Below are 144,179 nucleotides of genomic sequence, written 5' to 3'. Positions count from 1 at the left end.
ACATGTTAAAAAAATGGATAAAAGTTGGAAATGCAAGCAATGCTTATAGAAAAGGTAATAAAGGTTCCGAAACCGTAAGGGAGACATTCATGGGAAAGCTCTGAGTTAGCTGCCCTTGGGAAGCCAGGAGCTGCCGTCAAGTCTCATTATCACCACTGGGTGTCACTCCAGGCAGCCCCTTAGCAGCCGTCTAGTCAAGGTTAAAACACTGTTAGGGGAACACTCAGCTAAACAAACCAGGGGAAATAATGAAAGCAACAAAAAGAGTGTCTAAATCTCTCAACACACACAAGGCTTTTGAATGAGAGGGAAGAGAAGCGCCATGCTAAAAATGGCGTCGGGTGGCTTTCTGGTTTTGGACTGAAGCTAGGGAGTTTTAGAATTTAGCTGTGGGAAGTTTTAAAATTTGGAGGCCATGCCATCTCACTAAGTTCACTGAGGTAAGAACACTGATGGGGTGTGGGGGAAAAGAATCTAACTAGATTTCTAACAATATGATCTTAATATTTTTAATCATTTTGATCTGTGTGGCTTTCCAGAAAGCCCATACCATTTCACAGCACATGAAAAGCATTTCTCTCTTCTGTTTCTTGCAGGATCAGCAGGATGCCTGGGTAGACTCTCCCAAAGGAAGACTCTGGTTATTCACCTCAGCCTGTGGAGGTCCTTAACCTTGGTGGCACAATCTTGGGGAGCTACTTGACACTCATTGCCTTTTCTTGCTCCCCACTTTATCCCAATTTGTTGCATTTGATCCTGTTTACATCTAGACTCTTTGTCTCTAAGATCAAGTTACAATTTTACAGGGACTAGGACCTGAGCCTAGTTAGATGAAGAGACAGAGACAGGAGAGCGTCAATTGAGTGGCTATTGCTTCTTCCATTTCTTTCCTCACAACTGATCCCCCAGACCAAGGGGCAGGCTGAGTAGTGTCCTCACCACAGTTTTGTCTTCTTTCCCCAAAGGGGTCTCTTGTTCTGTACCCACAGTACCAGGACCGGTTCCCATTATTTTTTTTTCTCAAGCTTAGAGAAACTCATCATTTCTAATGAAGATTTTATGCTTTTTTTTTTTTGGAAGAGTATACATCTTAAAAAGGAATATGTTTTCTCCTTATTATGAATACACTTAGGTTTAGAAGATTTCAGAAGTATAAAAAAAGAAGGACAAGAAAAGTCCTTTTCTTGTATTTCTCTACTTAACTTTAAGGTGATATCTAGCTCTTCAGCTTTTTCCTCATTTGTGTGTTTATCATTTCTTAATCACATAAAAAAAAATCCTTCAAAACGTGATTTTTAACGACTGCCTAATATTCGCTGAGGTAATGTGCCATCGTTTCAATATTTTCCTCCTGCTGAACATTGAAGTTGCTGGAAAATTTCCTCTTTCATAAATGACAATTGCATTGGTTATTGCCCAGTAACTGGTTATTATAAAACTTAGTAACTTGAAGGGACAGGCCTTTATCATCACGCAGTTTCTGTGGTTAGGAGACCTTGGCTCTGCTCAGGGTCCTGAGGTGTCCCCTGGGCTCCAGTCATCACAAGGTTCTTCCTTGCCATGCAGACCTCTGCACAGAGCAGCTCACAGCCTGGCAGCTGGCTTTCCTTAGAGGAAATGAACCAAGGAAGGCGCGGGAGAGTGTGCCCAAGACAGAAGCCCGTCTTTGTAACCTAATCTTGGAGGTGATATTTGTCACCTCTGTTGCATTCTATCTACTCCATCCTTCCCACACTCAAAGGGAGGCCATGACACAAGCATGTAGATGTCAGGAGCTGGATTTTTGGGGATTGTAGGGGCTCATCTTAGAACTGGCCTTCTAATAACAATGGAGTGGATGTCCTGTGCATCCTTGAACATGAGCCCTATGGTACACATATTATTGGGATTTAGTTTGCCTCCAACTTGTTAATATAATCACTTGATGCAAAGAACATTTCTTGTTACCGAATACTGTAGATTATTGAAATTTCTACAAAATTTATTGAACATTTATGAGTATGCACAATGTTCTGAGTGGCCTCCCTGATAGACTTCTAACAGTACAATATTTGTATTTTAAGGATTTGACCTGTATTTGCCTAATTGCTTCTCAGAAAGGATGTGCTCTTTTACACTAAATGGGATACATTTTCCCCTATTGGCTGCTCCCTCTTAGTATCAGCAGGTACATTCTTACTAAACTTCAAAAAAGCTGTGTACTTGCTTTCAGAGGCAAGGAAAATAATAGACCGGATTCTGTTTTGGAATAGATTAAGGAAGATGAGAAATATAATTAGGGGAGAGGATTGAGAAGTCACTTCCTGCATAGTGAAGGAAAAAAACAGCAAAGGCTTTCTCTGGGTGTGGTGTGGGGTGGTGTGGTGAGTCCACAGGTATTTTTTTCCTAGCAGAAATCTCCAGTTCTTCATTTTTTTTTATTCTGATTTCTTTGGAACCCATGTGGACATCACTTTTTGACTGTCTTTCCCCCTGCTAGCCCTGTACTGATGTGAGGACCATCAGTCATTTGAAGCTGCAGATGAGGAAAGAGCTTCTGAAAATAGAACTCTTGACCTTCACTGCCCAGCCAACAGAGGAAATGGGCCATCCATTGTTGAGCTGCATAGAAGCCGCATGGGTCCAGATTTCCAAGATGGCATTTGTTTCACTTAGGAATGCTTTTGGCTGCATGTAATAGAAAACTGAACACTGACTATTTTAATATAGTCATTTATCACATGTAAAAAGGAAAGTTGAGTTATTCAATTTCTGCTGTTGGTTTGTCTGCTCTCCAATGTTATCACGGACCCTGGCTCTTTCCAGACTTCTGCTCTGCCATTCTTACTGGGCATTTTAACCTTGTGTTTATTGTCTCTTAGTCACAAGAAGGTTACCATAGCTCCAGGCATCATGTCTGAATCTAAAGCAAGAAGAGAAAAGTAGCTGGAAAGTTTTTCTTTTGTCCCCCCCACTCCCCGTTATAAAAAGTAAAGCTTGCTAAAGATTGATTAGTCTTCTGCTTACCTGTAATTAGCTGGAACAATTTCATGTGGTGACCCATAGCTGAAGAGAAAAGACTATGAAAACAAATATTTCATTTCTTACCCTCTATTGTGTAGAGCAGAAAGAGTGATATGGCTTATATGCTGAACCAATCACTTAGTGCCTGTCATAAAATTTTCCACATAGATTCTAACAGAAGCATTGCTTTATACCACAGGATAATCTTTATAGCATTTTAGGCAAAATATTAGCTAATACATTTATTAGACTCATATTGTGCCCTATGGTGAGTATATTCTGAATTTCAAAGTGTGAACATAAAAAATGTACTTAGGAAAAACAATTGCTTGTAAGCTGGGAACTATTTGCAACATATTAATTTTTAAATTTTCACTTTTTTAAAAGTTTTGTGCTGTGGATATGTTTAAAGTATGCATTTTGATGATTTTTTTTTTCTGTGAGTGAACAGAAATCATGGAGAATAATGTTGATTTCCAGTGAGTATTTGGAATAACTCTCCTGGGATTAAGATATAATGGTATGTGAGAAATGTTTTAATCCCATTGTACAGAAACTTTTTTTTTTTTCATTCTACTTAAGAAATTTTATTAATGAATAAAATGGATTCAATGAATGAGTGAATTTAGTAGCCCTTGAATTGGTAATCAGTACTTAGGTGACAACCACTTAATATGCTTGGATGCCTTAGTTATGCAGTTTGCTATCCTGGGTGTGGCGGGGGGCGGGGTTCTCAGAAAGAAAAAAAGCACAATTGTAAGAGTGGAGAAACGTTTAAAAAAAACACCAATGAGATCTTGATTTTCTTCTACAGTGAAGGACCTAGAGCCTAAGTAAAACTCTTAGAAGAAGAGGGGAAAAATATAGCTTGAATTACTTTATGGTTTTATGTTTACACATGGAACCTATTCTCTGAAAGATATTATTTCCTTCTAGATAATTTGAGTAACTATGACCCTCAATGGTGAAACCTTGTGCTTGAGAGAATAGGTTTTATCTCTAGGCTGTCCAGTATAGAAAATGAGTGAATATTTATTATCATATATTCCAATATCTCATAGATGTTTTAAAAACTAAAATTAGATACTGATTGCATATTAGCCTTTACTGAAGAGAGTTTATTGGTTTTTTAATCCTATCATGTCTACATATGAAAACTGCTAAGTTAGTAAGATTAAGTTGCATATTAACATATAAGTGGAGTAAAGTCTTCTGTTGTTAAATCCTTAATATTCCTTCACAAAATTCCTAGGAAGGAAGGAAGGAAGTTAGAACTTGGGCCTGTTCTGGCTTCTGGAAGAATCCATTCATTCAACAAAGATTTGTTGAGCCTCTCCTTGTGTCAGGCACCAGGAGGAGCTACATGGGATATAAATTAATATAAATCAGTATATGCTCTCATTATTTATAATTAGCGAAGGTGCAAACCACCTAGGAATGGGAGTCCTAGGTATGGATATCAGGTCAGGCAAGCACAGGATGCCCTCTGCGCTTACAGAAGGCTTGAGGGCATTGTGGACAGTTTCCTGGAGGATGTCGTGTTTAGGAGAGTCATGGAGAAGATTGGGGATTTCCAGAAAAGACTGGAGATGTGGGGCAGTGGGAGTGTGGGCAAGATTGTTCTAGGAAGAGGAAGCCACCTATGACAATGTCTGGTGACAGGGATGGAGAGGCTGCTTTTATGCAGGTTTCACAATGAAACTTAGTATTTCTCTTTGCATCACTGATTTTCTTTGAAATGACATTTTCTGCAGTTTTTCACCCTTTTTAGATCTGGGGGAGAAGTTCTAGATGCCTATGCTTTCTTTTTGTTTCATATACTTTAGATTCTTTACAGGTTTTTCATCACCAAAAGTTCCTAGTACATCTCTTTCTTTGTGTCTTGCTGTGAAAGAGAAAGCTTGCAAGGTGAGCATATGCCTGGGTTCTGGGTCATCTCTTTCGGGTTCTGGAGGAACTATGGCTGGACACTTAATCATCTCAATTTCTGTGTTCTGTTAATGCTATTTAATAAATAAGTGAGATTGTCACCTTCTAAGAGCTTTTCTCTTTTCTTAAAAAACTTCATTCATGACCAGTGGTTTGTAAAGGACCAAACTCTGACCACCTCCCAACTCTAAACATCTTGAACTTTGATGGAAAAAAGAAGAATACATTTAAAAAGAGATTTATTAAATATTTGGCTTTACTTATATCACTGATACATTTAGCTTTTTTAATTCTCTTTATTATCCAGTTTGAAACCTTTTGTGCAAATTTTAATATTTTGAAAGTGGGACAGATTTCAGGACATCAATATGATTTTCCTGCTTAGTTACTTCGGCAATCTTATCTACTCAAATCTTTAGACATAAAAGGAAGACAAGGCTGAGGCGGGAGGATTCTGAGTTCAAAGCCAGCCTCAGCAATAGTGAGGTGCTAAGCAACTCAGTGAGACCCTGGCTCTAAGTAAAATGCAAAATACCGCTGGGGATGTGGCTCAATGGTTGAATGCCCCTGAGTTCAATCCCTGGTATGTATAAATAAATAAATAAATCTAAAAAAGAAAAACAAGAAAGGAACAGACCCATACCTCTGCCACAGTGAAACTCTTCCTGTTTCCAGGATGAACAAAGCATTTGAACATACTCTTTCTCTGAATATTGAGGTCTTAATGAATGTTTCATAAAGTCAGAATTTCATAATTTATTTTCAAAAGTCCAAAGAGGAAAAAAAATCTTACATGCAATGATTCATGTTTTAAGAGATCAATGAAAATATTGGATGATTTTGGAAATAATAGTAAAGTCCTAAATAATAGTTGAATGAGACTCATAGAGTAACCAAATTCACCTGGATGTGCTTATCTCTTGCAAGAAAATGTTAAGCATGATCCAAGTTTAAGAGATGAAATAAAGCATTATTTAAAGATGCTAGTTGAGGGTGGAGGTGGGATAGGGCCTTAAAGTGGAGTCAGAAAGCAGTGAGTCAGCCTCAGAATGTTAGAACAAGAAAGGGATGGTAGATGGCATTTTGTCATTTTAGGAGAGAGAAAACATTATTTATGGCTAAATACATTAAAATGCTTATTTGACATGCAACCATTGATAGAATCAAATGAAAGCAAGCATATTTTGAATAAAGTATGCTCAGATTATCTGACAATTTTAATAAAGAGCTATAGGAAATCCAGTCGCCCAGAGAATGCTTGTCTGAAGTGCATCTTATTTTGAAAAAACTCAATAAGAGTTGACTGGAAATGTTTGTCACATGACAGACAGAAATGAGTTTCCTTTTCAGAGTGTTGAGACAAGCATGGAGGAAGGGACAGGACAGTGTGTGGCACTTTCTGACTCTTGAGTCTGGGTGAGTAGTGCCATAGCGATGGCCTGCTCAGGGTAAGTGCTTTCAATTAGATTTCAGAGCGTCATGCCTGCAAGCCACTTTTTCTTGGGTCTTGTAATTTGGGGTCCCTGGGATTGCTCTCTGAGGCATACCACTGGTCTTACAAGGCTCAATAATGTTAAGAAACCATTGACTCTATGGCACTGGTGTCCATGACAAAACTCAGTGTACACTCCTACCCACAGGACATGGCAGTTACTTCTCGTAAAATAGATGAGCATTAGAATCACCTGTGAAGTTTTTAAACATGTGAAATCTGGGCTTCACTTTGGACAAATTAGAATCTCAGGAGTGAAAGCTCAACTTCAGCATTCATAAGTCTTCCCAAGCCATGGACGGCCATGTACTCTGCCTGTGTGCTATGAGATGCGTATATATCTCAGCTACTGAGGATCGTCTAGAAATATTTGTGAGAAAATGGTCTAAGTAGATATTAAATAGTTATGGGTAACCCGTATCTCAAAATTGGAACAAAATGACATGATGGTTATATTTTTGCATCCCACGCTTCATGCACCATCACTCTTGCTGGCAGAGAGGCCCATGGACACTTGACTGTTAACATATTATTCCAGCTTGAGTCAAATGTTGGGGGAGGGAGGTCTCTCCTAAGCAGGGGACAGTTGAGAGAGTGGCTTCAGGAAAGCATTGGGGATGGTTGCTATTTTTCTCCAGGTGTTTGATCTGACTGACGGCCCCTGTCTGAACTTCCTAGTCATTTGCCATTTCATTAGCTGCCAGGTTTTCAATTTCTGCCTCTTGGAAGTTACACCGCTTTGAACAAGTCCCCACAGTAATTGAATTTGCCACAGAAATAGAACACTGGAAAATTTCATTTTCTTCTTCCCTGCATGAAGGCAGGCAAGCAGGCAGGGCATACACATATTCCTTCTGGGCTGCTCTCTTCTTCTTCCCCAGCTCTGTTTCTCCTCCCTTCCCCATGCATTCACTAATGCCTGCTCCCATCCAGCTCCCAAAGCAGGTATACAGTCACACAAAAAAGGCCTGCTTTCAAATCATCTCAGAGTGCATCAGCCTGTCACTTTGTAATTTTCTTCTAAATGCCTTCCACAAATAATGGTTTTCAAAATGAGCATTAACAGGCTTGATTACATGAAATTGTCCTTTTAATTTACACCAGGATTCTATTGATCACACAAGTGCAGATTAAAGTGTTCAATGAAGCCCGTGATGAGGTATTAACCAGCTAAGGGTCCTCCAGGGGCCGCCAGGGAGGCCAGGAATATGCTAGAAGTGTACAGTTATTTCCCCATAATGAAGTGGCACTATGCGAAGGCATGAATCGCTGGCAGGAAGAATAGATCAGAGATGATGAGCTCTTCAAAGTCATTTCTCCCTCACTCATTCAGACTCATGCCCAGATCCTCTTGCGATTCTTCTGCATTACTTGTCATGAAATGCCAGGATTTACTTAGCCAGCTGATGCAATTTTTATGACCTTATTGCTTTTTCACCATGGTAATAGTTTTGAATCAATTTATCAATCCAGCGGTGCCATCAGACATATTGCCCTGAAGATCAAGTCCGGGTCATTCCATCAATTCACTGCGGTTTACGAAGATAGAGAAAAAAGCCAGGCCGTGCGGGCTATCAACTTCAAATGGCTTAGTAAACATGCCTCAGCTGCTTTAACTGCTTCCCTTCTGACTCCGGACCTCTGTGCTGGACGAGACCACCCAGATCAACCCAATAGAAGCTGGATTTCAGTACACGCAGACCCAAAGCAAGGAGGCCCTGTGAGAGCAAGAAGCACCTCTGGAAAATTCCCAGGCAGAATAGTTGGGGCCCAACTTGGAAGTGTGGCTTGGTCTCACACAGAAAGTTGATTGGGGTATGCTACCCAAGTTCCAAAGCTTTGTCTCACCAGTCAGAGAACTTAGCAGATGGTAGGGGAAAAGGAGAGGAGGGAAAGGTGTGCTTCTTTTGTAATAGGTTTTGCAGCCGGGTTGGGATTCGTAATCCAATCCATCTTCTCTCTACAGGGGCTGCTGGTCAGTGATAATGGTTTCAAAAGATGAAAAACCTGTAAGTCATTTTTCACGGGATGAGGTGTCACAGAGGGCAGGACACAAAGAAAGAATAGCACACTTATTGGAAGAGATGATCTCTCAGGAAGAGAATGAACATTTCTTGCCCAAGGGAGAGAGGGGAAGGGGTGTGATAGGGTCAGTCTGACCATTGAGTTATATGGCTGGTGTTTGCACGGAAAGAACACTAGGTGTCTCTTGGGAATTCAGTTTAGTTATTGTGTTGGGTGTAGTCAGAGAATCCTATTAGTTATTTGTATATTTCTTGTACTTATGCATTATGTCAAAATTTGAAATTCTATACTCTAAATTCTGGTAATAAATTATTCGCAAAGAAAAAGTGACAATGGATTTAAATATTCTTTAAAAACGTATTGTTTGTGAGGCCTTAATGGAGATTAAATGCATACTATCAGCTTTGTGCTTAGCTGGGAAGCTGCTATATTCAGCATTTAAAATGAGATTTGTCAGATCCCAAGCTTATGTCGATTCTATAAAAGTTTAATGATCTACTTCCAGGTCTAGCAGCATTTAGGATTTATTTACAGTCTTTATTATAAAATTTGTCCAAAATATACACATTCCCTAAAGACTTGTGAGCTCAGAGGCAGAAACATAAATGCACCAATGTGAAATATAGCAGATGGTAAAAATCTCTGTTTGCTAGCATTTTTTTCCCTCTTTAATCTTTCCATTTTACTTTTCCTCTGTATTTTGGTAAATACTGAAGAAGGCAAGAGAGGCTCTGTGGTTCCCAGGGAACATTTTAGGGGTGGCTGTTGAAGAGGTTAAATATCAAAGGCAAGGGTGTTCAGTGTGAGATCCTCTTCCCTCCACTCTTCTGGATGTTTAGCCAAGTTGGAAATCAGAATAAGAAACTAGGAACCATGAAATCAAGAAACATGTGGGAAGACGTGTAGGCGATTATCGAGGGCAATTCCTTTGTTTTCCAGATGAGAAGACAGCAACATTCTATTAGAAATTTAGAGTTGGATGGTTGTATATGATCTTCTGATTACAAAACTCAAAAGACTCGGAACACTCTGCTATTTAGCCCTTGTGCTGTAGATGCATAAATGTCTCTGACCTCAAAATTCCTTGACTCCCTCAAGTCCAGTCATGGTTGTATACACTTCCGTCCTCCCAACATGACATTTTATAACTCATTATCAATTAAGTTGGGGAATATCAATCACTAAAGTGTCTCCAAAGGACCTGGGAAGCTTGTGAGAAGCACAGACTGCTAGACTCACACCCTAGAGATTCTTCTTTGAGTCCGGAGAGGGGTTCCATAATCTGAATTTTTAACAAGCGCTCCAGCTAAGGTCAGTGCATGAGTTCCAGGAGTTCTCATGTCTTTAAATGCTGACATCACCACTTAACTCATTATATGATCTCAAGAAGTGACTAGATGACTTTAAGCCTCAAACACTTATGTACAATGGGCCTATGAGTACCTGTCTCCCAGGATTGCTATGGCAATTTATTTGTGAATTATATGAAAAGTTCATAGAAGGAATTTCCAAAGGGGATGTTCTTACTTCTCTGTGCCCATAATTTAGGTCAACATCAAATACTATGGGACAATTAATTATCCTCACATCCACACTTGAATTAAATGTAAAATGATCAAACAAAATCTCTTTAAGATGAATCAGTAGGATTTTCATTTAATAAGTGTTCCTTTGTGGAGTAAGTATAGGTAATTGTGAAATGACCACACACACACTCTCTCTCTTAACATAGCAATGACTTCTTAATATAGCAGAATTTTATAATAAATGACACATTTATGGACCTAAGTCCCAGTGGGGGACTGAAATAGGGGATCCTAACCTATCAGCTCAGCCACAAGTTCATCCCTCTTGATTCAATCCCGTTTAGGTTTTCTTCTTCTTCTTCTTCTTCTCCTTCTCCTTCTCCTTCTCCTTCTCCTTCTCCTTCTCCTTCTTCTTCTTCTTCTTCTTCTTCTTCTTCTTTCTTATACTGGGGATTGAACTCAGGGGCACTCCATCACTGAGCCACATCCCCAGCCCTATATTGTATTTTATTTAGAGACAGGGTCTCACTGAGTTGCTTAGCACCTTGCTTTGAACTTGTGATCCTCCTGCCTCAGACTCCCAAACTGCTAGGATTACAGGCATGAGCCACCACACCCAGCTCAATCCCGTTTATTCTTACACTAAAAAATACCAAATATTCACACTCTTATTGGGACCTCATCCCTTCTTCTCAACAACTAATGGATAGGATTTCCTCCTCACCTTCCTCCCAGAACTTTTTGGCTGGCTAACATTTGTGTAACCCAGTGACATGCACATAGAATTTTGTACCCAATGACTGTGACTTATTTGTGTGGTACTTTTTAAAAAAATATTCTTTTGGTTTTTGATAGACCTTTAATTATTTATACATGGTGCTGAGTATTGAACCCAGTGCCTCACATGTGCCAGGCAAGTATGCTACTGCTGAGCCCCAGCTTCTGCCTTGTGTGGTACTTCTGAACTGTGAAATTACACATTGATAACTGGAAATATTTGGTAGTTGGCAGAGGATTGAAGGTGAATACAACAGACTCACAGAATGCATGTTGAAGAAAATTAACTGATTGACATACCAGGGAGGTGAGGGGTAAGTATCTGGGTAAGAATAATGATGATAAAAATAAAGGAGAGGGCTGGGGATAGAGCTCTGTTGGTAGAGTGCTTGTCTCACATGCACAAGCCCTGGGTTCAGTCACCAGTACCACAGTAAATAAATAAATAAATAAATAAACAAATAAATTAATAAATAAATAAAAGGGAGAAAGAAATTGAAGAATCATTACAAAGAAGGGATAGAAATTCATGGTGGTGACAGGAAGAAAGGAGAGGATGCAAGAGATGCCCAGGTTTTAGAGAAGAGTTTTAGAATAATAGGAATAGTGAAGGAGGGAAAGTTAGACTTGAACAGACAATGATGGCTTTACTCTTGTGTTAATCAGTTTTCTGTTGCTGTAACAAAATACTTGAAACAGGGTAATTATAAAGAGAAAAGGTTTAGTTAGCTGTCTGTTTTGAAGTATGATTGTCTACAACTGAATGCCTTCATCTGCCTGGCCTCTGGTGACGGCTCCCTTGGCTGTGTTAAAACATAGCTGATGGCATCATGGCAGGAGCATGATTCCATGGTGAAGCAGGACACTGAGACTAGGGAGGGGCCTGTCTTTCTCTTTTACAAACAGCCCTCTCTTACAGGAAATAAGTCACTTTGAAACCAGCATTAATCCTTCTAGGGCAGTGTCCCTAGTGACCTGTCCACTTCACACTGGACCCATCTCCTAAAGTTTCCACCACCTCTTAATACTGCCACCCTGAAACCCATTTTCCAACACATGGACCTTTGAGGGAGACACTCACATCATGTCAATTCAGAAAATCTTTAAAAAGTTTCATTTTATTACCAAAAGTTACATTCTTAAGGGTTTACCCCAGTGGAATTGTTTATTAGGCAGATGTGGACAATGAAAAGCTCTAGAGTGAAGTTTGTAGGTGTGAGAACAGATGGGATTTTTTTGGGGGGCGGGGTTAATACTGGGAATTAATACCACAGGTATTTTACCACTGAGCCATATCCCCAGCACTTTTTTTTTTCTTTTTGAGACAAGGTCTCACTATGTAGCCTAAGCTGGCCTCGAACTTGTGATCCTCCTGCCTCAGCCTCCTGAATTGTTGGGATTACAGAGATGGGATCTTTGAAAGGCAGTGACAAGAAGACGTTGGGCTTTAGAGGAAGGGCAGGACCACAGTGGGAGATATGAATGGTCAGAGAAGGAGGAGAGCCAGGAATGGACCAGTGGAGTGCTGAAGTGTGGGGTCAGAGTGAAACAAAAAGACATGAGTAGAAGTCTACTCGGTGGAGCTCCATCTAATGTGTCTTCTTACACACCACAGGCCTGTGGCCCTGTTCACAGGTTGAATGACAAACACTCATATTTCCTCCCTTCTCCTTCTGTCCACTTCTGAAGTTACTGCTTCTGAAGCCCAATTTGGAACTGTTGGCCTCCTAGGGTAAGAGAAGAATCTAGAGAAGAGCGAGACAGGAGTGATGGTGAGACAGAACTGATGGCATTAGGAAACTTCACTGACCTCCTGATGTCCCTGTCACCATTCAGGAACATGTAATAGAACCTGAACATTCGACCTTGGCCTCCATTACCGTGGTGCTTAAATAACATTTTGCTTTGTTTCTTATGTTCTTATTTTTTTTGGGCAGTGCTCAGGATTGAACCCAGGGCCTTGTGCATGCAAGGCAAGGACTCTACCAACTAAGCTATATCCCCAGCCCTTAGAAAAATATCTTTATAGATCCAAGTACTCCTCTTTGTTGTTGTCTAAATCTTTGCCTGTATTCGTCTTCATTTCACATCACTGAGTAAGATGAGTAACAAAATCTCTGAACTACATAGACCTTACAATAAGGCCAAAGGAATAATTTGAGAAATATAAATTGCTCAGAGAAACAAGGAGAAAAATATAGACTGAGGTAGGTTTAAAGAATCTTATGACTGCTGGACCGGAGACCTAGAAGTTCTTTTGTGTGTTGTCCTTTTTTAAACCTCTCAAAGTGAATCCTGCTCTGGATGTTTATGGTCTGGTAGTAGAGTTCCAGAAGAGATGTCCCAAGATGTGCATGCATACTATTGAAAACCTTTATATCAGGCTTTAAAAATTAAACGTTATGTTGAGCCTTGTGGACATATACCATTTATCTCAAAGTTAGGGAAGGCACTTATGAAGACCTAAGAATAATACTATAAACTGACTTCTATTGAGTATAGTAGTCCTTTTATATCTGTGGGGAATTGGTTCCAGGCCCCCCTGCAGACACCAAAATCTAAGAATGCTCAAGTCCCCTTATATAAAATGGCATAGAATTTTCAAATGACCTATGTACATCCTACTGTATACTTTAAAGTGTCTCTAGATTACTTCAACACCTAATGCAATGTACATTTTATGTAAATAGTTTTAATACTGTATTGTTTAGAGAATAATAGCAAAAAAAGTCTGTACATGTTTAGTACAGATGCTGCTTTTCTTTACAAATTATATATATATATATATATATATATATATATATATATATATATATATATGAGTTGTAGGTGGACACAGTACCTTTATTTTATTTTTATGTGGTGTGAGGATCAAACCCAGTGCCTCACTTGTGCTAGGTGAACACTCTACCACTGAGCCACAAACCCAGCCCTTTACAAATATTTTTGAGCTGAGATTGATTCATTTGCAGATGTAGAACCCATGGATATGGAGGGCTAACTGTATTTATTATGTGCCAGGTGTTGTGGTAAGCTTTTTAAAATTTTTTTGTTTGTTTTTGTAGAGGGACACAATATCTTTGTTTATTATTATTATTTTTTTATGGGGTGCTGAGGATTGAACCAGTGCCTCCCATATGCCTCCCTATGCAAGCACTCTGCCACTGAGCTACAGCCCCAGCCCGTGGTCAGCTTTTTATAGAACTGTTTTCTATGGACTAATTATTATTCCCATTTTGCATGTGGTAAAACTGAAACCTAGAGTTTAAGTGACATTTCTGTTTAAGTCAGCTTTCCATCACTGTGAACAAAAGACCTTACAAAAGCAACATAGAGGAAAAAAGGTTTATTTTGGCTCATGGTTTCACAGTTCTCAGTCCATAGATGTCTGACTCCATAACTCTGAGCCCAAGGTGAGCCATAACATCATGGTGGGAGGGCAAGGCAGAGGAAAGCAGCTCAGGACATAGCAATCAGGAGTGAAAGAGCTCTGCCATCAGGGACAAAATAGAAAACTGCAAAGGCACACCCCCAGTGACCTTCCACCTCCAGTCACACTCTACTTGCCTATAGTTACGACCCAGTTAATCCAGAGAAGGGAATTAATCCACTGATCAGTTAACACCTCTCATCATGTAACCATTTACATATAACCATGTCTTGCATTGTCTCACACATAAGCTTTTGGGGGACACCTCAAATCTGAACCACAAATATGTTCAAAGTCAGACAGCAGTAAATTAGTGGATACAGGATTTGAATTCACTTCTGCCTGATTTCATAGTCTTTATTTCAAACCTTAACTTCTCTCTGAAAAAAAAAAAAAAACTCTAGAGGGAAGTGGAAAAGCAGAAGCAAACCATATGTGGACAGATCATTCTAAGGGCCATAGAACTGAAATTGTTTGTTACCCAATTTCAACCAGCCATGAAACCCTGGATTACCTAGAAAGCTTACATCTGCAAAGAGTAAACTTGCCTTTCTTAGATTAGTGTGCCTTTTCACCATGGTGAGCTCAAAAGTAATAGATTTTCCAGTCACGATGCTTGCAATTTGGCTGGAGGATGTGAATGGTCCTTCCTGGACTACAAGCTCAACAGCTGTTCACATTTACACAGTAGGTTAAAATTTATATTTAAAAAATAGTGGCTCATAAAGAAAGAATATGGAACAATGACAACTGCAAAAAAAGGAATAATTATATTCATGAAAAATGAACTGGTGAGTGATACATTATTTTTTTAAGCAAAACGTGTTGCTGCATTAAAAAATGGTGTCTCTAATTAATTCTGCCTTACATTAAAAGAATAAGGTCATCCATACCCAAAATTGTTGAATAAAGCAAAAATGTGTGAAAGATATACTCTCTGATGTTACTCATAATGAAGAAGGGTTATCTGCTGGTCAATATACCACCATTATTTCTTAGTTAGAGGTATTATGGTTGAAAATAGACAATGGTTATAATAACCTAATGTGATTGTCATGTAAAATATACTTTATGGGAGAGAAATTATCCAATCATAAACCAGCGTTGCTTCAAGAGAGCAAAAGCAGTCACTTCAACAAAGAATTTTTAGCTCAAGCCGAAGGGCCACCCAGGCTCATTGATTTTTACCTATAAACAGATTCATATGTGTGTATTGTTTTAGGGTTTACAAAAGACTTTCACATACATTCTAGTCCTAACAAACGCCCCATTCATTAGGTGAGAAAATTAAGGACAGAGAAGATAAACAAGATTTAGGTACAGTTCATCAACCAAGATTTTCTGCCACTAAATCCTCTCCTGTCTCTACCGTAGTTTCTTTGTAGAAACATTTGGGGTTCTTTTCAATGAATTGTGTTGACAGGCACCTTGTATAAGTTGTATAAGGAAACAGATTTGAAGATAGGTAAGAGTAACCTCACTTCATGCTCTTTGGAGTTAGGGAAGGCTAAAAAATTGTGTCCCTGTGAACTGATTGTTTTGGTTTAGATTTGAGGTGTTCCCCCAAAGTTCACGTGTGAATAATGCAAGAATTTTCAGAGGTGAAATGATTATAGCATTGGAAGTGTAACTAATCAGTGAATTAATTCACTGATGTGGGTTAACTGGGTGGTAACTGTAGGAAGGTAGGGTTGGCTGGAGAAGGTAGGTTGCTGGGGAGGGCAATGTATCTTTGGGGTTTGTATTTTGTGCCCATAAGCAGAGCTATCTCTGCTTCCTGATGTCATATCCTGAACGGCTCTCCTCCACCTCACTCTTCTGCCATGATATCCTTCCTCACCTTGGGATCATAGCAATGGAGTGGACCATCTACAGACTGAGACCTCTGAAACTGTGAGCCAAATAAATTTTTCTTTCTCTAAAAAATTCTTGCCAAGTCTTTTGGTCACAGCAATGAAAAAACAGGCTAGAACACTGATAGTTGTACAATAACTTTAAAGTTTTTCTTTAGAGGAAAGGCTGAGCTGAGAGCACACAAGGAAAGACAGAGAGGATCACTGGTATCTTGTCTAGCCATGATGGGGCTGCTCACCCAGTTTCATGACTTCAGAAGGAAGCGTAGCACTCTGGCATCCTGACAACAGCCTTTGGTCTTTGGAGGTTGAAACAGTGTTCTTTTTGATCATAAAAATATTCTTCCTGAGGAATCTTCTGGTAAATTCATGATTTTCTTTTTGTTCTATCTCTACTGATTTTTTGATACCCCAGTAATAATTTAATGCCCTTCATAGACTGTTTCCCTGGACAATTGCCACTCTAGTATACTCTTTAGTTGAGCATTGGATTTGATAGAGAATTTTCCCATTTTGTTGTTGTTTTCAAATGAAAATAATTAGCCAAAAAGTATTTATTTATGCTTACCATAGGTGTAGGACTTTCCTAGGGTACCAAAAATATTCTTATTCTCAAGGAGCTTAGAAGTTAGGGAAGATCAAATTGATATATATGAAACTATTGGGTGATATTTTAATAGTGAACCATACATTACTGAGTTCAATGTCTAGAGAAGGAGATGATATTTAAATCAGGCTTTGGGATGTAGCTGGAATCTTACAAAACGGTAAGGGGAGGGAGGGGGAAGGAACAACTTTCCATGTAAGAGGAATAAAAGCAGAATTGTGTGAATTGAAATGAATATTGTATATTCAAGGCACAGCAAAGAGGGAGCTTGGAAGACAGGTATTGAAGAGAGTGGGAAATAAAGAACAACCAGGTCATAATCAAACTTGAAGTCCAAGAACGGGGAATTTGATTTGATGTAAGAGAGATCCATCATAGATGACTTGATAGGGATGCAGAATTACTTTAGGATGATCTGGTCTGGTATCATTTATGGTTGGGAATGAGATGGGAGTGACTTGGGTTGACAGTTGGGGTGTAGAGGCCTGGGGAACATAAGAGAGGAGGCTACCACAGGAATCTCCACGTAGACCAGTGAAACTAGTGATGGGAAGCAGGAAGGGAGGGGGAAAAGCCATCATTGCAGGCTTGTCAAAGGCAAATTGGGAAACATGGAAACAAAGGAGTTGAGAGAGAGAGAGAGAGAGAGAGAGAGAGAGAGAGAGAGAGAGAGAGAAACTGGGAGGAAACGGTAGAAATGGAAGTACTGAGACTTGTGGAGGAAAGCATTATGTTGAGTTTTAGAAAGCATGCCATGTAAGGTCTGCTGCAAATGCCTTCTTTAAAAAGCATTATTAACCTTTTAAAGTCAATCATTTTCAACAAAATAGTTTTTAAACCATCTTACTTCTGGTTCTCATTGCTCTTTTAGTACAACACTATTATAAAATATAAAATCAAAAACCTTGTCTTAGTTTTTTAATGCCTAGTACTGATCATGGTACTTGGTATCTTGTAAGCATTTAATAAGGGATTGTGAATGAATGATTGAGGTAGGACAGTGTGGTGTTCAGATCACAGATAGAGGAATCTTCATGAATAGGACTAAAATTATATTTCTGCAAGCAATCTTTGGAAATCATTGTCTAGTTCAAATTCTTCCTATTGCAGGGGAGAAAACTGAGTTAATATGATCCAACATTTTGTAACATTCTTGAAAGTTGGTAATGCAGCCTGTTTAAAGACTTTTAATAAAGGGGCATTTTCCTAAGTTTTTGGACAGGTTAGTGGTTACAAACTTCTTACTGTGTGGAGCCCAAAGATGCCTTGCTAGCTACTCATTGCTAATAGAAATGTGCAGTGGCAAACAGATCAGCTCTCCCCTTTTTGCTTAGACACAGCTGTCATGAACTCTCAACACCTACATTTTCCCCCATAAATACAATATTCTTCATTCTTGTAACTTTTCTTCGTGCTTACTGCTTTTGAGATTCCAGTCACCTTGGTTGTTCTCCTCTATATAAATTCTGAGCTCCTGATATCTTCTTTTCATCTGGCAATGTTAAATGCAGTACTTTTGGTCTGGGTTTGGCCATTAGTAATCAGTGAAACTATAAACTTCTCTTTATGAACACATTATTTTTTCTTAATACATCCTAATGCTTTATTAACATTTTTTTGTTAACTCATATTGAGCTCATAGTCAATAAGACTTTTGACTCTTTTTCTCTTTTTGTGCTAAGATCTGTACAGTTATTTTTCATTATTGGATTTCATCTAATTAATTTTGCTTATTATTCTAGCTGGATGTAGTGATTTGGAAACTTAACTCTTAACATTCAACATCCTTTATATTCTCTGTAACTTCTATCTTTGAGCCTTTGAAAACTCGATATGCATAACATATGTAACTCTGTATAAATTTTTGATGAAAATATTAATATGACAGTATCAAGACTAATGTTCATTTTTGAGAACTATCATAGTGCCCAAGTAAATATTGGATCTATAAAAATACTTTTGAATAAATAGATAAACAAATGAATTGTGGAGATTTTTATCCCAGTTGACTATAGTCAACTAATCTAGACCTTTATGATAATGTCATTTTACAAGGCATAAACTGTGGGCAATTAATTAATAGTCATTATTCCTCTATACTTTCTGCAAAGGTAGAATGAATGATTTGTCCAGTGTATTGGCTTAACCAAAATAATCTCTTTAAAACTTAATTTATTTTTAATTGTTCTTTTTAGATATATATTTTAGTAGAGTGTATATTGACATATTGTACGTGCATGGAATATAACTTCCCATTCTTGTGCTGTACATGATGTGGAGTTATACTGGTTGTGTGTTCAAATATGAACACAGGAAAGTTATGTCCAATTTATTCTACTATCTTTCCTATTCCCATCTCCCCTCCCTTCCCTTCATTCCCCTTTGTCTAATCTAATGAACTCAAAATAATCTTTTTGTAGTAGATATTCCAAGAGACATTGGTTCCAAGAGAGAGACAAAAAAGAGAGAGTACAGGACCAAAAGTGTTTGGGAGACTCTATATTATGTTCTCCGAAAAGATGCAACACACATTATCTTATTAAAGAGCCCAAGAAAATCTATAAAATAAATACCTTTATAAAATAAATACCTTTTTACCTTTGTTAAAATCAGAACCTTCCATTCTTATTTGACATATATTTTTTTTGTTCTTATAATAACTGTTAATACCTGGGAGAATTAGTGTTCCATGGAACAGATTTTGGAAGATGCAAATGTACAAGCTCTTTTCAATTAAAATGAAAATGAGATTTGCCTGGAATGGTATGTTACTCACAAATTTGTGTTGACTCTTAATCACCAGTTTCCTCTTCATGTGCTCTCAAATTGGTGCTGCAAACAAGCAGAATACTATGTTTTACAATTTGGCTAGTGTTGATATCAAGCTCATAGACATTATAGGTTGAGTTTTAGCCCTGGATTCATATCAGGATTCCCTGTGAATATTTTAAAGAAACCTAGATGTCTGCAAGTCAGCCTTAAATTTAATGGTTCCAAAGAGGTGGGTGGGGCCAGAGATGGACAGAGTTGCTAACTTTGGGGCTTTGGTTTCTGCTGCTCTTTCCTTGTTGAAAGTACCTCAAAAAATGACTTTCAGAGACTTGAACACATTTAGGACAAAGCTCTCTTTTGTTCTCCCCATTTGTCTTGGTCTTCAATTCTCTCATGCCAATATTTGCTCTATCCTCTTCAATCAATTCTCCTTGACATACAAGATAAAAGCAAAATAAAATGTGAGTAACTGGGCTTTCTCTTTGTTGTCTGTCAATATTATCACATGGATTCAAGAATCATATCTGTGCCTTCCAAAACTAAAACAGCCCCTGTTTTTTATTAATTTATTTTTATTCTAATTTGCAATATGACAACAGAAGGCACTACAATCACTACAATTCATATTACACATATAAAGCACAATTTTTCATATATCTTGTTGTATATAAAGTATATTCACACCATTCATGTCTTCATATATGTACTTAGGGTAATAATGTCCATCTCATTCCACCATTGTTTTTTACCCCATCCCTCCTCCCTTCCCCTCCCACCCCTTTACCCTATCTAGAGTTCTTCTAATCCTCCCATGCTCCCCCTCCCAACCCCACTATGAATCAGCCTCCTTATATCAGAGAAAACATTCGGCCTTTGGTTTTTTGGGAATGGCAAACTTTCACTTAGCAGTATATTCTCCAACTCCATCCATTTACCTGCAAATGCCATGATTTTATTCTCTTTTATTGCTGAGTAATATTCCACTGTGTATATATACACCACATTTTATTTATTCAACTACTGAGGGGCATCTAGTTTGGTTCCACAGTTTAGCTATTGTGTATTGTGTTGCTATAAACATTGATGTGGCTGTGTCCCTGTAGTATGCTGTTTTTAAGTTCTTTGGATATAGACCAAGGAGTGGGATAGCTGGGTCAAATGGTGGTTCCATTTCCAGCTTTCCAAGGAATCTCCATACTGCTTTCCATATTGACTGCACCAACTTGTAGTCCCACCAGCAATGTAATGAGTGTGCCTTTCCTCCCACATCCTAGCCAACACTTCTTGTTGTTTATGTTCTTAGTAGCTGCCATTCTGACTGGAGTGAGATGAAATCTTAGAGTAGTTTTGATTTGCATTTCTCTAATTGCTAGAGATGTTGAACATTTTACATATATTTGTTGATTGATTGTATATCCTCTTCTGAGAAGTGTCTGTTCAGTTCCTTGGCCCATTTATTGATTGGGCTATTTTTTTTTGTGTGTTTAGCTTTTTGAGTTCTTCATATACCCTAGAGATTAGTGTTCTATCTGATGTAAGAGTGGTAAAAATTTGCTCCCAAGATTTAGGCTCTCTATTTACCTCACAGATTGTTTCTTTTGATGAGAAGAAGCTTTTTAGTTTGAATCCATCCCATTAATTGATTGTTCATTTTAATTCTTGCACCACAGGAGTCTTATTAAGGAAGTTGGGACCTAATCTGACATGATGGAGATTTGGGCCTACTTTTTCTTCTAATAGGCAGAGTGTCTCTGGTTTAATTCCTGGTCCTTGATCTACTTGAGTTGAGTTTTGTGCATGGTGAGAGATAGGGGTTTAATTTCATTTTGTTGCACATGGATTTCCAGTTTCCCCAGCACCATTTGTTGAAGAGGCTATATTTTCTCTAATGTATGTTTTTGGTGACTTTGTCTAATATAAGATAACTGTCATTATGTAGGTTAGTCTTTGTGTGCTCTATTCTGTACCATTGGCTATCAGTCTGTTTTGGTGCCAATACCATGCTGTTTTTGTTACTATTGCTCTGTAGTATAGTTTAAGGTCTGGTATAGTGATGCCACCTGCTTCACTCTTTTTTTTTCTTCAGAGAGAATATTTGGCCTTTATTTTTTGGGGATTAGCTTACTTCACTTAGCATGATTTTCTCCAACCCCATTCATTCTTCTTGCTAAGGATTGCTTTAGCTATTCTGGGTTTCTTATTTTTCCAGATGAATTTCATAACAGCTTTTTCTATTTCTATGAGAAATGTCATTGGGATTTTGATTGGAATTGCATTAAATCTGTATAGTGCTTTTGGTAGTATGGTCATTTTGACAATATTAATTCTGCCTATCCAACAACAAGGGAGATCTTTCCATCTTCTAAGGTCTTCTTTAATTTCTTTCTTTAGTGTTCTGTAGTTTTCATTGAGAGGTCTTTCACCTCTTTGGTTAGGTTGATTCCCAAGTATTTTGGTTTTTTTGAGGCTAGTGTAAATGGGGTAGTTTTCCTCATTTCCCTTTCAGAGAATTTGTCACTGATATATAGAGATGCCTCTGATTTATGGGTATTGATTTTGTATGCTGCTACTTTGCTGAATTCATTTACTAGTTCTAGAATTTTTCTGGTGGATTTTTTTTTTTGGTCTTCTAGGTATACAATCCTATCATCAGCAAATAGTACTAATTTGAGTTCTTCTTTTCCTAATGTATCCCTTTAATTTCTTTCATCTAATTGCTCTGGCCAGTGTTTCAAGAAAAATACATTAAATATAAATAGTGAAAGAGGGCATTCCTGTCTTGTTCCAGTTTTTAGAGGGAATGCTTTTAATTTTTCTCCATTTAGAATGATGTTGGCCTGGGGCTTAGCATAGATAGCTTTTACAATATTGAGATATGTTATTGTTATTCCTAGTTTTTCTAGTGTCTTGAACATGTATGGGTGCTCTATTTTGTCGAATACTCTTTCTGCCTCAATTAAGATGATCATATGATTCTTATTAAGTCTATTGATGTGATGACTTACATTTTTTGATTTTTGTATGTTCATTCCTGGGATGAACCCCCCTCGATTATGGTGCACTATCTTTTTGATATGTTTTTGTACTCGATTTGCCAGAATTTTATTGAGAATTTTTGCATCTATGTTCATTAGAGATATTGGTCTGAAGTTTTCTTTCTTTGATGTGTGTTTGCCTGGTTACGGAATCAGGATGATATTGGCCTCATAAAATGAGTTTGGAAGGGCTTACTCTTTTTCTATTTCACAAAATAATTTGTAGAGTATAGGTATTAGTTCTTTTTAATAAGTCTTATAGAGCTCAGCTGTGTATCCATCTGATCCTGGGCTTTTCTTTGTTGGTAGGCTTCTCGTGGTATCTTCTATTTCCTTGCTTAAAATTTATCTGTCTAAATTGTATATCATCCAGATTCAATTTGGGCAAAGCATATGCCTCTAGACAATTGTTGGTGCCTTCAATATTCTCCATTTTATTAAAGTACAAGTTTTCAAAATAATTTCTAATTATCTTCTCTATTTTTTGTAGTGTCTGATGTGCTATTTCCTTTTTCATCATGTATGTTAGTGATTTGAGTTTTCTCTCTCCTTCTCTTTGTTAGCATGTCTAAGGGTTTTTCAATTTTATTTATTTTTTAAAAGAGCCAACTTTTTTTTTCTGTCAATTTTTTCAATTGTTTGTTTTGTTTCAATTTCATTGATTTCAGCTCTGATTTTAATTATTTCCTGTCTTCTACTACTTTGGGGGTTGATTTGTTCTTCTTTTTCTAAGGTTTTGAGTTGTAATGTTAGGTCATTTGTTTGTTGACTTTTTCTTCTTTTTAGGAATGAACTCCATGCAATGACCTTTCCTTAGTACTGCCTTCATAGTGTCCCAGAGATTTTGATATGTTTTGTCAGTGTTCAAATTTACCTCTAAGAATTTTTAAATCTCTCTCTTGATGTCTTTTACAACCTATTGTTCATTCAGTAGCATATTATTTAGTCTCCAGGTGTTGGAGCAGTTTTTTTTTTAATTTATCATTAATTTCTAATTTCATTCCATTGTGATCTGATAGAATTCAGGGTAGTATCTCTACTTTTTTGTATTTGTTAAGAGTTGCTTTGTGGCATTATATATGGTCTATTTTAGAGAAGGATCCATGAGCTGCTGAGAAGAAAGTGTATTTGCTCATTGAAGGATGACATATTCTATATATGTCAGTTAAGTCCAAGTTATTGATTGTATTATTGAGTTCTATCGTTTCTTTGTCCAGTTTTTGTTTGGAAGATCTATCCAGTGGTGAAAGAGGTGTGTTAAAGTCACCCATAATTACTTTGTTGTGGTCAATTTGAGTCTTGAACTTGAGAAGAGTTTGTTTGATGAACTTAGATGCTCCATTGTTTGGGGCATATATATTTATAATTGTTATGTCTTGTTGGTGTATGGTGCTTTTGTGCAGTGTGAAATGTCTTTCTTTGTCCCTTTTGATTAACTTTAGCTTAAAGTCTACTTTATTTGATATGAGGATGGAAACCCCTGCTTGCTTCTGCAGTCCATGTGTATAATTTTTCCCAACCTTTCACCTTCAGTCTTTGGATGTCTTTTCCTATGAGATGAGTCTCTTGGAGGCAGCATATTGTTGGGTTGTTAGGTCTTTTTTTTTATTATTGCTATCCTATGTCTTTTGATTGGTGAGTTTAGGCCATTAACATTCAGGGTTATTATTGAGACATGATTTGTATTTTCAGCCATTTTTGTTATTTAACTTGAGTTGGTTTCTCCTTTGATTAGCTTTTCCTTTATTGTAATACCTCCCTCTGTTGATTTTCATTGTTGTTTTTCATTTCCTCTTCATAGAATATTTTGCCAAGGATGTTCTGTAGTGCATGTTTTATAGCTGTAAATTCTTTTAACTTTTGTTTATCATGGAAGGTTTTTATTTCATCTTCAAATCTAAAGCTTAATTTTGCTGGGTACAAAATTCTTGGTTGGCATCCATTTTCTTTCAGAGCTTAATGTATGTTGTTCCAGGATCTTCTAGCTTTCAGGATCTGAATTGAAAAATCTGCACATAACCTAATTGTTTTTCCTCTATATGTAATCTGATCCCTTTCTCTCGTGGCTTTTAATATTCTCTCCTTATTCTGTATGTTAGGAATTTTCATTATAATGTGCCTTGGTGTGAATCTGTTGTGATTTTGTACATTTGGTGTCCTGTAAGTCTCTTGAATTTGATTTTTCAATTCATTCTTCATGTTTGGAAATTTTTCTAAAATTATTTTATTGAACAGACTTTTCATTTCTTTGGTTTGGAACTCTATGCCTTCCTCTATCCCAATAACTCTTAAATTTGGTCTTTTTATGCTGTCCCATATTTCTTGAATGTTCTGCTCATGGTTTCTTACATTATCACTGTGTGGCTACATTCTTTTCAAGATTATATATTTTGTCTTCATTGTCTGAGGTCCTGTCTTCCAAGTGGTCTAATCTGTTGGTGATGCTTTCAAATGAACTTTTAATTTGGTTTATTGTTTTTTTCATTTCAAGGATTTGTATTGGTTTTTCTTTAGATCCTCTATCTCCCTATTGAAGTAATCTTTTGCTTCCTGTATTTGCGTATGTAGCTCTTTGTCAAAATTATCGTTTGCTGCCTGTATTTGCTCTCTTATATAATCTTTCAATTCACAGAACATTTTAATTATGTACATTCTGGACTTATTCTCTGTCATTTCATCTGCTATGTTGGCCATGGATTCTAATAATGTGGATTCTTGATTTCTAGGGGGAACTTTCTTCCCTTGTCTTTTCATGTTGTTCCTGTATCTGCCTTTCTAGCTCTGTGGATTCGAGGTATTACTGTTTTTACCCTATAGGCTTAGAGTGCCTCTGTAGGGTTCCAAAACCTCTCTTTGAGGGAAAGGACAATATTAACAGGTGCCAATATAAACAAAATACCAACTAAAACAAATAGTCTTTATTAAGACATTTATAGTTTTGTCACAATGTACAGAAATGGTGAATTCAATTATCTACAATATATGCAGTAGGTTTGTAAAAGTGTTTACAGTTTCTGATGGTGTACCAAGAACTGGGGGTAAGATGTAGGAAGATATGCTGAAGAGGTAGGAGGTGAGGATATAGAGTTATTACATCTTAGGAAGTGTGAAATAGAAATCTAAAGAAGAAGGTTAGTAGCAGAATAGAGAGGTAGTAATTTTGGGTAGACAAGAGGGAAGACAGTAGAGTACATAAAACAAATATACATATAAAACAAACACACATATAAATTAAAAAAGTAAAGAAATGTTAAAATAGTAAAATTTGGAGAGAGGAAAAAAGAGAAAAAAAGAGAAAAAAGAATATACAGCACAACTGTAATATACTATTCAGTCATCTCAGTCCTCAATATCTTAATTCATGCAAAGTACTTGGTTTCACATATGTTGGGGATGTGAGGGTGGTAGAATAAAGAGGGAGGAAAAAAATCTCAAAGGAAGAAACCAGGATTGTTTTGGTTGGAGGTCAGTATCTTTCCTGCTTCCCTTCTCATCCAATAGGTGGGGTTGTCTGTTTTTAGTTGGTATCTCCATCCTCAGAATGGTGGGTGTTACCAGGATATGTGGGTTGGTCTTGGGTGCAGGGCACCTGGAATTGGGTCTGGCACTTGTTGGTCCCATTGGGAGACTGTACCTCAAGGATCTCCTTTGGGGTCTGCTCCTGTGATGTGGGAGCCTGGTCAAACTCCTCATCTTGCCTATAGATCTCCCAGTTCCTAACTCTAAATCAGTCTCAAAAGTGTATCTCCCTCACCCTCTCCCTTTCTACTTTCTAACCAAGAACCTTTCTTTCTGGGGGTCTTGTATTGCACTCTGGTGGCTGTGTACCTGATGCAGAGGGCTGTTTTGTACTGGGCAGTCACTCTGATGAGTTAGCGGTTGCTGGGGATTGTGGGGAACTAGAAAACTATGGGTACCTGGCTATCTGGTGTTCCAAACTGGTAGTTGCCCCAACTAAAGATGGTGATGGAGGTGACCCAAGATGGAGATAGCTGCTTTTAGCGATGCGGTGTCAGTTCCTGTGGGGAGAGCTGGGTGATGGTGTTGTGCCATCAATTCAGAGATGAGCTCTGTGGTATGCAGCATGTGGCTGTCAGCTTTCTTCAGAACCTGTGATATCTCCAGGTGCAGGAAGGCTATTGCAAATAGGGGACTATGGCAATAGCTGTCAAGTCTCAAGATGGAGGCAACTGGGGGAGCCCCAAGTTGGTAGATGGGGGTCCACATGGAAATGGCAGCCAGAATTCCTGCATGTGGGTAGCGGCTGAATGCCCTTCATAGGAGTGGGGTCTGGGAATTCTGCATGGGTGCTGGTGCTGTTGGTCCTGCTAAGACACCTGTGAGACCTGCATGGGGGAGTAGTCCGAGTCAGGAGTCCTTTTCTAACACTGAGGCCCGGGGCCCATGTGGGATCAGCTGCGGAGGTGTCCTCTATCACTCTCAGCAAAGCAACATTTCCACTAGTTGAGACCTGGGTCATGGAGCAACACAGATTGTGGCCTCCCTCTGGCCTGCCATCTTGGATCCCCAAGAAGAACAGCCTCTGTTTTTATGACATACTTTACAAGTCTCATTTTGCAGTACATTCTGGGATTTACTTTTATTGACTTACTATTCACTTTTTCAAGTATTCCCATGTGTCTCTTCTTCCCTCATTATACACACACACACACACACACAATGATTTTTTGCCTTTTTCATTTAATATAGACATAATGATTTTTGAAATGAAATTGTATACTGGTATCATGAAAACACATGAAAATGTTTTATGTATTTAATTAAGTATTTAAGAGCTCCTTGTTTTCTCATTCACCTACCATTGTGCCATCAAGCTCCATGTCCTCTGCAGGAAGAACAGGAAAAAGAGGAATCGGAAGAGAATGAATCACAGATAACAGTGGCTATCTACAGCTGAAAAAAAAAACTGGATGCTTTAAGTTAGCTGTTTTGTTAGTAAACACATTCATACACAGTAAAATAGCTTATATGTGTTTCATCTATCAAACTTGTTTTCCCATTGCCTTCAGTTAACATCAGAAGTGTTAACATGTTTTCTAAGAACTTTTGGGTTCTGACTCCTGCCTCCTTTACATTTATTCATTTCCTATTTCATTTTCTCTCCACCCATTCTCTTCACTTATGTTCACTTGGTGTCTGAATAATGCTTTCTCATCCTTCAAGCATCAACTTAGACATCATTTCCTATGTGGAGACCACTCTGATACCAAAGCTGGATATCCTCCCTCATGCACCCAAAGAAGCAGGTATTTTTCTATTTCTATCATTAGTTATCTGTTCTCTTGCCTTTCTCCCTCACTGGAACATTTAGGTTTGTGTCGGATCCATTGTTGTATCCCAGATCACCCAGTCCAGTGTTTAAGCCATATTCAATAAATGTGTTGAATGAATGAAAGAAAAAAAAAAAGAAGACACTTCTCTCTACATCTTGATCCTCCTGATAAAATATGGCTTTGAGTATAGCAGCAGGTGAGAGCCAGGAAATCTGTGAAAGAAAAAGCTATCTTTAAGCTTCCTCAGCAAAAACACCAACGGATGTTCCCAGCCCTCTAGTTGAAGATAAGATGAGGGGCAGGAAGTATAGTGTGTGTGTGTGTGTGTGTGTGTGTGTGTTTCAGTTCCCAGCTGGAGTTGCCAGCACAAAGACTTTCAGAAAATAATTTTGCTATTTGTAAACTGAAGGAATGTGATATGGAAGTAAATGAAGAAGAATAAATATGGAGCTACCCAGTATGCTTTTATAGTCACTTTTGGGGAGATAACTACACTGTAAAAAGGGATGATGATACGGAAGGGAATAAACCTATTAATCTTTTTTCTTACAAGATAATTCAGACCCAGAACGATTCCATACATTAGACTGTGAAATCTGCTCACCACAGCTCTTTGCATTTTTTTGTTTAGTTTATGTGAATTTTCCTTTTGGCTTATTCATGAACTCATGTGGTGAGTTACCTTTCATAAGGGAATCACAGCTTGACTCCACCGCCAGAAATAAACTAAATTCAGATATAGTTTGGAATAAAAATGCATAGTACTTTCCAAACTGGGCATATTTAGTATTAGTACTTACTTGAAAACATGAAATCTTGAGAATTATTATTTATAAAATATGAATTCATACTCTATTTACGTTCCCACAAATCTGAAAACCTGAGTATTTTTGAGCTTTAACCCAAATCCATTTTAAGTTCTAATATTAAATACACAGTAATCTCTTTCATTTAGGCTCCTTATAGTGAAAAAAGCTGGTCTGTCTGCTAACTTGCTTGGGTATCTGCAGTGTCAGGAGTCATGAGGGCATGGTCTCTAGTCCTGGGTACTGTCCCACTCACTTCTGTGGCCCCAGCTCCCTGCCCAGTGACATACACGGAAGAGCTCAGTGGATGCTTATTATCTGGGGGAATGAATCTGTTGGGTGTGTCTATGCACCACAGTGGATTCTTGCTGGGTCCATTTGGGTATTTCACATTTATTGTCCCTCTTGAATTCTGCCCATAGGTTGTTTCTACTCAGTGGTTGTCTCAGCTCAGGATGCTACAACAATATACCATACACTGATGACTTACAACAAACCCTCACTTCCAACAGTTCTGGAGGCTGGGAAGTCCAGGATCAAGGCACTGGCAGATTTGCTGTCTGGTGAAGGCTGCTTCCTGGTCTATAGGTGGCAGTTTTTCCACTATTTTCTCCCAGGACTGTCACGAGCACACTGATTCCACTCATGGACTCCTCCCTCATGACTTCATAGAATCCTAGTTACCTATTAAAGACTCTGCCTCCTAAATAGCACCATATTAGGGGGTAAGGGTTCAGCATTTGAATTCTGTGGAGACACAAGCATTCTGTCTATACAAATAATTGTCTTAGTTCATTTTGTGTTGCTATAACAGAATACACAGACTGGGTAATTTATAAAGAAAAGAAATTTATTTCTTACAGTCTCAAGTCTGGAAAATTCAAACCAAGGGATCTGCAACTAGCAAAAGGTCTTGATGCTACATCATTTCATGGCATGAGAGAGCAAGAGAGAACAAGAGGTCTCAAACTCACTTTTAAAACAACCTACTCTGGAGAGAACTAACCCACCCCAGTGATAATGACTATCCATTTAGGGGGCAGAGCCCCATGACTGAATCACCTCTTATTAGGCCCCACTTTCTAACACTGTTGCATTGGGGGGTTATGTTTGCAACATATGACCTTTGGGTGACATGTTCAAACCATAGCAATAGTTATGTCCCAGTATCTTTCTCCTCAGTCATTGGCGCATTTTGGCAGTACTGGGTCCTTCTCTAACTACTGGGGACCAATATGCTTAGAGAGATTCATTCCTGTTGGGAATTAAGAGAGCAATTTCTATGGGATTTCCTGGGTCTGGCTCAAAGTCATGCTTCTGAGCGCATTCCTGCTTCTCTCAGCTTTGTCCTTCTCGTGTATATCATTTTTTTTAACACAGCAATTTTTATTTTTTTTAGTTGTAGATGGACACAATACTTTTATTTTATTTATTTATTTTTATGTGGTTCTGAGGATCAAACCCAGTGTCTCACATGTGCTAGACAAGCACTCTACTGCTGAGCTACAACCCCAGCCCAAATGCAGCAATTTTTAAAGCAAACATTCAAAGAATTTCAAATTAATCATAGAAGTAATAAACACAACGCAAACACAAATGTAGAATTTCAAGTTGTCATCCTCATTAAACACAACCCACAGAGCCACTATGGCTGCCCAATCAATATACTACCATTGGTGGAACCCACCTTGAATTTGGCAGGCAATTTAACAGGTTTGTTGATAGGGTTATGTTCAGATAAACCCATGGCCCATAATTTTTCCACCTCAGTAGAGCACAGCAGGTCCCAACTTTTAAGCTGGGTTATGGTCCAAAAGGAAATGTTTTTTTTTTCTTTTTTTAATTTAATTTTTTTTTGCATTACAATCCTTATTACACATATAGAGCACAATTTTTTGTATCTCTGTACATATAGTATGTTCACACCAACTTATGCCATTATACATGTTCTCTCTCTCTCTCTCTCTCTCTCTCTCTCTCTCTCTCTCTCTCTCTCTCTCTTTGCATTACAATTGTTAATACACATATATTCCGTTCCTCTCTCATGGCTTTGACATGGCTTCTGCTTTCCTCATGAAATACATGACACATGTTTTTATGCCCTTTTGTTCTGACTTAGGATGTTCCAGGGAGCTTTATCCCTCTCTCCTACACCTCTAATGGGGCACCTCTGTTGCCCTCTCCCTTCTCATTCTTCTTTCTCAGGCTCCATGTCTTTCTTTCCCTTTCATCTGCACCAACACTCTCTCCACCACACTGTCCCCTTTAAAGTCAACAGCCGTTTGATAGTGCTTCCAATGAAGCACATTTACTTGAATTTTAATATACTTTTGATAGTTATATAGCATATATCCATTTGCCTATAAAATCAATGTTCATATATTTCATCTACCTTGAAAGAACTGCATAAATTCTCATTTATGTTTGATCACCATTGTGGTGGCTGGTGTAGTGTAAGTTGGCTCCTTCTAATACATCATCCTTATTTTGGAAAGGGAGAATTTTATTACCTTTTCTTTCAAAAGGGTCAAGTTAAGAAGAATCTCTTTGAAGTTTTTTTTTTTTTTTTTTAGTGGTTATACAGGTTATGGAATAGTATCTGCTGAGTCTTAATGCAATTTTTTGAGATTTAATTAATATTCTAAATTAGTGTCTGGAATGTTTTATGTGTAGATTGAAGAAAAGAGACCACATTGAATTCCTGGTTGGTACAAAGATTTATGGGTGTATAAGACACGGGGAGTTTATTACTGGTGCTGTATCTAAGGTAGATGCTTTCGGAAGCAGGATTTCTGGCCAAAAGCTACATCACATATCCTGGCAAATATGCTTCCTATTTTGTCTCTTGATTCTTCAGTCCAAATGAATCCAAATTAATTGCATTTTTATTGATTTTATTCATTTGGCTTCGCAGGGTCATCAGAAAGGGAACTTTTTCATTTCTATCTTCATTTTGCAATGCATCTCAAGGCCACTTGTAAAATAAAAGGCAGCAGTTTACTGATGTCCAAGATCTCATTCTAAGGCCTTGAGTAGTAAATAGGGATTTAGAGAAAGGTGCAGCCAGGGCAAAGGCGTACTTCCCTCCTTTAGGGTAGCCATGAAACAACACAGGACTAGGTTGGCCTCATGCATTTTCTCCTCCTGAAGTATGTATGACAAAATTTGATATCTCAGACTGCTTGGGTTTATCCAAAATTCTAAGGCAGTCTCTGTTTTCTTTCTCTTATCCTATTTAAACCTAGTTGGAAAATGGAAAATGAAAAACGGTAAGTGAAAGCTTTGAAACATCATGCTCAGAGAGTGAACGAATACTAGACAAAGTGTTAAGGTTAAAATCAGGTAAGACTTGGGGAAGCCCTGGGAGCATCTCTAGCCCTGCAAGGAAGGTGGGGTAAAGATCAGGTGGGTGAATGACTAGAAAGAAAAGAAGGTAGGACCACAGAAGCCTGAGACTACTCACCCTGTGACTCTAAAGGGATGAAGTGAGCACCCAAAGGGGGCTTTCTCAGGTCAGGGAGACCCTGTTTGTAGAAAAACAGGGAGGAGGAGGGAGAGGGAGAGGAAAAGAAAGAGGAAAAAAGGGAATGGATTAGAAAGTTACTGCACAGAAGAAAAAGCATCAGAGCTGAGACGATTTTCCCTCTGTTTCTTTTTTTTTTAAAAAGTAAACCAGATGGGACTGTCACTTCAAGGAAAGGTAGAAGGTACTTCACAGTGACAGGGCCAGTAAAAAGTATATAAAATAGTGCCATCAACCTCTGTGACCATCCAGTTAGCATCTCAGTTGCTACAGGCTCTGCCTTAGGTTAGGCTCCTTAGCAACAGATGCTGAGATGAGGATTTGTGTAAAGATTGGAAAGTGTTCCCAGGGAAAACTCACAGTGGAATTGGGAAGTGGGATCAGGATGGGAAGGGGTTGAGCAAGAGTGTGGTAGCAAGCAAAGTCCTTCCAAGGGCAAGCCCTTGGAGAGCCTCTGAAGCCACACTGGCCACATCTCAGAATGGTCCAGTGGGGGCAAGGAAGCTGCATTGTTTCAACTTCTGTACCTGTGGCTCTTAACCTGGGAATTGAGTGCTAGGGAGTGTTTAACAGTGTGTGAGACATTTTTGTTTGTCACACTGGGGCAATGTGATATTGGTACCCAATGAAGACAGGGAGGGATGCTGTTAAATACCTTATAAATTCTATAATGCACAGGAAAGCCTCCTCTCAGCCCTACCTCAATAAATAATTATGTCGCCCAAAGTGTCAACAGTGCTGAGGTTGAGAAACCCTGGTCTACACCTGCCAGTCACTGGGTCAGGGCTAATGTTAGAATGTATATTTTGCATCCCCCAAAATGTTTCTGGTGGTTTGAGGCAGCAGTTGCTGGCTGTTTGGAGTGAAAACCCAGCTGGAGTCTGTGAGCGTGTAAATTACAAAGGAATCTAAAGAACCATGTGTGAGCACCGACCAAATGTAATATAAATGGCAATTCATTGATGTGTTTAGTTTAAATCAATATCTCTGTCTTTCCCAGTCTTATAGCCCTCTCTATCTGAACAGTTACCTGGATTATTACATATTGCGTTGCAAACACCTTCTTGATTTATTTTATTATACATATGAGAATAAAAACAACAACAACAAAAAATGGAGCAGCCAGGCACAGTGGCGCACACCTGTAATCTCTGTGGCTCAGGAGGCTGAGACAGAAGGATTGGAAGTTCAAGGCTAGCCTCAGCAACTTGGCAGGACCCTGTCTCAAACTAAAAAAAAAAAAGGGTGGGTGGGTGGGTGGGAACGTGGCTCAGTGGTAAAGTTCCCCTGGATTCATTCCCTGATACCCCCATGAAAATATTGGGGTATATACATAACCTGAGCCACTGCCTTCAATGCCAAGGTGAAATGATCTTTGACATTCTCTGACTTAAATAATGAGTCACATTTTCACTCATCTTTTGTTCTGAGGCTAGACTAGTATCTGCTGCAAGTATTCTAAATTGATACTCAGTAGCTTTCTAAGGTCATTTAAATTCCTAATGAAAAGTCACTCAAGGCCATAGTACAAAATAAATACATTGTTATTGATCATGCAATAAGATATTAGGCTAATTTAATAAGGCTTCTCCCTGAGATGTACTCAATTCACCAATATTGTCATTTCTCAGCCCTCATAGATCCTGCTGGTTTTTTCATGGCCTAGCAATAGTCATCTCTGATTTGCTTGACTCCATGTTTCACCTGGATACTCCAGGATGCCTCATCCCCATTAAACTTCTTCTCCCTGTCGGCAAAGTACAGTGATAGAATAAGGATTCATTACTCTTGAAATGACCCTTTCTACAATATCCACTTTTTATCTCCTTAATCAGCAAAGTGGTACTCTGAGGACTGACAGGTTCACTGGCTGGAGGCACATTTATTACTGAGAAACCAGCTGAATAATTGTGTATTTACCAACTTCAATTTAACCTCACAACTTGGCTGTCTCTCACAACAAGGTGAGCAATAAGACCAAATTGCCTCTCTGCCTGTAGCTCATCAATAACTACCCTTACTCAACCAAAACTAGTATTCCCATTGCCACCCTCACAGGCAGGAGTTGATATACCTTATCACATAGTTTTTATTTTCAAGAGAAAAACTTTTGGTTGCTTTGGTCAAAGCTTTATATTGTAACTGAAAATACAGTAAAGGAGAGCAGTATTTTCTTTTCTTCTCCCAGGAAATTGCATGACAGTAGAAAAAGGGAAAAGAGGTTTTTTATTTCTTTGTAGGGAAGAGATGGCTAACTGCATGTCCCAAATTAATAGTTCATTTGCCTAATATGAAATGTACACTAAAATTTTATAGTAAAAACTCAATGAAAATACTTTAAAGTGTGTATGCTCTTTGATTCAGCAAATCCTAAAGAAATTACAGAACAGTGCAAAGTCGTAAGGTAGGTGGACTTATTGCAATGTTATTTCAATGGAAAAAAAAAGTTAAATAACTGATGTCCACTAACATATAATCATGGTAAACTTATATAGTGAAATTAAGTGTATCTGTTAAAAGGGGGGAAGGCAGGTGTGTGGATATTGATATGGAGAGATGTCTGTGGTATAATAAATGAAAAAGTTTTTAAAAATGAGATGGATCTATATGTCTTGAAAAAATGAAATCTACCACATATTGTTAATAAAAAAGAGAAAGTTGCAAACAAATAGGTACAGTATGTCCCTCTACTGTGAATATATACATAAATAATATATGTATCTATATAGTGTGTATGTGCATAACTGTGTCTCTACAAACATGGAAAAATTCTGTAAGATTTGACACCATACTTTAGTGATGTTACTCAGAGCTCAGAGCTGGAGGGAGGGTTATTGGTGTGATTTTGCTTTATTGTATTTTTTAATGTATATACGTTCATACATACATACAACCTAAGCAAGGTATGCATACAAAACAACTGTGATTGTTTTCTGGACAATATATGTGAGTAGAAAATCAGATGTTAAATATACAAATTAACTGTATGAATTGGTTTTCAATTGAGATTTTATTGAATTATATATGTATAATTATATATATAATATATATTCACACATGCACACAAGTTATCAAAATGTATTAACAGGATGGGGTTAGGAATTTAATAAATATGCTTAATTCCATAATTCTTTTCTTTTTAAATCTAGGCACCACTAATCCATTAAAGAACTGTTAAAGGAGATACCAGGCGTGCTGAGCACAGTGAAGTAATAGTGATAGCTAATGCTTACCTGGGGTTCACTATCAGCTAGTTCTGATTGCTTAATTGTCACAACAGCTGAGCAAACTGAGACATAGTGAGATTATCTTGCTGAACTAATAAGGAGAGCCAGGATTTGAATCTAAGCCAGCTAGTTTAAATTTACCTGGATGATTCATTAAATGATTGCAAAATCCAAAGTAAAACTCAATGTGATGGATCATGCAATGTATTAACCAAACCTGGGGCTGTGATGTCACCATATCCAGTGCTGAGCAGACCACACTGCTTGTTAAAGCAGCACTAGACTGTTGGCAACAGGTCCACCTTGGCCCCTGGAGCCCTACCTCCACTAGTTTGTTCTGCATGCCAGTGTGGCCAGCTCACAAGGCCATGGCGAACTTGCGGTTTTTCTGTTCCTGCTTATCCGTCTGAGACATATGTATCCCACGGGAATGCCTTGACCTTTTCTGGTCTGATGGACTTATTGTTAAGGGAGGTTTCGGTACCTGACAATAATAGATGTTGAAACTAAATTTCTCCCCCCTCCCTCCTGCTTTTGGGTAGTTTTCCACTTCTGCTGCTTGGGGTATAAAAAAAGGTGTGTTAGCAATAAAGATTATTATTGACTCCTGGATGAAGAACCTTGGTGTCCTGTGTGTCTTTTAACCTCGCCGTCCCTCGCCGGACTCGGCTCCCTTGGCCGGACGCGGCAATTGGAGGTTCCCACCGAGATCCGGAAAGCAGGGGTAAGCGGACGGGGCTCACCTTCTAAGAAAGAAGGGGGAGGATTGGTTTAAAGATAATTTAAAGAGACAGGGTACGTACCATGGGTAACTCAACAGCGAAGGTTCGTCTGGCCAACGAACTGAAAGAGCTGTTAAATACACAAGGAACAGGAATAAAAACTAAGACTGCAACCGAATTCGTTGAAATTATTGCCCAGGCTTGTCCTTGGTTTCTGACAGGAGGATTTCTTAATAATAGTGACTGGGACCTGGTGAGGCATGACCTTCAGAAATTATTGAGGGACCGGGGCTTGGACAGTGTCCCAGTTGCCACCTTTTCCTTATGGAGGTTGGTAAAGGATGCTTTATTAACAGATAAAGTAAAAATCAAGGATCAGCTTGCTGAATGTGAACAGGCCCTTAATCAGGTGCAGGAAGAGCAAATGGCAGAATCCTTAAAGGATGAGGGTCCCCTTGAGGACTCAGGCTCGGAGGGTAGGAAACGCCTCCAGATTTCTAAGCCCGAAAAGGATCCTGAGGACCTCAGTTCTCTCTCTGAGGAAGAGGAGGGATTAGAAAGGGAGATAGAGGAACTAGAACATCGCCTTAAAAGGGCAAATGTGAGGGTGCCTAGGGCCCCCTCAATTGCCGCACCTCCTCCCTATAATCCTGATTGGAATGAGGACGCCCCTACTAGACGGGTGGGGGTCCACTGGGGTTCTAGAGCGGCTCAGGTTTTTCCAATGATTGAAAACGCCGATGCTGATGGACAGCCGGCCAGAGCCCATGTCCCCCTAGCCTTCAAGGACATAAAACAGCTTAAGGAGGCGGTCATTAATTATGGACCTCATGCCCCTTTCACATTGACCCTCTTCGAGTCCTTCTCAGCCAGTCAACTAATACCTAATGATTGGCAGCAACTTTGCAGGGCTGTGTTATCTGGAGGGGATTTCTTATTGTGGAAAAGTGAATATCATGAAAGGTGCCGCGAGCTGGCTCAGATTAACCTGAATGCGGGCCATCAACGGCGAAATGCTGAAATGTTGACAGGAACTGGGCAGTATGCCACCATAGGCCAACAAATTAATTACGACCCAGGTGTTTATGCTCAAATAGCCTCAGCTGCAGTTCATGCCTGGAAAGCCCTGCCCATTTCTAAGACTGAAACAAAAATTTCCAAGATCTCTCAAGGGCCCTCTGAACCTTATTCAGACTTTATAGCCCGCCTAATGCAGGCTGCTGGAAAAATATTCCCTAATCTAGAACAGGCTATGCCACTTATTAGACAACTGGCATATGAAAACACCAACACTTACTGCCAAAATGCTATTAAGTCCTCCCGGGCCAAAAGTATAGATGACATGATTCGAGCATGCAAAGATATAGATGGGCCTCATATTACTGGTCAGGTTTTGGCTGCTGCCCTTAAGACTGGAATGCAAAAAGCTGATAACAGGGGAACCCGCTCTAAGGGGTGTTTTAAGTGTGGGAAAGAGGGACATATAAGGAGAAACTGCCCGGAAAAGAGCGAGGGTGCTGGCAGAGGGATGCCTGAAATTTGTCCTAGATGTCATAAAGGAAATCATTGGAGCAGTGAGTGCAGGTCAAAATTTGACATCCAGGGTAACCCAATACCGTCGGGAAACGGGAGCAGGGGCCCGCCCCGGGCCCCGGAAGCCAAAGTGTACGGGGCAGTGCAGGGACAGAACAGTGCCCCAGGGAGTGGGCGTCTCCGCCGCCTCCCACTGACCAACCCCTTTCTATCTGGGAACTCCCCAGGGGAACACCAGGAAGCGCAGGACATGCAGATTACGCAGATAGATTATTCTCTGCCCTTGTCATTTATAGTTCTACCTTCTAAAATTACTCCCACAGGAGTGTTCTGGCAAACGGGTCCCATTTATTGGGTCCACTTGCCGGCTTCTAACCACCGGGTATTGACTCCCTTTTATGAGCTAGTTATTAACTTAATTTGGAAGGCTAAATATTTGGGTGATGCATTGTTTGGAAAAACCTTTGACATACTTATTCAACCTTACACTCAAGATATGATACACAAGTTACAACAAAAACATGACCTTTGGTGTCTTTTCCTGTGCAACTTCAAGGGTCAGATTGATAATCACTTCCCTAAACATAGACTTTTGGAGGGCTTTAAAAGGTGTCCCATTATCTTCCCAAAGATTATGAAAAGGAAACCTATTCCAAAGGCCCAAACTGTATATACAGATGGGGCCAAAAATGGATTTGCTGTCGTTTTTGATGGATCTCAAATTCTCCGACAACCTGTGTCAGGTCAGTCGGCCCAAAAGGCGGAAGTTGAAGCTTTAATCATAGCTCTCAAAGTCTATAGCTCTATTCCTCTTAATGTATATACTGACAGCTTATATGTAGCCAATCTGGCTCTAGTCATAGAAACAGCATCATATATTGGAAAGCAATCCACCATCACAGAACAACTACAGGTAGTTCAGCTTCTCATTTGGGCTAGACGAGATCCTTTATACATTGGCCACATCCGAAGCCATTCAGGGCTCCCTGGACCTTTGTCAGAGGGCAACGCAAAAGCAGACGCTGCTACTCATGCTGTTGGCCTTTCCTGTGTGACGACCGAATATGATAAGGCCTTACAATTCCATAACAAATTTCATTTAAATGCACAGTCTTTACGCTTCCACACAGGATGTTCACGAGACCAAGCTTTACAGATTGTCTCATTATGTCCAACCTGTGCACCATTTATTCATTCTCCTTCCCTTGGGGTTAATCCAAGAGGACTACAACCTAATGATGTCTGGCAAACTGATGTTACACACTTCCCTAGCTTTGGTAAGCTCTCCTTTATACATGTTTCCACTGACACATATTCTGGCTTCATTTTTGCCACCTTACATACTGGAGAGAAGGCTAAGGACGTAATCAGTCATCTTCTAAAAGCCTTTTCCTCCATGGGCACCCCACGATGCCTCAAAACCGATAATGGTCCCGCATATGTAAGTCAGGCGGTTCAACGGTTTTGCACCCAATGGGAAATTAATCATAAGACTGGAATCCCTTATAATCCACAGGGACAAGCTATCGTGGAACGAGCCCATCAACATTTAAAAACTTATTTACAAAAAACAAAAGAGGGGGAGATATACCGGAATTGTCAGGGACCACAAGCACTTCTAAGCATAACCTTATTTACTTTAAATTTTTTACTCACTGACACTGGAGGGCGCACGGCTGCACAACGCCACTTTTCCCCTCCCACTGTACAAGATGCTCAAATAAGGTGGAAAGATTTATCCACCGGAAAGTGGCAACCCCCGGCTCCACTCTTAGCTAGAGTGAGGGGAGCTGTATGTGTTTTTCCCCCAGGAACTGAGAAGCCCATTTGGATCCCGGAGCGCTGCACCAGACCGGTGAATGAAAATTCAAGACAAAATGAAGTTCCCAAGATGGCTGATCCTGCCGCTGTTGTTCTCACCCCTTCAAGTGAGTGCCGAGACACACCTCATGAGCTGGACCCCTCTTGTGGCATTCCTTCTGGACAGGTTTGCTGAAGGAGGGCTTGACCCCCCACCTGGGAATATTCATGAATATCTTTTTGGAGCCCCTTGTGAGTGTAAGGGAGGGCCCCGGCACTCGGCCCCCTCTGGTTATATCCAGAGCATTGATTGTGGGACTAAAGTAGCCTATATGGCGGCTGAACTCAATGAAAACATCGGAGGATTTAAGCAACCAAAATGGGTATGTGTTAATAAGCCCGGACTTGTTGTCCCTAATCCGACCGAGACTCTTGGAAGCTGTCCCGCCACTTGTCATTACACCCTGGCAATGCACATCTCCTGTTATACATCGGCCTCAATTTGTGTTAATAATCAAGGAAAACAGTATTTTGAAGCCATCCTAACTAACACCCGTGGAGAATGGGGGACCACTTATAATTATATTCCTTTTCTTGGTGACCAGGGAGGGGAAGGCATCACGACTCGGTTAACGGAGGCGGGATGTGAGGGCGTCGTGGGTAAACCTTCCTGCTGGCCCATGCAGGCCCCTATCGGAATCTCTGATGGAGGGGGACCCACTGATGCTATCAAACACCTTCAGGTGATTAAGCTTTTAAAGCCGGAGATCCCTAAGCCTACATACCACCCCTTGATATTGCCCAAATCCCAGTTTCCTGATTTAGATGCCAATACATTAGATATCCTAGAAACCACCTTTTCTTTACTTAACAGTTCCAACCCTACCCTTGCTGGTGATTGCTGGCTCTGCATGACGGCAGGTGCAGTCATGCCATTGGCGGTTCCCATCAATTATACCATTGATGATGACAACACATGTCAATCTGGGCTGCCCTTTAAGGTGCAGCCTCTAGGTGGTTTTATGTCTTGCCTTCTAGGCATGATGCAAAATAATACCTATGATGTTGATGTTGGAGTCTCTTCCTTTGGAAACTGCTCATTAATAAAGAATTACTCCTCACCTACTCCGCCCCTTTGTCCCCCTAATGGTACAGTCTTTATGTGTGGTGGAAATTTAGCTTTTCCCAGGCTCCCAACAAATTGGACTGGTGGTTGCGTTCTGGCATTACTGCTTCCTGATATCACGATTATCTCAGGAGATGAACCCCTACCCATTCCTAGCCTAGACATCTTAGTTAGAAGACACAAGAGAGCTGTGCAGGCCTTACCACTCCTTGTTGGCCTTGGAATAACAGCTGCTGTGGGTACAGGCACGGCAGGATTGGGTACGGCTATACATTCTTGCCGCCGCCTATCTCAACAGCTTATAGATGATGTGCAAACCCTGTCGGGAACCATTAAAGACTTACAAGACCAGATAGACTCCCTAGCAGAAGTAGTTCTTCAGAACAGGCGGGGTTTAGACTTGCTTACTGCCAATCAAGGGGGAATTTGTTTAGCCCTTGGGGAGAGGTGCTGTTTTTATGCTAACAAATCTGGCATAGTTCGCACAAAAATTAAACAACTCCAAGAAGACCTAGAAAAAAGGAGGAGGGAATTATTTGAGAACCCTCTCTGGACTGGACTTAATGGATTTTTGCCTTATCTTCTTCCCTTATTGGGACCATTGTTAGGCCTCCTTCTAGTAGTGGCAATAGGACCCTGCATTGTAAATAAGATAGTACAATTCATTAAGGATCAAATTAATATCTTAGCCTCTAAGCCAATACAGGTTCACTATCAACGCTTGAAGATGGATGATCGCCTCTCTGAGATATACTTCAGACCTATCCGAAGATGAGTGTCCTCCTTAAAAGAAGAACTCCTGCCATATATTTTCTCTATGCATACCTCTCCCTCTTGCCTTCCTGTATTAGGATCTTTGCTGTCTAATCTCTCGGTCCAATCACATCTGCCATTCGGCGGTGACGGTCGTGGGTCCCGTAGGTGGAGACGGTTAAGCGTTCACCGCAATAATGTCTTGATAGGTCATAACACCTTGAGCTGATCTTGTAGTACCCAGTGACGGGCAACTTTCACGCTTGCTGTGCGACCTAAGCCAGGGAATCGGGGCCTTCCCAGAGACGGGTAAGCATCGCAAGGGCTGTGAACGACCTAAGACAGGGGCTACTTGATTCCCACTGGCATGCAAAAAACAAAAGAGGGGGACTTGTTGGCAACAGGTCCACCTTGGCCCCTGGAGCCCTACCTCCACTAGTTTGTTCTGCATGCCAGTGTGGCCAGCTCACAAGGCCATGGCGAACTTGCGGTTTTTCTGTTCCTGCTTATCCGTCTGAGACATATGTATCCCACGGGAATGCCTTGACCTTTTCTGGTCTGATGGACTTATTGTTAAGGGAGGTTTCGGTACCTGACAATAATAGATGTTGAAACTAAATTTCTCCCCCCTCCCTCCTGCTTTTGGGTAGTTTTCCACTTCTGCTGCTTGGGGTATAAAAAAAGGTGTGTTAGCAATAAAGATTATTATTGACTCCTGGATGAAGAACCTTGGTGTCCTGTGTGTCTTTTAACCTCGCCGTCCCTCGCCGGACTCGGCTCCCTTGGCCGGACGCGGCACTAGACAACCAGAGTAAAAGTTCTTGCTGGAACTCAAGATGACATAGGACAGCATGCCATGCTACAAATGCTCTCACCTACCCACTCTTTGGATTTAGTTTTAGGAAACCTTTCATTCTTTTATTTGTCCTGGTCAAGGCTCAACTTTTAGCAGCTTGGAAGGTAACTAAAATTTAGGAAGATGGGGGTAGAGCCTTTCAGTGGGAGGAACTGCAGCAGGAGAACACTTGTCATCGTCCCTATTCAGGATTCTTCTTGTCAGCAGTAGCTCCAGGCTGGCAGGGACATTTTTTCTGTCTATAAATCCAGTTCAGTCTCAAAGTCCTAATGATGCATGGAATTCTGCAGCCAGCCCTCGAGGCTCAAATGTTCTGATTGGCAGCAAAGGAGGCCCCGTCCACCTCACAGAGTGTGGAGGGGAACCACCAGGCTGGGGCTTCACTTTTTCTTTTTTGAAAGGGCAGCATAAACACACCTCTGAAAAGGCTTTCATAGTCCCCCACTGTGAATAGAATTTCTGTACCGCTAACTCTTGTGGGGGCAGACTATACAAAACACCATTTTTTTTTCTGCACACTTCTGTTCTTCTAAGCTGCCAGGAAGACTTAATAAAAGCCCGTAGGTGGTTATATGAACTGAATTGAAAAGAGGAGCTTAAAGAGAGTTTTTCTCTTATTAACCAAGTGATGGTTCTCAACACTGAGCAATACCACGCTGGTGTTTATGTTGTATCCCACCAATGTGGGCATTTGTGAATTTTACCAATGTTTTAAGGAGTATAATTAATGGCATTTGGTGAAGATGAAGAGTAATGAAGTTAATAAAATAAGCAGAAATAGGCATACCATTCTGAAGTAGTGTTTGCCAGTGTGGTGTGTGCTGTGAACTGCTTGTGTGCCCTCCACACCAGCCAAACTTTACATGTTGAAGCCCTGATTTCTGATGTGATGGTGTTTGGAGGCAGGGCCTTTGGGAGGTAATTAAGTTTAGATGAGGACATGAGGGTGGGGACTTCTGCTGGGATCAGAGACACTGGAAGTATTGCTTCAGTTTTGTGTCTCCATCTTCACACACTGAGGGGAGGCCACTGAGGACACAGTGAGAACGTGGCCATTGCCATCCTTGCTGGCACCTTGTTCTTGGACTTACAGTCTCCAGAAATGTGAGGAATAAATTCTTGTTTAAGCCACCCCAATCTATGGCATTTTTATGGCAGTCTAGCTAGCTAAGATAGTAACTTGATCATTTAGCCATATTTCTACCTACTGAATGAACTTTTAGCCAGGAGTCTTTTGATTATGCTAAGGTTTTATTTTCTGTTCTAATAAACCAATTTGAAAATCAGCTCTGTATCTGTAGCATCAATATGATTCTAGATTTGTGACCCAGTGGCTTTGGATAGCTACATGGCACTCGTTTCTGGCCTTGAAACCTGGTCATGCACTTGTCTTTTATCTGCATATTACCTTAAATATTTTGATGTATCTTAGTCTGCTATCTCAGTTCATCTGCATTTTGACATATTTGGCCCCATAGCAATTTGCCTTTGATTGTCTAAAACAGGGATCTAGCAACACTGAAAAACTCTTCTCAGATTTTCACACATTGTATTAATTTTGTTATTAGAGAATGAAAAGCAGAGGAACTTTGTACTAGTGAGTTTAAAAATGTACTTGGGAGAAGATAAAAGATGAACTAAACATAAATCATATGAACAAAACAAGAATCTGTAAATTCAAATACTTGATTGTTTTGGAGAAAAAATGAATGGAATTGATAAACATTTTTGAGAATGTTTAAGTATGAAAGTGAGCAAGCAGGAATATGTAATGCCATGAACAAGAGGGTGCATGTATACAGATCAGGAGCATTGGAAAATATTATGAGAGAATACTACACTTAAATCTGCAACAACAAATTTAAATATTTAGTCACTATAAAAACATAAACAACAAAAATTCAACTCAACTAGAAGTGGAACACTTGAATTATATATTGACTGTAAAAGATCTATAACTGAAAAAGGCGTACAATACAAAATGGGTTTGGGCTGAGTTATATCTAACCTTAATGAATAGAGAAGACCCATGTTATTTAACTTATTTGAAGCTATTTAAGATTGATGAGCCCAATGAAATTTATAAAGCCAACATAAGATTCTAAATATCAAAATCTGATATGAACAATAAAAGATAACCATAGACTAATCTGAAAAAAAAATCCAGAAGAGAAACTTCTAAATAAGGTAAATAAATATAATTTATTATGGTTAATTTCTAGAATTCAAGGATGGTTTGATATGCAAAAATTTAATATGCAATACATTAATTAATAATTTAAGAAAAACTTTTATGATATAAATACACACTGACAGGCATTTGATAAAATTAAGCACCAATTGTAAAATTAAAAACTAAGTTAAAGTAAGAAAGTAGTCAATTACCTAAATGTAAAAAAGACTATTTACCTTTTTTGGGGGGTGGGGAATACTGGGGATTGAACTCAGGGAGAGTGGATCACTGAGCCACATCCTCAGCTCTATTTTGTATTTTATTTAGAGACAGGGTCTCACTGAGTTGCTTAGCATCTTGTATTTGCTGAGGCTGGCTTTGAACTCACAGTCCTCCTGCCTGAGCTTTCTGAGCCACTGGGATTATAGGCATGTGCCTCCATGCCCAGTACAAAGAGTATTTACTTTTAAAAAGCAATTATTAGTCTAAACACTAAAATCACTTTAATTAAAATCAGCAACTGGAGAGAGATGTTGGCTATTGCTCTTATACAATTTAATCTTCGAGCGTTTCAATAATGCAATAAAAGAGAATAACAAAATAATTTCTGCAAACAATAAAAATAGATTGAATTAATTTCTGTAATATGAATGTATACTCAGACAATGTAAGAGAGTCTATTAAAAGGACTTACATGAATTGTCAATTTCATAAATTGACTAGATATAAAGAAACAGTCACAAAAATAAACAGCTTTTGTTTGTCTCTAAAATTGAAGCCCCCCAAAATAGAAAAAAAAATTATTTACATTGGTAATGAAAACAATAAAATATTGAGGGGTATATTTAATAAGTAGGGATAACACCTATATTAAGTGGACCATAAAAAGTCATGGAAACAGCAAAATGACAGAAGAGGAGCTTTATACCTAATAGAAGCATCAATTTTGACAACATCTATAGGCAAGAGTAACTTCATGGGGGTCTAAAGGCCAGGGGATGAATTTCTGTAATCAGAGCAAAAGATATGAAAGCAGACATATTGAAGAGGGTGGAAGAGTTTTACTGCACACATGCACCCTTCCTTCAAGGCAGCACAGTGCAACAGTACAGTGCCAAAGCGGACTCCCTAATCCACAATTTCTCCCATGGGTGAAAAAGTGAAGTGTATTAGTGCCTAACTCTGCCCATTGTGTAGGAGCTGTGCAAGAAGTTCAGTTCTTTCTCACACACCAGAATTCTGAGGTGGTTGGCAAGGCTGAATGTTTGTAAGAGGCATAGTAGCAGCAAGATTGGCCACAGAGCTTACTAACTGCCCTGTGGACTCCATCAGGAAAACTTCTCATGAGTTGCTATAGGTGCCTGGCCTAAGGACCTCTTTATCTGGCCCGTGAGCAATCCAAATGCTCTCCACACCTCCCTAGCTCTCTCTCCAAAGTGAACTCCTTAAGTGTAACCTGCAGACAGCAAGTGCAAGTGTTTCACACAGACAACTGGCTTGGTTGTGTGGCACTGGGAGAAGGCACACAAACTTGGACCTTTCAAGGCATCACCTTAGGTCAATCAAACAGGAGACCCTAAGCACCTGGCCTGGCTTTTTTGTCTTAAAATAGTACACTTAATATTAACTACCTACCCCCAACACCCAAGAGAGAAGCAAAGGTGTGGAGCAGATGCATCCATAGAAACTATCTGAAGGCAGCAGAACCCCTGTCTGGCATGATTGGTGGAGATGTTTCTCTCTCAGAGCCTATCAGTGAAGACTAGAAGATATGACTGCTTCTTTAAAGGCAAAGAGAGACAACACAAAACTTCAGGGAACATGAAAAAAAATCAAGGAAACATGACACCCATCACGGGAACAGAATAATATTCTAGTGGTTGACCTAGAAATGAAGATCTATGAATTGCTGTGAAAAAGAGTTCATAATAATTGTTTAAAAAAGATCAGTCAAGCTACAAGAGAATACAGATAATTCAATGAAACCAGGGAAAAAAAACCAAAAAATAAAATAAAAAATCATAAAAAGGATGTAAGAGAAATTGTGTGAAGAATAAATGAACAAAATGGAAAATTCAAGAGTGTCATGGGCTGGGGATGTGGCTCAAGTGGTAGCGCGCTCGCCTGGCATGCGTGCGGCCCGGGTTCGATCCTCAGCACCACATACAAACAAAGATGTTGTGTCCACAGAGAACTAAAAAATAAATATTAAAAAAGAAATTCTTTAAAAAAATAAGAGTGTCAACAGCAATTGGTGAAATTATAGTTATATTGTGTACAAATATTTAACAACAAATCCCATCATTATGTACAACTACGATGCATGAAAAAATGTGGGAAAAAATATGGAAATGAAAAAAAATAAAGTTCCTATTAAAAAAAAATAAAGGATGTCCACAGTAGACCTGATCAAACAGAAGAGAGAATATGCGACTTAGGTCATTTGAAAATATCCATCCAGAGGAGAAAAGAGAGCTTCAAAGGAATGAGGAAATACTACTGGAATTATGAGACGCCAGTAAGAAAGTTGACATTTGCATTAAGGAAATTTAAGAAGAGAGGATAAAGGGGAAATTTTGTTTTTAAAGATAATGGATGTAAAATTCTACCCAAAAAATTAAAATCAGTAAAAAATCAAAATTCAAGACAAAGAATTTTGAATGCTTGATAGTCTCCTGATATAAAAGGGAACACCTGGACAAGCCTTGATAATTCACTGAGAAGGCTATCAGTGGATTTCTCAACAGACGCAATCTACAGATTCACATATTCCTTATCAGAATTTCAAAGGCAATTCTCACAAAAGTGTAGGCATTGCATTTTCTAATTTCTAATTATATTACAAATTTTTAGTAATCTACATAATATTATACTGGAACAAATATAGTCACATAGATGAATGGAACAAAACAGAAAGCCCAGAAATAAACATGTCTGTTTATAGTCAGGTAAGCTCTGACAAAGATGCTAAGAATGCACAATGGGGAGGTTAATCTCTTCAATAAATGGTTTGAGGAAGACCAGATATATACATGCAGAGAATGAAATTGGGTCCCTATCTTATACCACCACAAGGATCAACTAAAAATGGATTAAAGACTTAAATATTAAGTCCTGAAACCATAAAACTTCTTTAAGAAAACAGGAGAAAAGCTCATGACATTGGTTTGGGTAATGATTTTTTTGTATATGACATCCAAAACAAAAAGCAAAAGCAAAAATAAATAAATGAGACTATGTTAAACTAAAACATTTCTGCACAGCAAAGGAAATAATCAATAATATAAAAAGGCAGTCTATTGAATAGGAGAAAATATTTGCAAACCAAACATCCCATTAGTATTCAAAATAGCTGAGGAACTCAAACAATTTAACAACAACAACAAAACCAAATCACTAATTAAAAAAAAGGGGGGGCAAAAGGACCTGAATAGACATTTCCCAAAAGAAGACATATAGCCAACAATTACATGAATAAAGTGCTCAGCCTCACAATTAACAGAGAAATGCAAATCAAAACCATGAGCTATCACACCTATTAGGGTGACCATTATAAAAAGGACAAGCAGTCATAACAAGTGTTGGTGAAGATATAGAAAAAAAGGATCCCTCGTACATTACCTGTAGGAATGTGGATTGCTACAGCCATATGGAAAACAGAATAGAAGTTCCTCAAAAGATTAAAAATGGAACTGCCATGATTCAGCAATACCACTTTTAGATATATATATACATATATAATTGTATTTATGGTGCTGGAGATACTTGGGCTTTGCCTAATCTAAGCAAGTACTTTACCACTGAGCTACAACCCCATCCCCTGTACTCCTATGTCCATTGTGTTATTTACAATAAGCAAGATTTGGAAACAACCTTACTGTCTAATGGCAGATAAACAAAGACAATGTGGCGTGCACACACACACACACACACATGCCCACACAGACACACACATATGTTATTCAGGCTTTGGAAAGAAAGGAATCCTATCATTTGTGACATTATGAATGAACATGGAAGATACTATAATAAGTGAAATAAATCAGAAATAGGCACAGGGTCAAATACTACATTATATTATTTACATGTGCACTATATAAAAGTCAAACTAAAAGAAGTAGAATGGGTCTGGGGGCAGGTGGTGTAAATAGGAGAGATGTTGGTCAAAGGATGCAAATGTTCAGTTATAAGTTCTGGAGACCTAATGTACAGCATGGTGACTACAGCTAGAGATGTACTGTATACTTGAAATTTGTTATGATGGTGGACCTAAAATATTCCCTTCACACACATAATTTTGTGATGTGTTGGGCATGTTAATTAGCATTGTAAGATTTCAAATTCTCTCACTCATTGATTTCAGTAGATATTCATTGCAACCAATATTTCACTGTTGGAATAACCTAGTCATGTTTAAACATGCTTTAGCACTCCTCTATATCTGTAATTCTTATGTGACTGTTCTAAGGCTTTTCTTTCCCACATTTCAACCTAGTTCTTCTGTTAGTGTTAGCTGTGACTTCAGCACAAAGTGGTACAGGTTTCTGCAGTATCTATATAAGAAATAAGATGTCTGCAAAACCAGACTTTTGAAAGTGAGTTAGAAGGAAATTTCTACTTGCAGATTTGTTTCTGTCGCTATTATGAGATGAATGTGGAAACGTGTTCTTGGTCAACTTAATGATAAAGTTGAGTCAATGACACATGGATATTCCAATCAACAGAGCAGGGCTGCAAACTGCAATGGCCCAAAGAAAACCAGACTTGCAAATGTTTAATTCATATGCTACATAAACAAAAAGTTGACAATTTTTAGCTTTTAGTTTGTATCAGACACTATCCTGAGTACTTTTCATTTTATGAATAACTGTAATTCTTTAAACCACCTATGGAATTGGTACTAATATCTCCTCTGTGTAAATTTTAAAGCTGAGTCATAGAGAAGTTAAAGAACTTGGCCAACTTTGCATAGTTAGTATCACTTGAACCAAGGCAGGCTAGCTCTGAAATTCATGATTCTGACCACTACACAGTACTCTTAACACAGTATTAAATGAAAATATAGTGTTTAAAATCTATGGCTATAATAGAATCATGTAGTAGATTTACTAGTTCGTGGTATAAATTCAATTTATTTATTCCATGAATTCATAGTTCAATAAACCAACTCTTGCAGAGTTTAGACAATGCAAGACCCCATTTGGAAATATATGGCTATGAAAGCAACTCTCAACCCACCCCCACTCACAAACCATTGCATTAATCAACAAAGCTGTACTCAACAGTAGACATTATCTTTCATTTGGAAAATTCAGTTTGCTGTGGTTAATTTTTTTAATGCTTCAGATTCAGCTTCAATTACCCATGAAAAATTACAGATCTTGTGTATTAAATATTAAAACATTCCAGTAAGATTGCATGTAGTTCTTCCATTTAAAAAATAACATGATTTGAACTTAGAGTGCCGTTATCCATATTTCAAGTCTTTGCTCCGAAAATCTTCTTTTTATTAAAAGCAAAAGTTCTGTGGTTATAACTAATTGCAGCAATCTCAAGAAGTCTAGCAAATCAAGGCCTTTAGATAAAAAATTATTGAATAAAGTTGTATCTCTAAAGATACATCAAGATTCATCTCAAGGAAAAACTAGGAGTAGTAGCAGGGTTATTTTCTTTAATGGGCAAAATTATACTGACAGCCTAAAATGTTCAGTTAATAGCAAAACTAGAGTAACTCACAGAAAATGACACTAGGAAATGGTCAGAAAAATTAAGAGCTGTTACAAACAATATTGAGATGTCATCAGATTGGCCCATAATTATGAATGATCCTGTAGCAGGAAAAGAAACTAGAAGTTACATAAAGCTTAAGTAAACAGTTGTCAGGATTTTAATGTAGAGATGTTAAATTTTTGATAACACTCAAAAGTATTCTTCAGTGTTCCATGCCTGAAAATTCATACCTAAAGAGCAGTATGTCTTAAAATGCAAAAACTTTAATACTTTAAAAGTCATTAAAGTTCCTTGAATTTGATCCAAGATAACCACCTTGATGTCATTCAATTCTGTATGATTTTATTGTAACTTTTAGTTACTAATTTAACCATTCATTGATCCCCAATTATTTGCAACTGACTGTATTCTAGTCAGTATATTTGACACTGAGGTCAGTAAGAGACGACTTTACAATGCACTTCTTCAGGGTTAAGTCTAGCAACATTTTTCAAAGAGAATTTAGAATACTAAAATAAAACAGTTATATATCTTCCCGGTATACAAAATGCTTTTTCACAAATGTTATTTTATCTTCAGAATTTGTCTTTGAAATATATTATGCTCTATCATTTTTTTATCAACAAAAAAGCTAAAGCTCAAAATCCTCAGGTAATCTGCTAGGGTTAACACTGCTTGTAAGAAAAACAAAATTTAAACTTGGAGATTTAGCTTCAAAATTTACAATTATTCCATTGTATATTGCTTCAGTGTATAAGAGGGAACTGAATGATGGATGTGGGAATGGAACCTCAGATATTTAGACAATAGGGATAATTCTTCTCATCAAAACCTTTGAGAGAAAAGACAAGAATAACACTTAATATTATTCCTGTCTTATTATAAAAGATAGGGCTTCTGCCACCCAGGCAGGAGTATAATCTAGGGATGTTTTCATTCCACTCCCAGTGTCTCATACTATGAATGCCCTCCTTCTGACCTCCATTTCCCAATTTCATCTCACTAATTGTCACACTGCGTCCCATTTCTCCCAGTCCACCGGATCCCCTTCATGACTTAATTCGCTTCCTTACTTAGCTCTATAGATATGATCAACTATTTTCAAACTGCTTTTACCACCTTAAAATCCTTGGTTCTTTGACTCTTTCTTCAGCCCCGTCTCACTTTTATTTTTATTTTTATTTTTTTTTAATTTTTTTATTGTGGGTTGTTCAAAACATTACAGATTTCTTGACATATCATATTCCACACTTTGATTCAAGTGGGTTATGAACTCCCACCTTCACCCCATACACAGATTGCAGAATCACATCAGGTCTCACTTTTATTAAGATGGAGAAAATTAGAAACCATGAGGACTGGTCTTAACTGCACACTTTTTTCTCTTCCTTGGTCTCTGGCCTGTCTATTCCTCAGCTACTCTCTTGTTCCCTCATTTCCTTCTTAGTGCTTTTGTGCTTGAATGTTTGACATTTCCACATTTCGCAAGGCTCTAATCTAATTCTCACTGCTTCACTTGATCCCCACCATCATTTCAACTCTTGGGAAGAGATTTAACCTCTTAGAAGACACTAGTAAAGTTGTGATTGTTGTTTAAGGTTAATTTTTGAAGGCAGATGATTGGTGGTGGGACACGAAGAGAGCAACGGGCTCTAGGTTAGAGCACAGCCTTTGTAGTAGCTCCATGCCTGGGATTACCTTACATTACTGCATTACCTTACATTCAACATGACAGCTGTTACATTCAACAGCTATGCTGTTATAAAAACAGGCAGAAGGTGCTGTTATAAAAACAGGCAGAACATATGCAGAAGGTACAAGTGGATTTAACATATCAAGGAATTTTGTGTGGTGGGAGATAAAGACAAAATCATTATGGGGATACCAACGATTGGTAGAGAATTTAAAATCCCAGGGTTGGAAGCCAGTTGAAGAGGATTATATTCTGTACTTAGAAGGTAAGCAATGTGATTTAAAAATGTTCAAAGAACATTTTTTGATCTGTTGAAGATCAACACATAGTCCAGAAGTTTTCCCTGTATTTAGTCTTTTTCTCCTAATTTTTCTTTTCTTTTTTGTTACTACCATACTGAAGTTTCTGTTATAATATAAAGAGGTACTATTTTTCACAAGATATGTACATCTAGCCAAATATTTGTCTTTGTATTTTAGCTTTTAAAATCAATCATATTATGTCTAATATATGCATACAAGGTTTATTAATAATTAAAGGAGACAAATATTCAGTGATTAGACCTCTGGAATTTATCATTGTATTTGAAATAATGCTGGGCTTATTTTCCTAATATAATCTGGGACTAGGGGCCTAACACCATCCCCAGATCATGGGCTCTATTGCCATGTTAGCAGATCTCACATCTCAAATCTGTCTTATCCTGCCTAAAGTGTCTGGTATTTTTGAACCTTAGTTTAGTCTCTGTAAGTCTCGGTGTTAAAAAGTACCTTTTTCAAAAGATAATTAAGAACTAAATGAATGGATACAAGTGAAATGATTAACATGATGCCTGGCATATAAATAAATTTAAGATATCTCATCCCCATGGTTGCAGCAGAAATTTGTGTGATACGAACAATGGCCTTCCTGATCATAGTCGACCAGTCTGGGACTGGGCTGCTCATGCTAATGAAACCCATGAGTTCCTTCTTGTATTTGAACTGTATTTTATCTTCAAGACATCAAGCTAACTATTCATAGAAATGCAGATGTCTTTATTACAATGTTTAGATAATACAGAAATAATTGTAGTATAGGAAGGAAAAGATCAAAGTTTTGGTATACTTGAGTTTTCTCTTGAATTTCCAAAGATAGAGTTTCTTAAGACCTAGACCTTGATGAGAGAAGAGTGATTCTTTATGGACAATACTCCCTGCTTTAGACTTGACTCCTTTCTTTTCTCCAAGGTTGCTTCCCTTCACAGAGCCTTCTATAATTCCTCTTTATGCTTTCTTCCCCAACTACCATCCCTGAGCAGTACAGTATATGCAAGAGATATGCATGAAAAAAGTCTCCTGGATGATAGTTTATAAACCTTATTAACATAACAACCAAGAAATAGCAGAAAAAATAATAGCAGGGGCATGTGTGTGTGTGTGACAGGGAATCTGAAGTAACTCTTGAAGGAGTTGTGAAAACATGGACTCTCCCACACTCACTCTCCATATCTGACTGTTACATATAGTAAGAAATCTCATCTCTATTGTTAGTCTGGAATGGACTGTTCCAGTGAATAGTTGGAGAGGATTATGGTAGAGCACGAGAGGCAAACTCAAGGAGGGAGATTCAGAACTCTGCAGGAGTAAAATAAAATGCATGCAGTTGTAAAATTCTGCATCAAGTTTTTATATATCCAATAGTGCTTTAAAATATATTCTATTGCTTCTCCACATCCTGAACATCAGTGCACTTGAGCTTGGTCAACTGGATGAAAAATATTGGTAGCTATGCTGTTATAAAAACAGGCAGAGTCACTAGCTTTCCCACTGCAAGACTTGCTTCAACTGGGAAACAGTACCTGCTGTATCTCCAGGTATTAAGGTAACTTAGAATCCATTCATGGCATTTAGGAAAGCTTTAGGAGTAGACTTTTCAGTTTTTATCTCTAGTACAAAATGTTATTTCAGCCCATAGCTCCTAAGGAATGAGGCTAGTGTCAAAGATTTAATGCCTTTTCACATTAGTAATGTCAGCACAAAATGGCCATCTTCTCTGAATAATTTATCTTCCCACTGCATAATTTTCTTATCTTTTTTTCTACATTTTGGCTTTTTACTGTAGATGAGGAGGTAAATGGCTGTTAGTCCCCGACAAAACCTGTGGAGCATCCTTCCCATCAATCAATTAAAAAACACTTACCTTACATTCAACATGATTTATTTCTTGTTAATACAATTGTCTCACTATATCCTTCTATTATTATACCCTTAATTCCATTAGCCATTCGCTTAATGCTCACTTTAAAGCTGACCCCCAAAGAGCTTGGAAGAGAGAGGGAAGTCTGTCTAATAGTGGCATTGCCAATAAAACTCTGGAAGCTCTTCTCCTAAAGCCTTGTAGGTCACAGAAAAGATAGGTCACGGAATGTATCCTGCCTGAAAAGAATAGAGCAATCTCTCATTTATTTGTTCTGATGGATACTGGTTGATGGTTTAAAAATCCTTAAGAGCTCTTATCTTAAAAGTCAACACAATAGGTTCACCAAGCAGAGGCCTATGTGTTGCACAGGGATGGATGCGACACTGACAAGCTCTCCTTAAATAAAATTAAAAAGGAGGAAACAAAGAAAAAAATCCATTTATATTGTTTGAAGATTAATGGTTTGCTTGTTTTGGGGTGGGGCAAAAGGTTAACCTCTTAAACAGTTGACTGACACAAAGAAATTGTAGTATTATTTCTCACAGTGGTGGAGTTACATGTTCTCTAGCAATTTTCCTCTGTTTGAATTGAAATCTGAATGCTAAAAATAGAAGCTCATATACTGAACTTCTAAAATAATACATTGAATATATGATATCATTTTTCTCTGAAGATATACAACTCCTTTTTGAAATGTGAATGTATAAATGTCTTCACACAATATAAGAACACATATTTTCATATCAATGCATCTTGGCTTTGGTCATAAGTAGCAGACGCTTGTCTATCAGTCATTTTTTTAAATTTCCTTACAAATAGAAATGTAGTTTTATTTAGGAACCCACCCTTCAGAGGTGGGGATTCCAACTATAGCTTAAGAGAATATCTGGTTGGGCTAGGGATGTGGCTCAAGCGGTAGCGCGCTCGCCTGGCATGCGTGCGGCCCGGGTTCGATCCTCAGCACCACATACAAACAAAGATGTTGTGTCCGCCAAAAACTGAAAAATAAATATTGAAATTCTCTCTCTCTCTCTTTCTTTCTCTCTTTAAAAAAAAAAAAAAGAGAATATCTGGTCAATAAAACCAGTACTGGAAATCAGCCTACTACAGTGATCCATGCACATTAATGTGACAAGAGCCAAGTGGAAACAACCTAAATGTCTATCAACAGACAAATGGATGAAGAAAATGTGGAACATATATACAATAGAGTTTTATTCAGCCATGAAAAAATGAAATTGTGTCATTTGTTGGTAGATGGATGGAGCAACATGCTAAGTGAAGTAAGGCAGACTTAGAAAGTCAAGGGTTGAATGTTTTCTCTCAAATGTAAAAATGAGAGAGAGAGAGAGAGAGAGAGAGAGAGAGAGAGAGAGAGAGAGAGAGAGAGAGAGAGAGAGAGAGAGAGAGAGAAGGGATCTCATGAAGATAGAAAGGAGACCAGAGTAGAGGAAGGATCAACAGGTAGGGACGAAGGGAGGGCATGGGTAAATTCTGAGGAACAATATCTACCAAATTATGCTATGGCCATGTACTAGTATGCTACAATGAATCCTACTTTTCTATATAATTTTAATGAACTAATTAAAAATAATAATAGGAGCTGGGGCTGTAGCTCAGTGGCAGAGTTCTCTTGCCTAGTGTGTGAGGCACTGGGTTTCATCCTTAGCACGACATAAAAATAAACAAATAAAACAAAGGCATTCTGTCCATCTACAACTACAAAAAATAAAAAAATGATAATAATAGAAGAAGGATGATAATACAGTAGACCAAGCGGATCGGGGAGGAGGGAAGAGAAAGGAAGTTCCTAGGGAATAGAGATTGATCAAATTATGTTATATGAGTGTATAAATATGGCATAATGAAACTTACATTATGTATAATTATAATGCACCAGTAAAAATTACTCAATGTAAAAAAAAAAAATTAAAAATGAAACCAGCAGTGGACATTTCATAGCCCTTGTCAGTCATCGATGTTGGGGCAGGTTTCTGAGACAGATTTTCTCTTTTCTGAAAATAATTTTAAAACGTGGATGGGGTCATGACTGGTTGATACCAAGAATTTTGGTTACTATCTTGTGACTTTTAGGAGAGGTAGAGAACAAAGCCAACATTTGAGAATGACAGAGTAGAAGGACAAGGCATCTCTTTCCTTAGTAACATAATTTATCACTGAAATTAATCAAACTGGGACTACCCTACTTTAGCACTTTTTGCTGCATGAAATAATATATACATTCATTGTTTAAGTCACTTGTCTATTACTACATCTGGATTCATTTTTGCTGATAACATCATAGATACTTTTACAAATCATAGTCTTTTATATTTTTACTATTCTTTTCTCCATCCCCTTTTCTTTACTAAACCTAAAGTACATCTCATTTAGCCCTAATCTGAATTCATCTATGTTAACAATTTAGTATATATCATTTTGTGTTTTTCTCCATGTACCTTCCTTTAAAAATAAACATGTATATAAGTATATGAACACACACACATACATACACATTGGCACATAATTATACATTAGGATTTTACAAAAAAAGATCATATCATGTAATTTTTTGTATCTTTTTTTTTCATTCCACAATATTACATGCATATTTCTTTAGGCCAACTGGCATAACTATAAATTCAACACAAGACTTGATAATACTCAAGTATAGGTATGAAAATTTGATCAGTTCTCTATTGATTGTCTCTTCCTTTTTAACTTATTATCAAATAAACAATAAGTTAATATAAACTGTGGGCATGCGTCCTTTCATACTGGTCTTTTATTTTTATGAGATAGATTTTAAGGGTAGAAATGCTGTGTTAAAGGAAATATTTATTTTCTTTTCAATAATTGTTTTTCACACATGCAACAGTTATTGACAATTTCACCAACAACTTGTGAATCTATTTCCCCAAAGTTTCACCAGCACCAGTTTTCACTTTTTAACCATTATAAATATGATAACTCACTTTTATTCCAATTTGCATCTTCTTCTCTCTGTTATCGAGAAATTTTTATATATTTGTTAACTATTGTGTTTGTTCCTTGAGAAATAGTATATTCTCAATCTTATGTCTACTTCTTGTTGTTAATCTGTGGCTTTTCTTTTTAACTTAAACTTGTAAGAGTTCTTTTTATATTATAGAGCATAATTTTTTGTCATCTGTGTTGCAAATACTTATAAAATCAGTCATTTGTTTTGGGGTATGTATATTGTCGAAACATAAATTTTATATGCCCAATATGCCCATTTTTTGGTAGCTCCTAGGTTTACAATTTATACTGAATTTTTTCACTCTTTTTAATCCCCAGCTATATTGTACACATAAGCTTGTTTCTTACTTAAAAATCTTGATTTACTTTTAAAACTCCTGCCACTAGGTTAAAAGCCACTTTAAAAAAAAAGTCAATCCATAGAATAAGAAAGTAAAATGTTGGTTTCCAGGGTATGATGTGTGTGTGGGGGGCATGAAAATAATTTATCAGTTATGCAAGATGAGAAAGTTCTGGAGATCCAGCTTACAACAGTGTGCATATAATTAACACTACCATATTGGACACCTAGATTTAGTGAGCATAGATTACATGCTATGTGTTTGTCACTATAATAAAAAATATATACTAATTTCAAGAGGAAAAATTATGATGTACTTCATTACAACTCAAGAGATAACCAAATAATTTTTACTGATTGAAAAATATACTCTCGGTTTCCTGGTTGCCCTGTGCTTTCTTTTGCCATGCCCTTCCGCTGTCATGTTCTGCCTTGCCTTGAGTCCAGAGCTATGAAGTCAGCTGACTATGGACTGAAACTGTGAGCCAAAGTAAACTTTTCCTCCTCTCAATTGTTCTTGTAAGGTTTTTGGGTCACAGCAATAAAAAAGCTAAAACAGAAATTTGTACTGAGAATTGGGGCTGTTGCTGTGACTAACCTGACCATGTAGTTCAATAGTCTTTGGAACTGGTTTGTAAGAATGGGGAGAGGATGATTTTTGAAAAGTTTAGGTGCAAGCTGGAAAAGGTTTAAAATGTTAGAATGTTGTAAGCAGAGCTTAATGGAAAATTCAGATTCCCCAGGTGGGAACCGAGAATACCAGAATGTGGCTAGGACTGTGGGCAGTAAAGATTGGGCTCCTGAGGTTTCAGTAGAACTCTATAGGAAATTGGACTAGAGGCCATTAGTGTTATGTTTGGGCAAAGAAGTTGTCTACATTTTGCAACTGTCCTGAGACTTTCTATGAGACTGAATTTAAAGGTGATGGACTAATTAATAAGGTGATGGGAATTTCAAGGCAGCGCAAGATTCAGGTGGTGCATTCAGATGTTGGAAGCTTTTAGTTTCAGTATCACAAGTTTACTGTGATAAGGAGGAGCAGAAAGAAAAGCAGAAAAGTTTGAAAAACTTGAAATTTGGCCAGAAAACTGCAAGTAAAATAGGTTAAAGAAGGTGTGGTTGTTAGATTATAGCCACTAAAGAAATGCTAAATAATTCATCCAGAAACAATAGGAAAAGATGACTTGAGGGCACCCAGGAATTGGCAAGACTATACCCAACTCAGGCTCAATGGTGTAAAAGAAATTCCTTTGAGAAGAGAACACTGGGGTACCCTGCTTGCACAGGAGGGCCTAGGAAGTCTTTTCACATTGCTTAACTTTTCAGGCACTCAGAAACTGCTTCAGCTATGGTCCCAGGAGGCTTTGCTACTGGTTGAGATGGTGGCAGACTTTGGCATCTTCTACATGGTGCTGTTTCTGCAAGAATATAAAATTCTGGAGTTAGAGGGTCATGAAGGCTTCTACTGAGATTTCAAAAGAAGACCTGTGAGGCCAGGGAAAGTGGAGCAGGGTTCCTTCAGGCTGCCCTTGAGAGGGTGCCACATGAAGACGTGAGAAGGAAGCCAAAGCTACAGTGCAAACCCAAGATGAAGGGATGCCAGTGATGTGGAATGTCTGCAGGATAGGAATTGAACAGGGCCAAGTCAAGAGAGAGGCCACATAGGTTGCAACCACTAAGACCATAGGGATGGAGCTACACAAACCCTTTGGAGAGAATATCATGGTGTCATGTGCCCCAGATGCTGAACATGGAACTACAGGACTTTTTGCCCAGCTGGATTTCAGTCTTGCTTTGGTCCAATACCATCCTTCTATGTTCCCATTTCTCCCTTTCAGCATGGAAATGTCTACTGTATGCCGTTATATATTGGATATATATAACTTGCTTTTGATTTTTTCTCTCACAAATAAGGGTTTGCTTTGAGTCTCAGATGAGATTTTGGACTTTTGGGCAATGCTGGAAATGTTAAGACTACGGGGACTCTTTGAAACAAACTGAATGTATTTTGCATTATAAGATGAGCATGAGCTTCTGGGGTCAGGGGTAAAATGTTATGGTTTAGATATGAGGTATCCCCCAAAACCTCATGTGTGAGATAATGTAAGAATTTCAGAGGTGAATTGATTAGATTATGAGACATGTAACCTAATTGGTGGATGAATTAACTGGTTGATAACTGTAGGCAGGTAGGTTGTGGCTGGAGAAATTAGGCCCCTGGGGGCATGTCTTTGGGTTTATATTTTGTTGGTGGTGAGCAGACCTCTCTTTCTGCTTCCTGAGATGTTTTTCTCCACCATACCTTGCTGTCATGATGTTCTGCCTGACCTTGAGCCCAGAGATGTGTGGGAGACTTTGGGTGTGTGGGAGACTTTGCCTTTTGGTTTTATTTTCTCCCATCGGGTTTCTCACTGATAAAATTAAGTTTCTGGTCTCTTGAGAAAAATATCAAGTAATCCCCTCCCCCTCCTCTCCGAAGGGCACCCAGACGAAGGGCGCTAAAATCAGGTTTTCTCAACCAATCCCTGGGGGACATGGGGTCCGTTCATGCGTCCCTGAGTCACCCCGCCAACCAGCACCCACCAAGTCACTAAGCAACCCTTCTTAAGCTGAAGCTTGGAAGCTCACACTCTGTGTTCTCTTCCTCTCCTTTTCTTCCCCTTCGGGCAGCCTCCCCCAATCAAATCTCTTGGTTGAATTTCCATCTCGGGTGAGTCACTCGCCTTTCACCCTCTAAAAATTTTTTGTGTCAAGTAAATGCTGTGTTTCTGCCTGAAACCAAATGTTAAAATATTGCTTCTTTTAGTCCATTTATTTGGTTTAGATAATACAGTTATTACCAAAAAAGAAGTACTTATCCAAAAAGTGGTATAACATTTCACATGCTATTGTAGCCAAGTCATTAATTGAAGAGTTATTATGAGAAGAGAGTCTGTATTTCTTAGATTTTTAAAAAGGACTTTAATTATTTTATGTTTCACATTTATGCCTTTAGTCTATCAGAATTTTGCTTTTATAGATGGCATAAGAGAGGATTCAACTCAATTTTATTCTAGGGGGATAACATTTGAATTAGAATAGTTTATTAAATATTCCATTTATTTTAAATAATAAGTTTTCACTGTTTTTTCTGTATCTGTATTTTCAGTTCTTTTCCAGAGTTTTTTTTGTCTATTCATGTGCCAAAGCATATTTGCTGTTCTCTGGCTTAACTGACATATAATTGACAAAGAAATATTGCATTAATTAAGTTGTACACATTTTTGTACATATTTTCTGATTTCATTCATTTTCTGTTTACTCTTGTAGCTCAGGGAGCTTTAAAATTATTGTTTTGTATTCTTTTCAGGTAAGTCATAGTTCTTCATTCTTTAGAACTTTTAACTGCTTCCTTATTTATTTACTTTCCTTTTGGTGGAGTCGTGTTTCCATATTTATTTGTGATTATTGTGACCTTGTGTTATATCTGCACAGGTACTTTCTTTCTCTCTTTCTCTCTCTCTCTTTTAGTATATATATTTTTAGTTGTAGATGGACACAATACCTTTATTTTATTTATTTATTTTTGTGTGGTTCCGAGTATTGAATCTAGTACTCATATGTGCTAGGCAAGTGCTCTACCACTCAGCCACAACCCTAGTCACTTTTTTTAAAATATATTAGTTTGAGGAAGGAAAGCCCATCAAGAGATTCTGGGTGGGTCATCTGCTGGGGTATGTGAGTAGGCTTTCTGATGGAGTCCTCAGGTAGTCTGGTGTGGCAACTAAATCTTTGGGAATAGAATTGGAACTTGAGTCCATGTGTGTAGACCTGTTGCAGGGGTCCAGTGGGGGTGTATCTGGAGACTAGGGTTGCACCTATAGCCTGAGTCTGCAGGTTCAGGCCTAGAAAAGCAGAGTCCGTAAGGGTGGGTTTGGTGCTGGGTTGGGCCTAGAACCTGGGTCCTGGGATTGTAAGGAGTGGTCTGTGGCTTAGATACATGTTGATAGGCCAGCATCCTGGGTCTTTGGGAGCTCGCCCAGTATTGAGGTCTACTTAGATAGATCTGGTCTGTGGATCTGTTGAATCTAAAGTAAAAGAAAATAATGATTATTGTAAATTTTACCTATATGAAAATAATTAATAAGTCCCATTGTACCATCTGGTTCCATTTTGAATCTTCAGTACTTGCTGGAAAAGGGATGGTTAAAGGGTACAAGGATGCAGTTGAATAGGAGGAATAACTTCTAATGTTCTATGGCATAGTAGAATGACTATGGTGACAACAATTTCAAAATAGCCAGTAGAGAGAATTTTGAATGTTTCCAACATAAAGAAATGATAAATATTTGAGGTGGTAGATATGACAATTACCCTGATCTGATAAATACACTCTGTATACATGTATGGGAATATCACACTGCACCCCATAAATACTTACAATTATTATGTATCAATTAAAAATAAAAACTTTAAAAAATTGACATCAGATTTTCTGAATAATAACCAACACTTCTGAATGTTTACTTTATATTATTTGTATTTCTAGGTTTTCTGAATAAATCAAGTCATTTAATCTGTGGCAAATCATAGGCTCTTTATAGGCTCAGAGATTGTCAGAAATTTGTAGTGTTATCTGTAGCACATGGCAAAACTGGAATTCTGCCCCCAAAAAGCTGATGCCAGATGTTTTGATTTGAGATATACATATGTGTGTGTACAAATAATTGTTTTTTTTGCATAGTCTCAGAAAAATTCAAATGCTAACCCTTTCCCCAAGTCCAGAATTTCAAGGAACTCATACATACTGCATGCGCCCTCTCATAACATCTGTGTGAGAACAAGAAGCAGAACGCTATTTGTATCAGTCAGGGTTTGATCTCTGTACTTGCTGGGCTCTCAATGGCTTGGATACTGAATTCACCCATTCTAAAGCAGGTTGCAGTTGCTTACCTCTTTTGCAAAGTTTGCTCCTAAGCCTACTTTCATTAAACCACCTGTGTCCCTTTTCTTTTGGTGGTGGTGGGGAGTTTGTGGGTGATTAACTGCTTGACTTCTGTGAAGGCAATTGGTTCCTACTGACAAAGTGGTTGAGTGCCTAGGAAAAACCTGCTTGCTGCTGTTTTAAATTGGCCATTCCCACATTCCCATCCTTTGTTTTATTCCTGTGAATCGAGAGCCTCTGGAGTGGTACAGCAATAGGATGGCAAGACATGGGGACACTGCCTGCCTCTTTGCTAATGGCCCTGCTACTTTACTCAGCCATCAACTCTGTCCCCATTCTCTCCCAGGAAAGCAGGGGCCGGGACTCTCAACCTGGGAGAGAGGTGCAGAATGAGACTTCATGCTGGGGGAAGATTAAGTTCTGAGTGGTGTTCATGCAGAGGGCTTAAAAGGTGCCAATTTGGGATGGATTTGTCCTGGAAGCCTGCTAAATTCCACCTTTTCTTTCAATGAATACTGGTGATTACCTCTGAGTGCACCCCAGAGGCTGCTTCCGACATGTCAAATATATGTGAGTCCATCTAGGAGCTCATTTCTCTCAGTTCATTCATGGTGGGCTGTTCACTCTCCCTCCCAAACCCTTCATCTTTCTGAACCACTTGTGCTAACTTGTGCTGGTGGGCTCAGATTCCTGATGAAATGCTTTGGAAATATAAGTGAAAACAGAAGTTTAACTTAATAGAGAAAATCACTCAGACATCTTTTCACTTAAAAAGTGCTCTAAAGACTTAAGTCACTATTATTCCCAAGGACTTAAAACAACCTCGCTGCCACCATGCTGGGTAAAAGGTGTTCAAGTTCCCAGCGTGGTGTTGCTGCTGCTATCCGGTGCCATATCTGTGTGAAAAAGCACTGTGGATGGATTGCTCCAAGGTGCAGTATCTCAGCCCTGCTTGCTTGATGATTGTCCGGTGGAGCATTTCTCACTCAGATAGAAAGCAGTTTACTTATTATTATTATCATCATCATCATCATTATCATTATTGTTACTATTATTATTATAATAGTTGTGGTTTCACTAAGTTGCCCAGGCTGGCCTCGAATTCACAATCTTCCTGTCTCAGCCTCCTGAGGAGCTAGGATTACAGGCTTGCTACTGAGCCTGACTGAAAGCTGTTGATTTAAATGTTCTGTGAAAGAAAAAACTCTGGGATTAGTCATTGTTCCAAATTCCCCTCTTGGCAAGTCAAAAACAAATGGAATCAAAATTAACTTTTACATTATCATCAGTGGTATTTATGCGATTCAGTGTGAAACTGTTGGAAACAGATCCCCATGGATGTTTTGGCTCTAGGCATGGTGTATAGGCAAGAGTTGATTATTTTCTCTTTAAATACAGTGTCAGCTTTTTGTTCCATTCACTCTCTGTAGGCAGAAAAGCAGTAGAAATGTGGTAGAGGCTCTTGGGAGATGAAGATAAGACAGAACTCTTGCCCTCTTCATTTATTCCATTTACTGCGGTAGAGTCCTCATAGACCCTTACAATAGGAATGAAACTGGAGCTATATTAAGAGATAAATAGTGTGTGTGTGTGTTTTTTTTTAATCAGGAAAGGTCAAGAAATATAGAGAAAAAAATTAAAAATAAAGTTTTTTTAAAACCACATGAATAATGTTTTAAAAGAGAATTTAAGCCTGAAAAAACACAACAGTTGAATTAAATAGAAATGGCATTCATTTTACTTATTCAACAAGAATCTAGTGAATGTCCCACTGTGTGCTGGGCACTAAAGGGATTAAAAGACTTAATCTTTGACCTTAAGGCATATGCTCTCTGAAGCTACGAACTTCAAGTGAATGGCAAACACTTTTTATCCTGCATTTCTCTCTGTCTCTCATTTTGTCTCTTTCCTAGGCAGAACATTGGAAACTAAGTAAATGCAGGTCTTAGGAGCCTTAGCTTTGCTACTACCCTGGTCCTGTCCTGTGACCTAAACTGCACAGGTTTTGACATGAAAGGTACTATAAGTGCTCCATTTCAAAATAGTGCAATAGAGGCTGCGTGCTCAAGTTGTGGTCTCAGGGACTCCTTCAGCCCTTCTCTTTGAGTATGTGGCCAGTGCTGGTGCTTGCTGGAAAGGTGGACATTTCCATCTGCTTCTAGGCTCATGTTGTGTTCTCCCAGGTACTCCTGGAGTTTTATGTCCTGACAACTTTGATTGGCTTTTCTCCTATATTTGCTTTGCTCCTATTTCTAAAAAGTCACAACTGTCTTCATTTTTTTTTTTTTTTTGGTACCAGGGATTGAACTCAGGGGCATTTGACCACTGAGCCACATCTCCAGTCCTATTGTGCATTTTATTTAGAGAGAAGGTGTCACTGAGTTGCTTAGCGCCTCACCAAGTTGCTGAGGCTGGCTTTGAACTCAAAATCCTCTACCTCAGCCTCCCGAGCTTCCCAATTTTTACTCTCATCTGGTTACTGTTATCATCAGAAATACAGCTGGCTAAAGGCTACAGCAAATCTAGTAGTGGCTTAAGGAGATGGGTTTATTTATTTTGTACAGTAAGAAGTTCAGTGGTAGGCTGCTCAGGGATAGTATAATTCTTCAGTGATTACTATCAGGCACTACGTGTTTCCAGGTTTTGCTCTGCTGTCCTAGTTGTGTATTCTTTTATCTTATTTCTTGCCTTGTGATTATAGGATGGATGCTGAACCTCTGGACAAATATCTGCATCTTAGGAAGTTGAGGAGGGGGAAAGAAGCAAAGATGAATTTATCACCTCATTAAAAAAAAAAAAAAACAGGCGCCTGCCAGGTAGGCGGAACTGTGACCACTAACAGAAAAGGCCCAGTGGCCCGCGGCGGACAGAGCTTCCAATCACTCCTGCAAGGTAGGCGGGCATGCGACCCACCGGCGGAAGAGGAGCAGCGGCCTGCTGAGAGGCAGTGTCGCCCCCTCCCCCTGCGCCGGCAAGGTAGACGGAACTGTGACCACCCACAGAACAGGCCCAGTGGCCTGCTGAGGGGCAGAGCCGCCCCCCACCCCCTGCGCCTGCCAGGTAGGTGGAACTGTGACCACCGACAGAAAAGGCCCAGTGGCCCGCGGAGGGGCAGAGCTTCCAATCACTCCTGCAAGGTAGGCGGGCCTGCGACCCACCGGCAGAAGAGGAGCAGCGGCCTGCTGAGAGGCAGAGCCGCCCCCTCCCCCTGCGCCTGCAAGGTAGACGGAACTGTGACCACCATCAGAACAGGCCAGACCTGCAACCGACAGACAGAACAGGCCCAGTGGCCTGAGGAAGGGTAGAGCCGCCCCGCCCCCCGCGCCTGCAAGGTAGGCGGACCTGCGACCCACTGGCAGAACAGCCCCAGAGGCCTGCAGAGGGGCAGTGCCGCTGCATGCGCCTGCAAAGTAGGCAGAACTGCGACCACCGACAGAACAAGCCTAGCGGCCCGCAGAGGGACAGAGCCGCCGCCCGCGCCTGCAAGGTAGGCGGACCTGCTACCGACCGGCAGAGCAGGCCCAGTGGCCTGCCGGCATGGTAGGCACATTGCCCCAATTGGAGGAGGGGCAGAACCGCCGCCTGCGCCTGCGAGGGAGACTTTGCAACTATACAAGACCAATATAAATTCAATAGCACAACAGTTTCACCAAGTAGAAAGGAACGCGAACAGTATGAAGAGACAAGGAAAGAAAGGACCACAAGCAATGCAGGTCAACTCAACGTTAGAAGAGGTAATAGCTGCAGCAGATGGAATGTCAGATAAAGAATTCAGGATATACATGCTTCAGATGATCTGGAGTATCAAGGAAGACATCAGACAGCAAAATCAGTCAATGAAAGATCACTTCAACAATGAATTACATAAACAAATCCAAGAAGCAAAAGATCAACTATACAGGGAGATAGAGGTTATAAAAAACAAACAAACAGAAATCCTAGAAATGCAGGAAGCAATAAACCAACTTAAAAACTCAATGGAGAATACTACCAGCAGAGTAGAACACTTAGAAGATAGAACATCAGACAATGAAGACAAAGTATTTCAACTGGAAAAGAACATAGACAGCTCAGCAAGACTGTTAAGAAACCATGAGCAGAACATCCAAGAAATATGGGATAACATTAAGAGACCAAACTTAAGAGTCATTGGGATACAGGAAGGTACAGAGCTCCAAACCAAAGGAATGAGCAGTCTATTCAATGAAATAATACGAGAAAACTTCCCAGACTTGAAGAATGAGACAGAATCCCAAATCCTAGAAGCCTACAGGACGCCGAATGTGCAAAATCATAAGAGACCCACACCTAGACACATTATAATGAAGATGCCCAACATACAGAATAAGGAGAGAATTTTAAAAGCTACAAGAGAAAGGAAGCAGATCACATTTAGGGGTAAGCCAATCAGGATAACAGCTGATCTTTCAACACAGACTCTGAAAGCTAGAAGATCCTGGAATAACATATTTCAAACACTGAAAGAAAATGGGTTCCAACCAAGAATTGTGTTTCCAGCGAAATTAAGCTTCAGGATGGAAGATGAAATTAAAACCTTCCACGATAAACAAAAGTTAAAAGAATTTGCAGCTAGAAAACCATCTCTTCAAAACATCCTTGGCAAAACATTACAGGAAGAGGAAATGGAAAATAACAATGAAAACCAACAGTGGGAGGTAGGACAGTAAAGGGGGGAAAATAATCAAAGAGGAACACAAACCATGTTTAGTAACATAAATAAACAAATATGGCTGGAAGAACAACCCATATCTCAATAATAACCCTAAATGTTAATGGCTTAAACTCACCAATCAAGAGACACAGGCTAGTAGAATGGATCACAAAACAAGACCCAACAATATGCTGCCTACAGGAGATGCATTTGATAGGAAAAGACATACATAGGCTGAAGGTGAAAGGTTGGGAAAAATCATATCACTCATATGGACTTCAGAAACAAGCAGGAGTGTCCATACTCATATCAAATAAAATAGATTTCAAGCCAAAGTTAATCAAAAGGGATAAAGAGGGACACTACATACTGCTTAAGGGAACCATACACCAACAAGACATAACAATCATAAATATTTATGCCCCAAACAATGGTGCAGCTATGTTCGTCAAACAAACTCTTCTCAAGTTCAAGAGTCTAATAGACCACCATACAATAATCATGGGAGACTTCAACACACCTCTCTCGCCACTGGACAGATCTTCCAAACAAAAGTTGAATAAGGAAACTATAGAACTCAATAACACAATTAATAACCTAGACCTAATTGACATATATAGAATATACCACCCAACATCAAGCAGTTACACTTTTTTCTCAGCAGCACATGGATCCTTCTCAAAAATAGATCATATATTATGTCACAGGGAAACTCTTAGACAATACAAAGGAGTAGAGATAATACCATGCATCCTATCTGATCATAATGGAATGGAACTGAAAATCAACGATAAAAGAAGGAAGGAAAAAGCATACATCACTTGGAGAATGAACAATAGGTTACTGAATGATCAATGGGTTATAGAAGACATCAAGGAGGAAATTAAAAAATTCTTAGAGATTAATGAAAACACGGACACAACATATCGGAATCTATGGGACACATTGAAAGCAGTTCTAAGAGGAAAATTCATTGCTTGGAGTTCATTCCTTAAAAAAAGAAAAAACCAACAAATAAATGATCTCATACTTCATTTCAAAATCCTAGAAAAAGAAGAGCAAAACAACAGCAAAAGAAGTAGAAGGCAAGAAATAATTAAAATCAGAGCTGAAATTAATGAAATCGAAACAAAAGAAACAATTGAAAAAATTGACAAAACTAAAAGTTGGTTCTTTGAAAAAATAAACAAAATCGACAGACCCTTAGCGATGCTAGCGAAGAGAAGAAGAGAGAGAACTCAAATTACTAGCATACGGGATGAAAAAGGCAATATCACAACAGACACTTCAGATATACAGAAGATAATCAAAAATTATTTTGAATCCTTATACTCCAATAAATTAGAAGATAGTGAAGGCATCGATAAATTTCTTAAGTCATATGATCTGCCCAGATTGAGTCAGGAGGATATAGACAACCTAAACAGACCAATATCAATTGAGGAAATAGAAGAAACCATCAAAAGACTACCAACTAAGAAAAGCCCAGGAACGGATGGGTATACAGCAGAGTTTTACAAAACCTTTAAAGAGGAACTAATACCAATACTTTTCAAGCTACTTCAGGAAATAGAAAAAGAGGGAGAACTTCCAAATTCATTCTACGAGGCCAACATCACCCTGATACCTAAACCAGACAAAGACACTTCAAAGAAAGAAAACTTCAGACCAATATCTCTAATGAACCTAGATGCAAAAATCCTCAATAAAATTCTGGCGAATCGGATACAAAAACATATCAAAAAAATTGTGCACCATGATCAAGTAGGATTCATCCCTGGGATGCAAGACTGGTTCAATATACGGAAATCAATAAATGTTATTCACCACATCAATAGAATTAAAAATAAGAACCATATGATCATCTCGATAGATGCGGAAAAAGCATTCGACAAAGTACAGCATCCCTTTATGTTCAAAACTCTAGAAAAACTAGGGATAACAGGAACATACCTCAATATTGTAAAAGCAATCTATGCTAAGCCTCAGGCTAGCATCATTCTGAATGGAAAAAAATTGAAGGCATTCCTTCTAAAATCTGGAACAAGACAGGGATGCCCTCTCTCACCACTTCTGTTCAACATAGTTCTCGAAACACTGGCCAGAGCAATTAGACAGACGAAAGAAATTAAAGGCATCAAAATAGGAAAAGAAGAACTTAAATTATCACTATTTGCAGATGACATGATTCTATACCTAGCAGACCCAAAAGGGTCTACAAAGAAACTATTAGAGCTAATAAATGAATTCAGCAAAGTGGCAGGATATAAAATCAACATGCATAAATCAAAGGTATTCCTGTATATCAGTGACAAATACTCTGAAATGGAAATGAGGACAACCACTCCATTCACAATATCTTCAAAAAAAATAAAATACTTGGGAATCAACCTAACAAAAGAGGTGAAAGAGTTATACAATGAAAACTACAGAACCCTAAAGAGAGAAATAGAAGAAGATCTTAGAAGATGGAAAAATATACCCTGTTCATGGATAGGCAGAACTAACATCATCAAAATGGCGATATTACCAAAAGTTCTCTATAGGTTTAATGCAATGCCAATCAAAATCCCAACGGCATTTCTTGTAGAAATAGAGAAAGCAATCATGAAATTCATATGGAAAAATAAAAGACCCAGAATAGCAAAAACAATGCTAAGCAGGAAGTGTGAATCAGGCGGTATAGCGATATCAGACTTCAAACTATACTACAGAGCAATAGTAACAAAAACAGCATGGTACTGGTACCAAAACAGGCGGGTGGACCAATGGTACAGAATAGAGGACACAGAAACCAATCCACAAAACTACAACTACCTTATATTTGATAAAGGGGCTAAAAGCATGCAATGGAGGAAGGATAGCATCTTCAACAAATGGTGCTGGGAAAACTGGAAATCCATATGCAACAAAATGAAACTGAATCCCTTTCTCTCGCCATGCACAAAAGTTAATTCAAAATGGATCAAGGAGCTTGATATCAAATCAGAGACGCGCCGTCTGATAGAAGAAAAAGTTGGCTACGATCTATATACTGTGGGGTCGGGCTCCAAATTCCTCAATAGGACACCCATAGCACAAAAGTTAATAACTAGAATCAACAAATGGGACTTACTCAAACTAAAAAGTTTTTTCTCAGCAAAAGAAACAATAAGAGAGGTAAATAGAGAGCCTACATCCTGGGAACAAATCTTTACTCCTCACACTTCAGATAGAGCCCTAATATCCAGAGTATACAAAGAACTCAAAAAATTAGACAATAAGAGAACAAACAACCCAATCAACAAATGGGCCAAGGACCTGAACAGACACTTCTCAGAGGAGGACATACAATCAATCAACAAGTACATGAAAAAATGCTCACCATCTCTAGCAGTCAGAGAAATGCAAATCAAAACCACCCTAAGATACCATCTCACTCCAGTTAGATTGGCAGCCATTATGAAGTCAAACAACAACAAGTGCTGGCGAGGATGTGGGGAAAAGGGTACACTTGTACATTGCTGGTGGGACTGCAGATTGGTGCAGCCAATTTGGAAAGCAGTATGGAGATTTCTTGGAAAGCTGGGAATGGAGCCACCATTTGACCCAGCTATTCCCTTTCTCGGTCTATTCCCTAAAGACCTAAAAAGAGCATGCTACAGGGACACTGCTACATCGATGTTCATAGCAGCACAATTCACAATAGCAAGACTGTGGAACCAACCTAGATGCCCTTCAATAGATGAATGGATAAAAAAAATGTGGCATTTATACACAATGGAGTATTACTCTGCATTAAAAAATGACAAAATCATAGAATTTGCAGGGAAATGGATGGCATTAGAGCAGATTATGCTAAGTGAAGCTAGCCAATCCCTAAAAAACAAATGCCAAATGTCTTCTTTGATATAAGGAGAGTAACTAAGAACAGAGTAGGGTCGAAGAGCATGAGAAGAAGATTAATATTAAACAGGGATGAGAGGTGGGAGGGAAAGGGAGAGAGAAGGGAAACTGCATGGAAATGGAAGGAGACCCTCAGAGTTATACAAAAGTACATACAAGAGGAAGTGAGGGGAAAGGGAAAAATAATACAAGGGGGACAAATGAATGTCAGTAGAGGGGGCAGAGAGAGAAGAGGGGAGGGGAAGGGAGGGGAGCGGGGATAGTAGAGGATAGGAAAGGCAGCAGAACACAACAGACACTAGTATGGCAATATGTAAATCAATGGATGTGTAACAGATGTAATTCTGCAATCTGTATATGGGGTAAAAATGGGAGCTCATAACCCACTTGAATCAAAGTGTGAAATATGATATATCAAGAACTATGTAATGTTTTGAACAGCCAACAATAAAAAATTAAAAAAAACAATAAATAAAAAACACCTAACAAACTTACGTTTATATCTCATTATATCACATGGTCCTTAATTAGACTAGGGATTGTAGTAGGTGTTATGTTGCTAACCAGTGAAGGAATAGCCATGCTGTGTTCTTAAATTCACATGCATTATTAGAAATTTCAGAGGTAACCTATATGGCAAGCCTGACAAGGGATTAAAGAAGGCAAATTGGAGTTTTATTTATTAGGCCTAAAATAATGTGCATATATGATGGCATTCTCTCATCAGACCAAAAAAGTAATTTCCAAGAAATAGAAATATATTTTTTAAAAACATATTGGGACTTGTCTTTGTCAGTTTGGGCTACTATAACAATACACCTGAGGCTAGATGGCTTAAACAATAAACATTTATTTTTCACTGTTCTAGAGGCTGGGGTGCCAGAGATCAGGATGCCAGCAAATCCAATATCAAATGAGAATACTTTCTGGCCTGTAGACAGCCACCTTCTCACTGTATTTTCTTAAGGCAGGGAGAGAAGAAAAGAGAGGGAGTTTGTCCTCGTTCCTCATCCCTTTATAAGGGCACTAATCCCATCAGGAGGACAACATCCTCATGAACTCATTTAAACCTATTCACCACCCAAAGACCCCACTGGGGGTAGGGTTCCAACATATGAGTTTGGTAGGGACATAAATAGGCAGTCCATAACAGAACTCATTTATTTTTAAACAGCAGTTTTTCTTGAAACAAAAAGAACATAAGCATTCTCCAAATTCTGTCATAGATTCTCAAGGGAATAAACTAAAAATAAGAGATGAATATAAGGCAGATGAGCTTAAAAATATAGATCTATATATCTCTATCTCTCTATCTATATAAAGTATTTATTTTTCTATCTATATAAAGTATTTAAGCACTGGTTCCTGTTAGCCGTGATTTCTTTAAGGCTCTAAGGATTTGGGCTGTTGTGATTTTTTGGCACATTACTTTCATAGCATTATTAATAGTGTTTTCATATGCTTCTCCTAACCAAAAGGTATATACTTACTGATGAAACAAACTGATGATTTCTATAAAAATAAGACAAAAAGCACAATAATTTGTCTTTAATTGCTAAATCACAAAGAAATCAATGAAATACATATAGACTTTCTTTTTTTTTTTATTATGCCATATGTTTTAGTTATGGAGGGAAGTACAATCAACTCACCATCTATGTGGGTTCTGCATCCATAGATTCAACCAACAGAGGATTGAAAATATATAGTTTTAAAATTGTGTATGAAGATGTATAGACCCATTTTCTTGAAATTAGTTTGTAAATAATACAATTTAGTAACCATTTCATAGCATTTACATTATATTAGGCATTATAAGCTATAATGATTTAAATAATCTTAGCATTTATTTAAGATATATGTACAAGAGGATGTGTAGATTACATGGAAATACCATGCCATTTTATGTAAGGGACTTGAGCATCCGTGAATTTTGAGATCTCTGTGTTGTGGGGTATCCTAGAGCCAATCCTCTGTGGATACTGAAGTATGACTGTATTTTCTCAAACCTTTTCCTATTTTTCCTATTCAGTTTAAAACTGGAAGATTCTTTTATACTACTTATTGCATTTTCTTCTTCCCCTGTGGCTGACTCTGCCTTTATTTGGACCAAGAAAGATGGTGCATCAGATTCAGAGAGATTAAATTTGAGAGTGACATCTTCTTGGGTACTCCAATCGATCACATCAGAGAACCCAATTACCTTAGTGATCATTGACTAACTTAAGGGTAAGAGAATCTCCAAAATGTTGTCCTTCCAAGCCAAAGCCTAAGTCCAAATAAAGCTCGCAACTAACCAAAGCACTTTACAGGCAGTTTCATCCTCTATTTGCAAAGAGATTCTTTAAAAGTCCACTGCTCTGTTTCAGTTGCTATCACACAAGGACCAATGCCAGGGAATAGTCACTTTTGCCCATCTGAAGTGGTTCTAGTGCTTATAGTTGTTGCTGCTTGTTGCTGTGCTCTCATGTATCATTCCACCCAGTTCCACAAAGGAGGGTGTGGAGAGACCATCAGTCAGAGTGAGAGGACTGTCTTCTTTGCATCTCAAATAAAGTTAATTCAGCCTTTAGGCAGAAAAATTAGGGCAAGTCTTTCCCCGTAAGACAGATATACCTATAGCAGGAAAAAATGAGTATAATAATAGCACTTACTTCCTTTTGTAGAAATGAAGCAATGTGCCATATCTAAATCATACAACACTGCTACCTAGTAAATACAAGTTTTGACTATTACTATCATTATTACATGGAGGCTAAAAATAATGGAGACTGACTTTCCTCTGATGCAGGGGTGGGGGCATTCATTGAGTAGATGTCACTTGACCTGGGTCATGAAGAATGAGCAAAAGTTTCCAAAGAGGACCACGGGGGAGAGGGACATTCTAGAAAGATGGAGACACATGTGTAAAGGCCTGGCAGCTATGTGTGGTTGACACTGTGTCTGGGGTATGGGAAGGAGATGGGTTGAAAATGAAGTTTAAGTTGTGGGCCTATGCAGTAGAACTCAGGTGCCAGGCAAAGGAGTATGAACCATAAAATCCTGTACATAAAGAGGAAACTGTGAATTCATCTAAACAGAAATCACTTGATCCAGTTTATGTTCCTAAAATTTTAGTATAAACCCATCATAAAAACTGTGTGAGCCTGGAAGAAACATCTATCCAAAATCTATTCATTGCTTTCAAGGTTCTGGGCACCAGAAATAAAAATATGTGTAGGAAGTCATCTTTCATTTTAAAGATTTGGAACTGTTAAGAGGAGGCAGAGATATACCTAAATACAGTACAGTGTGATAAGTGTGATTCTGTAGAGTGACCAGAGTATTATGGGAGCACTAGGGAAAAGAAAATTAGTTCTGCTAGGAGGGTTGGAGTGGGTGGGGATCCAGGAGCATCTCACCCACATAATCATCTCACATGTTCATGGACCAACATGTCAAAAGTGGTTTGAGAGTGTGTGATGGGAGAAGGTAGAGGAAAAAAACTGAAAGTTTGAATGCTGTATTAATTAACATTAGGCTTTATTCAGTAGGGAAGAGGGAATTACACAAGATTTCTAAAACATGGGGAAAGTATTATAATCAAGAGGAAAATTTTGGGGTTTTTGAGACTAACAGACTTGAGTTCAAATTCCAGTGTAGCCGGTTGCAGGCTATGTGACTTTGGCCTGTCATGAGATCTTTCTAAGCCTCAGGATGATTGTAATAGGACCTTCTTCATCTTGTGGGGTTTAGTGAGGATTAAATGATAAATACATGGAGTGCTTGGAGTAAGGTGTCTGGGTACTTAATGCTAAATAAATAATCGTCATTATTATTTTAAACATGTCTCTGCATTTAAAAGCTGGTTCTGGCAAGGTCTTGGTATCAAAAAAGCTGGAAGGCTGGCTAAAAGGCTGTGAAAATCAAGGAAAAGTTTAAGAGAGGTTGGAGAGGGGCAGAGTCTCTAAACAGGCAGAATTAGATGTCCTTCAGGAACCTTCCAATGACAGAGGGGACAGGGTGGGGCTGACGGGAAGGTGGTGTGGGGAGCAGATGAATAGAAAAAGGAGAGAGTGAGGTTTGTGTCAAAGATGACTCAGCTTTTTCCTCTGGATGATTAAAACAGATGGTGAGGTCAGTACTCGAGATACAAAAGAGGAAAAACTGTAAAATGAATTAAATTTTGGAATATTATGCATACATTTCATGAAGAAAGCCAGATGGAGGGACCCAGGAAATGGGGGGAGGGCAGGGAACAAATGGAAACACAGGTCTAGAGATGAGAGGAGAGATCTGGGCCAGAAATATATATTTTGAAATAACTTACGAACAGATCAGAGGCTTCTGCTGTAAAGGGTTAGAATACTTTAGGCACTGGAGCCAGCACAGTCTTTGTTGCCACTATCTGACCTACCATCTTAGCATCCACAGCATGGGTGTGCTGTTCTAATAAAACTTTATTTATAAAAGCAGGCTGATGGATAGATGAGTCCATGGACTATAGCTCCCTGTTTTTGAGGTAGACAGTGAAGTCGCTGGAGAGGAAGAGCTTGTGTAAGGATAGGGAGTAGAATGAAGCTGAGAGAGCTGAGGCTGAGCCTGGGCAAAGATCCATGTTCAGAATGGATGGGCAGAGAGGGCCAATGGTTGGGTATGGGTTGTCTTGGTTACAGGACTTCCTAGTGTCATCCTGACAGCCTGAGGATTTGTTGGAGAAGACATTGAAACGAAACATTCATGCCCTATTTCATTAATCTTAAGTGAGGGGCTGTCAAGAGGTGGTCAAGAAGGGAGGGGCCATGTTAAGAATTCTAAGGAGGCTGCTAGTTAGATTTACCCTCCTGAGTCCTGAACTAACTTTCTTCATTTATTCCTCACCTTTACTTTCTTTCATTTATCCCTCATCTTTTCATCTTACATCTAATACTTCTTCCCCCTCTTACCCCTTCCAAGGTTGTTTCTCCTGCTCTCTGGCTCCTCACCCTGAGGTGCCCACCACAATACCAGGCAGGTAAAAGGATAATCATGGAGCCAGCTATTATGAGCAGTATAAACAAATGACAAATCTCTGGGTGCAGGAAAGGTAACAAGAGGCTGATCAGTAGTTCTAGTTATCTTTCCTTCATGTTTATTGCAGTCTGGTGCAGTTATTTCTAAGGGCCTGACATTGATCGACAGCTTCTATTAAGGCCTATCCAGGGCAGCTGGATTGAACAGATACATTAAATAAAGCAGTTATTGCTTTTCATTGCCTTTCCGTAAAATATCACTGCTAAATAGCTTCTGCCATCAGATGCAGTTAGGTACATGGTTTTAATTTGAGGGACTGCTTTATAACACTGCACAATTGACACTGGCCTTTGTTTCCCCTACAATAATGATTGTGTACATCCTGGAGAATTGATGGGCTGTCCTTTGAGGTGGAGTTGGAAGGAGGCGGGAGGAGGGGGCTCTGGCTTTGTTGTTCTCCCTCTCTCTTTTTATACATGCCAGGTTTGTCACTTGTTTGCAGCAGAGGCAGGAACAATGTCAAGCAAGGGCCCTTATCTCAGGATGTTGTAATGTAGGGACTGTAAGCCTTCGCCTGGAGACGAGATAAGCCCAACCTTACAAGCATGGAGGAAGACGGCTGGGGGTCGGTGTGTGATTGAGACAACAATGGGAAGCTGTCGGTCGCCTGTTACAGCTCTTTCTGGTGCCACAGAAATATATGCATGTGGAATGGCGTATAACAAGCATGAAAATAAAAGTCTGGAATGTTCATCTAATAATGATGTATTTGCAGCAGGATTATGCTGCCCAATGATATTCTTATTTTATCTCTGGGCTAAACGCTGGGGCAGCTGTGTGCTTTGGCACAGTCTTCTGTCCCTCCTTTTGTGTGCTGCATATTAATCCTTTATTGAAGTAATTAAATGTGTGCTTAATGGCAATGAGCTGGCAGAACGAACGTTCAATTGAATTAGCGGTTATGATTGGGAGCATGCTACAAGATGAACTAAATGCAATTACTGTAGGCATTTCTTTCTCCAAGTCAAATCTGGCTACATGACATGACTTAATTAGAGGTTGTTAGATACACTTACTCCCTGATCCCCTCGTGTACTGCCTGGATTTTAGTTAGAGCTCCCCCAACCCCCATATTTGCCCCTTGTCCCACTCTTATTCTGACTCTGCTCAGCAAAGACTCCCGATCCAGTTCTTTTGCCATGAAGATAAAGTCTGATATTTCATAGACAAAATAGGAGCTAACAGAGATATCTTCAAAAGATTCTTTCTTGGTAAAGTCTCGTCCAGCTATTGGTCCAGGTGAGAGAGGGCCAGAGCCATGGCAGGACATGGCATATTTTGTGAACTCAGGGAGGGCAGGTTCCAGGATAATGACAATGGACCTTTATTGGAGAATAGACTACACTTCAGCCCTTTTAGCTTTTCAGCCTCTGAAGATACTCTTTGGGTAGAGGGTCACCTTTTATTTCAGATGCCTCCTGCAGAGAAGACCAGGATAGATTCTCAAGTTCTTCAGAGAGGTACTGAGGCAAGCACTGAATGCCTGTAACACATTGTTCCATTGAGAGCTTTAAATGGGGGGCCTGACTGCTGTATTGTACCACCTTTAACTTGGAGACGCTTCTAAGTATTAGTTAAATTAATGGTTCTCAATCCTGTCTTCCCATGAGAAGTCTCTGGATCACTTTAAAAATACTGATGCTCTTTTTGAATTTTTAAAATTTGGCCTCCCCTCTTGATTTTTATAGTCCATTTTGACACTGAACAATATTTTTTTGAAGGGTGGAAACTTGAGTCACAGGGACGTAGATAATGGTGGATGTCAGAAGGTCATGATGAGGTGATAGACAGTGGTGGCCTTCATCTGATACACAAAACTACAGCTTCTACTCTCCCCCATGTGTCTTCTGGAGCTACTTTGGGATCTTGGTGCTAGGATTTATAAATCCATCAATTACTGACCTCCCAGATCTGTCCAACAAGCAAGGGCTCTCATTAGTCGTGCCCCCTGTTTTGCTTAGAGTTATTTACCAAGAGGCCAATCAATATTCTACAGGCAGACAGTTGGGATGTGAGGGCCTCATCAATCCATTCCATTTTCTTTGCTCAAAATGGTGGATGGAAGCTGGAGGGACAACTCACTATAAAATAAAAGGCAAAATCCATTGCCACTTTTGAAACCTAAAATGTACATTTTGTTTTATTTTTATTTGAGCATAATGAGGCAGGACTTCTGGTCACTGGGAGCTTCTGGGTCTATTTTACAGCTTTCATTCTCTTTCCCAGGGCCATAAATGAAACCCTTTCAGCCCTAATGACCACAATGACTTTCCTCGATCATGTTATTGCTACTTTGGCACATTTATTGCTTTCACATGCACTAATGGATGAGTTTGGATATGTTAACAATTTATATATCATTTGATCCTAAAAAAGAAACCCTACCAAACTAACTTAGCCCCCACGATTGAGTAGCTTTTAAGGAGTATAAATGAATTTAATGCTTTAGAAAGAGCTTCTGTAAATTATGAACATGACACCTATTACATTAAGCTGCATTAAGCATTAATACATCTTCATTACTGGCAGGTTGCCCAAACCTCCAAGGTTGAAAAAGCTGCCTGAAAACGCTCAATGTGACAGTCACCTAGGCTAAGATTGATGGCTCTTTTTTGGGGGAGTGAGGGATGCCTATTGACTAGGTTCCTCTTCCACTTTCAGACAAAGACTTGTAAGTGGTGTCAACCAGAGTTCTCCAAAGGCTCCGTTTTAATGGCCAGGCAAGGACTTTGGTATCCTTTGTGTGCTTGCTCAGTTACTGGATAAGGTACTTGAGTAGAGAAATGCAGGTGTTCCAACCTTTCAAGCTAAAAGATTGGGAGTGGGACATGATGTTTCTTTGTGGGAGAGTTATATTAATTATTATTATTATGCATCAGCAATACTTATTGATAAGAATATCTACCATTTCTTGAATGCTTACTATGTGCCAGCAATAATAAACTCTTTGTATGTTTTATGTCATTTAATCTCCTTAATAACCCAGTGAGTTAGATAATATTTATTGCCCAAGCATGCTGTATTAGTTTCCTAAAGCTGCTATAACAAAATATCATAAGCTGGGTGGTTTAAAACAACAGAAATTTACTTATTTTTTCACAGTTCTAACACTACAAGTATGAAATCAAGTTGTTGTCGAGGTCATGCTCTCTCTGAAGACTCTAGGGAGAATTTGCTCCATGCCTTTCTGGCAATCCTTGGCATTCCTTAGCTTGTAGATGACTCATACCAATCTCTGTTCCTGTCTTCACATAGTGTTCTCCTGTGTGTCTCTGTGTGTCTTAGGAGGATACAAGTCACATTGAATTAGAGGCCCAATCTACTCCAGAATAACCTCATCTTACCTTAACAGGTTACATCTGCAAATAATGTAAATACATTTACATTTCAAAATAAGGTCACATTGCGTCGGTAGAGGAAGGGAGGGAGACATTGCGTCGGTAGAGGAAGGGAGGGAGAGAGAGGGAGGGAGAGAGAGGGAGGGAGGGAGGGAGGGAGGGAGAGAGAGAGAGAGAGAGAGAGAGAGAGAGAGAGAGAGAGAGAAATAGTGCCTTAAATTCTGTCAACTATGAATGAAAGGGCTTTTGTTCAATAAGATATAGAATTCTTGGTGTTAAAATACCTAAATAATGGTGACACTTGTAGCTTATCCTATGTGACTAGAATGGTAGGTTATATTTGGAATTCTTACTAAATATGGGCAAGCATGTTAGGTTCTCAAAGATTCTATTGACTCTGCTCTATTCTAAGTGAATGGAGTGATATCATGGGTCAACATCATCAGTAACTGTAGACCTTAGCATATGCCTTGAAAAGTTCAGCAGGAGAAAACTAGGTTGAACCTGGGTGTGTGGTCCTTGAGCCAAGAAATAATTTCTTTTAACCAGGGTAAAAATCACCAACTGAGTTGGTTGGACGGAACTCAGTGTATATGATGAACTTTTAGTCAGCATCTGCCCCATTGGTGATGAAAAGAAGGTCCCAGAGTAACAAGAAGAAATAGAGGAAACCTCATAAAAGCTTAAAATAGAAGAATGTGCAGCATGTAGAGAGGGCTTAATGGAGGAGTGACTGAGGAGTTGGATGGCACTGGCTAGATGGCCAGTGCCTGTTATCAATTCTTTAGTAAATTTTATGACCTTTCTAATTCTCAGTTTTTAAAAGCATAAATGCAACAATAGTATCCACTTCACAGCGTTATTTGAATATTGAGAAATCACTTGTGAATTATAAGGGCTTTATTGTTCTTCAGTAATAAAATCACTCCAATTAGTCAAAGCATAAAAGGGAATTCACTGGTTTATGTAACTTGGATGTCCACAGGTACATTTGGCTTCAGCCACAGAAGCATCCAGATGTTTAGGGATGCTGCCAAGATACTGAATTGGCTCTGACTTCTTTACATAGACTTCATTCTCAGGCAGTCTTTTCTAGTTTGGTGGCAAAAGTGCCCAATAGAAGCTCTAGACTTTTACCTTTGCAGAAGATTGCTCTATAGTAGTTCCTGCATAAGTCCTGGATAGGAACGTTATTGACCAGGCTTGGGAAATGCTGTCTTCCTTCATCAGGACTGAGAAGAGAAGTGGGACCCACTACTGATGGGTCATGAGATTGGGAGAGCCCGAGTCATGCTGATCAGGGGGAAAACACATACTTCCCATATAGAGTCCTGAAACACACAGAGCTCATGACTCCTATTGTGGGTTCTGGGAATGTTACCTTTAACTCTAATTATCTGTTACTATTTTTTTTTAACTAGCCCTACTAGGTCCTAATTTTGCCCTAAGAAAAATTGGGCTTCAATGAACAGAATGTGCTGCATAGTTGAATTTGAAATAGAGAAATAAAAATAATGATTTAAAAGGATTGATATGTCTATTTTGTAAGAAGTATCCAAAGAGGAAAAAATGTTTTCCATATATCCAATGTATGTGTGTGTGTGTGTGTATTTTTTCTGTCAATAATAGAGAAAGAAGAAAGGAATTCTTTAATTATAATTCAATACAGTTATGCTTTTTTTTTAAAACAAGTTGAATTATTGTATCATAGAAAGAGTTTGTACATACAAATTATTGTGCCTTGAAAAGTTTAGGAGAAAACTTGGTTGAACCTGGGTGTGTGGTCCTTGGGCCAAAAAGTAATTTCTTTTAACCAGGGTAAACATCACCAACTGAGTACCTGTGGACATCCTAGTTACATAATAGCTATATAATGCTTATTATATGCCAGGCACTGTTGAAACTACTTTATTTACATAAATTCATTTAGTCCTATGAAATTGGTTTTATTATTATTGCCATTTTTGAGAGTAAAACATGTGTCACAGAGAAGTTATGACTCTTGCCCAAGTTCACGCAACTATTGAGTGGTAGAGCTGGGGTTCAAATCCAGGCAGTTCAGTTTGGGAGACCATACTTTTTTTTCTGTTGTAAAAAGTTTATTCAATGAAGAAAACATACTAATTTTTAAACTTAGGCCATTATTCCAGGTTTATGAATGCATGATTGACAAAATTGCATATATTTAAGGTGTAAATATGATAAGTGCATACATGATTAAATGACGTAATGATCAAGATAATTAACATACTGATTGATCACACAGTTGTGTTTTTTTTCTGTTTGTGTAATGTTGTGGATGATGAGTAGTAGGTTTAATACTAATTTCTTAAGACATTTCAAATACATAATAAATTGTAATTGACTTTAGCATACTACTGTACATGAAACCTCCAGAATTTATTCACTTTATAATTAAAAGTTAGTACTCTGACTAATGTCGCCTCTTTATTCTTATTCTCTAGTTCCAGGTAACAACTATTCTATTCTTTTTTCAATGATTTCAATTATTCTAAATTCCAAATGTAAGCTATATCATACAGTATTTGTCTGTGTCTGGCTTACTTAACATCATCCATTCCAGATTCACCCATTTTGTCAGAAATGGAATGATCTCTTTCCATTTTAAGACTAAAAAATATTACATTCATATGTATGTTTGTGTGTGTGTGTGTAAATATATCACATATTTTTGTTCATTCACTCATTGAGGGACACTTTGTCTGTTTTTCTATCCTGGCTATTGTGAATAATGCTACTATGACATGAAAGAGCAGGTATCTCTTTAAGATAGTGATTTTAATTTCTGTGTGTGTGAGTGTGTGTGTATGTGTGGGTATGTGTATGTATATGTATACAAACACATATATACATACAGAAGTAGCATTGTGTGTATGTGTATATATATATATGTATATATATATACACATATATATGTATATATATATATATATATATATATATATATATATATATATATATATCATTGCTGAGCTGCATGGAAGTTATATTTTTTAATGTTTTGAAGAATTTCCATATTGTTATGGCCATACCAATTTATATCTCTACCAACAGTGGACAAAGGAATCCCTTTCTCCACATCTTATGTAATGGGTACTATCTTTTGTATTTTTTTTAAAGAGAGAGAGAGAGAGAGAGAATTTTAATATTTTTTTTTTTTTAGTTTTCGGCGGACACAACATCTTTGTTTGTATGTGGTGCTGAGGATCGAACCCGGGTCACACGCATGCCAGGCGAGCGCGCTACCGCTTGAGCCACATCCCTAGCCCTATCTTTTGTATTTTTGATAATAGCCATCCAAACATATGGGAATTGATATCTTAAGTTTAGATTTACATTTGTCTGATGACTAGTGATAATGAGCACCTTTTCATATACTTGTGGATATTCATTTGTATTCTTGCAGAAGTAAACATCCAGGTCTTAGTTCATCTTTTTTCCAATTTAATTTTATGAGGTCCTTATGTATTTTGGACATTAATCTCTTGTATGATATCTGGTTTGCCAATATTTTCTCTTATCATGTAAGTGGTCTATGCATTTTGTTATTTCTTCACCTGTGAAGACACTGGAATTTGTTGCAGTTTTATTTATTTACTTTTATTTTTATTGCCTGTACTTTTAGCATCACATGCAGAAACATCATTGCCAAGATTAATGTCAAGTAAGTTTTCTTCTAGGAATTTTACAGTTTCAGGTCTTACTTTTAGGTCTTTAATACATTTTTAAAATTGATTTTTGTCTATAACATTAGGGTCCAATTTCACTCTTTTTCAAGTAGATATTGAGTTTTCCCAGCAACGCTTATTAAAGAGGCTCTCTTTTTGCTGCTTTGTATTCTTGGCCCCTGTTTAAGGAATACTTTACTGTATATGTGTGGGTTAATTTATGGGCTTTGCATTACATCCATTGATATATATGTTTGCTTTTCTTCTAATACCATACTGTTTTGAGTACTATATCTTTTTTTAAAATTAAATTATTTATTTATTCTAATTTGTTATACATGATGGCAGAATGCAATTCATTTCATATTACACATATAGAGCACAATTTTTCAAGTCACTGATTGTACACAAAGTATTTTCACACCATTCGTATCTTCATACATGTACTTAGGGTAATGATGTCTAATTCATTCCATCATCATTCCTACCCCCATCCCCACTCCTTTCCCCTCCCTCTCCTTTGCCCTATCTAAAGTTCCTCCATTCTTCCCATGCTCTCCCCCTCCCCATGCCATTATGAGTCAGCATCCTCATATCAAAGAAAACATTTGGCCTTTGTTTTTTGGGGATTGGCTTGCTTCACTTAGCATTATATTCTCCAAATCCATCCATTTACCTGAAAATGCCATGATTGTATTATTTTTTTAATGCTGAGTAATGTTCCATTGTGTATATATACCAAAGTTTCCCTATCCATTCATCTACTGAAGGGCATCTAATTTGGTTTCAGAATTTAGGTATTGTGAATTGTGCTGCTATAAACATTGATATGGCTGTGTCCCTATAGTATGCTGTTTTTAAGTTCTTTGGATATAGTCTGAGGAGTGGGATAGCTGGGTCAAATGGTGGTTCAATTCCAATTTTTCCAAGGAATTTCCATACTGCTTTCTATATTGGCTGCACCAATTTGCAGTCCCACCAGCAATATATGAGTGTGCCTTTTTCCCCACATCCTTGCCAACACTTATTGTTGTTTGTATGCATAATAGATGCCATTCGGACTGAAGTGAGATGAAATCTTAGCGTGGTTTTGATTTGCATTTCTCTAATTGCTAATGATAAACATTTTTTCATATATTTCTTGATTGATTGTATATCTTCTTCTGAGAAGTGTCTGGTCAGTTCCTTGGCTCATTTATTGATTGGGTTATTTTGTGTGTGTGTGTGTGTGTGTGTGTGTGTGTGTGTGTGTTTGGCTTTTTGAGTTCTTTGTAAACCCTAGAGATTAGTGCTCTATCTGATGTGCTTGTGGTAAAGATTTGCTCCCATTCTGTAGGCTCTCTATTCACCTCACTGATTGTTTCTTTTGCTGAGAAGAAGCTTTTTACTTTGGATCCATCCCATTTATTGATTCTTGGTTTTAATTCTTGTGCTATAGGAGACTTATTAAGAAAGTTGGGGCCTAATCTGACATGATGGAGATTTGGGCCTACTTTTTCTTCCATTAGGCACAAGGGGGAGACCACACTCTTTACTGGCATTCTATATATGCAACATAGGTACAACGGCAAAAGAAAGTCTCTTGTTAGCCTTTTGATGCAATATGATTTAGTGCATTTTATTTACTCCTTTTTAAATTATATGTTATATTTTTTGCATTATTGCAATTAAACTATATGATGAATGATTTTGTAATAGAGCTTTTAATTTTCTTCATGTTCCGTAAACATTTTTCCTTATCATATGGTTATCTTAAATAGTGTTTTATATCTGTTTACTATATTAGCATGTAAGTATGCAAGAATTTATATATGAATTTTAGATTATTTCTAATTGTTTAACCCTAAAATAATTCTTCTTGATATTTTATTTAATATTGTAGTAATATTTGGCTTGTCTTTACAAGCAGGTATTATTATTATTATTATTATTATTATTATTATTATTATTATTATTATTTAAACCCAGAGGTGCTTAACCACTAAGCCACATCTCCAGTCCTTTTCTTTTAATCTACATTTTAAAAAATTTGTTATTTTTAGTTATACATGACAGTAGAATGTATTCTGACACATCATACATATGTGAAGTATAATTTCCATTCTTGTGGCTTTACATGATGTGGAGTTACAATGGTTGTGTATTCATATACGAACATATAAAAATTATGTCTGATTCATTCTCCTGTCTTTCCCATTTCCATCCCTCCTTGTTTTCCTCCATTTCCCCTTGTCCAATCTGGTGAACCTCCACTTCTCCCGCCTCTCCCACCTATTGTGAGTCAGCATCCACACATCAAAGAGAACATTTAGCCTTTGGTATTTGGAGATTGGCTTATTTCACTTAACATGGTAGTCTCTAGTTCTATCTATTTACTGGCAAATGCCATAATTTCATACTTCTTTATGGCTGAGCAATATTACGTTGTGTGTATGTACCACATTTTCTTTATCTATTCATCCTTTAAAGGGCACCCAGGTTGGTTCCATAGCTTAGCTATTGTGAATTGAGCTGCTTTGAACACTGATGTAGTCACATCACTGTAGTATGCTGATTTTAAGTCTTCTTGTTATATGCCGAGGAGTGGGATAATTGGATCAAATGGTGGTTCCATTCCAAGTTTTCTTAGGAATCTCCACACTGCTTTCCAGTGTGGTTGCACCAATTTGCAATTCTACCAGCAATGTATGAGTGTACTTTTCCCCCACATCTTTTACAACATGTATTGTTACTTTATTCTTGATAATTGCTATTCTGACTGGAGTGAGACAAAATTTTAGAGTAGTTTTAATTTGTATTTCTCTAATTGCTAGTGATGTTGAATATTTTTTTGTATATTTGTTGACTGATTGTATTTCTTTTATTTATTGATTGGGTTATTTTTTTTTTTGGTGTTAAGTTTGATGTTAAGTTTTTTGAGTTCTTTATATATCCTGGAGATAAATGCTCTATCTGAGGTGCAGGTGGCAAAGATTTTCTCCCATTCTGTTGGCTCTCTCTTTATGTTCTTGATTCTTTCCTTTGCTGTGTAGAAGCTTTTTGTTTGATAAAATCCATTTTATTGATTATTGATTTTACTTCTTGCACTTTAGGAGGAAGTCAATTCTTAAGCTGACATGATGAAGAGTTGGGCCTACTTTTTCTTCTAGTAGGCACAGTGTCTCTGGTCTAATTGCTAGGTCCTTGATACACTTTGAGTTGAGTTTTGTGCAGGGTGAGAGATAGAGGTCCAATTTTATTTTGCTATATATTTTCCCAGCACCACTAGTTGAAGAGGCTATATTTTTCTCCAGGGTATGTTGTATGTGTATTATGGCACCCTTATCTAGTATGAGATAACTGCATTTATATGGGTTTGTCTCTGTGTCTTCTAATCTGTTCCATTAGTTTTCATGTCTGTTTTGGTGCCAATGTCATGCTGGTTTTGTTATAATAGCTCTGTAGTATAATTTAAGGTCTGGTATTGTGATGCCTCCTGCTTCACTTTTCTTGCTGAGTATTGCTTTGTCCAGCCCTTTTTAAATATCTTATTTAGATACAGGGTTTCACTAAGTTGCTTAGGGTCTCACTAAGTTACTGAGGCTGGCTTTGAAGTTGTGATCCTCCTGCCTCAGCCTCCTGAGCCACTGAGATTATAGGTATGTGCTACAATATCCTGCAAGTAGGTATCAGTTTTATTAATATGATTATAAATAAAATATATGCTGTAAAACATTATTTCTGTGATGAGTTCACAAATTTTGATATTAGGCAAATGTGATTTGAATGTGATCATGGCAGCTTAACCAGACATATGACCTTGGAGACCAATTTTCTGATGTACAAAATAACAAGTGAGACAATATATGCCATTCCTAAAACATTTTATTGCTAAATTATTAAATTCTGTTCATAGTTTAAAAAAAACTGTATTGAGGGATCAACATTATTTTTATCTGGTCCTAGGAAATTCAGAAAGTAAAAAAAAATGCGGCAAATAAAATAAACATTCCTGTGATATTGTCACTTAGTAGTTAATTGATACAGACATTTTCTTGTATTTCTTCTCATATGTATATACTTTCTATACATATGTATATACGTTGAAAATGTATACCTACAGCAAATAGTAGTAGAGAATACACTATATGTATTTGAATTCCTACTTGTTTCACTTAACTTTATAATGTACTTATTATTATAGGTCTTAGCATGATTTTCAATGGTAAGTTAGCATACCATCATTAGAATATGCCATAATTATAAGCTATTCATTTATTTTGAGCTTTTAGTTTATTCCATTTTTGCAATAATGCAGTGAAAAATTTCCATTCGTGTGAATCAAGTATCTTCTGGTCTTAGTTTCTGAGTTATTCAGATGATATCTTCTCAAAGAGCCCTTTCTCCTCTATTGAATGGTGTTGAACATTTCTGCCAGATATATTCTAGCATATTACCATTTTATATTCTTCAAAACATTCATTACTTACTGAAAATTTCTTCTTCATTTAATACTCTTATTATCTGTCTTCCCTGCCTTCATAGGAATGGGAACTCTGTCTATATGGTGATCCTCAGGCCTAGACAGTACCTGAAATGTTGTAGAGGTCCGTAATGATAGGCACAGACTTGGAACCATGCTACCTGGGTTCAAATCATCACTCAACCATCTACTTGAATCTGTCACTTTATCATCTTTAGCCATTTTGTTGCCTTTTACATAAATGTCATAATAATACCTACTTCACAGAGTAGCTATGAGGATTAAATGAATTAGTTCAGTAATGCATTTAGATCAGAAGCTAATACATGATAAAAACATATACAGCACTTTATAATATGTGGCAGGCATTGTTCTAAGCACTTTGTAAATGATTACTCATTTTATCCTTGTACCAAACTCTCCATCATTGCTTTCATTTTCACATGCAGTAACTGGGACATGGGGAGGTTAAGTGACTTGCCGAAGGTTACGTGGTCTATGAGTGCCAGAGCCAAGATTTAGACCCCAGTAATCTGCTCTAGATTTTCTGTTCACAACCACTACCTTATACTACCCAAAGCACTTGATAATTACTAGAGTAAGCACTCAGTGCATGTTAACAAGTGAATGAAATAAAACATCATTAATTTCTTAGGATTTATTTCTAGAACTGGATTTACTTAACACATAGTTAGAAAGAAATGACTGAGCATATGATAATGAGTAATTGTAAGACTATTTATATGTTTCCAAAAAGTTTCTGAAGGTCAGGGAACATGTTTAGACATTTGATGGCCCAATACCAGGCTCACATGATGCACCACTCTGCTCAGTTAATATTTAACAAATGTGTGAATAACAAGTGATTTCTAAAAGGTATCAGTATATACCATCACACAAAATGTTGAAGTGTTTATTTCACCAGGTCCTTTTTGAAAACAAGCACCATAATTTTACTTTTCAATTTGATACGTAAAATATAGTTTCTTTTTTCATTAGCATATTTATTATTTTTGAGTCCCTTAATTTAACAAATATTAATTGTATGTCTACTGTGTTTGAGGCACTATTATAGATATTGTAAATACAGTGACTAATGAGATCTCTGAATAAGACTCACCTATCTGCCTCATAGGTGTGTTATGATGATTAAATAAAACAATGTGGGCAAATATCTTTATAAAAAAAGAGAGAAAAAGAAAAATGTACCACAGATAAAGATTGGGGCAGGCAGGTAAAACTCTGTAAATGTGACTGGGGAACAAGGGAGACAGTGGTTGGGATTTACATTCCTCAAGAATGGAGTGGCTCTGGTGATCATCCCAGGTTTTCATTTGAACTTCCTCCATAGCTACATCTTTAGGGTAAAGACTGCATTTGGGAGTAAGGACAAAATAAAAGAAACAGACCAACTTCACAATGACAGAAATCTAGCCATGACAGGTACAAGGTGATCAATTTTACTCTGCCTGTGAGAAGAAATAAAATTCTTTCTGATAGTAGACAACATCATCTGGAACCTAAAACATTTCATACATAAATGTTCAGCATGTAATCACAAATCACTAAGAATATCAAGAAATAAGTTCAAATAGATTAAAACCAAGAGTAGAAATAAATAACAAAAGCAAAATCATTGGCGACTCAGACATTGATATTATTAGATATAGACCATTAAATAACTATTACTAATAAAGCAAGAAAACAGAACAGAACTGGAATCCATAAAATTGAATCAACAGAAAGGATACATTTATGGATGTTAGGTGAAATACAAATAAAATCTGAGGTTTGTTATTAGTAATATGCCAATGTTGGCTCCTTAGTTTGACAAATGTATCATGGTAATATAAAATGTTAGCAATTGGGGAAATTGACTGAGGGGTAAAAAAGAACTCTCTGTACAGTCTTTGCAACTTTCCTTTCTACCTAAAATTATTTATCTGCATATATTTCAAGCCATTAGAATATCAACTTCATGAAGGCAGGGATTTGGGTTTGTTTAAATGGTTGCTACTTCTATGTATGTTGGGCAACGTCTGATTCAAAGTAGGTATTCAATAAATACTTGTGGATTAAGGTAGTTTTTATATTTGTATTTTTGTTTTCATTTTTTTAATTTCTTTTATTAATTTTATAACTTATTCTACTTGCCTTTGGTTTATTCTATTCTTTTTGTAAATTTTGAGTATGATACCTACTTAGATAATTGATTTTTATGTTTTTTCTTTCTCACTATAAGCTCTGAAGCCCTTAATTTAATCTCTAATTTCTGCATTATTATAATCTTATTATATATTTCCACTACTGTGCAATTGTAAATGTTTTCTAATTTTCTTCAGAATTTCTTTTTTTAATTTTCATATTTGTTATTTTTAGTTATACACGACAGTAGAATGTATTTTGACATATCATGCATCTGTGGTAGAATTTCTTTTTTGACCAAAATTTTTTTAGATTGGATATTTCAGAATTTCCATACATACCACGTTTTGTAGTTATCTTTTTGTCACTGATTTCTAATAACATGTAATGAGATATTGCTAGGGCTCTGTCTCATCAGGGCACTCAGACTGTGCACTGACTGCATTTGCAGCACTGAAAGGTCAGAGCAGGTCATGTTCAACCTCCATGCACCATTTGATGCTCTCTGCCATGATGCCAGCACCATAGTCTTGAACTTCCCAGACTGTAGAATCATGAGCTAAACAAACCTCTGTTCTATATAAATTATCCATTCTGTGGTCTTTAGCCATAGCAACGGATAATGGATTAAGGCCATGTTATCCTACCCTGGGCAGCCAGTTTGCAGAGATACTCTCTTCCTCTTGAGTAGGCTCTGATGATCTTTCTTGTCCTTTTCTGATGTGGATGTCCTCTTCTGACAGCATTTGCTGTGATATCTCATGTTGGCATAGATGCTTCTCACCCTGCTCAGGTCACATTCTGCTGGGATGCCCTCCTCACCTTGACCCCATCTGACATCTCTGCAGCCCCTGCATGGATGTCCTCCTTGCCCCATGGTGACGGTGGCTCTGTCTTCTTTATGGGACTATTATCCTTCTATACAGACAACTTATTTACCCCACCAGGGCTTTAATAACATTTTCTGGGCCTTTTGATTCTCCTCAGCTTTCCCTTCCCCCAACTAAGACTTTAGCACCAAGATTTACAGGGAGCAGAACATCTGCTTCTTTAACATGTATTCTTAGCCTAACAATCTAAAGTTAGTCAATGTATTTATCCTCCTCATAAACAGTACAGATGCTTTAAAATACCTTAAATCTGGTAATCTCTCCTTATTGGTATGCTATTGGCCAGCTTTTAGTCTTGGTTTTCACATGAACTTTCTTTTGGGTAGTATTTGTCCAGTGTACCCTTCTAGACCATATCCAGTCATGAGGTCTGTTACGAGACATCCTACAGTGCACCCAACTGCTCCTGCAGTAATGTTATCTGGTCCAAAATGCCTGTAGTGCTGAGACTGAGAAGCTGGGAAGGAGAATGATGGAATGGTAAGAGGAGGAAGTGCTAGCACTGAAGGGGGAATGGGGAATGAAGGGAGGCATGGGATGGGGGATCTCCACTAGGATGAAAAAAAGGGAGCAAGGAGGAAGGAATGACTGTTAGGAACAACCCTGAAGGAGAGAGTAGACACTATCAGGAACAAAGTTATCTGTATTAAGTTTAGTCAGAGGATTCCCGCCCCTCTGAACAGGGGAGATGGGGATAAAAATTCAAGTATGCCTATACACAGGTTTTGTACCTTGTGAGGAAAGAGAAGGTAAGGTCTTAAAGTTCTTGCTATTGGATTTTGGTCCTGTGGTGACATCTTGTTAGAAATCTGATGCATTCATGTTAGTTTGGGACCCACAATATGCAATACCTAAAATTGTAGTCAATCATACTGTAACATGGTAAGCAAGATATTTTTTAAAATTAGTGATATAGTAATATTTGTGCTTCTTTACCAACAGAGTAAATAACAAGCTCTAATAACACTGTAATAACTAGCATAATTTTGAAGAAATTATGAGTTTAAATCTATTTTGAGAGGTCTGCAGTAACTTTAATAGAATATGAAAACATTACTGATTTCTCCTGGTGACAAAAATCACAAATATTGCTATTGCCACTGTATGTTGCCTTCCCTCCTAATGAAGGAAATTCTCTATTTCAGCTGAAGATTGGTGAAAAGAAAAACATTATTTTTTTCTGCATCCAAGTTCCCGAGCCTTGGGTTAAGAAAACCTTCTCCTGGTCATCTCTCACTGTCGATCCCACTTGTCCTCCCTTGTCTTTCCTTGCTCCTTGGTTCCTAGTCTTTCCCATCCTCTCCTCTTCTGACTTTAGCCATGATTCACAAAGTGTTTTACCTGGCATCTGGAGTTAATTAGGTTTTGGATTTAGATCTGATTAGGACCAATGTCCTGACTGACATTGGCACTTTTCTTGCATGTGAATTTCGATAGTTTCTCCCTGGAGGTGGTATTTATCCTGTAATTGTGCTGTCTACCTAGCACTCTTCCTTAGCTCTGAGCAGAGGAGGTGCACATTTCTGGTCTCCTGGGAAGGAGAACCATCCACTCTAGATAGGTCCTCTCTAGAGAGGAGTAGGCTAGAAAATGGGATATGGGTTCAAAATAGCCCTTGAGGGAAAGTGAGTGGGGGCTGACACAGGACAGGTTGAGAAAATGATGTGAGGAATTCAGCTGAGGTCAGAAAACCTAAATTCACAATGGCTTCAATCTGAGGGGTTGTGGGATTCTCTCCAGTTGTGCTTGGCAGTCTTGGTGTAGGCATAGAGAAGATGGATTGCTGGAGGAATCTGGAGTTGGAGGTTGACAGTGGGTATGTGGCAGAAGGTAAAGGGTCCAGGAAATAGAAGGTGCTGACAAGAGAGGAGTTGAAATGATTCGCCATGGGGTCCTGGCTCAGCAGGGAGGAAAATGAAACCAGAGGGGGTTGATGGACTAACAGAGAATGGAAGGATCAAGGGAGTGGAGGTCTTGCTGAGGTCAACATGCTGGTGAAAAATTGGAATAGAGTGTGAGAGAGCTGGACCTCCTCTTCCCAGTTTCTACATGACTGTAATTAGTTAGTGCTGCTGTCATGCCCTCCCTAGTGTACATTTTAATGACTAAAAACATTATTACAAATGGGCACTAAATGTGCCATTAAAACAGTTCTACTCTACTTTCAAGTATGCTCAATGAAACGTACTGGACTCATTTGACTATTGGAATGAGAAAGAAAGGAGAAATATAAGGAGCAAGCCAAAAAAAAAAAAACATTAAAAAAGCAAAGTCACTTTTTGTAAATTGCTTAAAACCATTAAATAAATTAATCTGCTGTGGGATGTGTGCATGCATTTCATGGAGTTCCAATTTAGCAATTACTGTTCCTGCAGTGAAATCAATAAAATATGCATCCACAATCATACAGAGAAAACATGTCCAGGGATTTAAAATTTGGGTCTTGATTCAGAAAATAGTCTTAGATAAGGCTCACTAATTAAAAAGTATTGGGTTCAGCAGTAAACTGTGGTTGGTGAAAACATTTTTTTTTGTACTTTTATTTTTTAAATTGGTTGTTGTATATGGTACAAATATCAGAATGATAGAAAAGGTCTATGCTGAAAAGTCTCAGTCTCACCTTATCCCTGATCACCCTGTTTCCCTTATCTTGTTTTTTTATTCCTCTAGTGCTTCCTGTGCCAATCCAAGTACGTGTGTGTGTGTGTGTGTGTGTGTGTGTATTCTTAGGCCTTGCTGTTTTTGCATAGAGGTTTGCATATTGTAAACATTGTAAGCACCTTGGTTTTGTTTTCCACTTAACAATAGATCCAGAGATATTTACTAGTCAGTTTATAGATGTCTTTGTTTTTCAGTTATACAATATTCTGTGGTGTTGATGTGTCATAACTGATTTGGCTAATCCTGCCTGGGTACTGTTTAGTCTTTTCCCTATGTTTCATAAACTAAGTTATTTTATAAAGTTTCAAGTGTATCTACAGGGAATGTCTGAGACATATCTTCACCAGGTTAAAGGGTAACTGCATTTGTAATTTTGGTAGCTGTGGCCAGAATCTACTCCATAGGCATTTGTGCCCCCGCATATGCCTGCTAGTCTTAGGGTACTTACTTAGGGAACAATTTTAATATTAAGTTTATCTTCTAATGATGCACTTTGAGGTCAGAGACAGGTGATCTACAAAAGTGTGTCAGTAAATATCATGAAAGTAATGAACACGGCACCCTGGGCAAGAGCCTGTGCTACTACTTCATCTTGAACCAAATCTGTGAGGTTGGTTGTGTGGCACTGTGTAGGCACACAGTGTGATAATGCCACACTACCAACTCCAACAATTGTGGACTGGTTTTTACTTTACAAAGAGCTTCAGCATTCACCTATTTAACATACATTTATTAAGCACCTACTATGTAGGTCCCAGAGAAGGACAGGAATATTGCTTCTTTCTCTATTTTACATATAATCATCAAAATCTGCTCCCCAGAAGAGAATTTCAAAAAGCTTAGTATCCCCTTATATATTTTAAGTATAAATAGAATAGTTGATGGATTTCCACCATACATTAAATAGTTACCTTTTAAATAAAAATTTCAACTATTGAACTTTTAACTAAAATTATTACATCACTCTTTAAAATACATCCCATGGAATCTAAATACTGATTGGATATCAACCGTCACCTATTTAAAAATAACAAACTCTCCTTTAATAGGTTGAACATTTACATCATTCATTTATTTTTCTTCTGAAGTCATTTTCCATTCCATTTTTCCCAGGGAATTTTATCTTTATGTAATACATTTTATTATTGAAGTTCTTATAGACCATTGCATCACAATTCTTTACTAAAAAATATATATGTACATTGAAATTTTAATTAAATTGTTTTCCTCTAGTCTCAAGTTGTAAATGTTAAATATTATTGACTGAAATCACTCTTGTGACTATTAGGAGTATACAATTGGTAAAAATAACAAATATATTATATATTTTGATAAGTAGTTTTATAAACACAACTTTTATTGAAAATGTGTCTTGTTTAGATGTCTGAGGATATATTTATTTTATTAGTTCAAATAAAATTATTGAATTTTGGTTTAATGGAATTGTGAATGTCTTTGTATTTCTAGAACCAGATAAGGTTCAGCATTATTTCTATTCTTAGATTTCATCTTTATTAATGCAGACACTGAAAAATTTGTTCAGTAAATAAGAAGATTAGAGGGGAAGCAGTTTTATCCTAGTAACGTTTCTCAATTGTCTGAAATCCTGATACACTTCCAAACTAATAATCAAAAGTTATTTTTAATGATCCATTAGCCAACAATTCAATTCAGTTCATTCAATGTGGCAGAAAGGAAAGTCTTGGAAACATGAATAGTTTTTAATTGTCTGTTTGGCACTCTTGAGGTCTTCATGCCCTTGGTTAAAAAAAAATGTTTTTCTTAAGAAGGAAGAAATTAAAAAGGAAGTAAGAAATTGGAGTTGATTCTTTTTCTTTTTTTATTTATTTAAAAAAATAAATGACAGTGGAATGCATTACAATTCTTATTACACATATATACCACAATTTTTCATATCTCTGTTTATATATAAAGTATTTTGACACCCAATTCGTGTCTTCCTACATGTACTTTGGATAATGATGTCCATCACATTCCACCATCGTTGATAATCCCCTGCCCCCTTCTTTTCCCTCCCACCCCTCTTCCCTATCTAGAATTCATCTATTCCTCCCATGCTCCCCCTCTCTACCCCACTATGAATCAGCCTCCTTACATCAGAGAAAACATTCAGCGTTTGTTTTTTTGGGGGGATTGGCTAACTTCACTTAGCATTATCTTCTCCAACGCCATCCATTTACCTGCAAATGCCATGATTTTATTCTCTTTTATTGCTGAGTAAAATTCCATTGTGTATATTTGCCACATTTTTTTTTTTACCCATTCATTTATTGAAGGGCATCTAGGTTGGATTCACACTTCACACTTTAGCTATTGTGAATTGTGCTGCTATAAACATTGATGTGGCTGTGTCCCTGTAGTATGCTGTTTTTAAGTCTTTTGAGTATTGGTTGAGGAGAGGGATAGCTGGGTCAAATGGTGTTTCCATTCTCAGATTTCCAAGGAATCTCCAAACTGCTTTCCTATTGGCTGCACCAATTTGTAGCCCCACCAGCAATGTATGAGCGTACCTTTTCCCCCACATCCTTGCCAATGCTTATTGTTGTTTGTCTTCATAATAGTTGCCATTCTGACTGGAGTGAGATGATATCTTAGAGTGGTTTTGATTTGCAAGCTTTTTTCTCACAGGCAAAATTAGTTTTAGAAAAGAGTATACATAAAAGTTGAGGATCTGGAAACTGATTTCGTTAAAACCTCCCCTGATCACACATGCCCTGGAACATTCTAGTATATTTTTGGAAGTACACATGTTCCAGTTCAAAGACCTCGAGTGTATCTGTCTTCCCATAGAAAGAACACATTCGAAATCAGGTCAACAGGAGTGGAAGGCCAGAGTTCAGGAATAGCGCCAAACGAGGAACTGTCTAGAAACCTGGCAAGATGAGAGTGGAGAGAAGACAACACTGGCCATGGAGAAGTAGGTGAAAGCATATTCCTGTAAGAATGTTCTGGATTTTTTTATTTTTTATTTTTCAGTACTGAAGGTACTGTGCCCCTGAACTACATCCTCAGCCCTTTTGATTTTGTATTTCTTGAGACAGGTTTTATTTTTGAGACAGGGTGTCACTAAGTTGCTGGGTCTGACGTTGCACTCGTGATCCTTCTGTCTCAGCCTCCCACATCATAGCTGGAATCACAGGCATGCGCCACCGCACCTGACAATTGTAGACTTTTTAATGTGGTCTAGTACAGTCTAGACCATATAGTACAAGATGGGCTGGGTTCATTAAAGATTGCTGGAAAAACATAAAATCACCAGAAGATACCTTCTTACCAAGCCTCCTTGGTGGATTACACAGCAATCATTTATTTACAGGTCTACAATGGTGTTAAGAACTGAGATGGCCTGAAGTAAGAGAGTGTCCTGATTAGGAGCACAGGGCAGAGTGCTTTGCCTTGAGTCTGAATGAACTCAGGCAAGTCACTTAACTGCTCTAAGTATCATCTATTTGTGTCTGCAAATAATTGTACCTACTCTAGGTGGTTAATGTAAGAATTAGACAACGTAAACAAAGTAAAGCTATGAGGACAGGGCCATGTCATTCAATATTCAGTCCAAAATGCTAAGTTTGTTATATACAAAGTAATAGGGGGAAACAGCTATGTAGGTGGTAGGTGTTATTGACCCCATTTTACAGATGGGAAAGAGGAGGTCACCAGAATTTAAGTGATATGCTTAATGTTACCAGTCAGTAACTGGCAGAGTACAGATGTAACAGAGAATCAGAACATGGGAGTTCTTGTAGCCTCTTCAAGTTCAAGGATAGCATGCTGCTGGGTCCTGTAGACTAAAATATTCCTATCATTCAGCTGGGAGAACTGTTCTAGATGCACATTCAGCACCACTGTGTATGGCCAGGCCTTTTGGTGCCTGGCCTGTGAATATCTTACCAGGTCTTTAGGCAAGGGAGAACATCCTTCTATGCATGAAGGGCATTCCAAGGTCAACAGAGTGCTTCAAGCTCCATAAAGAACGCAACTATTTAAATGGGGTTCTTGTTAAAATAATAAAGCTCAAAAGGCCACTTTTAAAATGAGGGGTCACCTGGAGGGTTACCAGGAAAAGCCACATACCCCAGATGTGCTGTTTAACCTCCAGTTTTCATAAAATATACAGGAATCTATTTTTAATTATTTTACTTTTAGAAGATGGTGACTCTAACATTGTTTAAATAAATGAAGTCGATGCCTATTATTAGAAGCAAAGTATCTTGGATTTTACAGGTGCTGTGGCTGGTAGGAGCCCATTAACCAGAAGGCTCATTGAATGGATCACCGTTGTTTGCCAAATCATATAAACTCTTTGGAGTATGATAGAGTTCCAGGCATCCACTGTTGTGCATTAATAGTGGGGAGTACCTCAGTATATTTCCTTGTTTTGAATAAATTGTGGTATTAAATTCACAGCCTTCCCTCATCAGAAAGGGAAAATGATTTGACCCTCACATTCCTCGGAGCTGAACTCAAACTTTGGAGGCACACTTCAAAGCTCTGTAAATAATATGAGTAACACTTTGGACCCTTCTGAGGTGGGAGGGAAATTCCCTTTCAGAAGAACACCCAAGTCTTTAAAAAGAAATGGTCAGGTTTAAATATCTCACTGTTTTTCTTGCTGGAGACTCCATGCTGAGGATTTTATTTTCCTTTCCAAAGCTTCTGCTGCCCCAGTGCCTCTCACCAAGGCCAACTGGTGTTGGTGCGCAGGGCCAGCTTGCAGGTTTGCTGCAGCCAGTTTATTTGTGTTGTGGCTGGGGTGGGTTGAAGATTCCTTTATGATGCGGGAGGCTCCTCAAGTTTGGAATATCAATGGCACTTCAAAGGACTAGAGCTGTGAATTAGCAGTCAGGTTTCTTCTCAGGCCCCAGAATAGAATAAAATAACAACCAGAGATGTGTTTCAAGATAGGAAGAGGGGAGAATTTTCTGCAATGGTTCTGTTGGTAAAGTGGGCAGTCCAGGTCTTCATAGATGTCATGGGGCCTCTCTGGCCACTGGAGGCTGTCATGGATTTTGTAGAAGCCCCTTAAACTCCCAGATTGAATCTTAAACATAGTGCTGGGTACCTCTCCACATTGCCAAGTCTCCCCAGGTTCATTCATGTAACCCCTACTGAGCCTTAGAAAAAGGGTCACTCAAAACTGTGGAGCCTAATTTATTTATTTCCCAAAGGCCAAACACCATACTTATTTCAAGGTTTTCTGGAGTATTTATTTTTTTTCCTAAAACCTCACCCCTTGTCTTTCTCCTCCGTATGGTGTGCTACAGTAAAGCTAAGGAAGACAGAACGTTAGGGATTTTTTTTTCCACAAGTCTCCAATATGAGTCAGCAACAGTCCTGCTACAGTCAGGCAAATAAAACCAAACAAAGCAGAATCCTGAGCCCTCTCATCATTTTGCTATGTGGTTATGTTTCCATAGAGAGACAATCAATTCAACTGGGGATAGACAAAGGATTTACAGTTTGGTGAATCATCACCCTGTGTCTGTGCCTCTTTCCAATTTGTATTGGAAAGAAAATTAAAAATGTGCACAGTGGGGAGGCTCGAGACGGCAGGAGTATTCATAGTGACGTGTGTCTATCTGGTGTCCATGGTCATGGTCAAGCACTCAGCCCTGGTGTTTTTCTGATGTAGTTTTGGCTGCCACCCCTCCTCCTTTAGGAAAGGACTACATCTTCAGAGGCAAGGGTGGGAAGTTCCCTGGATCCAGACTTACCTACACCTGCAGGTAATAACTTGACCTTGACCTCCCAGGTGCCTGATTTACTTATTATTCCTGTTGGCTGAAGTTGAGTGGCAATGCCCTTGTATACCATGACCTCCTTTAAATGGTGTTGCTTTCTGTTTTCAGTCATTCATGTTCCTATAGGCATTTGGATTTGTAGCCTCTCCTCCAGAATCTCACCTCTTTGGCATTCACTTGGCTGGTTTCACTTGGAATACTCTGTCTCTCTCTGTATTTGGCTGACTCTGAATAAGGTCTTTCTGATGCTGCTAGTCTTTGTCATCCTTAGCCTTCTCTTGGAATCTTGCATATTCCCATCATAGCTCCTATTTTGCTGCCTATAGCTACCCTCCCTGGATTAGAAGCTGATAGTGCAGAGATTGCTTCTGTTTTGTTCATTTTTGTATGCTGACTACTTAGTACAGCACCTAGAATCTAGTAGATACTCAATAAAAGTTTTTCATTAATTAATTAACAAATTAGCTCATCAATCAGTTAATGTGAAGCTTGAACTTCACTCTGAATTTCAGAGGATCATTAAAAAATTTCTCCCAATATTTGCCAAATTTCAAACATTGAAATGTTGAAAGAATGGCATAATGAGCAGCCCTGCAGTCTCCTTTTAGTTCAATAATCATGAATATTATTGCCAAGTTATTTTAATCTTTTTCTGTATACAAATGGATGATTTTTGCTTAACTATCAGAAAGTATGTGGCAGATATCATGATACTTTACCCTTAAGTCTTCTGCACTCAGCATTGAAAAAAGAACTTAAAACATTGTTCTTTTGTATAACACAGCACCATTATCACACCTAAGAAAATTCATAATTTTACAATGTCATCTAATGTTCAGTACATATTTAAATCACACCAAATTTCTCTACATATTATCTTTTTAAAAAAATTGAGGTGAAATTCACATATACTCATAACAGAAAATTAATCATTATTTCAACATGTACAATCGAGGGGCATTTAGAACATTGACAGTGTTATACAACCATGTCTTCTATCAAGTTCCAAACCATTTTCATCACCCCCGAAAGGAGATGCTTAAGCAATCACTACCCATTCTCCTCTCCCCCAGTCCCTCACAACTGCTAATTCCTACCTCTATAAATTAACTTGTTCAGGATAGAATATATAATGAAATAGTAAAATATGTAATCCTCTGTTTCCCACCAAATGGTCTTAAAGCTATTCTTTTAGGAAGAAATTTTGAAATAAGAATAGAAATAAAAAGCTATGTATGCAATACTCTTTACTTCAAGGATTATTTTTAAAATTGCAATATTACTTGATCTCAAGCCTTCCTCATCATCCTGATATCTATTACCCACTTACAACAAAGAAAAACATCTGCATGAGCTGAGACTCACAGGCTGCACTTCAGGAAAAGGGGCAAAGGATTTTGCCCCCATTCTGTTTTTGTATCTCTTTGAGATATTAGGAATGGCTGCCAGGCTGAAGCCAGACTATGAACTGGTCTCCATGGTTAGTCTACAGGTGTGCCGCAGAGAGGGAGTAGTGGAGACATTGATTACAGGCTCGGCTGTGTCAGAGTAACCCAGAGATGATGTGAGGGGCAGGGCTCTAGTTAAAATGGAAGCACTCTCTCTTCAGGACTAATTCTACAGACCAATATGAATCAGTTATTGTCTTGGCCCCAATTGTCAAAGAAATAGTCTGCGAGTTTCTTTGCTCTTTAAAAGAAAGCACATTTGAGAGATACAGTAAGAATCCCTCCCTTTCTAGCCCACCTTCCTTATCCACTTTCTGGTGATTATGCACGGTGACTTCCTGTGCTCAGTAGTTATTTTGAGGGCCTCTCCTGGCTCAATGTCAGCTCAGAACTAACCTTTATTGCCTTTTTCCTGGTCATAACAGCTTGAAAGAGTACTGGGGGGGATCTACGGGTTTGAAGGAAGTCCTTGGCTTAGAGCTTACAATTCTATTAAGTAACTCTGCATGCTTTTAAATTGGTAATATGCAATCCTCCTGCCTCAGCCTCCTGATTATAGGTGTGTACCATTTAAACTGTGATCCTCCTGCCCTGCTGTCTCAAAATTAAAAATAATAATAATAAAAAGGGCTGGGGATGTTTAAACTCAGTGGTTAAGCAACCCTGAGTTCCATCCCTGGTATGAAAAAAAAAATTGTTCCTTTGCCCAATCCATTACAGCTGTCCTTATTTGATTGTACAATTATTTCTCATTGAATTTAGATACTGGAAATTTTTCAACAAAGTGTTCCAAGGAACCACAGTGGTTCAACTGGACTTGGCATTCAAAAGGAAACTTTTTTTCTTCCCATTCCTGTAGAATGTTTTCCCAATTCTCTGTCTGAATAAACATACCTTGAGTATCAGAACTTAAGGGATCTTTCAACAGGAGACCAAGAACGTTTATGTGTTTATTGGTTAAACTCCCATCTTCAGCAAGTATTTAAAATGCTAATCCTATAGCTTGATGGGTAATGACTCCAAATTTATAGCAAAAAATAATTATGTGAGGAGGAAGTGCTATACGCAATTATTATTCAAAAGTAGACTTGTGCAAATTTGCATGCCAAGATGCTTTACCTCCCCAGAGGTCTGATATGGGAAATGATGTGGCATATCTTTTCTAGGATAAAATTTATTATGGGGTCTTATTTTTTTTAGGTCATATTAAGTGACAGGGAAATGTTATACACACTGCTAAACACGAAAATCATTAAAAGGATGAGGGTGGGGGCGGGGCGGACACCACAGTGGAAAGTGAAAGAAAATTCTGTACGGATCTTTGAGACCAGAATCATCAGAGGCCATATTACTCTGCTCCTTGGTACTTGTGCCCCAGACACTAAAGTTTATACAGCCTGCTTCCTGATAACTGGTATTTTCATGGGAGCAAGAGTAAGAGTCTGTGACCTGAAGTAAAATAAAAATGAAGTTTTTAGTCTTCCCTTTAGTCCTTTTTCATGTTGTTAAGTTGCCCTTGGTTTCAGTGTCTGTGTATTTGATGATTATTTGATGAGGAAGAAATAAAAATTTTAATCTGATTGAACCACTGAGTAAAAATCATTTATTCAGGGGGAAAAAAAAAGTTCTCTGTTTTTTGTCTTTTTTGTTTCTCATCTACTCTGAATTGTGTTAATTTGCCTTTTTTTTTTTGAGCTTTATAGGTCACCTTAAATATATATGGGGACAATCAATAGAAGGAGCAGAAATAATAGCAACAAGCTACAATTTGTAGAACAATTGAAGGCTCACTTTGTTTTAGGCACTGTTCTATATACTTAAATGTCATTTTATTTGAATGCTATTTTATTTTTAATCTTCCCACAGTTCTATAAAGTAGGCATTTTAAATTTTGTTTTATAAAGGAGGGAAACTAAATATGACTGATAAACACTTATTGGGGATTTGAACTTAGATCTTAGTGATCCTGACACCAGAGTCCTCAACAGCTGCAGTGATATCTCTATGAGCAAGTAACTGTGGGCCTCTGCCACTGTGTTTTCCTTCATGGGCCACTTGGATCAGAAGCTGTTTGCTTTTTCTGATGAATCTTCCATTGCAAGATGAGTCCCATTGGATTCCCCAGGATGACTGATTTAAGATACACTCTATTTTAAAACATTCTACACTATCACTTCTGGGTATTATTATGTTAAAAATAAATTTAGGAAAGTAATTTGTCTGACTCTGCTATTTGCTAAAAATTTGTTTTTTCACAACTAAGTTTGCTTAATATGAAAAAAAGCACCAAACCTTGATATGACCAATGCCAAGAAAAGTAACAAAATAACTATTTATGGTGTATCTACATTTTCACACTGTCCATTAGCCACTTTGTTTTATATGGCCAGCAGATGTTGGGACATACAGCACCTGCTAAGACAACTTGATTCTTTATGGCCCCAGCCTGGTCCCATCTCTGTGGGATTTTATGTCCCCCCTGCCACCCCCTGGGGCCCAGCGGAATCTGTGCTCTCAGTTCATTAGTGCAGCCAGAGTCTGTGGTGGGTCTTAGATGCTCCATTCAAGAGAATCTGCTGGGTCTGCTTTGATAGTGCAGCCAGGCAACTGCGGGTTGCAATGTGAAAAATGCCAGAGGCTTCTTTTCTGTGTAGGAAAAAAAAAATCATCTGAAAGCCCAATGGCAGGAGAAAAGCACAAGTTTTCTTGCCATAAACCCTTATAAACAAGTTGGGAAAGAAGGTTTAGACAACAAATGTGCCCTCTTTCTGTCTGCCCTCTCTTAGATGAATGCACCTGCATTTGGGAAAACTGCCTCTGCCATTCTTCCTTCATTGCAGAAGTTATGGAGACAGGTTTACTATATTTTCTGAGAGACATGCCAACCTATTCAATGCTCCTCAATTAGAACTCATACTGGAGAAGCAATTAAGGCCATATCTATCCAAGAAAGTTCAATGGAAGCCCGAGGCAATATCTGAGGTTGTAAACAACCAGTCCAGACTCAGATGCCCTTACCACCTCACTTTTCTTATAGACCATTCCCAAATAAGAGGAATAATTTAATCTCAATGAACCTCTCAGTTCTTAACTGCTCTTTTCTGCTTAAAGGAAGCTTAAAATGGAATGAAAAAAAATATTAGTTGGTGTGTGGGTGCAGGATTATAATGACCAAAAGGATAATCCTGAGAATCATTTAAACATTTTTAAGAAAAAGCATTAAGAATATACAAATGTCATGAAGTCATAAGATATGCATATAAAATGATTATTAGAGAACATTTTGGTTTATTATTTCATAATCACATTTCTTACATGTTACAAAGTGTTCAGCATGATACTTATTTCATTCTTGCTTTTCTACTATTTATATTTACTGTTATTTGTGATGGGAGGAGTATAAAGTAAGGGAGGGAGAAATTGATAAAAACAAGTGAAAAGGGGATGAAGTTGGTGAGTTGACCTCCTCTTCCTCCTCAGCCATAAATTTTAATTTCTGAGCCACAAGAGGAGATTCCTATTTGAGCTCTGGAAAAATCCTGTCCAAGTCTTTAAGATATTTCAGGTAGAGTACTCCAGTACTGAGGAACAGCAGTGCCAAAAGAGTCTTAAGTAGTAAGATCTTATCTTTATTCTGTTTTCTTGTTCTGGCCTTCTAGTATGTTCAAATGAGCTATTATTACAAATCTACCCCACCATATGCATGGCATCCTTTCACCATGTGTAGATAAAGAGATGCTTCCACTTGAACAAAAGCTGCTAGTTAACTGTTCTTCAGTTGAGCTTTGTTTGTTCTAAAATACTGACGGCTTCTTTCCTTTTCTGCCTGTCTTTTAGAGCTAAGGACTGGATATATTGACTTTACCTACAGGATTCACTATGTTTTTCTTCTGCACTGCTCACAAAAATATAAAATGGCAAGGAAGAGTTATATCATAAAAGTAATATAAGAGTTTCTAGAAGAACCAGGGAAAAGGAGAGCAAATATGGTGTTCTATGGTACAATGGTTTCTTTTGAAACTGTCTTGCTGATCAGCCACAGCATAGAGTGAGCCTTGCAGAGGACCAGTGGTAGTGCTCAAAGTAAGACAAAGTAAGAAGTGTGAACTCAGGTGGGTTCAGGCACTTTTTTTTTTTGAACTTGTGTTCATAGGAAGGAAAACCCATGGGGATTGTAGTTTTTCTCTAAGCTAACAATAAAATAATTTTGCAAAATGATGAATAAAATTTCCAATTGCAAAGGGAGATGTGAATATTAGCATATAGATTTTTATATTTTTTGGAGGAAGGAAGGACTTTGGCAGTGAATAATTATATATGACTATAGTTTCTCCAACAAATAAAGCAAAACTGGTTGCCTTGTTGAAATGTATTTATGTAAAAGCTTTTGGGGACCAAAACTGAGAACATTGTGACACGGCTCTTGGAATGACTTGTTCTGGTTGAGAGGCCCTGCTTTGCTGCTAGTAACTAAGTTTGTATAATCACTTAACTATTTCATTATAAAGCAATCCCTCATGCTTTATTTGTTAGAAAAGCTATAGCACAGAGCACTAAAAACAAACCAAACAAAAAGAAATGCTGAAAAAAACTCTTAATTCCTTGCTTGCATAACAAATTGAAAAACAGATAAACTGTCTTTGGGCAATTCCAAAAATATAAAATTCAAATGGCCAATGAAGTTAAAGAAAATATAAGCAAGTTCCAGTAATTAATTAAAAACAAATCAGCAGCCTCCTATTTTCTTGCTTATCAATCAGAAAAAGTTTCAAAGACAATAATGATTACTACTGATGAGAGCAGGACACAAATTAATACCAAACAACTCATTGGGGGACTTGACTTAGAAGTTCAAGTGTTTTTTCACTTGGGTAATTAAACTTTTAATACATTCTGAAGAACTAAAAATGTGCATTGTGATTGATGTTTCTTAAGCACAGTATTTCTGATATAAAAAATTAAAAATAAGCTACATGTCCTACAAGAGGGGTCTATTTAACAATTTATTGTGTATTCATATTCAGAAATATAATGCCATTTTGAAGATTGATAAGGCAATATAATATTCAATGCCATGGAAAAGTTCAGAGTATGAAAGTGAAAACAAAGGCAGGCTACAAAACAATACCCACATGATGCATAAAAACATTGAAAAGTTAATAGTAATTATTTTAGGGGTTACATAAATTATGCATAATTTTTGCTTTATTTGTGTTTTCATGAATTTCCCAAAATTTCAGCATCAACCACATTACTTACTATGTAATCTAAATAAAAATAAATAAACGATATGGAAATAGTCTGAATGTGTATGTTTACCTGGGGGCACTTAAACTTTGTGGAACTGAAACAATTCAATTGAGTGGACTTAAGGTTAGCTCTGTGAGTCCATGATATCAGGTTTTTCAGCAATAGTAGCATCTTCAGTTAAATTCTTGTCATTTTGGCTAACAGGTATTGAAGGATAAAGTAAAAGGCATTATTCATTTTTAAGCATCTGGCACATTTCCAAAACACTGAGTCAATTTAATGTAATTAGTTTTTCATAATTATAATTTCAGAAGTGCTTCAACTTCAGTTTCAACTAATCTTTAGTCAGCTCCTTATATTTCCTGCTGTGAACTTGGGGGCTTAAAGGACAGTAAACAAACATTTAGGCACATTGGATACCTGCTATTTAAAGAAACCTGTGGAGAATATTTATTTGAAGTTCTCTTCTGGTAATAGAAGTAACAGCCACTAATGTCTGTTCTGTTAGTTTCTTTGCTTAAAGTGAGGTCCACTGGCATTTTGGGTTGTCAGTTTCCTCTGAATGGCTCTTGGCCACAAGCCACAGTGACTTTTTGGGGAGATCAATGACAATAGCAAGATGGTCCCAGAAGGTGCAGTAAGACTAACAATTATGCTGTGTCCCAAAGAACTGGGGTTGTGATGTGGCTCTGTTTTCACCTACTGTGGGTAGCTTTGGGAAATTATTTACATCTTTGTCCCTAAGGTTCAAGTGCATTTCTGTTTGTCTTTCTAAATTGCCTATGCCTCTTGAACCATTGTTTGGTCTTATTTCAGTGATGACGTTCATTCTCCTACTCAAGTATTGCTTAGCTTCCAAGAGCAGATGAGATAGGGAACATTCAGAGTGGTATGGCCATAGATGATGACTGTTATTCTGATGAGTGATATAATGTGTAAAATCTGTATCTTCTAATCTTCAAACACCTCAAGGAAATTGCTTTAAATAATGTATGTGTGTGTTTTAGTCAACTTTTCATTTCTGTGACTAAAAGACCCAATCAGAACAATTTCAGAGGAGGAAAAGTTTATTAGGGGCTCACAGTTTCAAAGGTCTCAATCCATAGACAGCAGGCTCCATTCCTTGGGGCTCAATGTGAGACATCATGGCAGAAGAGTCTGGCAGAGAGAAGAAGCTCACATGATGATCAGAAAGCAAAGAGAGAGAGAGAGAGAGAGAGAGAGAGAGAGAGAGAGAGATCTCCACTTGCCAGGTACAAATATATACACCAAAGCCATGCTTCCACCTCCAGCCACACCCCACCTGCCTTCAGTTACCACTCAATTAATTCCATCAGGTGATTAATTCACTGATTGGGTTAAGGCTTTCATAATCCAATCATTTCTTCTCTGAACTTTCTTGCATTGTCTCGCACAAGAGCTTTTGGGAGGCACCTCACATCCAAAACATAAGAATATGTGTGTGTGTGTGTGTGTGTGTGTGTGTGTATTTTTGTGGTCCTAGGGATTGAACCCAGGGCCACAGGGCCATCTATATGCTAGGCAAGCGCACTACCACTGAGCTATGTTCCCAGCCTGAATTTTGTTTCTGTTACCGTGTGTGTGTGTGTGTGTGTGTGTGTGAATTTCAAAACTAGGGATTGAACCAAGGGCTTTGTGCATGGCATGTCAGGCAAGTACTCTGTCATTGAACTATATTCCCAGCTCTGCTTTAAATAGTATTAAGATAGGATTAGCACCATTTGACCCAGCTATCCCACTCCTTGGTTTATACCCAAGGGCTTGAAAACAGCATACTATAGGAATATAGCCACATCAATGTTTATAGCAGCGCAATTCACAATAGCTAAACTGTGGAGCCAACTTAGATGCCCTTCAATAGATGAATGGATAAAGAAACTGTGGTGTACATTTATATACACAATGGAATATTACTCAGCAATAAAAGAGAATAAAATCACGGCATTTGCAGGTAAATGGATGGAACTGGAGAAGATAATGCTAAGTGAAGTTAGCCAATTCCCCCGCCCCCACCAAAAAAAATGCTGAGTGTTTTCTCTGATATAAGGAGGCTGATTCATAGTGGGGTTGGTAGGGGGAGCATGGGAGTTTTAGATGAACTCTAGATAGGGCAGAGGGGTGGGAGGGGAAGGGAGGGGGGAAATAGAGGTAAAAAAATGGTGGAATGAGATGCATGTCATTACCATAAGTACATTTATGAAGACACGAATGGTGTGAATATACTTTATATACAACGAGAGATATGAAAAATTGTGCTCTATATGTGTAATATGAATTATAATGCATTCTGCCTTCATATATAACAAATTAGAATAAAAAAATTAAAAACATAGGATTAGGATAAAAGGAATTGTTTTTAAATATTTTATTCTTTCTCCTGTGTTGCCTGAGTTAATTTTATATATGCTATAAGTTAGATATATGCATGTAATTTTTAAGAAATTTTATTTAACCATTTTACTTTCTGGACTATTGATTTTTCTTTTCAAGTTGTCAGGTAACATCCTCTGGCATAGAACCTATGTGTACTCTGATGATTCTCTTGGAACATAGAATAGCAACTTCTAGAAGCCTGCCAGTAGCCTGATTCCTTCCAGGGTCCACCAGGTGCCAAGTCTGCAAGAAATATGCAGCAGCATAGTTCTGGTGGCCAGTATCATACCTTCAGTCATTCCTGATTGACTCAAAGAATGGGGTAGGGAGAAGGTCAGGGCCAAAGAGAGAATTATATAGAGATAATATTCCTGAAGCCTAATACTTCCCAGAAGACTCTGATCGTACATGAGCAGTAAGGTTTTCATAGGAGCTAATAGAAAAAGAGCAGGTAAAGTCATGAGCATTGAGGCTCAGACCTCAATTTGATCACCTTTCTTGTCTATGTCTAAAATGAACAATGTTAAGTATCTTCTAGTAGAAAAGTCTGTCTCATGGATAGACCAATGGTTTTCATTAAAAAATAAAATTTTCACAGCAGAATAAAATAGACATTATTATTGCTGTATGTATATACGTGACTGTATGACCAATGTGATTTCTGCAACCTTTACACTCAGAAAAATGAGAAATTATACCCCATCTGATTCAAATGTATGATATGTCAAGATCATTGTACTGTCATGTGTAACTAATTAAAACAAATTAAAAAAGAAAAGAAATAAAATTTTCTATTTTAAACATGATTGTTACATTCATAGGTTTTGATTTTGTAAACCAAGGTAAATAGCATGTTTTTATATCAGCTGTTAAGGCGGAAATACTTAAATAGTGTCTCTTGGGGAGGGAGGAAATATGGGAGGTACATTAGAACAAATTAAAGTTCAACTCTGGAAGGTGCCAAAGCTTCTACCACTTTTGAAATGTTTGTGACTTTTCATTCATTCATATACTTACTATTTGTATTTTATTTCAAAAAATATTCAAGTGAGATGACAAGAAATGGTAAGCTGTCCAATTAAAATAAGAAAAGTGAATGCAGAGTTCTCTAAGAAATTAAAGGAAAGATTATTGCTATGAGGGGTTGCCCAGTAATTGTGCTCCATGGTGTTTGTTCCAGCATTATTCATGGCAGTGAAAAACGTGTAAGAGCTGAATCTCCAAAATTAAGGGGTTTTCAACATGGGCATCATTGACATTTTAGTCAAGGTAATTTTTATGGAGGCTTTCCTGTGCATTGTAGGATGCTTAACAGTATCCATGGTGTCTATCCCCAGGTACCTGCAGTGCCTGGGTTAAATATATGAGTTATTTGATCTTTTCAGAGATGCCATAAACAGTTATAACCAACTAGGAACAGAAATTGATTTATTCTGGAGAACAGAAGTCCAAAATTCAAGCATTGATCATATTGGTTCCTTTTGGTGGTTCTAAGGGACAATCTGTTACATGCCTCTCTCTTAGCTTCTGATGGTTGCTAGAAAATCTTAAAGTTCTTTGGCTTACATTCATTTCTCTAAGCTTCCTTTCTTTCTTCACATAGCATTCTTCCTTAAGTTTCCCCTGCCTTTTAAAAATAAGACACCAGTTATTGGATTAGGGATCATTCTAACCCAGTGTGACTCAACTTAGTTACACTTGTAAAGACAATATTTCTAAAGAAGGTCATATTCACAGATACCAGGGGTTGAGACTTGAACATGCCTTTTTGAGGGATACAATTCAACCCACAGCAAGAATACATTGTAAAGTTCTTTAAATGTTGATACTGCCAAACTGTCATTCAATGACTGATAACAGTTTTTGTTTAGAAATAGAGGCATCATAATATACGTAAAGCATTTCTCAACTGTCCTTGAGGAAAACACGTGATGTCCCCGTGAACTTGAATGCACATGCTTCAGATAAGATGTAAAATGTCCTATCTTTGTAATTGTGTGTGAGTGTGTGTGCACACAAGTATGTTGTGTGTGTGTAATTTCTATAGTAGATAGCGAGTTTTCAAATCAATGAAAATGTATTTTTTTTACCTTAATAAAATTTTCATATGATGGGTGCTTCAAACCTCTGTAATTCTTGAAAGATGGGTGTGTGTATTTTGTCTAAATATTTGGCTTATAGTAAATGGTGGGACGAGACCAAACCAAACCAGGAGAAACTTGTAGTTTGGTTTCTTGCTGGGGAAAAAAAGTGAAGTATTTGGCCTGTTTTTGACACAGTCCTACTTAATGCACTTAATCCTGACTTTGGGGAATACTTGGTCAGTTCTTGCATTACTTCTTTGAGACCCTGGAAACCCAGCTACATCCTCTGTTTGAAGACAGGAGTTTTGTCTGGAGGGGAAAACACACAAACATACAAACAAAAACTGGTGAGTTTTCACATTAAATTATCATTTCAGGAAAGAGATTGGAATATCTTAGAGTGGGGAGGGAACATGTCACTCTTTCTCTGAAGCCAAATAAGAAGTTTGAGCCAAACTTTTGGAGACTCAAATGCCTAGAAATTTCTGTTTCTAGGATTCTCCTCCCACTTGGAGAACCTTAGAAAAGCTTACCTGGTAGTTAACAAATAATTGTATATTGATCCATTTGGTGGTTGTTTTGTTTTGGCTTTTGGACTGGGGATTGAATCCACATGCTTTTTACCACAGAGCTATATCCCCAGCCCATTTTGTGTTTTATTTATTTATTTTTTGGAGACAGGGTCTGGCTCAGTTGCTTAGGTCCTTGCTAAACTGCTGAGGCTGGCCTTGAACTTGCCATCTTCCTGCCTCAGCCTCCAAGTTGCTGGGATTATAGGCTGGTACCACCATGACTGATTTATTATACCTGATATATTAACCATAAGCTTTAATTAAAATCCTGTGTAATATTACAACCTGATTTTAGTTGGATTTCAGGGAGGTGAGGAAGGGGTTTGTGCTTGTGTAAGGACAGAGGAATAAGGGAGCATGTCTTCTTCACCAGCCTTGCTTCTTCTCCTGGAAGCCTGGTCAATGACAGCTATGTTTTTTTCAAGGAGAAAAGGGGTCCAGGTGTCTTTTCTTCATATTTTATTTTTTAAATGTTCTTATTTCTGACAACATTAATTTTTTACTTTTTAATTTTTTTAAAGTTTTATTTTCTTTACATCTCTCTGGGTGTCATTGAGTGAGGGTCTGTGCCAGAACAGAAAGCCATGGTTAGAAGACAGCTAACAGTGCAGGCATAGGCTATGATGACAAATAATACCTAGGACAGTTTTTAAGAATGGATAGGCAACCTTCATTACCCAGTTAGAATTGGGTAATAAAATCTGAACATCCTGCATTTCAAGTTGGGAAGATAATTGTTTTTTTAGCATTAAGGAATAAGTGATCTCTGGAAGTTGGAGAAATTGGAAACATAGTAATTATATAAATTGCAGTGTGTCTATGTAGCTAAAATTATTTAAAACTGTTTAAATCATATTACTGAAAATTTGTTAATAACAAAGATATGCTTTTTGGATGTAATGTGAAATTAAGAAAGATCTTCAATTGTATACACAACTTGATTCTAAAGTATGGTAATAAAGAGTACACCAAAATGTCAAGATCTTAACACTGATTATTTAGAAGTGGAGGAGTTACAGGTGATTTTTGTCCACTCTGTTGTCCTTCCGTATGTTTTCCCACATTTTCAATGAACATGCATGAATTTAAGAATCAGGAGAACCCAACTACTATGTGTGACCGTTAAGCTCTAATAATTAAAAAAAAGGATGTTACATTTGTACAAAAATAATTAAAATTATTAAAATATTTTAAGTGAAAAAAAGGGATAGTCCAAATGGCCTCTAGTTACCTTTTTGCCTTAACATTGAGACTCTAAAATGTAAGATTTATACCAACAAATCCATTATTCATGCAATCATTATTGATTAAATACTTTTTATATGAAAAACGATGTGCTTGATATTAAAGACTTCCATTTAAAAAAAAAGAATCAGGGGAAAAACTATTCATTATAGAAAACAAAAGTTAGTTCTGCTGCCAAAGCACAGGAGAAAATACAGTGGGCAATAGCATTTGTATTAGTACTCAAAGAAAGCTAGTTTTCCCAGCAATCACTAAATAGCTAGTCCTGATGGGGTAGGTATTCTCCTATCAGGGGATGAAACCTGCTATCTCTGAGCCATGAGGTTACTGGAGGTGAGCACTCCTGGATTTCCTTTGCACTTGGCTCCCACCGCCTTCTTGCCCTAAGTTAGCTTCTTTTGTAGGCAAAGTAGCCACCCAGAAGCTGTAATGGCAGCCTTACTACCAGTGAAATCCCACATGACAAATTCGTCCTTTGTGCTGATACAATTGACCTGTCACCTCATTTTTACAGCTAATTAGCTCTTTAGTAAGCGATGGCTAGTGTCAGAGGTCATCTGATACCTGATTCTGGTAAATTGACCGTAAATATTACTGTCCATCTGTATTTGCTGTTCAAAAACTCTGCTTAGTTACCAGATTTGAAACTCCTATTGTAAGAGATTCTGCTTATTTTTGTTGACAAGATAAAGTTTCCAGATAATGCTCATGAGCCTTAGCATCTCCTGAAGTTACTGAGGTTGCATCAATTAGGATTTGCATTTGGTCATGACTTCCATGGGGGCACAACACGATTTCCCACTTTCCCCAGTTTCTTTTGGTTGCTTCTCTGAATTAAAAAGTCACCAGAGAAACTCTTGTTCTGATTCTGTTCATTCCTATTACAACTTCTAGGATTTATTGCTTTATAACAATAACACCCATAATACTAAAAGCAGCTAGTAATTTTCCAGGAGTCACTATACTCTAAGGACTGAAAGCTTCATATGTTAAATTTTTAAATTCTAACAACATGATATGGAGATATTTTTAATCCCTAAATAATGGATGAAGTAAATGAAGCTTGGTGAGGTTCAATTTTTGCTCCATAGTAAACAAATATATAGAGGATCAAAACTATGCCTAGGTCTGCCTGGCTTCTGACCTACATTGGATCTCTTAACCCTGAAGTTGTATAGCCTCATGAATCTAGCTATGAACATGTGTGGCTTGTTAAAATATTAATTATAAAAATATCCACAAAGCAAAACATGTGCCTGAATTATCATTCTTTATTGGATATTTAGAGACTAGGAAAATCCAGAAAATACACAATAGCAATGACAAAATCAGGTTAGTCTTGGTTTGGAAGGGAGTTAGATAATCTGGAATGAGACTAGCAATCAGAACTGAACGGGCTGAGTCTGTGGGCAGTGTGTCTTCTCTCTGGTTCTACTTGGAAGCCCAGTGACAGCATGCACTGAATTGTTCGAGTGTATACAGGAACAAGGCAAAAGGCTGTACTGTCAGATGGAAACAGGTGAAAAGCATAAGATTTTTACATCAGAAAGAGTGAATGAAGGACAGATTGCTGCTGTGTCCCTTAAATGGTGGCAAACATATTTCTGCATTGCCAAGACACTTGTTTCTAAACCCAAAGTGTGTTTCCAGAGAATTTAGTACCCTTCAGCACTCCCTCCCCACTACATCCCACCTCTTCCTGAGGGAGAGTGTAATGAGGAAGCCTTCTTGGAAGGCTTATTAAAAGGATTAGGTCATCGATCACTAATGAGATGTCCAGGATTCAGTAACAAGTAGACAGCATCTCAGACCCAAGGATAGCCAAGTGTGTACAGAAATAGCAAAAGAAATCAAGGAATACAGAGACTGCAATTTCCTTTATGATAGGCCAAAGAGATATAGTAACAGTGTTGATAATAATAAAGATATAAAATGAGCCAGATTTCACTTTTTCTTTAGAGCAGACCAGAACCGGATGTACCGGACTGCTATGTAGATTCGGATTGCAGACTTAAAAATTTGAGAGGTCAGGTATGCAAATGTGGGAGTACAGCATAATCAATCAGCCAACCCCTAAGTGTATTGAGTAGCCCTGTGTAATACAGTCAGCACTGTGTGTAATGCCAAATGATGACGCAGTTTTTGACCTCATCTAAAGAGGCAAAGAAGGTGTAGGGGAGACAAGTGCAGGGACCAGATGCTTCATCGTGAAGCTGCAGTTGAAGAAGACACCATCTAGGCAGGGGGATTTTTAGAAGCCAGCTTCAATTAGGAGGAAAGAGATTTTGATAGGGAACCAAGAGATTTTCACACTATATTCCTGGCTTGGCCGTGGTAGCTGCGAGATCACGAATAGGCAGATTTCTCTCTCAGGGCCTGTCTCAGTATTTCATCTGTAAAATGAGTGAATCAGAGACAGTGATTGCTAAGTTCTTTCCAGGGCTAATATTAGTATTTATTAATATTAATTTTATATTAAGAAAGGGAAGACCTATGACCTAAACCATTGGAAGATATGTCTCAGAAATGGGGTAGAAAGGACCAGGCATGGACCGAGTATGTGTGTGTGTGTGCATGTGTGTGTGCACTTGGAGGTGTGAGGCTCATGAGAAGTGGGAGGGGAGACAGGAGAAAAATCACACCTGGTAAAAATGGAGAAGGGAGGCATGCATAGATATGACAGCTGATGCCAGTCATTCTAAACCTCAGCTCCTTGACATGACGCAACTGCACACTTAATCAAGCCAAAAAACAAGAAGTCACATTTGATTCCCCTCTTTCCCTTCCTAATCACATCTAAGTCCATGAAGAATATATGCTCAGCTCAATTGACTTCTCTCCCTCTCTATCATCAGCAACTTAGTCTGGCTGCCAACATCTTTCTTTTGGAAAAAAAAAGCAATAGCATTGAAACTGATCTCTCAAGTCTGTCTACTTTAGAGTTAGTCTCCTATGAAGGAGCCAGAGCAATCTTTAAAAATTATCAATGGATCCTGTCACTCTTCTGCCTGAAGCCCTCTAAGGGCTTTGCATTGCGCTTAGAGTAAAAGCCATTCTCCTTCTTTCCTTGTCCCACTCACAGGGAACTGCATGACCCAGCCCCACCTTCTTCACTGTCCCTGCCCCTGCCACCTACCAGTTCTTCCTGGTTTCAGTGGTCTCTTGCTTATCCTTGGACATTTCTGCCATGACCTTGCCTTAGGGCTTTTGTACCTGCTCTTCCTTCTTCCTGGGGTTTTCTTCCCCTGTATCTTTTTATGAATGGCACTTTCCTCTTGTATTCAAGTCTATACTCAAAGGTCACTTCCTTAAGGAGGACTTCTTCAAGCTCCTGTCCCCTTGCACCTAACCACATCACTTTGTGTACTTATTGTCTTATTGTCAACTTAACCCTGCTAACATGCAAGTCCTAAGAGAATAGAGACCCGTTCCACATAATTTGACTTTGTGTTTTTCTGTCCTTGTAACAGGCACCCAGTGAATGTTTGTTGGCTGAATGTAAGAATGCTTTAGTAATAAACAGGGATAAAGCATAGTGGCGGTTTCAGTCACCATGGCTCCACTATCTACTTCCTTGGCAGTCCTGTGATTCTGGGCAAGTTCTATGACCTCTGTACACTTCAGGTGTAACACGAGGAGGAAAATGGTGTTGACATCACGGGATCAGGAGGTATATTACATGAAGTGATGTCATAAAAGCCCTGAGCTCAGGGCTTGGTAGAATTAACTTCTTGTTTCTTTTTATATTTTGCCTGTGGCCTCCATTTCTTCAGCACATTAAATCTAGATTTAGTTTAAATTGAGAAGGAAAATTGTGTATAACATATAAAGGAATTTCCTCTTCCCTGTCTCCCTGTCTCTAGTTCTTCTTCTTTAGTCTTATTTCCTTCTTCTCCTCTCATTCTTTCCTGCTCTCCCTCTTTTTCACATCTCTTGTTTATATATATATATATATATATATATATATATATATATATATATATATATATATATATTTATAGGTAAGTTCTAATATTATGCACCAGATAAAGTAAATGTGATAAATCTCCTTTTATTGTTGGAATTATTATTACAATTTCTTTGGTAAAAAAGTATGGCTAAATAATGTATTGACTCTGTTAAATCTGCCCTGCAAGTGAATAAAATGATTTTTTAATGACTAATAATAAACATTTGTATAGTACTTTGTTTTATCAATTATGTATACTTATAGCATTTATTCAATTGATTTGATTTGATCTCACATGATTCTCACATTGCATACAGGAAAATAACAGAGTTCAGAGTAGTGGGTTGAATTGTCTCTCCTCAAAGGATATGTCCAAGTTCATCCTCTGGTACATGTGAATGTGACCTTATAAGAAAATAGGTCTTTGCTGATATAATGAAGAACTGGAGAAAAGATTAAGCTGAACTAATGACCTTATTAGAGAAGCAGAGGGAGATTTAAGACACAGGGAAGAAGATTATATAAAGACAGGCAGAGACAGAAGCCATGCATTTACAAGCCAAGGAATCCTGAGGGTTGCCTGCAGTCACCAGAAGCTAGAAGAGAGGCATGGAATGCATCTCCCTCGGAGCTAGAAGAACCAACCCTGCTGACATCTTCATTTTGCAGTTCTGGCCTCCAACAATATAGAGAAAAAATTTCTGTTGTTTTAAGCCATCCAATTTTGTGTGTGTGTGATGGGGGGTGGAGTGGACATTTCAATAGTAGCCCTAGGAAACTGATGCATCCAGGAAGTCACAAATGTGCAATACTGAAAACAAGAGACCATCTATAAAGCCCATTGGCCAATATACATAAGACTCATGCATTTATAAAGATTCTTCGAGGCTGGAAACTGATTTTACTCTATTCTTAAAAAGTTATAACAAGTCAAATTTGCCTTGAAAATTCACATTTCTGTTTCTACAACTGCAGCCCTGGTCCATTCAATGATCTCTTTCACATGGGTCCTGCAATAGTCTCTAAATGGCACTCCTGTTTCCACACATACCTCCCACCAGTCCATTCTTCACACAGCTGTGAGAATGGATTGACTGTCTTGAATCCCAAATGGATCATGTTATTCTAAGTGCAATGAGAAGTCATGGCCTCATGCCTCAATGGCTTTCCATTGAAATTAGAATAAAACACCCACCCCTTCTTGTGACCCCCAAGGCTCTTCATGACCTGGTGCATGGCTTCCTTCCACACCCATCTGCAGTACTCCCCTTTGCTTTGCTGGTCTAGCTTTTCCCACAGATTATACACCATGAGGAAAGTATTTTCAGTGCCTAGTGAAGTGCCTGGCACTTTGTAGATAATCAAAAGACACTTGCTGATTTGATAGACAAATAAAAAGATGGCTTAAGAAATTCCATTCCTTTGTGACACCCCTTTTAAGGCCCTGGAACTTTTTTTGATTAGGAGTATAACAGTTTTAGATGATATCTTTGCTAGGATACGTGTTTTATCTACAGGTTGCCACCATAGTATTTTTGTTTTTACTTGAATAGCCAACTAGGAAATGAACCAATTGGAATGGTAAAAAGGATATTGCTCATTAAAATGGGAATTGTTAAATCTTTTCATTTCTCCAAAAGTTGTTTCATTTTTTAATCTTTCTTGTTCCATGTCTTATGAATTGCTTCTTTTCTGTTTTCAGGCCTCCTCACTCCTCCTTTTTCGCTTTGCTCATTGCCCCTGGAGGCTGACAATCATGGATTTAATCTGGCTTGTTTTCCAGCTAGCTTCCATTCTGTTTAGCCAATGGGAGGTACTGGCAGGAGACTGGGAGCCTGAACAAGAGAGGTCAGGGTATTTGCTTCCTCCTCCATCCACGCTCTGGGCACATTTTCTGGCAGTGACTGCCTCCCTCCAGGGATACAGCTCCTGTTGGTCTGCTCCTCCTCCACATTTCCCATGCTCACTGGGTTCTTTTTGCTCTTTCAGGAATGAATTATAGGTAGTAACAGATTCGTGGATTCTGGGTTCATCATCATCCATTGTTGGTTCCCTTAACTTTGTCCAAATATTTGTAAATAGTTTCTCAAACTTCATCTCTTGAGCTCTCTGGTTTGGATTCTGTTTTCTGCTGGTTCTTGCCTTTAACACCATATTAACTAGTAGGACAGAGGAGTAAGAGTTGAGAATTAGACAATAATCTACTTGTTGTTGGCTCATGACCAGTTAATACCTCTAATTTTGACCTAATTCAGTGAACTTGATTTTCACCTTCTTTTTACTTTCAGCTTAGGTAACGGGCGGTGTTCTTTGCCTTCTACTTAGGCAAGTTCAAGTCTAGTTGAATAGATTTGATTCCGTTATTCTAGATCAAGTTCCCAATCAGCTTACTACTTGCCTTCATATGCTATTGGAGAACATGTTGGCACATGCTTAGTATTTGTGTGTTCTAAGTAAGCTGAGCCTTGTGATTTGATTGTGACCCATGGAAAGATGTTGTTATTGGTGTGTATCAGTTTCATGGATGGTGGATTAAGACATCTTCCACTTTCCTCCTACTTATGCTTTCTTGGCTATAGTATCTTTGCAGGCCAAATTTACAGATGGTCCAGCTACAGGTGCAGGAGGACTGATAACATGCTTCAGACTGTGAATGACTGAATCACCGACAAATTTTTACTGTGTTAATCATGGAGATTTTAGGTTATATTTGTTACCCCAGCCTACCTAAGCTATCCTGACTAATATGTGTACCAAGTAGATTTATTCATTCCTAAAGTTTTACCTTTTTTGTTGGTTTAAATCGTCAATATAAAACACTCTACATATTTCCCTCTCTCCTTGCAGCAAGGTTATAGTAGACATTTTTAGTTAACAAGGATACTCTTTCTAGGTATCTTAGTGCAGTCAAACTGCTATAACAAAATACCATAGACTGGGTAGCCTATAGATAATTGAAATTTATTTCTCACAGATCTGGAGGCTAGGAATCAAGATCAAGGTGTCACAAATTCAGTGTCTTGTGAGGGTCCACTTTCTGATTTGTAGATGGTGACTTTGGGTTGTGCCCTCACATAGTAAAAGGGACAGGGGAGCCTTGGAAGGAATTTCTTATAAACATGGAACTGTCTTGAAAGGATTCCTTGAATCACTTTGTACATGTGTTCAAGAGGCATGGGAAAAATGAAGGAACTTTGATTGGGCAAAGGTAGGGAGGGAAGAGATGGTGCGTGGGGGCAGGAAAGATGGTGGAAAGAGATGGACATCATCACCCTAGGTACATGTATGACTGCACATATGGTGTGATGCTACATCGTGTACAACCAGAGAAATGTAAAGTTGTGCTGCAATTGTGTACAATGAATCAAAATGCATTCTGCTGTCATATATACCTAATTAAAATAAATAAATTAATTAAAAAATATTAGGCTGTCTTTGGTAATCTTCAGATATCAAGAAACAAAATCAGAGCAAATACGTTTGATTATCTTGTCATTCAAAGGTTTTTGTTCAAGTATTTCCTTTACAACAATTTTTGTTATCTACAAATCCCAGCTGGACTCCTGCTCATATATAGATTCTGATCATCCTTGTCGTCTGATGTCACTGATTGATTTTCTCCCAGGTGGCTTCCCACTTGATGTCGGCACCCAGCAATCTTACCTCCTGAGCTACAGCCAAATCTGTGCCTCTGGCCAGCTTCTTACTGAGCTTTTCTGGTCCTCAAACAGAATGGACTCAGACACTCATACATTTGATTTCAAGAAAATAGACTACAGTACCTGCTTTAGAAAGTACCAAGAGTTCAAGTCTCTAACAGTGAAAATGTGGGTGCATTGATCCTGAGTGTGAGATCTCATTTCACAATGACTATTCCATCTGTTAAGTCAGGATAAGCTATTAAATGTGAAGATCTAATTGCATAATTTTCCTGACTGGCTTCTCCTCCTTACTTTATGATAGACATGGCTAATAAAACTAGTTCCTTATGTTCAGGGACTTCTTATCAGTCCTTACTTAGAAGCTCTGTAATCATTTGCATGTAGGGAAGGCTGATCTAGCATCAATGATTTCATTAACATTTGTGAATGACTCAAATAACAAGTCCAGAAAATAACAACATATTTATCCGAAATTTCATCTGACTTCCCAGCAAGACCAATGTAGCATGTCTCTGTATCAAGGCTTGTACATTGATCTCTCATTGGTTTGGACAGACATCTCCTCATTGATCTCTCATTGGTTTGGAACAGACATCTCCTCATATCATTATGGGGAGTAAGATGACATACTCTGAAGTCCAACAGTCTATGTTTTAATTCTGGCATCACTGCTTTACTTCTTAACTCTGAAACTTCAGATTGGCTTTTAAATATCTCTTTTCCTTAATTCCCTCACTTTCATATGTGGGAGAGTTCTAATCCTTAGAGTTTTCATGAGGAGTAAATGAGACAATCTACGTGGTACACTTAGAAAAGTGCTTGATGCATACTGATCAGTAAAAGTCACCAATTATTGGTAGAAGTTAGTATAATTGAAGAACTTTCTTGAACTCAACCATAAAACCCCTGATGACAGATCTCCAGGTAGAATACTCAGGTCCAGTAGGCCACAATGCTTGATTTCTATCAAAGTAAAATAGTGGTCCAATAGCTCTTTGAAATATGGAGAAATGGGGGTAATCATCACCAATTAGATATTTCCTCTCATTTAGAAAAAGAAGCAGAAAAACTAGAAACTCATTAGCAGGGTGACACCACTGTGCTGGTTAGCTTTTTGTTGCTGTGACCTAAATAACTGACCAGAACTACTTAGAGGAGGAAGTCTATTTTGAACTTACAGTTTCAGAGGGTTAGTCCATTGTTTTAGTTAGCTTTTTTGCTACTGTGAATAAAAGACCTGACCAGAACAATTTCAGAGGAGGAAAGGTTTACTTGGGATTCACAGTTTCAGGGGTCTCAGTTCTAGTTTCATTCCTCAGGGCTCTAGGAGAGGCAGAACATCATGGCAGAAGAGTGTGGCAGAGGGAGGCAGTTCACATGATGACCAGGAGAGAGAGAGAGAGAGAGAGAGAGAGAGAGAGAGAGAGAGACTCCACACTCCAGATACAAAATATATACCCCATAGCCAGACACCCCCAATGAACTACTTCCTCTGGCTACACCCCAGTCTTCAGTTATCAGCCTTCAGTTATTGTGTTAAAGTTGTAAACCAAATATTTATTTGCTGAAACTTCTTGTATTGTCTCACACATGAGCTTTTGGAGGACACCTCCAAAGGGCCAGCCCCTGCTGTCCACTCACAATGTAGCTGAAAAACCAAACCATGACATACATGGGCTACTGACTCCATAGCTTTGGGTCCAGAGTAAGGCAGAGCTTCATAACAGCAGGCCCTTGTGGAGGAAAGCTAGTCAATTCTTGGTGGCTGGGAAACACCAGAGAAGGAAGCAACAAGGTCAAAATAGAAACTCCAAAGACATGCTCTCCAGTGACCAACTTCCTCCAACCATGTCTCATCTGCCCAGAGTGAACACCCAGTTAGTCCATTTGAATTATTAATTCACCAAATAAATTAATCCACTGATTAGGTTACAGCTGTCATAATCTAGTAATTTTACCTCTAAATATTCTTTCATCAACACAAGAGCTTTTGGGGGATCTTTCATATCCAAATCATAACCACAAATTAGTGTTTGAGGGAAGGAGTTTGCCACCTAAGACGACCATTCTACTTTAGGTGTTATTTCAAAAGAAAGTGCCCACTTGACTATTTCTTCATCTATTGTTCCTCTCATTTATGTGTTTTGTCCTTGACCTGTACTTCAAACTCCCCAAATTATTCTATTTTATAAAGTCTACAAGTGAATTATTTATTCACAATAAAATGGAAAAATGGATCAATGGCTTTCATGCATAAAAATCTTTTTTTTTGGAATTCTCCAGTGCTTTTCTTATGTTTTAATATTGCAAATGGGACCTCATGTTTACCTTCTCTTTTCTGTGATTCTGACAGTCATTTTCCCACTATTAACAGCTGGTTACTCTTCATTTCCTGTTTAAAAGGTTAGTATTTCCTTTTTCAATTTTCTGTCTTAGAGTGATGTGGAGCAGTGTGTAGGACATGGCTATTGGAAAGAATTACATACAAAGGAAACAGGTTGTGCAGAAGCCTGGGCAGGATCATGAGCAAAGTAAGGTGATTGAAATAATGAGAACAGACAAGGCTGCAAGCCTTGGTACACATTTGTAAGGAGTTTACATCCTGGGGCCAATGTCTGGATCTAATCAGTGTGGACTATGTGATTTTGACAAATAACATAACTTTTTGAACTGTCAATGTCTTTCTGCATGAAGGGGAGGTATTTCATAAATAGGTGGCAATTCATAAAATTGTTATGGGAAATTAGATATCATATGTGTGACATATACTATGAATAGTTATTACTCAATAAATGTTAATTTTTTCTTTCCCTTTACTTCATTTTGAAAAGCATTCTCCTGATTTATGACTACTTCTAGGACCTGGATTATACAAAGTATCCCTCTCACGTTAATGTATCCTTCCTGCTGTCTCTGATAGATAAAATAGGAATAATAGAAGAAGAATGAAAACAACCATCAATGATGAACTCCATTACTTTCTATCTTCCATCTAATTCTGTATTCCAGTGACATGAGATGTGACCATGTGACCAATCCCTGGAATCCTGCTCTGACTACCATTCAAACATTAAAAATTATATTGCAAGTAGTACATGCACTCATGTGAATTCAATTAGGAGCCCATGCAACTATGTTATGTATGGAGGCTTAATTCAAAAGAAAAGAAGGTACTGCCCCTGCTGTCCACTCACAATGTAGCTGAAAACCCAGGTTTCAGAAGTAGAGGATGCCTGAAGAACTTTTAGTAAACATCAGACAAGTAAGGACACATTACCTAATACAAATCCAATTGTATGTATGCCTTCAAGGTATTTAGTGTAGGAGAGATTTACAGTAATTCAGTGATATTTTTTGAGCAGTTTCCATATTGCAGGTGCTGTGTTGAATGCAGATTAAAATAAAAATGAATAATGTGTGGTCCATGCTCTCACAAAACTCTCCCTCAGATGAGAGAGGTAAAAACATACATAGGGTACACTGAGGAGCATTCCTACAATACACAGAAAAAAATTGGTCTTTGAGTTACTGTTAGAAGGGTAGTAGGAACTGACTAGGCCGGAGATGCAGTCAACAGCATAACAAAAAAGAAAAGTAAAGAACAGAAAAGAAAAGAAAAATAACAAACCAGCAATTCAATACTAGACATTCATTGTTCCTGGCACTTTATTTGTAGTTACTCATTCAGTTTTGACTACTATTATTACTGATACTATTATTACATTTATTTCACTGTTGAGTAAAATGTTGCATAAAAAGATTCAGCAAATAGTTTAGGATCATATAGCTTTGAGGAAACCTGATCAGAACTCAAGCCCATGCAATCTGTCTGATGTCTTTTGTATTCACTACTCAACTTTTCTATAAAGACAACAGCACAAGTGATGTGATCAAGTGATGTGATGCTCATCCTCAGTGTTCAAGAGATGATAGGGAGCAATGGAGACCCCAATGCATTTCTCAGAAACAACAGGTAGATAACCCTCTTTTTTTCAAACTTAGAGGAACCAGAAATCAAGCTTTCAGTTTTTTATTAAATATTCAAATTTTTAAATGTTGAAAAATATTTAAAAATTAAATCCTCTATGACCTCCCCCCCAAAAAAAAATTATCATAAATTAATACAGCTCACACTCACCAGATTGAGATCTTTTGATTAGGCAGATAAACAAGGCAGGGGAAAAAATTATACACAAAGGGAGCAGGTTGTGCAGAAGCCTGGGCAGGATCATGAGCAAAGTGAGGTGATTCAAATAACTAGAACAGATGAGGTTGCAAGTCTTGGTACACCTTTGTAAGCAGTTTACATTCTACCAGTTTGCAAAAGGAAGGAAGCAAAGAATTTTATCCCTATCACTTCACTTATATCTTGCTTTTAATGATGGCAACTACTCCATGAGTTATATCCATCATATTTTATCTGTTTATTCCCCAAGTGATGGGCACCTACATTGCTTCTACCTTCCTGTCACCACAATGAACAAGCTCATTGACAGCTTGCTGCATCTGCTTGGGTTTGACTCTCAACTACATGGGCTACTAATTGTGCCTTGGTTTTCTTGTGTGTAAAATGGGGACAGTAATGAGAAAATTAAGTATATTAATACCTGTAAGGGTGTAATTTTGACAAATAACATATTAAATGCTCATGAATTGTTAGTTATTTAAGTATTCTGAATTTTTCCCCTAGACTTTTTCTCTTTCTTTCTGTATAAAGTGGAGATAAAAATTAACCTACTTGATAAGGTTATTATAGATAGTTAATGAAACTGAATATCTGAAAGGCACTTTAAGCAGGCTTAGCACATCATAAGTATATTTCAAGCAAACACTATTATTATTCTGTTGCTATCATGTTGAAATAACCAAAGAATTGAAGTCATATATATATATATATATATATATATATATATATAATTTCTAGCAGTTCAGAAATATCTTACTTCTTATTTTGTAGTCTTTTATTTCACCTGGCAGAGACTTTTGCCTTTGGGAGCCTGGTAGGTTAAGATTTCCCAAGAAATTCAAAGGCAGTGTTTGAATGAAGAGGGCTTTGCACAGTTGCTCTGTTTAAGGAAAAAGTGTCCTCAGGTTATTCTACTTCTGAAAGCTCCCCCCACCCCGGGCTCCCCACGCCAATGCCAGCCCTACATCCTCTGCCTAGGTGGTAAGCTCCTCATGTGACTTATTCCTCATATGACTTAGCCCATGCTGTGTCTTCTTGTCACAGTTGGCTTTTGAGTATGCAGAGAAGTAGCTGATACCTGGCTTGCCATGTTTACTGTCTCCAACAGGTATTAGCAATCTGTTGGAAAGATGCTAACAAAAGTAATCAATAGAGTAAAGAAAGATGAACCACTGAAAAGAATATAATTAGATGGCAGAAGTCACCTCAAATGTATTATGGTTGCAAGATTATAGAATTTTCTGGCTAAACTTAAAAGTTATTCGCATTGACCATATTCAAAAAATATCTGGCATATAGTGAAAACTTAATAATCCTTGAATGAATGGTAACATTATTAAAATGCTTACTCATATTGATTGCATGTTATCATAAAAAAACATTTAAAAGCTATGCTTTGATTATTCTACTAAGAATTAAGAGGTTTTTTTTCACACTTTGAAATATGTCAGAGTTGTTTCCTTAAATACTTAATGAGTTTCATAATGTGTGGTGGCCTGATGGAATCTGTAATTTGAGGACCACAAATATGGAGCAAAGGAGAGCAGGTTGAAATTGTATTCCTGTATTCAGGGAGCAATCTGAGTATTAACTATTCACCATCTAATAGAAGTGAGATGCTGATCTATGGCAATGCCTAGCAGAGTCATTTGTCACTGTATTTGATTACACAATAAAGACTTATTTGATTCTAAAGCTTTGCAATGGGAAGAGTACTGGATTTGGAGTCAAATAAACCTAAGTTATGGCTAGCACATACATACCAGTGGTCCATTTACACAGGCTGCAATTTGCATGGTCTTCCTTGGAGTTTTGCAAAGAGGTAGTCCTGCCTAGAATTAAATCTTTGCTCTGCTCCCAACCAGCTATGTGACATGGAACAAGTTAATTAACCTCTCAGTTCAGTTTCTTTTGCTACTATCATGAACACTGAATTGGAAGCACTGAATTGTAGATGCAGTTATTTCAGACAGTGTTGGGCTCAGAAGTGGGGATTTTTTTTTTTTTCATATTGCCACTTGTTAATTCATTATGGGAGAGCCTTAACTCTGGCTCTATACTAGTGGAGGGTTGGGTTCTTTGTCTCATGAATTTGAAGAATAAAATACACCAACACAAGGGTGAGAGCAAAATAACATGATTTATTAGAGTAATAGAAAAAAAAAAAAACAGAGCTCCCAAAGAGGGTGGGGTCCCAAGAGAGGGATACTGTAGAGTGGCTATTGTCTAGGGCTTAATATAGATCTAAAGGATTAAGGAAATCAGCCCCCTGCCCAATCCTGAGTAAGGCATTCAGTGTCCACGAAGTAGTCATGCAGCCTTTAGTCCAATCAAAATATCAATCAGGCATTTTTCCTTCTTTGGAGAGACATGGACCACAGTCACATAGGTTCTGATTTAAAAATAGCCTTTTTTAAGTTTCTTAGCAAATATCTGTGGCTGTTGTTTATGCTTTACTGCCCAGGAAGTTACTCAGGGGCCCATCTCCTTATCCTCCCAGACTTGTCTCTTCCTCCTGGCATCATTAGTATAGATTTTTGCATCTGGATATTTTTCTCATCTAAGAGGCAGTTTTGCAGAGGGTAATGGTTAGGAACGTAGACTCTGGGTTCAAATCACTAGGGTTTGCCCACTGGCTCTTCCACTTAACCATCTCGGTGACCTCAGGTGTGTTAAATAGCTTCTCCTTCCGCTTCATCCTCTATAAAATGTGAGTAATGGAAGTACCTATCTTGTAGGGGTGTTAGGTGAATTAAATGCATTAGCTTGTATAACATAGTCAGGAAAGTTTATGTATGCAGTGCTATCTTTTTAGTGTCACATAGAGGTTAAAAAAGATCTGATGGCAACTCAAAGGCCATAAACTAATAAATTAAAGAAATTGGTGACTTGGTGGACATAGGAGATTGCTTTTTCCCAATAATGCAAGCTACTTGAATTAATGACATTGCATGACTTGATCCATCCTCAGAAGAACATGTACTTTAAGTTATTTAGCTAGTTTTTTGATAGACATTCCCATTGTATGAGAGTTCAAATATTAATGAAAATGATGGGAAAAATTAGGATTTTAGTTTATGAACATAAGACAAAAAAAAACAAGAGCATTAACATTTTTAAAATTGAGGCACTTAGTGTTGATATGACCCTCTTTTGAATATACATATATATGTATGAATGTATATTTATATGTGTGAATGAGTACATATATATAAACCTACATATGTTTATGTTTATTATCTTTCACTCCTGGTATTCTCTTCTTTCCCCCTTTTCCTGTTTGGCAACCATTTTAATGTACTCTGTATATATTTTTGTTTGAATATGCATTGTTGTTCTGTGTATATTTATCATTCATGTAAAGCTTATAGTGCAATATGTATTTCAATTTGTTCCTTAGTTTTCTTTCATTTATACGTGCTGTTTAGAGTGGCCTATGTTTTTCTCTGTATATATTCTAGTGGCTTCAAATACTCCATAAGGTATATCCATCACATTTGTCCCCCAAACAAGGGACATCTAGATTGCTTCCACCTTCCTGCCTCCACACTGGACACCTGGATTCGCAACCCATAATAGATCTGCCTGAGAATTCCCTTCAGAATTTTGAAGTTATTATTCAACTGTTTTTCAGTTGAATAATAACTTTTTTTTTGAGAGAGAGAGAAAGAGAGAGAGAGAGAGAAAGAGAGAGAGAGAGAGAATTTTTTAATATATTTTTTTTGTAGTTTTCAGTGGACACAACATCTTTATTTTATTTTTATGTGGTGCTAAGCATCGAACCCAGGGCCCAGCGCATGCCAGGTGAGCGGGCTACCGCTTGAGCCACATCCCCAGCCCAATAATAATTTTGATGGCAATCTGAGTTCCGTTGCTCCATGAATATGAAAAGAAGCCCTTTATTCTAAAGTATTTGGGGGTGATATTTGGTTAGTGCTATGGTTTAGATATGAGATGTTCACCAAAAGCTCATGTGTGAGGGCTGGGGATGTGGCTCAAGCGGCAGCGCACTCGCCTGGCATGCGTGCGGCCCGGGTTCGATCCTCAGCACCACATACAAACAAAGATGTTGTGTCTGCCAAAAAAACTAAATATTAAAATTCTCTCTCTCTCTCCTTAAAAAAAAAAAAAAGCTCATGTGTGAGACAATGCAAGAACACGCATGGGTGAAATGATTAGATGATGAAAGTTGTAACCCCATCAGTGATGAATTCCCTGTTATGGATTAATGAGGTGGTAATTGTAGGTAGGATAATTGTAGGCATGCTGTTGGGGTTTATATTTTGTTCCTGGTAGTTACACCTCTCTCTCTCTCTGCTTCCAATTTGCCATGTCCTGAGCTGCTTTCCTCTGCCATACCCTTCTGCCACCATGTTCTGCCTCACCTTGGGTCCAGAGCCATGGAGTTGGCCATCTATGGACCGGTGCCTCTGAAATTGTGAGCTAAAATAAACTTTTCCTCCTCTAATTTAATTGTTCTTGTCTTCTTGTCAGGACTTTTGGTCACAGTAGTAAAAACCAAAAAAAAAAAAAAAAAAAAAAAGAAAAAGAAAGAAGGAAAGAGAAAAAGCTGACTAAAACAGCTAGTTGAAAAATTATTTAAAGTGGGGATTTGTAAAAATATATAATTGAAAGATTTGGTTTTATCTTTAAATGTTTAAGTGTACTATTACTAGCTATTTTTTTAATGTAGGTCAGGGCTTTTCTTTTGTTGTATGTGTGCACATATTTACTTTGGGTTTTGTTTTAGCGTGGGCCAGGTTTGGGGATGCATTTTCATGTCTCTTGTATAAACAAGCATGCTGAGTACCTTATGTGCTTTCCTTTCTTCCTTTCTTTAAAGTGAACTTATTTAAATATATTGTGAACAAATAAATGTAAAATTCTTTTAGGTCTTTAAATTTCCTCTCTTTTATAGTTATACCACTCAAACTATTTGCCTTTATCAAATATTTCCAAAGTATTTAACTTAGTTTTCAAGATAGCAATTGTTCTTTTTCTCTTTACTCTCACGTCTTATTTAAATATCTAGTTTAAGTATGCAGCCTGTAGCTACACAGAATGAAACAAATAAAATTCTACAAATGTTTCCGTAGTTTAGCTATTGTGAATTGTGCTGCTATAAACATTGATGTGGCTGCATCACTGTAATATGCTGATTTTAAGTCCTTTGGGTATAAACTGAGAAGTGGGATAGTTGGGTGAAATGATGGTTCTATTCCAAGTTTTCTGAGGCATCTCCTTACTACTTTCCATAATGGTTGTACCAATTTGCATTCCCACCAGCAAAGTATGAGTGTATCTTTTCCCCAAAATCCTTGCCAGCATTTATTATTGCTTGTATTTTTGATAATTACTATTCTGAATAGGATGAGATGAAATATTAAGAGTAGTTTTGATTTTCATTTCTCTAATTAAAAAAAAAGTTTAAGTGTGATTTTCTTTTAGATCACCCTATTTTGTCTAAATGCTTGTGAAAGCATAGCATATAAAGGATCCCCCTGGGATGTTGTGTTTTAAGTAGATTCAGGGAATATTTTCTCTTACTTTTCAAGTGAAAGTGGGCACCACTCATCTTTTTTTTTTCTTTTTTTACTTGAAAATGTTTACACTTAAGCAGAGGTTTTAAAATATTTTTTGTATGGATTTCTTGCACAGAATTTTATTGGTGATCAGATTATTTTGATTTTGAATAGTAACAGGAAAAATAAAATTAAAATAAGTTTTATTTCCATATTCTGAGAAACAAAGACAACACTAATAAATGAATAATTACACATGAGTCAGGGACTCACATGCTTATTTATTCACCCATTCAACAAATATTTCTTCTACTATGGGCCAATTACTGTGATAAAAATATTGACAAAGTTACTGCATTCATGAAGTTTACATTTAAATCAGGGAGGAGCTAGAAATAATAAAAAAGAGGCCAGTAAATATTAAACATCACTATATAATGAGAAGGACTAAAAGTGAAATAAATAGGGTACAAACGTAAAGAATATTAGGGGATTCAGTTTGCACAGGCTGGGATAGTTCCTCTGAAGAAGTAGCATTTTGCTGTCATCTGAAGGATCAGGGGAGGCAGCATTTGAGGGACAAGGGAAGGCCACACTCCCAGAGAGAGCTTCAATTTTAAGTGTCCTGAGACTTCCATTAATAAAGAAAGTTCTTAGGAGTATGAAATCTTTATACATAACCCAGTTTGTGTGTGTGTGTGTGTGTGTGTGTGTGTGTGTCACTTGGGATTGAACTCAGTGGCACTCAACCATTGAGCCACACCCACAGGGTCTCACTGAGTTGCTTAGTACCTTTCAGTTGCTGAGGCTGGCTTTGAACTCACTATCCTCCTGTCTCAGCCTCCCAAGCCACTAGGATTACAGGCAAGCACCCGGAATAACCTAGTTTTTAAAAAATTAAAAGAAATGATATCAGTGGAAATACTCCCACATGTCAAGGCAATTTAGGATCTGTGCAAACACTCTCCATATCTTTCTCTGCAAGTTCAATGGACACATTTTCATGTTCATTTTTCTCTCAAGGAATCTTTTCTGTAATGTTGGACACTTTCCTCTCCCTTGTACTCTGCTTTTATAAAAATGTGTAGCCTGGCAAAGGAAATAAAGAAGAACAAACTGTAGAGGAGCAAAGTATGGCCCATCAATTTTGAGAACCAGAATAATTCATTCTCAGAAGATTGGGGTGGTTTCCTAGTTGGTGGATTATTCTGTTCTGTTGATTTTCTCAGTTTTTCTCTTTCCACTCTCCTTTTGGTTATTATACTGCTCATTAGCATTTCTATTAAGCAGTTCTGAAGAGGAGAAAAATCAATCAAGGAGAGGAGCTTCAATTTAAGACTTGGTGGGTGAGAAGTGGAATCTATTGGCTAAAATCAGCTTATTTTTGGATTCTCTGTGGATTTCCTTGATCCATGTTATTTCTGTCACCGATAGCATAGACCAACATAAGCTGATTATATTGCATAACATGGCCATACACAGCTAAAGATTTTTGAAGGATGAACATATTTAAACTCAAACCTCCAGGTGACAAAATTATTTAAATGGTTACAATGTAAAGACTGTTGAAAGGATGCTAACAATAAAAACAAGGATTCTACATAAATGACATGTTGTTGCCTGTAGTCACAGGGTCCAACCGCTTGCAATAAGGGATTCTTCACATCCTAGAAGCAACTGGCTCTGCATCTTAAAAAATATTCTGGGTTCTATTCTTGACCCTTTGCTATTCCTGACAATATCCTTTAACCCATGTAAGCCGAGTTGTTGTTAGTTAGGGTCTGGGGCCTCATAAATACTATATTTGAAATATTTGTAAGAAAAGTCCAAGTGTGCATCTTGAATCATGCCCACCACTCTCTTTGTGTTTGTAGATCTTTAAGAAGCCTCCATGTTTTTTTTTTTTCTTTTCAAGCCTGAAACTGCTATTTTTCTTCCCTTGGAATGACTCTAGGCCTACTGTGTTCAGGGGCTCAGGAAAAGGAGAATGAAGACCAAGTTCCATGGGTAGGTCAGAAAGGGACACAGATTCTGTGTCCTTGGTGGAGATGGGTTTGTGCTGAACTTGCACAATGTATGAGTTCAGTGTCATCTGTTTTCAGTATTTCCTGAACAATTGATTTATTCCACATTATTAATGAACTTTGCAGCAGTTCCACTTGTCAGAGCCTACTCTGCAGGGGTCAATAATGAGAGGAAACCTGATGTTAGTGAATCCAGCTTAAGTGATTCTGTCATGCTAACGATTCAATATATCAGGACAAATGTCAGGTCCTTCCAATATGTTAATTCCTCTGATCCTATTTGCATAAACTACAGTCAATGAAATACAAGTTCCCCCTCTAAGACAGTTAATGGAGATTTGTAAAGGATTCTTAATTTTCTTTATTTTTTCTTTTTTAGTCTCCTCCAACATAAATTCTTGAGTTAGAAAAGGAGCAGAGAGAGAAAGGGTCACAGATTGGGAAGAGGATGCAAACTATAACAAAAGCCAAAATATGAAATGATATAAAACCTATAAGCATAATTCAGTTCTTTCCTAAGAATTCTGGGCATTTGCATTTACTGCTTTCAAGAGGAATAATTACTTTCTAAAGAAACTTGGGAACAAAGCATTGATGAATATTTCTTACATTTGGGATTAAGTTTTCAGTTTTATTAGGTTCCTGAAGGAGATCACTAGTTTATTAGCTTTCCCTAAGGAATGAAGTCTGGGTTTCCATCTCTCCTACTAACCCTTATTATCTTCCTGGGATCACTGTCATGTGATAGCAGTGTTTACTATAGAATCATCCCTTCTTCAAATCCCAAGTTCAGGGTGCACACCTATCATAATTAAGATTAAAAAATCAGAATTTATTTTTTCTGAAACAAAATATGTAGTTAACTAATTTATCCAATGAAATCATTTCTTTTTTTGTCTTTTGTCTTTTTATAAGCTCTAAGATTTCTATTCATTTGAAATTCCCTTTTAAGTTTTATCAATTGGTTTATTTGCTTTCTGTGTCTAATGATTTGCACTGTTGGCAACTGTGATTTTCATTCATATGCAAACCTCTCTTCTGTCTGCTAACTTCTTTAGCTTAGTCTCCCCCTAATGTGGCTCAATGTTTTACTTCTCTATATACAACTTTTCATGCAACCTTGTAGAGACTTAAACAAACACACAAACAAAATCGAAGGTAGGCTCAGAATTTTATTGTTGAATTTTTTTGTGAGTAGTTTATTTCCTCCTGCACAGATCCTGTTATAGTTTTTCCTCTGGCTTAAGGTGAGATAACAATGATACAGCTAATGGCAGTGAGAACCATCAATCAACAAAGAGCAGAATCCATAATGGGGGCTGCATTTTCCATTTTTGCTGCAATGCTTATCTGCCAGCTGCCCGGTCACCCTTCCATTTGTCAAAATTTTAGGTTGGAAGATTCATTTAATGAAGTTAGGCAAATCATTCCCCTTACTTAAGTTGCTATGTTTTACCCACTCCCCGCCCAACATTTATTTTTAAATATTCAAAGCCTAGTACTTTAAAAATTAGTTGTCAATTGTCTAGACCATATCTGTCTCATCATGTTCCCTAATGCATAGCATTTGAATCAGTAGTTTTACTTGTCACCACCCATGATGAGTAGGTAAGAGTTGGTTTATTAAAACATATGTACTATTTGAAGGAGAGGATTATGGTCCAGGAGTACAGTTCTGGTTAATAAGTGAGCTATTACTGGTGTCTTAACTTTCAAAAGATAGCTCCTGCTATGTGAAAAAAAAAGGAGCCATTTTGATGAGTAACTTTGAAGAGTTTATTCGTTCTTGAAATTTACTTTCATGAGTCAACTAGATTTTCAAATTCTATGAGAACAGAGATTAGTGTTCCTTTTGTTCAGCATATTGCCCTACACAGTGTTACGAAATATAGTAAACGAGGTGTATGTGTCATGGAGAAAATTTCCAAATGATAATGGATCTCTTTTGCTGCACCTATATTTCTTAAAAAAAACAATTCATTATTGAGATATCTTTGACACAAGAAAAGATGTACATAGTGAATGCATTTTAAGCCCAAAAAGCAATGCTGGAGGCATCACAGTGAATGTATACAAGGTAATTTAGGGAGATATATGCCATGGAAACATCACCATATTTCATACCATGAATAAGTCCATCATTTCCCCCAATTTCCCCTAATAATTGATTATTACTACTATTTTTTGTGTGTATGGTACAGTTAACATAAAATCTATCATCTTAGCAAATGTTTAAGTACATAATATAATACCGTTAACTCTGGGTCCCATGCTGTACAGTAGATCTCTAGGACTTTTTCATCTGGCATACCTGAAATTTTATGGCTTTGATAAATATCTCCCTGTTGGCCCTCACCTCCCATTCCTTGGTAACCACATTCTACTCTCTGATTCCACCAGTTTGGTTTAACTGTTAAGATTCCTCATATAACTGGTATCATGTATTTGTCTTCATGTGTCTGGCTTATTTTGCTTATTGCAATGTCCTCCAGGTACATCCATATTGTTACAAATGGCAGGATTTTACTCTTTTTTTTTTTAAGGCCAAATGCAGTATTTCACCATGTAATTGTTGCTATTCCATTAACATAATATTGAGTATTCCATGCATTCTAATCTTGCACCAAAGACAGTTTAGTAATAAATAATTTTAAAGAAAAACTAAAACAATGTTTTTTTTTTAAAGTTCATATAGTGGTCACACCCCACTATTTTGCAAAAAAATTTTGGCATAAAATCTGTGATGATGATCTGGTGAACTATGTTAGCATTCTGTTGTATATACATACCATGTTTTCTTTATCTTTTTACCTGTCATTGGACAATTAGGTTGTTTCCATGCCTTGGCTATTGTGAATAATGCTGCAATAAATGCAGAAGAGTCGATATCTCTTTGGGATGCTGATTGTAAATCTTTTGGGTATATATATATAGAAGTGGGATTGCTGAATCATCTAGAATATTGTGATCCTAGTATTAATTTTTTGAGAAATTTCCATACTGTTTTTCATAGCAGCTGAACTAATTTGTACTCCATTTGACAGTGTACAAGTGTTCTCTTTTTTCACATCTTTGCTAGCATTTTATAGACACACACACACTCATACACACACATACATATGTATATGTATACATGTTGTATGTACATATTGTATGTATATATGCATATATACATGTATACGTACTAAAGCAGTTTCAGTGTGATGAACTCCCTCAGGTTTTGAGTCTTTATTTTTAAAGGACAGTTTTATAGGTATAGGTTTCATGGTTGGGTTTTTCTTTCTATAGTTTGAATATAATATTCCACTCTCTCCTCTAATATTTCTATTGAGATCTGAAAATAGTCTGTGATGGTTCTCTTATATGTGGCAACTATATATTTTTTTGCTTTTTATAGACATTTTTCTTTTGTCTATAAAAATTTTTTACATATTTTCTTTTGTATAATTTAATTATAATATGTTCAGTACAGACCTTGTTAGGTTAAACCTAATTGAGGTTCTTTTCATGAGATCTGCCCCCATATTCTTTTCCTTTTTCCCCTCTAGCTTCCACATGTGAGTTTGACTTATTTCACTTAGCAGCATATAGTCTTTGGTTGCATCCATTTCCCTACAAATAGCGTAATTTCATTTTTCTGTATGGCTGAATAAAACTCCATTGAGTATATCTATCACATTTTTTTTAAAGAGAGAGAGAGAGAGAGAGAGAGAGAGAGAGAATTTTAATATTTATTTTTTAGTTTTCGGTGGACACAACATCTTTGTTTGTATGTGGTGTTGAGGATTGAACCCGGGCCACACGCATACCAGGCGAGTGCGCTACCGCTTGAGCCACATCCCCAGCCCCAGATCTATCACATTTTCTTGATCCATTCATCTGTTGATGGACAGCTAGGCTGGGTCCATAGTTTTTTGCTATTGTGAATTGTGCTGCTACAAACATGGGTATGCATGTATCACTGTAGTAAGATGACTAATTCTTCAAGTTAAATACCAAGAATGGTGTAGCTGGGTCATGTATTTGAGGAAACTCCATACTGATTTCCATAGTTGTTGCGCTAATTTACAGTTCTAACAACTGGGTAAAAGTATTCCTCTTTCTCCACATTCTCTCTAGCATTTATTGTCATTTGTATTCTTGATACTGCATTCTGACTGGTTTGAGATGAAATCCAGTTTAGTTTCGATTTGCATTTCCCTAACTGCTAATGATGTAGAACATTTTTTTTTTCATGTATTTGTTGGCCATTTGTATTTCCACTTTTGAGATATGTCTATTTAGTTCATTTGCCATTTTATTAATTGGGTTGTTTAATTTTTTGGTATAAAGTTTTTTGAGCTCTTCATATATTTTAGATATAAATCCTCTATCGAAAGGGTAGCTAGCAAAGGTTTTCTTTCTCTCATTCTGTAGATTCTCTCTTCACATTCCTAATTGTTTTCTTTGTTGGATGGAAGCTTTTTAATTTGATGCCATCCCATTTATTAACTCTTGGAATTATTTCCTGAGCTTTAGGGGTCCTACTGAGACCTATTGCCTGTGCCTAAAGGCTAGAATGTTAACCCTACATTTTCTTCTGGGAGTTTCATAGTTTCTGATCTAATTCTGAGGCCTTTGGTGCATTTTGAGTTTATTTTTGTGCAGGGTGAGAGATAAAGGTCTAGTTTTATTCTTATATATATGGATATCCAGTTGTCCTAGCACCATTTGTTAAAACACACACACACACACACACACACACACAGCGCTAGTTTTCTTCAATGTGTTTTTGGCAGCTTTGTCCAGGATCTAATGACTGTTTCTTTGTGAGTTTGTCTCTGGGCCTTCTATTCTGCACCACTGGTCTATGTGTCTGTTTTTATGTCAGTGCCATGCAATTTTTGTTACTATAGCTCTATAATATAACTTAAAGTCAGGTATTGTGATGCCTCCAGCATTGCTTTTTTGGCTTAAAATTGCTTTGCCTATTCTGGGTATTTTAGTCATCTAAATAAATTTCATGACTACTTTTTTAGTTCTGTGAAGAATTTCATTGGTATTTTGATGGGGATTGCACTGGTCTGTATATGGTCATTTGAGCAATATTAATTCTACTTATCCATGAACATGAGAGATCTTTCCATCTTCTTGGGTTTTCTTCAATTTCTTTCTTCAGTGTTCTATAGTTTTCATTGTATAGGTGTTTCACCTTCTTGGTTAGATTTATTCCTAGGTATTTTGTTTTTTTGAGGCTATTGTGAATGGAATTGTTTTACTAATTTCTTTCTCAGCAGATTCATTGTTGGTATATAGGAAAGCTATTGATTTTTGTAAGTTGGTTTTGTAATTTGCTACTTTGCCAGATTTGTTTGTTAGCTCTAGCAGTCTTTTGGTGGTGTTATTTTTTTTTCTTTTCATCTAGGTCTAGAATCATATCATCTTCAAACAGTGATACTTTAAATTATTCTTTTCCTATTTTTATACCTTTTATTTCCTTCTCTTGACTAATTGCTCTGGCTAGAATTCCTATCACTATATTAAATAAGAATGGTGAGAATGGATATTCTTGTCTTGGCCCAGACTTTAAAGGAAATTCTTTCAGTTTTCCTTCATTTACTATGAGGTTGGCTTTGGTTTCTCATTTATAATCTTTATGATGTTGAGATAGGTTCCTTCAATCCCCAGTTTCTTCAGTGTTTTTATCATAAATGGGTGCTGAATTTTGTTGAAGGCCTTCTCTGCATCTATTGAGATTACTAAGTGATTTTGTTCTTAATTCTGTTAATGTGATGAATTACATTTATTGATTTGTGCATATTAAAGCATCCTTATCTCTGAAATAAAACCAACCTGGTCATGTTGTACAATTTTTTTTAATATGTTGTTGAACACGATTTGCTAATATTTTATTAAGTATTTTTGCATCTAAGTTCATCAGTGATATTGGTCTGTGGTTTTCTTTCTTTGATGTGTCCTCATCTGGTTTTGGTATGATGTGGTACTGGCTTCATAGAATGAATTTGGAAGTGTTCTATCCCTTTCTAGTTCATGGAATCATTTAAAGAGTATTGTCATTAGTTCTTCTTTAAAGGTTTGGTAAAATTCAGATGAGAATCCATCTGATCTTCAGCTTTTCTTTGTTGGAAGGATTTTTAATACTACTTGTATCTTATAACAAGTTATAGGTCTGTTTAGGTTTTCTAGATTCAGTTTTAGCCGATCATATTTGTAAGGAAATATACCCTCTTTCAGTCTTTACCAGCTGGCTTCAATAGAGGAAGCCCTTCATGAGTCAGTCCAGCCAGAGATTCTGGGTGTGCCTGTGTCTGGAAGCTGTGGGGTAAGCTATTGGGGTTTGTACACTGGTTGAGAGCCCCTGCCCTTTTCCTTTGTCTTTAGTTACCCGTAGGCAATTTAGCTATGCTAACTCCCTGGTGTTCTGGTGGAGGTAACACCTTGAAAGGCTGAGGAAATTGTCCGCTCACTTTACTTTCTTTTCCTTTAGGGGCATGCTTTCAGGACCAAAAGATCTCTCTTGGCCTTGTACCTCGCTGGCTTGGAGGAAGGGGTAATGTGGGTAAAGTAAAATTATTTATTTTACCCTTTCCAATATGTCCTTTTATTATTCTTGCATTTCGCTAGGGTATTGTAACTTTCCCTTTGGATACTGAAGCACTTATAAAGGTACTTTTGACTGTGAATGGTTTTGACTTAGTGCTTTTGTGGACTGGGGTTTGCTATTCCATCCTTATATGTTACTCCTGGCATCTATGATGTTATGTGTAATAATTTGTCCAATACAGGGCTAAATTCTCAAATTGGGATTGGTTATTATCCATTTGACCTAGAAACTCACTTGATTTTAAAGTTAACTCTTCAACTCTGTTACTAAAATACTCATGAACTTTAGCTTAGCCCCTAGTGTGTTATAAAAATAATTAAATAATCTGGAGGTTCCCTTTGGCCTTCTCTTCCCCCTCCATCCTTAAGATTTCCACTCAGTGTTTTCCAGGCCTACCTGCTTATACCCTCACCTCTGTTTTATTGTGGCAGTGTCCATTTCTCTGCATGCTGAATCACTGACTGATTCTTAAGGTAACCAACTCAGGCTAATATTCTACATGCTAATTGGAGAAACATAGGATTCTTCTGTTCTCTTGACCCCAGTGATCATGTCTGAGACCCTCATGGAGGTAATCTGTTAGTGTGTGTTTTCTTATTGCCTCACATTTTACAAGGGAAAAGGCAACTAGATTAAAAGTCTAAAGGAGTGTGCTTCCTGTCCTCTGTTAACACTTTTGAGTAGTGCTTGATTTTGTAAAATTCTTAAAAAATCTTTGATTATTGAATTTCATCATATTTTAAATGAGAAGAATCAAATGAGTAAGTGTATGTGTTGGTGCCATACAAACGGTGAATCCCTTTCCAAGTAAACCTCTATCTTGATTTATCTCTTCCTTTCTTCCTCTGTGATGTTCTCTCTCTTCTTTCCTTTCCTTTTTTTTCCTTTTCTTCTTTTCCCTTCATTTTTAGCTTTTATCTCTCCCTCACTCTCTCCCAGGCCATGTCCTTCTTTCTTCTAGCTCTTCTGCCTGTCTTACCCCTCATTCTCTCTCTCATACTTCTGTCCTTAAAGAACATGCAGTTGTAGAATGACAATACAAAAAAAAATCACAGAAAAGGGACAAAAATGAGAGAAGATATAGAATAAATAAAATGACAACAACGGGAAAACAATAGGATGACAACTCTAGGTGGGCAAATGGCAACTTCAGAAGTTAAGTTAGTTTTTCTTTGTACCATTACAGATATTTTGATTATGACTTGTGAAGAAAATTTCAGGCTAGGAAAGAGGAAAGGAAATTTTTTTCCTTGATAAACTCATGGATTGTGCACTTATTTCTGAAGGCCTATCCTGAAATTCTTTCCCCTCATTCTCCCAATTATTTTAAATTTAATTTGCATTTTAAAATACTTCTCTGCTTAAATTAACTCAAGTGTTTTCTGGCTGAAATGTTACAGGTACAACTGTCTTTGTTACTTCAAACTCAATTTGCTTAAACCAAATAATATCATCTCTCTGAATCACTTCTTACTTCTGATGTCCTTCAGTATCATCACCCAGGGGTTTATATATATGTATGTATGCATTTTCTCCCTCATCTTTCTTTCATAGCTAATCAAGTCCTTCAAATTGCCTCTTTTTATTAGGATTTTTTTTCTAGTCCTCATTCTTGCTTCAAGCTTAGATATAACCACTTAGGCCTGAAATGTTTAGTCACTTGCTACTCTCCTCAGATCTACTTTCCTCTATTTAACTAATCTATTATGCTTCCAAATGCCAAATTTATCATGAAATTACAAGTTAGTGCATATCTTAGTCTGCATGTGCTACTGTAACAAATTACCATCAACTGGGTAGCTTAGACAGCAAAGAATTATTTCTCACAGTTTTGGAGGCTAGGAAGTCCGAGATAAAGTTACCAGTTGATTTGATTCTTAGGGAGTCCCTCTTCCTGGTTTGCAGATGTCTATCTCTTCTTGTTGGATCATCATCACATGGAAGAGAAAGAGAGAAAGCTCTTTAATGTATCATATAAGGTTACTATGACCAACCTGAGGACTTCACCCTCATGACCTAATTAACTTCAAAAGAAATTTCTAGATGTTGTCACACTGGGGATTGAAGTTTCAAGTTAAGAATTTTGGAAGGATACATTCAGTTCTTAGCAATACAATAGATCCTAAGAGATTTTCTAAGCTCTTAAACTTGTGTCCTCTAGAATCTTGTCTCAATCCATATTTCCAAATGTATCTTACTCTGAGGAATGAAGTGGGTGATCTATTATGTGAGAGACTGTGTTAAGTGCTTAACCAGTTTTATTAAGTCTTAACAGAAGCCCTTCAATGTGAATACAGTTATTCATGTTTTCTAGGTGAGCAAATGGCAACTTCAGAAGTTTTTCTAGTATAAGGCAGCACATTAATAGTAGCCTACAATGTAAACTTACAATCAGTATAATTTGTATATGTATAAACTCTTTCCCATAGCTGTGGTTGTCTAATGTGTGTTTCTGGAACATGCGCACATCCCAACTCTTGTATCTATTTTTGAGGGGGAGGGGTACCATTGATTGAACTCAGGGTCACTCAACCACTGAGCCACATCCCCAGGCTTAGTTTGTATTTTATTTAGAGACAGGGTCTCACTGAGTTGCTTAGCACCTTGCTTTTGCTAAGGCTGGCTTTGAACTTACAATTCTCCTGCCTTACACTCTGAAGCCACTGGGATTACAGGCATGTACTACCATGCCCAGTACTCTGAATATTCTTTCTTCTTAACATTCTTTCTTCTTTATGTAGAATTACCATCCCTCACCCCCATTCACCTTCCCAAGTTTTAAGTCTCAATCTAGTTCTTGTCTATGAAGGCTAGTTTAAAATTTTTAGATAATTTCTAAAATACAAATCATTTACTCTCTGATAACGAGCCTTAGGAAATCTGTTGAAATGTGGGACATGTTTTAGTTAATTCATTTAACTTTTCATGCCATAAATCTTGGCTCCTCCAGGAGCCAGGAGGCTCCTTAAGGCAAGGATGATGTGCTAGGATTCTGCAACTCCTCTAGATATGTAAGGTACAGTAAACACTGCCCTGAACTTGGGAGTGTTTACTGTACCTTACATAATAAGAGTAGTCCTTATCCTACCACTTATTAGCCTTGTGACTTTGGGCAAGGCAATTAACTTTGAGAAATATTTTTTCTTACTTGGAAATAAAGCTAAAAATAACTTTCTTCTCTTTCTCACAGAGGCTTTGTTCCTCAGTCTTTAAGATTCTGTTGGGGAGGTTTCAAGATGGTGTAATAGAGGAGGTTGCTTTTCTGTCTGCTTCATGGGGTGAAACCAAGAAAGCAGACAGGCAACTTTTCAGCAAGGGAGACTTTACTAGGAATTAATACTGGACATTCAAAGCATATCAGGGACACAGGAAGTTGAATATAATAAAATAGGAAAGAAATTCACAGTGCCATTACTGCCACTGCTGGTACCAGCCTGAGATGATCCCCCATGAGCAAAATGGAGAATACTATACCCTGAAAAATTAAGCTTCAGAATTGACAATAAATTTAGAAACTTCCATGATAAAAAAGTTAAAAGAATTCACAACTAGAAAACTTGTATCACAAAACATACTCAATAAAATATTTCATGAAAAAGAAATGAAAAATAAAAGTGAAAACTAATAAAGGGGGAAACTACACTAGAAGAATAGTCAATCAAAGGAGAAACTAATTCAGATTAAAAACCATAAATAAATTAAAATGACAGGGAATAAAAATCATTTCTCAATAACAACATTGAGTATAAGTTGAATAAACTCATCAATCAAAAGGCATAGATTGGAAGATTAGATTAAAAAATAAGACTAAACAATATGCTATCTCCAAGATACTCAACTTATAGGTAATAACATCCCCACACTGAAGATAAAAATATGGGAAAAACACATCACTCACATGGGTCATGTAAACAAGCAGGGGTTTCTATTCTCATATCAGATAGAATAGACTTTAAGCCAAAGTTAAAAAGAGCAGATCAAGAAGATCATATCATATTGCTTAAGGGAATCATACATCAATAAGACATAACAATCATAAATATTATGTCCCAAACAATGGAGTATCTATATACATCCATCAAACCCTTCTTAATTTCAAGAATCAAAGTGACTACAATATAATAATACTGGGTCACTTTAACATACCTCTCTTATCACTAGATAGATCCTTCAAACAAAAACTAAACAAAAAAACTACAGAACTAAATAACACAATCAATACTTTAGATTTAACAGATATATATATATATATATATATATATATATATATATATATATATATAAAATATTTCATCCTTCAATGACCAAGTACACTTTCTTCTCAGCAGAACATGTATCCTTCTCAAAAATAGACCATACCATAGGCCACAAAGCAATTCTTAGAAAATAAAAAATAGAGATAATATTTTGCATTCTAATACCTCATAATGGAATGAGATAAGAAATAGATGATAAAATAAAAATAGAAGCTATTCTAACAACTGGAGACTAAATAATATGCTATTGAATGACCAATGGATAGTAGAAGAAATCAGGAATGAAATTAAAAAATACTTAGAGCTAAATGAGAATAGTGACACAACTTAACCAAAATCCTTAGGACAATATGAAGGAGGTTCTAAGAGGAAAGTTTGTTGCACTGAGCACATTCTTTAAGAGAATAGAAAGTCATCAAATAAATAACCAAACATTATATCTCAAAACCTTAGAAAAAGAAGAACAAGCCAACATCAAAATTAGTAGAACATAAGAAATAGTTAAAACCAAAGCCAAAATTGATAAAATTGAATAAAACCCCAAAAATTGACAAAATGAAAAGTTGGTTCTTTGAAAAAATACATAAAATCCATAAACTCTTAGCCAAAATAAGGAAGAAAAATAGAAAATTTGAATCACTGAAATTTGTGATGAAAAAGGAAATGTCATGATGGACACCATTGAAATATAGAAGACAATCAGAAACTATTTTAAAAAAATCTATACTCTAATAAAATAGAAAATCATGAGGACATTGACAAATTTCTAGAGACAATGACCAGATCAAATTGAATCAGGAGGACATAGAAAATTCAAACAGATCAATTTCAAGCAATGAAATTAAAGATGCCATCATAGCCCTAACAACAAAAAAAGCCCAGGAGATGCTTGTGCTATAGCTCAGTGGCAGAGCAATTGCCTCTCATGTGTGAGGCACTGGGTTCAATCCTTAGCACTGCATGAAAATAAATAAATAAATATATTCTTTCCATCCATAACTACAAAAACAAACAAACAAACAAAACTCAACAATTAATAAAAAAGCCCAGGACCAGATGAATTCTCAGCTGAGTTCTACCTGACCTTCAAAGAAGAACTTACACCAGTACTCCTTAAATTATTTCATGAAATTGAAAAGGATGGAACCCTTCAAAAGTCATCCTATGAAGGTAGTATAACCCTGATACCAAAATCAGACAAAGACACATCAAGGAAAGAAAATTTCAGGCCAAAATCCCTTATGAACATAGATGAAAATATCCTTAATAAAACACTGGCAAGTCGCATACAAAAACATAGTAAAAAGATAGTGCACCACGACCAAGTGGGGTTCATCTCAGGGATGTAAGTTTGGTTCAACATACGGAAATCAATAAACGTAATTCATCACATCAATAGATGTAATGACAAGAATCAAATGATTATTTCAATAGATGGAGAAAAGGCATTTGAAAAAATATAGCATCATTCATGTTAAAATCATGGATAGTAGAAACATACCTCAACATTGTAAAAGCTATCTATGCTAAGCCCAAGGCCTACATAATTCTAAATGGAAAAAAATTTAAAGTATTCTCTTTAAAAACTGGAACAAGACAGAGGTGCCTTCTTTTACCACTTCTCTTCAACATAGTTCTTGAAACTCTAGCCAGAGAAATTAGGCAAAATAAAGAAATTAAAGAGATATTCATAGGAAAAGAAGAACTCAAACTATCGTAATTTGCCAATGACATGATCCTATGCTTGGAAAACCCACCTTCCCCCAAGAAAATCCACCAGAAAACTTCTAGAACTCACAAATGAATTCAGCAAATTAGCAGGATATAAAATTAATGCCCATAAATCAATAGTGTTCCTACACACCAATGATGAATCAGCTGAAAGAGAAATTAGGAAAACTATACCATTCACAATCACCTCAAAAAATAATAAAATAATTGGGAGTCAATCTAACAAAAAAGGTGAAAGACCACTGTGATGAAAACTACAGAACACGAAAGAAAGAAATTTAAGAAGACCTCAGAAGTTGGGAAGATCTCCCATATTCTTGGATAGGCAGAATTAACATTGTCAAAATGGCTATACTACCAAAAGCACTATACAGATTTAATGCAATTCCTATTAAAATTACAAAGATGTTCTTCATAGAAATAGAAAAAGCATTCATGAACTTCATTTGGAAAAATAAGAGACCCAGAATAGCCAAAGCAATTTTTAGTGAGAAAAGTGAAGCTGGAGGTACCAAAATACCAGACTTTAAATTATACTACAGAGATATAGTAACAAAAATGGCATG

Source organism: Marmota monax, unplaced genomic scaffold (genome assembly GCF_021218885.2).
Source record: "Marmota monax isolate L192 unplaced genomic scaffold, Marmota_monax_Labrador192_F-V1.1 WCK01_AAM20220418_F8-fsc00128, whole genome shotgun sequence".
In the NCBI taxonomy this organism is placed as follows: Eukaryota; Metazoa; Chordata; class Mammalia; order Rodentia; family Sciuridae; genus Marmota; species Marmota monax.
This window is presented reverse-complemented; position numbering follows the sequence as displayed.